General features: G+C 38.8%; 5 protein-coding genes across 14 annotated transcripts; 3 read left to right on the top strand and 2 right to left on the bottom strand.

Moving 5' to 3' along the window:
- Positions 1-1,007: 1,007 nt before the first annotated feature.
- Positions 1,008-9,199, top strand: SKIC8 (SKI8 subunit of superkiller complex). 3 transcript variants are annotated; one of them, XM_074917488.1, is made up of 11 exons: positions 1,008-1,025; positions 1,903-1,946; positions 2,032-2,059; positions 2,409-2,514; positions 3,386-3,558; positions 4,569-4,717; positions 5,073-5,166; positions 5,925-6,018; positions 6,675-6,767; positions 7,444-7,522; positions 8,918-9,199. In XM_074917488.1, exons 2-11 carry the CDS (start codon positions 1,935-1,937, stop codon positions 9,005-9,007), a joined length of 918 nt encoding a protein of 305 aa, XP_074773589.1. In that variant the 5' UTR covers positions 1,008-1,025; positions 1,903-1,934; the 3' UTR covers positions 9,008-9,199. The 3 variants fall into 3 exon arrangements, with proteins under 3 accessions (XP_074773589.1, XP_074773588.1, XP_074773587.1); XM_074917487.1 differs by lacking the exon at positions 1,008-1,025 and adding an exon at positions 1,604-1,712; XM_074917486.1 differs by lacking the exon at positions 1,008-1,025 and adding an exon at positions 1,650-1,702.
- A 466-nt stretch (positions 9,200-9,665) lies between these two features.
- Positions 9,666-15,942, bottom strand: DNAJA4 (DnaJ heat shock protein family (Hsp40) member A4). 2 transcript variants are annotated; one of them, XM_074916762.1, is made up of 8 exons: positions 15,832-15,942; positions 15,569-15,706; positions 13,757-13,937; positions 12,718-12,822; positions 11,739-11,966; positions 11,429-11,659; positions 10,793-10,893; positions 9,671-10,706 (listed from the first exon to the last, which is right to left on the bottom strand). In XM_074916762.1, exons 2-8 carry the CDS (start codon positions 15,698-15,700, stop codon positions 10,488-10,490), a joined length of 1,197 nt encoding a protein of 398 aa, XP_074772863.1. In that variant the 5' UTR covers positions 15,701-15,706; positions 15,832-15,942; the 3' UTR covers positions 9,671-10,487. The 2 variants fall into 2 exon arrangements, with proteins under 2 accessions (XP_074772864.1, XP_074772863.1); XM_074916763.1 differs by lacking the exons at positions 12,718-12,822; positions 13,757-13,937; positions 15,832-15,942 and having other exon boundaries at positions 9,666-10,706; positions 15,569-15,672.
- Positions 15,943-23,365: 7,423 nt separating this feature from the next.
- Positions 23,366-60,195, top strand: ACSBG1 (acyl-CoA synthetase bubblegum family member 1). 4 transcript variants are annotated; one of them, XM_074916758.1, is made up of 14 exons: positions 23,366-23,469; positions 32,605-32,687; positions 42,384-42,601; positions 43,241-43,329; positions 44,115-44,235; positions 46,221-46,301; positions 49,098-49,247; positions 51,465-51,641; positions 52,129-52,310; positions 53,382-53,612; positions 54,211-54,428; positions 56,955-57,094; positions 58,110-58,356; positions 59,045-60,195. In XM_074916758.1, the coding sequence occupies exons 1-14, from the start codon at positions 23,390-23,392 to the stop codon at positions 59,119-59,121; spliced, it is 2,094 nt and encodes a 697-aa protein (XP_074772859.1). In that variant the 5' UTR covers positions 23,366-23,389; the 3' UTR covers positions 59,122-60,195. The 4 variants fall into 4 exon arrangements, with proteins under 4 accessions (XP_074772859.1, XP_074772858.1, XP_074772861.1 ...); XM_074916757.1 differs by having other exon boundaries at positions 53,379-53,612; XM_074916760.1 differs by having other exon boundaries at positions 23,368-23,469; positions 32,589-32,687; positions 53,379-53,612.
- Positions 60,196-66,932: 6,737 nt separating this feature from the next.
- On the bottom strand, positions 66,933-81,026 carry IDH3A (isocitrate dehydrogenase (NAD(+)) 3 catalytic subunit alpha). Its single transcript, XM_074916735.1, has 11 exons — positions 80,893-81,026; positions 78,641-78,703; positions 76,814-76,897; positions 75,373-75,487; positions 74,623-74,810; positions 74,233-74,366; positions 73,447-73,549; positions 73,304-73,368; positions 71,060-71,144; positions 70,447-70,599; positions 66,933-68,579 (listed from the first exon to the last, which is right to left on the bottom strand). Exons 1-11 carry the CDS (start codon positions 80,917-80,919, stop codon positions 68,496-68,498), a joined length of 1,101 nt encoding a protein of 366 aa, XP_074772836.1. The 5' UTR covers positions 80,920-81,026; the 3' UTR covers positions 66,933-68,495.
- A 66-nt stretch (positions 81,027-81,092) lies between these two features.
- On the top strand, positions 81,093-135,964 carry CIB2 (calcium and integrin binding family member 2). Of its 4 annotated transcripts, none has more exons than XM_074916738.1 (6): positions 81,368-81,445; positions 98,011-98,045; positions 116,245-116,356; positions 127,418-127,565; positions 127,659-127,854; positions 134,842-135,964. In XM_074916738.1, the coding sequence occupies exons 3-6, from the start codon at positions 116,267-116,269 to the stop codon at positions 134,861-134,863; spliced, it is 456 nt and encodes a 151-aa protein (XP_074772839.1). In that variant the 5' UTR covers positions 81,368-81,445; positions 98,011-98,045; positions 116,245-116,266; the 3' UTR covers positions 134,864-135,964. The 4 variants fall into 4 exon arrangements, with proteins under 4 accessions (XP_074772838.1, XP_074772839.1, XP_074772837.1 ...); XM_074916736.1 differs by lacking the exon at positions 81,368-81,445 and adding an exon at positions 87,871-88,423; XM_074916737.1 differs by lacking the exon at positions 116,245-116,356 and having other exon boundaries at positions 81,093-81,445.
- The last annotated feature ends 8,215 nt before the right edge of the window (positions 135,965-144,179 follow it).

Below are 144,179 nucleotides of genomic sequence, written 5' to 3'. Positions count from 1 at the left end.
TGAAACAGATGATTAGTAGGGAAACTTCCTCTCACTCCAGTAAAACTGAAGAGGCTGCCTGTGCTGTGGTTAGAGAAATGGGCAGTACTGCTCAACTTTTATTGCTACTTCAGGATCCTGGGAGCCAGCTGTTTATAAAGGGACCCAAGGTAAGTAAATCTTGTGCTGTCTCCCCTGAGTGGTCGGCACGCCTCCTCCACCTCTTTAACAGAAGGCTGGGAACTTCCAACACTGCTGAGAAGGCAGACTTGAACGCAGTCCTCAGGCCTTCATGTTTTGCACAGTATGTACATCGTTGCTGCTGTCCACGAAGGGTGTTACTGCTATTTGTATCAGACACGACAGATGCTGACTGCTTCTGGACAGCTACAACAGCAGTGACTGGCCCCTCGCCCGAGGGGTTTGTTGCCTCAGTAAGTGTGAGGAGATGCAGGAGACATGCGGCATTACCGTCAGTTCAGTCTCAAAAGAACCCTTTAAGACCTAGTTTGAAGTTTTTAGAAGGCAGGCATTCTTTGTTGCAGCGCTGGATGCATGGGGGATCATTCCACTTAACGTGCATACACTAAACCAAAGTTCATTCTTTATGTACGTTTAAGACATGAATATTAATGCATTTTGCAAGAAGCCTCCACTTGCTTGCCTATCTACTACATTTACCTAATACTGGTGTTGCAAAACTGCACTACGCATGTGCGCGGGTTTCGGATGGTCGTTGGTGGTTGTTTGGGAAGTTAGACCCCTACTCCTTTTTCTCTTTTATGGTCATGAGTCTTTTCAGGACAATCTCTTCTCCTTGGATGTTTCCCAACTCTGTTTGGCCAGGCTGTTCTTTCTTATCTGCTGTTTGAGCATTTCTGCCAGGATGTGTCTATTCTCAAGGTTAGGATGCTTTCTATGTACATTTTAATCACTCAGGCCTTGTTAAATACAAAGTTAAACACTGTTTGGTGAAATAATTTCTTAATATTTGCCCCTTTGAGACTTCCAGGTATACACAACTGGGTACAACATGACCACATAAGGTACGTGCAATGCTCTAATTTCTTCGTTACTCTAATTGTTACAGGCCTCAGCTTGCAGCACCAACTGCTTGCAGGCATCAGCCAGCGGGCCCCGCGGCTGAGCGCGGAGCCCACGACAGCAGCGGCTCGGCTCTCACCGGCAGCCCCTGAGGAAGGGGCCCGGGCGCTGGGCCGCCGGCCCTCCGGCCCCCGCGCTGCCAGGCGGCGGGACGGCGAGTGTGGGGCGGCCGGGGCGGGGCGCGCGCTGCCCGCGGACCCGCTGCTGCCCGTGAGGGCGACCCGCGAAGGCCGGAGGGAATTAACCGCGCTGCCTTCGCCCCTGCGGGACAGCCGCGGCGCTGAGGACGCGGCGAGCGGCGGGCTGTGGCGGCGAGCGGCGGGCGATGGCGATGACCTGGGGCTGTGGCGGCGAGCGGCGGGCGGGCCGGGCCCGCGCGGCCGTCAGGACCGATAGGGCGAAGGGCGCCTCCTTGGCCACACGGCGGCGCTAGAGAGCGCGATGCCGGAGCCCCCCCGGTGTGGCGGCGGAGAGAAGGGCGGCGGGGAGAGGCGCTCTGGGCGCGCTCTCGGTGGTAGCAGGCGTCAGCACAGCGCGACGGCGGCGGGCAGGAGGCTCTGTCCGGCTCGGCACGGCTCGGCTCGGCTCGGCACGGCTCGGCACGGCTCGGCACGGCTCGGCTCGGCTCGGTACCGCGAGGGAGGGCGGAGGCGGCGGCGGGCCGAGGGCAGGCGGCGGCGGGGGTGCTGGGCCCTGGCGCGGCGGGCGCTTCAGGCCGTGCGAGCGGAGGTTTCCCTCAGGCCTTCCTGCTGTGCCTGCCGGGTTTCCTCCTTCCGGGCAGAGTCTTGTTGCTGAGCCTAATGGGTTTTCTCCTTCCAGAGCATTCCTGTTAAGATTGCTTCCATAAAGACATGACTACACAGGTAAATAAAAACACAGCCTCAATGAAACTAATCGCTCGCTTGATATTTTTTAGGCTGCTCATACATAATTATTTTTTCTTTCTAGTACGGTATTCTCTTCAAGCAAGAGCAAGGTGAGAAAACACTAACATGCATTAAATAATATTGATCTTCTTGGCTGATGTACAATTGGTAATGGAAGATATACTTGTGAAATGACATGGGTTATGTTTATATTAAATACAAATTTGAATAACTCAGAAATGGCTTATGCTGTTTTTTCAACAGTGATTTTGGTGAACAAAATATATCATGTGTTCTGAAACAATGAAGACAGTGACTGGGCTTTCAGAGCACTGATAGACCTGAAGGGGTCTATCGACAACATTACAATCAGCAATTTGAGCATTACCAAAGCTGGTAGTTGTCTTCCATCAAAAGAAACCACTTAAATGTAATTTCTATGCTTATATTCTCTTTTAGCTCATGATGATGCCATTTGGTCAGTTGCCTGGGGAAAAAATAAAAAAGATGGTTCTGAAACAGTGATCTCTGGTTCTTTGGATGATCTAGTGAAGGTCTGGAAGTGGTAAGTGAAGTGCTCCCTATTAACCAGTCTTAAGCCTTGGAAGTAGTTAGTATGGAGATACAGCAGTCTCGAATTTCTATAATCTGCAGGGATGTTAGAAATTACATCAGGAAGGGATAGTCTGGCACACAGAACTGTTCTTTTGAGCAAGCTTATCTTCATCGGTGTGTGCTTTTTCTTGCAGTGGCACCATTCTGATGTGCTTTAGTTTTCAAGGAATGCAAACCCTTCTGAAAATGCACATCAAATTTTACATGTTGTCTTTTAGAGGATAGTATGACTTGATGTATTTCTAAACCAAAGAATTAGAAATGCAACATTTTATGAGACAGTGCATTGGGAGCATGTGTACTGTGAAGGGAATAATGGGAATGAGAAAAAGATGAAATGACATCTTCCCTTTTTCTAAAAAAAAAAAAAATCCTCATACAAGTGACACTGAAGTGTGCTTTTGCAAATAAATTCTGTCTCTTAGCCAAAGCAGTATTAAGTGTGTGGTTCACTTTAATGACACGAGTAGCTCTGTTGTGGTGATTATAAAAATGTTGGTCATTGCGTTTCATGCTTTGCTGACGGATTAACAGTCTGCCGTGTAAGTATGTACTGTAATGGACATTTCAGTGAGGCTACTTATGATGAAGTACATGCTTCGCAGAAATATGGTAAACAACTGACTTCTCAGTTCTTTTCCTTAAGTACAGAGAGCAATTTTTGTGTAGCTGTCTTCACATTTCATGAGTGAAGTTGGATTCCCCTTTTGTTGAACAAAATGGAGAGATGTGGGTTATCTTGTTTGTTTTGTCCGAGGTTGGAGATCTGTTAAGTAACCCCAGCTATTCATAACTGGGCTTTTCTTTCTTTTGAACAAAAGGAATGATGAAAAATTGGATCTACAATGGACTTTGGAGGGTCACCAGCTGGGTGTGGTGTCTGTGGATATCAGCCACACAGGCTCCATTGCAGCATCCAGCTCCCTAGATGCCCATATTCGCCTCTGGGATTTAGAAACTGGCAAACAAATCAAGTCAATAGATGCTGGTCCTGGTAAGATACCAGTGTTAAGCTGTCTCTGTGTAAGAAGTGCACTTAACTCCAGATAGTAAATACTGTACAGTGTATAATTAGGGTATTAAAAAAATCTTTGTTTGCAAAAATCTTAGTGATTTTATGAACTCAGAGTAGTATCAGACAATCTTACGTTTATTTTTTCACACTACTTAATGCTTTCACATATATATTTAGACATGCTTTTTGCTAGATGCATAAAGCAGAATGGAAACTAGCCTGCTCTTACAGATGTATTGATAAAAGGCTATTTAAAAAAATAATTCAAATGCTTTCTCAAATTGATTTACAAATAAATTCTGAACTTTCTTCATAAGCACTGCACTGCTCTGAATTTGAGCCATGTATGTGATCCTTATTTACGCAGTACATCCAATCCTGAGTGAGCAAGTCAAAACACAGTAAAGCTGAAGTCTGGATCAATGTTACATCCTCCAAGCTGGAATTCAGGACCTCAGATCTTATTCTAAATGTATCATTGGTCCACTGGCAATCCCTAATTTAAGAACAATCTTGCAGTGGTTTAGGTAGTTAAGGTTAAGCTGATAGAAAAAAACAGAAATACACTGTGCCACATAAATACATTATACTGCTATAAAAAGGTATGGTTTTTACAATTCCATTGTAAGGAATGTTGATCTACATTACATTCGTATATCTGTGTTTTCCTGTGTATTTTGTGCTTTGCTAGATACTAGTGTTGCTCTAAATTTATTGTTACAGGAGGGTCTAATAAGGTCAAGGTCTTATTAGAAAATGTAAGCTTTCACTAAACAATTAATGGCTCAAGCTGTGCTCCATTAATTACATAGAAGGAAGTTAACTTTAATGAGCTTGAACACTCTTCTTAAAAGAGTATGGAGTAGAGTTTTAGAGTACTAAGAGTAGTTAAGGGGTTAAATGTCTAAACAGATATGTACAGAGCCGACATTGTTGAATAAGAACTAGAAACAGTACTCAGCTAACTGATTTTTTTCTTTATAATACAGTTGATGCTTGGTCCCTGGCTTTTTCACCTGATTCCCAGTACCTTGCAACAGGAAGTCATGTGGGAAAAGTAAATATTTTTGGTGTTGAAACTGGAAAGAAAGAATATTCTCTGGACACGAGAGGAAAGTTCATCCTTAGCATTGCATATGTAAGAAGAACAATTGATAATTTCTTATGTGAAGTTGCTACTGCTGTTATATGTTGTGAATCAGATATTTTTGTTTCCATCTACCAGTTTATCTCTACATAATATGAAAAGACAGCCGTAATTTGATAGTTCCAAATACAACCTGCATGACATTCCCCCCCTGCGTATATGGAAAATATACTTTGATCTTGCTTATAAACTGATTGTGAATAAATCAGTTTAGTCTTCAGGATTTTTAGAGCCCAGGTATCTTGCATAGATTGTATTTGTGAAAAGTTGCCAAGAGAATGTCAGGGAGGTGCATAGGATAAATACATACAGTTGTTAAACACATACTGTCTGTGTTCTATTACAGAGTCCAGATGGAAAATACTTAGCCAGTGGAGCGATAGATGGCATTATCAATATTTTTGATATTGCAACTGGAAAACTTCTGCATACGCTAGAAGGTAATGGTTTATGCATTTGCAGTACCCAAGTTCTGGCTTCATTCCTCAACAAAGTTAAAGGATATAACGCAAGTCAGAATAAGATACAACAGCCATGGCATAAATGAGTTAACTAGATACTGTCTAATGGACAGAAGCATCATTTAGTGTGCTGTAACTTAAATCACTTAAAATGTTAGAGGCAAACTGTAAACTCAGGCTTGCATCATAAATGCCTATCTCAAAAGATACAGTCAGTAATGCTTAACTAAGTCCTTAAATTACAGTTCCTTCTTCTACTGCAGTGCAGTACAAGGCAAATGAAGCTAAGCCAAATGTGTACTGCCATGTGTATGATTTTTCTTTTCACTATAGTATCAGTTTTATAGCAATTTATTCCTTTTTTAAAAAATAACAGCATTTTCTGTTGTAGGAGACATGCATTTTTCTAACAGATAAATGGGCTTTTAATGTTTGTGCAGTATCTGTCCAGTTATATAGTTAATTTTAAAAAATCCAGTCACTTAATATGAAATTCTAATAAAGATCCACATCTGAAAAAATATTTTTGTGTTGCAGTGGACATGCCCTAACATTCAAAGCTTGGAATTACTGTCAGTTTCCATGTTGTACGAGGAAGCCTGTCAAGGCATAGAGAGAAAGACTCTCCAGAGGTTGCTTTTCTTTAACAGGGAATGCTGTCTGGTGGAGCATCTTAAGCACTGTCATTACCAAGAGGAATAGCTTCATTCTAAGCCATATATAACTTTGAATTTCAGGTCATGCCATGCCTATTCGTTCACTGACATTTTCTCCAGATTCTCAGTTACTTGTAACTGCTTCAGATGATGGCTATATCAAAATCTACGACGTGTAAGTTGTTACTTTGCAAGACGTGTTAACAGGAAAGTAACTCTTCAGAGGGGCTGATACTGTAAAAATCATCAAACCCTCTGTTCTCCATAATTCGCTTCAGCTTTTGGTGACTTCTTTATGTAATAAATAGTCTTAAATAATAAAATATTATACCCTTAGATAGTCTTAAAAAGTGCATAGGTGGATGACAGCCTTAACATGAAAACAAATTACTTTGCTCATATTTGCCCTGTAGGCAACAGGCTAATTGTTTTGTGTATCTGTCCTGGGTGTTTGTGTTTACTCATCTTCAACATCTGTTCTGTATCCAAGAAATTATGACCTATTTCTTTTGCATTGTGCAAAAACTTGGAAGACCCTGGGGAGAAAAAGGCAGAGCTTCTCTTATCTTTACTCCCCTAAACCCGCATTACTTTACCTTCTTCATGGTTGAACTGTTTTGTCCACCAGTGTATCTTAGTGGCTTCCTTTTATGTTAACCATTTGAAATGGAAGAGCAGAATCTGTTGTAACAGCTTGAATGAACAAATGTCCAGAAGTCACCTTCCATGACCTTGCATTGAACCATTCCTAACTGTACTAGCTAGAGTATGTTCCTGTTGCTCTTTCCCTGGAATTCACAAATCAAATATTAAAATCTGTTCTTTCCACAGGCAACATGCAAACTTGGCTGGCACATTAAGTGGTCATGGATCGTGGGTATTAAATGTAGCATTTTGTCCTGATGATACACATTTTGTTTCCAGGTATTGAGGATTTTTAACTTGTTTTTGCTTACTGAAGAAAAATAAGTAATTTTTATATTTATAAAGGGAGATGGATCATAAAAGTAAAGGTGTACGAATTGCAATGGAACCTGTAATGGAATAAGATACATTGCAGTTAGACTCAGGAGCCAATCTGTGATGATACCAGTTGTAGTGAATAGTATTTTATAGCATAAGTCTACACTGAAAAAACTACACTGCAGTGGAGTGAACTACATGTGAAGAACAGCTAAACCTAAGGGCAGTTTGACTAAATAGCTGAAAAATTGCTGTTGAATTAAGAGGTACAACCCAATAGTAAGTAGTACATTAATCTAGTTGGACTTTAGTGTTAACTCTTAAAAGAGTTCAGGCAGTTGGGAGACCAAGTATATATAGCAGGAGTTTATCCAAGGAACTTGCTTCAAAGAATTTGATGGCTAAAATGGGAGTCTTCATTTTCATGTTGCAGATATTGAAACAGTAAATGTATTTTCAAGGTAACTGGAACCTGGCAGAAGATGCACTGTCCTTTACTACTTTACTATGGGTGATGGGTAATGGGTGAAAGAGGGTTTCTTATGTCTACTGGATGAGACTATAATATGAGAATATATTAACTAAACTATAGTTAATCTATTAATTTAAACTTTGATCAGTATTATTTTTCTTTTAGTTCATCTGATAAAAGTGTAAAAGTTTGGGATGCTGGAACGAGAACCTGTGTTCATACTTTCTTTGACCACCAAGATCAGGTATTGCTTTATCTAGGTCGCTGTGTTCACAGAACTAATCTGTAGTTGTGCACATTTGTGCTTCAACTGAGGGCTGCAGCTTCAGCGTTGGACTTTAGCTTGCTGTAATGTAATCTTAAAAGTTGTTCACTGTTACTTGGCACTTACTATTGAACTAATACTCCAAGCACATAGGTTGATCCCTACCAAGTAGTTACATTTTTCAGGTTTGAATAAGGGTAATGCTGAGTGGCCAGAAGGATTTTTTACCAGACCGTATTGTTTTATCTTTGTCTGTGGTCTTATTTCTATCACTTACACAGCATCTGCATGTGTAAGGGGGAAAAACACTTATTTAAAAGGATGGAAATATGTAAGATGCTTGAAAGCACCCTTGAAACTTAGGACTTTTACCTCCTCAAATGTCTGTAATACCCTATTTTTTAATTTTTTTTCCTCAAGTGATAGCTACCCATGAGGGAAGAGGATATTAGTTATCTACCAAATTACTCTTTTTCCAAATGTTAGGTGTTAAATAAACAATTCTATTTTTTAATGGATCATAGAGGAAGACTTAACAAAGGAAATTCTTTCAGATTTTGAGCTCTTTTTTCCATAGTACTTTTTTCTGGTAAGCTTCTTTTCAGTTATCTACAGGTATGGGGGTTTTAGTATTCAAGCAGAATTGGATTTCCAGTGTTATTTAACTGTTGTATATAATCTCATCAGTTTGTGGAAGGCATAGATGTATTGGGTCTTGAGAATGCTGGTTTTTAGGTACTAATGCAAAATGGTGTGAGATTCCCCCAAATGTGCTGTTGCCAATATACCCATGCTGCAATCCCGGTTAATATGCTGGGCCACCTTTGCTCTTGCTGATGTCATCCTGTTGATGGGAGATGGGGCCAATTCAGTCTGTGTAACCCGTAAGTCAGAGAACTGACCTAAATTTTACTGTTTTGCACTAGCAAGTAAATGGCTTAATTAGCCCAAGGATCATTCTTCAGTCTGTCCTGACGTGTCAGTCTGCATGAAAAGTACTTCCTCTCTTGCTTTCCTGAAAGCACTGTAAAATACTCTTTTCCACAAGGAAGACAGGAAGGGGAAAGAGTGAAAAATGTTAGGTTTATGTGAACTGGGGCAAGCACTTTTCAGCCTTTTTCCAGTATCTTTAGATTGCATAATCCATCCTCAGTAGGAGTGGAATCCAAGAACTTGTCAGGCTACTAGATGGCAGTGTCCTGCTCTGGTTCATCAGCCTCAGCTGCTGTTAAAGAAAAAGCTTTAACTGGACCAGATCTAACAAACTCATCCTAAATAATTCTCCTTCTGCTTGTTTCTAGTCGATAAATATGACTATGCTGAAGATATTTTTTTCTTTTGTCTCCCACTGATAACCTTATGTCCTGTTTGCAGGTTTGGGGAGTGAAATACAATGGAAATGGGTCCAAAATTGTATCTGTTGGAGATGACCAAGAAATTCATATTTATGACTGTCCAGTTTAAATGTCTTGACTCAGACTCTTTGGCTAACCTTGTGGCAGTTTTCAGTAATACTACTGTCCTTTCACATTAATTTTTCAGTACTATAAAAGCATTTTAGTAATGCTGATCTGTAAAATTGGATATGTTTATATGTAATTTTGATTTTGTTTAGCATGAAAGCTTTACTTTTTTTAAAATAAAAGCTACAGATGCCAGTAACTTGTGTCTGATCCTTGGAAAAAAATGTATTTTTGGAAATATGCAGTCATGGGTGAAGTAACTGCTCAGTTAATCTCCCCTGCCTCTATACATAAATAGACTAGAGCTGGAGAGCATTGACCAAGTCTTACAGCAGCTTATTTTAGCAAAAGGCAGAGTGAGGGAGGCTCTGTGTTGCAGGCAGGGGAAGTGAGAGCCTGCACTCCCTCTTGGGGTTGTCCCCATGAGTGCAAGAGGGTCACATCAGTTCAGCACCTGTTCCAGCAATTGTACAGGGACACAGGGCTCATTCATCACGGTTTAATTTCACTAAAGGGTGCTAGTTGTTTCCAATCCTGACTTAATACAAATTCTACTAGAAAGCAGATAAAAGGAAAAAAGCTTTAATATTATCATTCTAGGATGGTATCTTGTCATGCTATAGAGCAGCAGTATACCCAACATGTGGTTTTGTTTTATTCATCATAGTTAAGGCTCAAATACACAGTGTCTAAGAGGAAGTAAAAACCCTTCCTTTCTAGGGAAGGCTGAAATCTAGAGCTGGAGCTTCTGAAAGATCAAAAATTTTCTTATGTAGCTACCTGTATGTATATTAGAAGTATGTAGGGTACACACTATACACATTAGGATACCTTAAAATTGTAAGTTACACTTACACAGAGCGCAGCAGCAGAAACACTACTACAGCAAATGAACAGAGGGAGGAGTGCTGTTATGCAATGAGTGGGGCATGCACAAAATGCTTTTGAAATACAAAGTGAGACAGGTACTAGCGTTACAGCTAACAAAGTTGAATATGGAGAACAATCCTGATCAGATGATAGTCTGAGCTTAGAGAAACTTATTTAAATAAAGAGGGTTCTAGCGTGGCTTAGAAAGTACAAGAGAAGCATGACAAAATGTGAAGAGTTCTATTTATTAGAAGTTATTTCTGCTATGATTTATTCTATGAAATTAATTTTCCAGTATGAAAGTATTTACATAAGACACTCCACTTAGCATCTATCAATATTGCCAAAGTCTTATATAAATAGCATAGGTGTGAAATAAATTGAGAACCTTCACAGCAAAGGAAAATGTATACCAACTCGGTCGGTTCTCAGCTGTGCGACATTTTATATAAAGACTACAAGAACACAATATAAATTAGTTACAAAAAGGTGATAACTGACAGCGCAGCAACTCAATTTGCTGAACACAAAACCCACAAGCAGTGGCTATTACAGCCATGCAGTTTTCATTGTGAAAATTTACATTTAGATGACATCCATTCCACCTTGCTTTAAGATGTCTGACATTGTACTCCTGTTCTTGGACCTTCCTCATCTTCTTCATATGCTTCTCCCCCACTGTTACGGTAGGTTTGCTCACTTGGATCAAAGTCTTCCAGGTCTACCTGATCCATCTCGTCTGTAATCATAACATCTTCTCGTGGAGGAAGCAGAGCCTCCAGCAGACACAGCTTCTCCCTTGGGAGCCAGTAGTGCTCTGGGAACTGGACCTAAAATTTTATGGGTTTTTTTAAAATAAATAATTACTCTCGATACCAGCATGGATATATTTGCTAAAGAAAAGCAGTAAACTTACCAGAAATTGTATAATTAAGCTGCCTTTGTCCATTGGAGATTTGTAGACAGGCATCCCTTCGTTGTAGATACACTTCAGGTCACCATGTTTTATCACTTCACCTACACAGAGGTAAAAGCTGCAAGTAAGCTTGTGACAGACGTTTCATAATGATGAAAAGCAGGTTTATACACAAGCAGTGCTCCCACTGCATCTGAGGGAGGTGACCCAGCAACTCACAGAAAAAGCTCAGGCTGAAAAGTACTAAACCCAAGCTATACAGAAGACCATTTAGGCTATTTCCTCTGCTGTGAAAGAATCGGCTTCTCTTAGCACAGCTTTTGGGCTGAATTAACAGATAATCTGGTGGAATTTTAAGTTTCTGGCCTCTTGAATATTTTCCTGGCTATCCACCAGCTGAGGCTGAAGTTTATTAAGAAGCAGTTGACATCCTTAGCTATAATTCTACATTAGATGTTTTAGAAGGAATGAGAAGAATGACAAAGAACCAACTAAATTAAATAACTGCAAGTGTTATTTGAGTCTGTTGCATAAACTGGTTAAAAAAAGCCAGAACAAACTCCCCAAAAAACCCCAGTCCCAGCACAATGAAAGAGGCAAGCAGTTTATATAGCCTCTGAATTCTGTAAGACCTACCTGGCCTAGATGATACGACAAGAACTCTGTTGTCCAGTGTTTCAATGGTCTTTCTGAAACCACATAAAGCCTCTGAGAGTTGAATTCTCATTTTTGTGATTAAGTCATGCCCTCGCCTCTGAAAGACACTGTGATCCTTTTGATCAAGCACAATTATAACATCACCAGGCTCCATATCAGGCTCCTGGTCACCTTCTCCATGAAATACTATCTTCTGACCATCTTTCATACCTGGAGAAAAGAAACCCATTTATCCTCTGCAGAACTATAGACTATGACTGGGGACACAGAACAAATACACAGTTCTTACCTTTATCAACGTGAACTTCTATGATCTTTTTCTCTCTTACAACCTTACAGCCATTGCAGTTGTCACACCTATCCTTCGGATTTATTCTTTCACCTTGGCCTTTGCATTCTGGACACACAGTTTGGATTTGTTGTACCATGCCAGGTCCAATCTGCTGAACTAGAACTTGCATTCCTCTTCCTTTACACACAGGGCATTTTTCTATCGCCCCTCTCTTTCCACCATAACCTTTAACAAAAAAATTAAATCTGATCTTAGTCTCAAAACAAAAAAAAGTCACTCTACAGTAGTCAGGCTGGAACTCATTGACTTCAAGAGCACCTTTAGGGCAACTTAAAAGAGTTCAGTAATATATTTCGCATGTAATTGGAATTTAGTTTCTAACACGAAACATGTTCCACAAGTTAGAAGTTTCTACAAGCAAAAGAAAGTCAAGATTTCTATGCACAGCTTATTTTATTAGCATCTGCCCCACCTCCCGATACATCTTAGTTTTCAAGGAACTGTCAGCATATCGACTTCAAGACCTAGACATTCCATTAATACTTTGGAAATAACCTGCTTACTGAATATTTAAGAGTACTAAGATATAAGACCTCATTAAGATTTACCTCAAAGAAGACCGGTCATTATGGATACTTGGAGTTGTGCAATAGACACTAGACTTCTACCCACAGCAATTAAAAAAAAGTTTAACAAAACAGCCATTTATTGAAGTTCCGGATTAAGACACTTTTAATTTAGGTACACAACTATAATTTGCAGCAAGTTTAAATCTGCCATTAGAACAGTACCTTTATGCCACTATGTTTAAGAAAGCCTTACTCTTGGGTAGGCATAAATAAAAATTAAATACCCTGGCAAACTTGGGGAAAATTTTAAAACCCCATACTCTACTCCCAGCCCCCCTACCTAATATTCTTTAGGGGAAAAAAAAAAAAAGCTTGGAGGAGTTTGAAACCACTACTTATTTTTTTACCTTCACACTTTCCACAAATAACATTCTTTTGCAGTGCCAGTTTCCTTGTAATACCATTATATAAGTCTTCAAGAGATACACCTAACTGGTGCACAACATTTTTGCCTTGGGGAAAAAAAAAAAAAACCAAAAGAGAAAGAGATTAATTCTGGTTCAGTTGTTGTAAGGATAAATTTTTATTTAAAGGCTCCTACACTTGTTCATACATGCACTGTCTCACTGAAGAAATGTAAAGTTCATTCCAAACTTTGAACACAGCTCAGGCCCCTTAAAAGTGTGTGCAGTTCCACCAGCTTCCACTGAGCTGCACCCACTTATGTCTGAATATAAAGTTTAGCTGTAATTAAGCAAAGCATCATTAAAACCACCCTATCCCTCTTCCTACCCCTAATTTTATAAGCTTAATTGAAACAAGATGCAAGGACACTACCAGCTTCATCAAATCTAGTCAACTCATGCACATCTATAAATTTCCATGCCACTTCACAACATAATTTTAAAGATTTTACAGCAAGTTACTACTTGCTCCTTCAACAGACACTGGTCATGGAAAAAGACAAAAATCATACTAAGCTTTGGGCAGCACTCTTGTACCATTTCCCATAATTTCTCTCAAATATTTTAATGATATTTAACATTACTGCAGTTTAAGTTGATGGTGTCCTTTGAAACAAGTTGCCCAAAACATATGAGCAAGCGAGGCACAGATCTGGAAAAAAAAGTAACTTAAAATAGGTCTAATTCAACTGCTCTAGTCTACCAATGTTTCCCCCTCCCCTACACAGTACCCACACCCACTTTAACAAAAAATAAAACAGAAATCATCAGAAAGATTGCTATGGCTACATCATGTTATCTACTTCATTAGAATCTTAATGCTAGAGTAACTAAAAAAAAATAAAAATCATAGTTTACTTGATCCATTGTTGCAATGAGTAATATCCACACTATGTGCACTCAGCAGAACAACAGTACCATAGCACAGGTGTTTTATGCTTAAGTGCATGGTTAGAGTTTCCAGAACTTTAGAACTGTGTACCTCTTCTCTCTCTATTCATTCGGCCTCCACCACCAAAGAACATGTCAAAGATGTCCATGGGTGAAGAGAAGCTGCCGCCACTCAGGCCTCCTTCTTTAATAGCCTGCTCCCCACCCTGGTCATAGAGGTCCCTTTTCTTTGGGTCCGACAGAACTTCATATGCCTGGGATATGAGTTTAAACTAAAAAGAAAAAAGAAGCTCTGAACAACTATGACCGAGTAACCTGATCCACTACAGCATTTGTCTTTTTCTAAAACTCCCTAAACAAATGTGTAATAGACTATAATAGTACACTTTTGTCCAGGGAAACCCCCCCTCTTCTCCCTCTCCCCCCTCCTCCCATGTTACAAGTGGGCTTAATTCAGTCACATCCAACTTACACACAGATGCAAACTACACTTTGATGACTGTGGAAGTTGCAACCGTTATACACCTATAACAAATCCATTTAGAAAGAGATATGATACTATCCCCAAAGTCTTGGAGGTCCCCAGATGGCCAGAGCAGTGCTAGTCATTCTACAGCTACACAGGGATCCTTCATGCCTGCTGAGCGGCTACATCCAGCTAGAACTAAAGAGAGATTTAAGACACTGGTGTTGCTTACTCATCGCAAATTGAAGGACATAGATACAAATCAAAACATCCACTTTATCCAAAAAATTAAGGGATTTTTAAAAATAGCTGTTAAGAATCTCCTACTAAAATGACTAAGTTAATTTTTAAATACAATTTGCTATTACTAAAATGACTACTTCCGTTTGAAACATGAATTTACTTATGATCAGGTAAAGGGGTGTAAGTAAAAAAGTAGGCCAAAAAAAAAGGCAGAAAAGGTTGCCTTTGACTACGTTACTATGTAACTAGCTCGAGTTTTGTAAATTAGTGTACTAAGTACAGCAATATGGAACTTCTATTGCTATGTTAAGGTATTACAAGACCAGCTTTTAGATAAATAATCCTATCATTCAGATGTTCTATAGTTTTCCAATTATGGTGCTCATTTGTCCTCCTAGGCAACATGTGGACTTGAGCGGATCTCTGCTAATAGCAAGTAAAATGCTTCTATTGTAAACAGCTCACCCACATGAAGCCCAATGGTTTCCTCTGGATAGTTACCTTGTCCATCTGCATTAGTATTTTCTCTGAAGAAAACTCATCCTGTTCAGGATCACAAGTCCATCCAGGGCAAACCCAGCACGCACAGTAGTGCTGGCAGCTGGATTCACCACTGCCCTTCGCAACATCTGACACAGCACGACGGCCATTAGGACACTAGAAATCCTTTCAGCTTTGCCTGTTTTAACCAGCATCTCTCTAAGAATGAGCAGCCGTGGGGAGACCGGCAGGAACCGCGTCCAAAAAGAGGAACTACGCATCCTCTCCTGCTACAGCGAGGCCATCAGGGCTGCTGCCAGCTTCACGTGTCTTTTACAGACTTTGAGGAACAAGAGCCTTCCTTTACCCGCATTAGGCTGCGGGAAGGGCACCATGTCCGTCCTTTAGGCAACGCAGAATTTGAAAATAAAATTAAGGGCGCGCTTCCCGCCTTTCTACCTGAACAAGAAATGGTACGTGGAAGACCCACTATGCGCCGGCCTCCGGCTTCTCCCGGCGGAGTCGCCCATCTTGAGGCCCGGCGGCGCCTGCGGTAGGCCCGGCCCCGGCCCGCCGCCACCCCGCCGGAAGGGCCGGGCCTGCCCTGCGCGGGGCCGCAGGTGGCGCCGGGAGCGCTGCCGCCTCACCACGGGTGGCCCACCAGCCCCGACCCGGTCGCGGCCCGGTCCCAGCCCGGCCCCGGCCCCCGCGTACCCGCTCGCCCTCGCTGGGGTTCTTGTCGGGGTGGTACTTCAGCGCCAGCTTGCGGTAGGCGCGCTTGATCTCCTCGGAGGAGGCATTGGGCTTCACCTGCAGGATGTCGTAGTACTCCGTCTCCTTCACCATGGTGCCCTGCGGGAGGACGCGCCGCGTTACCCCCGCGTCACCCCCCGCTACGCCGCCGCCCGGGGCGGGCCCCTCCCCCGCCCGCCACCCCGCAGGAGCCCACACGGGCCGAGCCCACACGGGCCGCTCACCGCCGCGGCCGCTCCGCTCCTGCCGCCCGCTCGCCGACCGCTGTGGCCCCGCCTCTTCCGCGGCTTTTATACGCGCACCGGACGAATCTTCTGGAATGACGCCGCCCTACGTCACGGCCCTGGAACGGTCTAGAATTCCCGCGCGTGACGTCACCGCCGGTACGTGCAGGGGGAGGAGCCTTCTCCCGCCCGCCAGTGCCGGCCGCTGTGGGGAGCGGCGAGGCCACGCCCCCCGCCCCCCGGGGGAGGCGGCGGCTGCCCGCGGGGCCGCGTCTCTCCGCCGGTGCCGCGGCTTTCGGGCGCTAAGGCCTCATTTGACGGCAGCCGCCTTAACTGGTGGCCGTTTTCCCTCCCTCCTCTCCGGTGAGACTCAGTAATTCAAGTTACACCCGCGTACGAACTGCTCCCGGGGAGCGGGCGCTGGCTGCGCGGCAGAACTTGGTCTCGTTAGTTAACCGATGCGATTTCTGATGCCTCCTTCCTCAGTATCTTGGGCACTTCAAAACTAACTGAGCTAACAGTGTGCCCCTACTCTGTATCTGCTCGTTACCCGCCCTTTCCTCAAGCCGGCCTGCTGTGAGGGGGCTAGAAAGCTGCGCTACTCTTCATCTTTCTCGGGGCAGCTGAAGGTCTCCAATTAATTATTTACTGCTCAGGTGAAAGGAGATAACTGGTACTGCTGTGGGAGCTGACTAAAAGCAGATTTTCATAGAAGATGACAAAAAGCTGAAAGTCATAAGTGAAAAAATACAGAAAGACTCTAAGAACAGATTTTGTTGCAAGTATGAGTAGAAACGCTTGCAACCCGATTTTTATTCCTGGTAACAGTTTTATAGAACAAGAGCATCTCCTGCTGTTATGATAACCCAAAGGCTGAAGTGCTCTGTCAACCACTGTACAGGTAAAAAGATGACTGTGAAGTAAAGAAACCCTGTTGTGTTGTCTAACAGTGGAAAAAAAAATAGAGAAAAAGAAGAGGAAAAAAAAAGGCAGTGTGGATTTTGAGTGAAAAACTTTCATGGTTTAAAGCTCTAGTGCCATTATAATGAACTTTCTACTGTATTTCAGGTAAATACTATTAGAAGATTGAATTAATGCAATCTGTTCTTTGTGTACTCCTGCTTATATTAAGCATGGAGACTTACTAGAGGAGGGAGAGCTAATGTACAGGAATATAACCCAAAATACCAATGAAAGGAACTATTCAAAACCACAAGAAAGAAATCAGTGTTCGTAACAATTATTTTTTTCTGAGCTTAATTAGCAGCAGCTGAACTGTGAACAGTAAATCTGTGCTTTTCAATTGTGAAATTATATTGACAAGTAAATACAGAAATTATTTTCTAAAATAACTGTAGTAAATTACTCTGTGAACTTGCAAACTGAGAACTACATATCCTTTTTATAAGGGAAACAGTTTATTCCAATAATGGTCTTCACCTTAAAGATAAATTAGCTATAATCCTCTAGTCCTGAAGATAATATTGCTGTTTAAGAAGAAATTATAAATCTGCTGGTAGCTTTACAGTAGCAGAATGCTTCAGCAGATGAGAGGCTTTCAAAACACATGATGAATTTCACTGAGAATTGAATTTTAAAGCAATTTATAGTATGTTGTAAAGAGTATATAATTTCTGTGAGTAGAAACACTCACATAGGTGTAGGTAGATATTGGTAAATATAATATGAATTATACTCATGGGTGATTTCTTACTAGTAACTGTTGTCAAAAACTTCACTGGTGTGGATCGAGGATTGAGCCTCCTGCTTTGTTTACTTTTCTTTCATTTTTATTAGAGGGAGCTATTGGGTAATATTTATCTTTAATATTCTCCATTTTTGGTTCCAGTTGGAACAACCAAACTCATTTATTCAAAGAATTAGTGGGAAAAGTAGTAAGGGCTGCTGTTTTGCATTATAAAACCAGGAGAGATATCAGTCCATCAGTATTCTTTGGACCATCATCTGGATCTCCTGCATCGTTCTAGTCTGATAACTGCAGTCATCCTGGTACCTGAGGGGAATACAGTACTCCTCTATCTGTCTGAAACAAAACAGTTCCTATTTATCAGTAATGTATTTATGAAACAGAGTTGGAATCCTCAGCAGCTGATTTTACTCATCTAATTTGTCATCATTAGTAATAAATGTAATACAGCCTTTAGACACACAGACATATTTCTCAGCAATTACAGTGGTGGTTCCTTTACTCAACCAACCTGGTGATCAAGTATGTATATGCTCAATTCTGTTTCTTCTGCTACACACCTTGCCTCCTTAAGTCTGTGGTTGTTCCTAACCAGCGATTGCTTACCCATTTCTCAGATGAACAGCTGATCTCTCTGACTGTTTTTTCCCTTCTTTTCCCTCCTGCCACGTGTAATATTATTGATCACCATGTCACTTTTTACTTGCACAGTATCACATTTGCATGTAAGTGCAAACAGGAAAGCAAGCAGAGAATTTATGTTCTCTGCAACTAGGCAGGACTGGACTGGGTGCAGGGAATAATTAGGTCCCACTGCACATCTAACCACCAGAGGATTCTGCCTTTGGTTCTGTAATAGGTATTCCCACTGTTAGCACAAAGCAAGTCAAAATACTGCTTCCCTCCTGGCCTGGGGAGCATACAGCATCTTTATATGCTACAATTATGCATTTATCTTTTAATCTCTGCTACACGAAATACTCATAGAATCTCCTTGTTTACCTTTCCATCTCTGGCCATATTGTAATTTCTCTGTAATCATGCCTTCTAAACCGTGAAGCTGCTGTTGGAAGCAGCACCCTGCAGACACAGGTAGGAGTTCAATCTGCTGAATTACAGCTGCAGCTTCTTGCAGCACCCTTGATTTTTGTAAAGTTCCAAGAATAACTTTAATTACAAACACCTGAATAAAAAAAAAAAGATGAGTATGAGGGGTTGGAACTTGGGTTTGTTTTCAGTCACTCTAAATTTGCATAAAGAACTTCAGTAGTCCCTTCAGAGGGTGAAATCTGAATCACAACAGACTTTTTTCTTGGTCTTGAGCTGATCCATACCTGAACAAGTATCATGATTTCCCCAAAGCTGATAGAAAAACACCTTTTAAATAATATCTTTATGATTTCTAGTCTTATTTAAAATACACTTGTAAAAGGCTATTTAAAGTGTAATGGTTTCATGTAATGGATCTTTAATGGTACTGGAACTTTTCCCCCATAATTAATATCTGAAAAAGATGTTTTGTACAGAAATAAGCTCTTAGGAAAACCTTTTTGCCTGTGATGGAAAGTAAAAGATCTGTATCTGCAAGAAAATGTAAATTATGTCATTTGTTTTGAGCTATTTTAGGGCAGTGTGTAATGAGTGACCAGCATTTTTAGAGGATTTTTCTGAGGCAGGTTTTAATTAAAATGTGCAACAATCTGTAGTAATTAATTTTAATTCGTAGTAATACAGAAGGAGTAAGAAAGACCTGTTTTCACAGCACAGTTTCAGTTGGTTAAAGTCTGGGCATCTCTTAAGTGGTTTGGGCCTGTAGAAAATCTGACTGCAAATATGATGGGATAAATGAACATCTGTAGGTAACTGTGAAAATGTAAGCTACTCACTTTGAGTCCAAAGCAATCTTTTCCTCAGAAAGAAGCATCAAAATTGTTTCTAGATGTGCCTGTCCTCAGACCAACTGTTGTTTTGATCTGACAGGATGTTCTGCCTCGCTGCAGTTGCTCAGAAACTGCTGCCTTTCTCCAGATGTGCATTTGCAGCTATTTTTTTTTTTTTCCTTATGATTCTCATCTTTAATTAGTACAAACTGGTAGTTACAGGCAAATCTAAGATGCTTTTGTTATTGGCAGTCAGACTCCGGAAGCTTTGAACAAACTAATCCATGTTTTTTCTCTATATTGTTGTGGAATGATTCCCTAGAAAGCAAAATGCTTTATTCAGAAAAGCAAAATTGAATTCCTGTTGCTGTGGCATGGGCAATGAGAAGACATTTTCACAGAGAGATTGCTATTGGGAATTTAATGAAATATTAATATATGCAGCTGGTTATGGTGTTTTCTGGGATAAAAAATGTGCATGAGGTAGTCTTGTTTTTGCCTAGAAATGCTGATTTGAGTATGGGTAAATTCTCTTTAGTTCTGCAAGTATGGGGAGACACAGCTAGGGGTAGAAGTCCTTTTTCTAATCTGAATAACTTCATTATAAATTAATTAGTATAAAAAGTGTATGTAATTTTGAAAAGATGTTGCTTGTCTGAGGCTTTTCATTATGGAGTCTGCCTTCAGCATCTTCTCCTTGGCCCAAGTGAGTGTAAATTTGTTGATTTTTAAGGTATGTGTCGAGACTCATTTGTTTACTAAGACTTAATGTAGCTTTAGCCACAGTAATGTTTGAAGACATGTTTGGATTCAGAATTTTGCTTAAACCCTGAAACCTGCTGTCATTTAAGAGTAACTGTGGAGTTGTTTTAATTTTAGCTAAAACGTTTTAGAGGCCAAAATTAGATCTTTAGTTTTATGAGAAACTGGAAAAAAAAAAGTGTGAAGGTATTGTGTGTGAAAGCTGTATATAATCACAGTAAATGCAGTTACCAGCCATTTGGGAACATAGCAGACAGAGGGCTGCAATTAGTAGCAAGTTGAAAAACTGCCAGGCTTCAGGACTGATTTGAAATTATTAAAAAAAAATACTAGAAGTGGTGCCATTTTTGTAAATAAATGTAGCAAAGCCTTTGAAATAGAAGATGTAAAGGTTATTAGATGTTTTGCTGGTGGTTGTGGGGTGAGGGTTATTTTTTTTGTTTTAGACTCAGTGCTGGAAGTCTGGAATAACAATAGGACTACCAGTTCAACATCATGCTTGTACCAAAAAGCATTGTTTTACACTAAGATGCTTGTTGCCAGTTACACACACACACACACACACACACACACACACAAAAAAAAGCCAATCACGCAGTAGTTTTGTTCCATGAATCAACAAACTGCGTAAACTAATTGGGATGAAGAGCAAGGAGCACCCAGAATTACAATACTCCTCCACTGGTTTTAAATAAATACAAGTCTTGTAGCAAAACATAAACATTCTTGCCTTACACGTGGAGAAATGGGGGAGAACACAGCTGTGGGCAGTTCCATGTTGCCTTAGTGGCATTGTGAATTAAACCTGCCCCAAACATGAAGGGGTGCCGCAGACTCCACCCACGGTGAGGGGGATCTGCGCGTTGTGCTTCCCTTGGTTACTGACCTTAGTAACAAGGTTGCTTTGTTTTGGCCTCGGTGGTATTTCTGTTTGGGATCTTGTGACAGTGCAAGCTTATAGCGACAGTGTCTTCAACTCTTCAGTATCAGTCACTAATTGCTGAAAGATACCAATCACAGAGCAAATAGAGCGAAGCCGTATTATATACGTGAGCTTAATTTGCTTCTTAATTTCCTTTATAGTTTTGTGAGCCTGTCAATGCCCAGAAATCCTAACCTGTACCTGCAAAAAGCAGCCCATCCCGCTGCAAAAACTCAATCTGCCTAGTGCAGTCTTGTGCAAGCTGCACGCAGGTAGAGACATAACAGGACCATAGCATCACGTACACTGCACCATGTAAAAATATTAAGGTGAAGATCATTCCTTACTGCACTCTACATAAGTTGCTAGCCTTGCTTGTTAGGATTTATTACTTGAACCTTGAGGAGTACTGAGAAATGTTGTACCAGAACTACAAAAGGAAATTCTGTGTAGAACTATTTCTTACAGCATGACATTCATAAGCCTATTGTTGAAATGGCAGGACTGTGTGTGGCTGACAATTGCAGGAAAATTACAGTTTATCACAATCATGTGAGTTTTCTATTACTGTCAAACAATACACAGTCCAAAAGCAGCTCTTCCCCACCAGTTCCCCCAGATAAATTCCCTTGGCTTCAAGGCCTGGCTGCCCTGCAGCCACTTTTGTTAGTATGGGAGTGATTTAGCATCAGAGAATCTTTGATTGTGTCAAAATAATTTTCTAACCATCAGTTAGTTTGAGAAAGATTATATGAAAAACAAAACAAAAAAATCCTTTCTAAACACAGTATGTATAGAAGAGATGTATTTTTTAGGTTTTCTGAAAGTACAGGTGTTAGGGAATTAACAGCCATTTTCCTTCCATGAGACCGGCCTGTTACCTAACCACTCAACACCCAGGATGCAAGCCAAGCAAGGTAATTAGTGGTTGTCTAATTGGATTCTTCATATAACATAACATGTAAAACATTTTAGATGATCAGAAGAAGAAAAAAAAAAAAGAGATTTCTTACAACAGAGTTTAACCTTGTTTTCTCTTTATATTTCTGGAAAGGTAGTTGCAAGCCCTTGGAAGATGCCTAGCAGATTTCTGCAAAGAATCATTGGAACAAAGTGGGAATTTGGAGAACTATCCCAAAATGAAGGAACTAAAACAGTCCTGACAGAAATTAATTTTCGCTGCATGAGATGACATATTTTTACCATTGAAATATCCCCTGTTCTGTGTTCAGATATTTTGAGAGCAAGTTTCTGGTGTGAGAACAGACCCCTTAGAATCCCACTATGAAGTCTTCATTTCAAGTTGCATTATTTACAATTAGGCATTTGGATGTGGTGCAAGATACTCTGAAATAAAATTAACATCTTTGTAGAAAGTTAGATGTTTACTAGTCTTACGTTTTCCTAATCACTATGGCCATCTTTGTACCACTAAATAAAACATTCTAGATCATGTTCTCTCTCTCTGAAGGCAAATGGCATGGCACAGCTTGCATCCCTGTCTTCCTCTTGCAGACTGGCTAGTCATTAACATCGTTTCCCAGTATAACAGCTGCTGCCCTGCGCTGTCCCCTGGCTTAGGGAAATGCTAGTTTGCACAGACCAAAGCCATCCTGGGGAAGGTGCTTGGCTTGAGCCATTCTCTGTATCTTTTTTGTTTACTAGTATAGAAGTAGCTTAAGTAGCTAAATTAGACTGTCTTACACTCTGGGAAGTAATTTGTTTAGTTGTGTAGAAACTTCAACAGTATATGATAGGCCTGATTTGTTGAAGTTGATGAAGTGCTGGTGCAGCTGGGATGCTGTCGGAGGTACTTGGCTGTTGCAGTACTGGGTTTTGTAGGTATAATTGACTTGAAGGCATTTCCTAATGAAATTAATGTGCATTGTCTCTAAGAAAATAACTTTATTGAATCTAAAGTTAATAAAATTAAAATTGCTTCAACTTCTGTGAACAAATTCATTGGAGATCTTGGCAAAAGAAAAGATTTGCATCTTAAAGCATTGTAGACTCATTAAAATTCTTCTCATGGATAATTAAAGAAAACTGAATTAAAGGGAAAGTTTAACAGTAAGCAGCTCACAGGCACTGCGACATTTCAAGCATGTTAAAATCAGAAAGAAAATAGCTTTTGTAGCTGTAGTCTCCTCCTCTTGTATTACGTGTTGGATTTTTTAACAAATAACCAGTTACTGTTGGTTCTTTCAGTTGTCCAAGTAGCTTATTTATGCCTGACCCACACAGTTCTGTAGCATATTTGTGACCAGCTTTAGAGGGTTTGTCTGCATGCTTAACAGTGGAGAAAGACTTATGAAAAAATTACAACATGAAAATGCAACGAATGTTTCAGAAAGCTGTGAAAATGGGTAAAGTAGCTTGAGTATTTATTTTAACAAACTGATTTACCAATTTTTCACAATTTAAATTTGTCTTCTACTACCACACAGATCCACAAGAACCTTGTCTGCCTAAGGGTGTCTGCTATCTAAGATCATTTGAGCTAAAAAGAGAGAAAATTGTAATGAAGATTCTAAATGGATTTATTCTTCTATGCTATCTTCCAGTTTGGCATTAAACCTAATAGCATCATTCAGCATGGACTATGTTGCTTGTATCCTATTTGCATATATCTAGTTGTGTAGTGTTCATTTTATAGCACAGAGGCTCTTAGCCCCAGAAATGGGCTCAGCAGAACTTTGTGTTATAGCAGTTCCAACAAGAGGTGTGTTTGGCTCCCGTGGCTCAGCTGCTCACAGCTTAGCAAAAATATGGAAGGCTAGCTAAAAATACTGGTAAACTACTAGACTTTTATGCTTCAGTATATTAAATGATTAAGGGCTTTTCAACCATGTAGTGAGATTACAGGCATTCTCAAATACCAGAAAATAGCTAAGTTCAGATAGTCAAGAAAAAAAAAAAACAATCAATGCTCCTGTACCATCCCTTCATGTGTGTCTGATGGTGAGAGCAGCACTAAAGACTCTGGAAGGTCAGTAGCTGTTGCTCTGCATGTATTATAATTCATATAATGTACTTTTAAAAAATACCCTGGCTGCGGCTATGGAAGTAGGTGTCTTTTCCTTTCTGAATTTGGGGGAATAATCCTTAGATGATAATTGGCCTATGTGGTTGAGCATCTTCCCATCAAAGGCAACAGAACCTCACCAGGTAACCCATATCTTAGAGGGGGGTCTGGGGAACTGAATTTTAGAAGACTTTGTTTTAGGGTTTATATTACCTTTTTACATGTAAGATAACCCTACTGACTGCCATCTTCTTTCTGTCCTAGGCAGCACAAAAGGGAAAAATACTTTCTTTTTCCTGTTACTGCATACCTGGAATGGTATCTTCTGTTAGAGAAAGCTCCCCATCTCTAGTGTTTTTGGAAATACCTGTTTCAAGAATACAACAACAGATCTCACAGGAAATGCTTTCATTCTGATTATTATGTTTGTCAGTATTGTTGACTACTAATTATCAATTCCCAGAGACTGAACTATTGTATCAGGCAGATACTTTTCTGTTAAGTTAAATCTAACTTCACATTTGTTTAGGTAACAACTTGAAAGATTTGCTTGACTCTTTCAGGTGAACGGTTGAGATCATTTTTACCATAATGGTTTAATCTGCTCTGGGCTTTGTAATCCTAGATAAGCGTTATTAGGAGCAAACTGTAGACAGTGTTTTTAGAAAAGAAAAAAGTTTAAGAAATCTTTGAAAACTTTTGAATGTTTTATTATTGTTGTTGCTTCTGGAGTCCTAATACAGTTAATACCAGAACTGTCATTTTTTTTTTGTGTAATCTGTCCAAAGATCATGAGTATTTGACTTGTGATCAGTATATGTACACACTGACTCATGAAAGTTAGGATTTTGCTGAATTATGCCTCTATTTTTGTCCATGCATGCTTCTATTAGTGACATGCTTAAGCAACAAGTAAAGTTTCCATCTTTTCCTTATTTAAAAAAAAAAGCTAAAAGAGAATTTTCAAGTACATGGGTGGGTTGCGTCCACTGCAAACAGGAAATTTAAGCTTCCTGTATTAGAATGTTTAGCATTTGGTTTGTTTCTGAATTTCTAGTGAAAAAATATCACAGAGACTAGAATTCCAAATACTTTTGATGCATTCAAAGTCCTTGTTATAAATACTTCTTTGTTAGTTTTTTGGAGAAGTCAGTGTAGTCCTGTTAAATAGTGTTGTTTACCTGGTGTGGTTTGAAGTTAGGCAGCAAACTTTATGTACCTTTTTTGTATGATAGAAGTAGGATTCCAAGTAGAAAGGACCAGATAAAGAAAATAAAATTCTAGCAAAATGGAAAGAGGGAAAAAAAAAAAAAAGACCTTTTATAAGGCTGAAATTGAATCGGTGTGACCTAAAAAATGAGGAAGAGATGAAATAATGAGTTCTGTGTGACCTAACTTTGCTGCACTCCCTGCAAATAGCCATACAGAGACAGCTACTGGAAGATTTCAGCTTCAGGTCTAGGTTTTTGCTGTGCAGGGGAGAACAGAGCCAAAAAAATCTGTACCAAGGTCAGTGAAGGGTTGTAGTACACTTCCAACTGCTGAATAGAGCCGGGAGGGGGGGGTGGGTGTATAAAAAAAGGCTGGCTACATTGTTCATTCTTTCCCATTCACCCACGTAGTTCTCAGCTGTCTGTGAAACTGGTCTGCTCACCAAAATAAATGGCCTGATTTTTGAGGATATTTAGTCCTAACAAAGGAAAAAAATACTTCAGTTTTATTTTTTGCAAGTAAAGAAATAGGTTTTACTAGAAGGTGTGTGCCAACTGTGTTATATGGAGAAATAGGTCTCAGCTGTTAACTTTATCTTTAGTACTTTGTTCTTTATTAAGCATTTGTTTTCCTTTTAAATATACTTTTGTGTGGGAAGAAGTTGTATGAGTAATTTGAGAAAGACTGTTTTCTTGTGCACTGTGTAAAGTAAACCAGTTGTCAAATCAGCTAACCCTTTTTGCAAGAGTAGAAACATATCTGGGCTGATTTGTGGCCCCCTTTTTAAGTCTCATGAGGACATGAAAACCAATTAAAACCTAAATGTAACCTGTTCTTCGAGGACAAAGGGAAATTTTAAATAGGACGTGTAAGGAATGTATTATAATGTTGCCCTAATTTGGATAGAGCGGTAAATAAGATGACCAGTCATAACAGACTGCAATGTCCCTCTTCTGACTCTTTCCTCCGCTCCTTAGTGTAGGAAGAATTTTACATGTTATACAAAATTAGGGTGTAAAGAACTGATGTTGTGTGCCATTCCTGTGAGGTTTTTTCCTTATGCCCTAGAAAACAAGAAAATTGTTACCAAAATGACTTAGGTAACAATTTACAGCTCCTCAGAGTCTGGAGATGCAGTATTTGCTACTTGGCTATTTATGTGCTGGACACAGATTTCTATTTAGTTGCTGAGCTATCAGAGCTTTAGTACTACGTTGCTATGTTGATTTAAGTCAGAGTGACTTTATTGTCTTTGTCTCTAGGGCCAATCCGTGATTCAAAATTTATTGTCTTGCGCTCTCTCATACAACCTCTCCCCAGAGCTCTGTTTTAAAATACTGGACTCAGCATTTGCAGAATGCATGGGGAATTGGGAGAGAATTACTCATGAATGGGATCCAGATGAAGATATTTAGTTTCTGAAGTTTCTAGGCAAAGTGCCAGAATCATTAGTTTTTGGAGGTACCCATAGGTAATTTAAGCCATTGCTTTTTGCTGCCAGAAGAATTGTCAGATGATTACTTAATGATTCCATCTTGAATTCAAATGCCCTAGTGAGCTGTTGAAAATGCCTAACACCCAATGAAAAGCACTTTGGAATGTGCAGACGTAGACCCAAAACATACTACCAAAAGCAGCTCTAATGTAGATTAAGGCTTCTGGAATATATATGTAGCTGGCTTGTCCTGGAGAACATATAACAGCAGCTTAGGGAAAAAACCACATTGTTAGAACAGAGATAAATATTTATGACATAGAATGAAGCAGCAAAAGATGCACACTGATTGGAAGAGGGATTTTTTTCATCTACTTTATTATAGATTACTTAAATGATCAAACGACCAAGCTGTAGGAGTTTAAGAAATGAAATTCACCAAGTCATCCTCAGGAGAAGTGAGCAGTGAGAGATTAAAACACAATTCATGAAGAAGTTCTGCCTTGGAAGAAATGTGTATTTTTCCAGTTCAGCCTATTTTTGTGTATTAAGTAAGATTCATATTTAACAGTTAGGAAAGCCAGTGTTTGAGAAAAAAGTACTTGTGCAAATGAAGATTTGCACACCTTGCTCCCTAAGATAAACACCTGCATATTACGAAATATTTATTTGGGCAAGGCAAGCAGAGAAAGGAGCGTAATTACAAGGTGGAGACTGTGTTGTAAGAACTATGTAGTAACATGCTTACTGCCACTTGAAAGTAGCCTCGTGGGTGAGTCTGTAAATGATACTCTCAGAGGAATGGTGAAAAACGGAGAAACAGATGAAGGAGCTGCACTGCTTTGGATCAGCACAATGTGGGCAAAACACAAGTGAGCCTTCCCGAGAACCACTGAGTCTGGAAGCAGTGCTATGAGAGCATTCCCAGGAGAAGCTAAACGGATCGCTTTTTGGACAAAACATGTAAGTGATAGAGAAATTGTATGCACTCAGCAGACACTGCAACTGAGCATTCCCTTATTATTGGCTATGTTCCTTGTTGTGGAAAATCTGCAGGGTAATTTCTTTGGAAGGAACAAAAGAACAAAAATCATGCAATAATTTCATAATAAAGCTTTGGAAGTTAAGCAGACAGGAACTGCAGTAACACGGTTGACCATAGCCAGAGCTTTTCACCTGGAACATAATGTTCTAAAATTAGGCATCACATTAATCTCAATTTATCTGATAATATATGTTACACATGCAGTGTCTTCAACAGTGAACATTTCCCATACACTGAAACAGAATAGAATTAATTAATAAAAATATTTTTATTATATGGTGAGCCCGCACATACGGGATTATCCAGGAACAAGGTTAGAGTGGAGAAGCTGTGTAATGAGAGAATTAATTAACTACTGTTTAAATTGAAAAAAAAAAATGTTTAAGTCTCTTCTGTGAGCAGTTGTGAATGTGATTTCCAGCCTTTAAGAACTTTGACTTGCTATATGTATATAAAAGATTATGAGTAAATATCCTGGAATCTAAAGGAATACCTTCTACTGAATAATGTATTAACAATATACATATGTAATTATTTGATAAACTACTTATTTTTGTGAGTGTATAGCAAGCTGTTTTATTTTTTAAAATTCTAATAACCCCTGTAGAGAGCCAACTGGTAAAAATCTAACATTGACAAAGCTGCAGAAGTTGAATGATAGTGATAAGCGATAGGAATACGAAAAGAATATGGGATGTCTTTTCATTTGCCACTGTACATAATCTCTGTTTCACGAATAGCTTCCCCTTAAATCTCATGGTAATGACTGCTGCATAACAGTGTTCATATTACATTGGTGCAGTTTGTGATTTTAGAAATCATTCTGCAGAATTAAGGCCAAAATATATTGAACCCTACAACACCAAGTTCATAATTTTTAAATTTGAGAGAAAAGATTCTAACCTAATCATGTGGGACAATATGGGAAAATCAGTGTGTTCTGTGAGGCTTATTAAAGTGAAAATTTACGTAAAACATTTTCTCCATAGAAATCATTGGTTCATTATCATATTAAACACTGACTTTATAGATTCTTTCCAGTTTTATTCTTAGTATTTTCATAAGATTTTACTGCGAGGAGAGTATTTAGAGGACAACGAATATCATCTGAATGTATTTGACCTAGAATATTAGATGTAAGCAGAAATTCCATTTACCAGAGAAGGGAACATAGAGCCTGTGGAATGAAGAGGACAACTCCAAAGTCCTGTTTGAAACTAAAAAATTATGGAAGTTAGTATCACAGTAAATATTGCTGTTAATCAGACACCTGGTAACAGAACCCCCCCCCATTTTTTTAATGTATAACTTCAGCAAAAGAGCACTGCTATTTCATAATGATAAAAGTAGAGCGATTCAACTGTTACATTTAGTTTCTGTAGTTACGATAAGAAATGGTACTGTATTCATTGGTTTCCATCAAATACACTTAGTTACAAAAAGTAATTACTATGCCAGCAAATTCAGATTGGATCCTTTGCTTCTGGTGAATCATCACCAGTGGTACGGACTGCCAGTTACATCAGTCATTATTTTACCCTTATAGTATCAGTTGCATATGCTTTACTTCCACTGGTTTGCAAGATAAATCTCACTAGAGCTGTTAGAATCTTGGGGAAATAAAAAAGGAAAAGAAACTTTCCTTTTGTTAATTCAGTGTAGAGAATGTTCCAATTCTTGCTTTTTAGGTTGGCCTGATGTGTGAGAACAGCTTCAGTACAACGTCTAACTGGCACAGAGTAGTGGTGGTAGGCTGCGAGTGAGTTGTGCTGCGTTAGGATTTGCCCCAAACCCCTGGATAAATCAGTCAGCCTGAGCATGGTGTGCCTCTGTGAAGGGGGGTGTGTGTGTGTGTGAATTCAGGCAGCAGATGAGGTCATGTTTGAAAGAATGGTACCTTGAAATGAAATTCCAAATTACATCAGGAACTACTGTCATTCAAAAACTACTCCTGCTAATGGAGTTATACAGAACTAAGCTTTGTTTAGTTCTAGCTGGTCAGTGTTGTGTAACATGAACTCAGTTTGTTCTAATTGGCTTGCTAAAGTGACCTCTGCTGTTAAATCCTTTGTGTGCTTTGTAGAGGTTTTTGCGTATTACCCCGGAATCATAAACTTTTTTTAAACACGAAAATTGGATGTAGAAAATCCACTTTTAAACTGGTAGTTGGATTTTGGAACATGCTGTCCCTGCACTAATAACACTAAATAATTTATGCAGAACCTCAGCTTTAGTAACAAATTTAGCCAAAGTCCGGATTTCCATAGTGTTCTGGTTTTGCTGGGGCATCTTACCATCAAACTGTAATTCTGCAGCGTGTTTTCTCCTTGCTGCTGTATGCTCAGTAAGCTCTTGATCAAGCAGTCCCACCGAACTCTGCTCAAATCAGCCTTACTTTAACAATTCCAGATAACATAACCATTCTTGGATCTTACTTTTTAAATTAATAATTCCTAACAAAAGCTAAAAGTAGCAACTTTAAAAACGTACTTTTTCAGTCAGAAGGGGTGGTTCTGAATATACACAGAAATTGTCGATGGAAGAGAAAATTTCTCAATTGTACTTCCAGGGCAAAAAAACCCTAACTGTCAAATGGGTTGCTTAGTCCGTAGAGGCAGGTAACAACTACTTCGCATGCAGCATTGCTAACTTTACTACTCCTGAAGATATTAGATGCATAGAGCTCCTCATATGACATTTCCATGTTGAAGCATTAGCGGAGCAAGTTCAAAAGTTCAGACTTGCTGCTTGATTGTTTTTCTATTAAGGGAACATAATAATAACTAAACCAGTATCCTATAACAGTCAGATGACAGTAAAGCAAACTAAAGAGATTTTGATCTGGGAAGAGTCATCAGTGATGATTATTAAATGTTTTGAGTAGCCTCATAGGAGGTTCTTCTGATACAATACTAATCAGATCTGTTTTCTTCTGAGGACTTTTTCGCTATTAATTATCAGCAAGAGTAGTGTTCAGTTATCTTTTGACTGAGACTTTGCATTGTTTTGTGAAATGATAATTAAAAAAGCTTTAGTATTCAAAAGACTAAAGGAAAAGATTGCAGTAGAATTCTAAACATCAAATGTAGTTTTTCTTTAAAAAAGGAAAAAAATTCAAGAACTATGAAGTGTTTTGAGATGGCAAACACATGTGTTTAAATTATTTCAGATATTTTGCTCTTTTATTTCTAAGTATGTCTTCCCGGTCCATCATTCTGTCCTTGCAGTCCCACTTCATTAAGCCACCATTTTCCCATATACCAAACACAGGTTTACCTTTCAAAATGTAGTGTAATCCCCCCCTATATTTAAATTACTCAGTTTCTCAACAACATCCGCCTTCACCAAGCCAGTGACTATTTTCAGAACCTAACTCTCTGCTTATCAGACAAGCCTGTTCATGTTTCATCCCATTATACCATTAACAAGAGAGGAAATAGCCTCGCAGGCAAGATTAGTGATGACTCCTCATTTTCCTTCAGCTGCTTTTGCGACCTGTACCTCTGCTCAGAGATAGAGATCTGCAGCATGGTAATAGCAAGGGAGGAAATGCACTGCAATTGTCACTTCTGACCGGTGAAGAATTTAAAGATCTGCTAAATTCTGTAAAAGGGATCCAGTTTGGCTAAGGCTTTCTTTAAGTATGATTCCATTGTGGATAACAATAATAAATTTTAGGAGTGTCCCACATATAGGTATTCTACAAAATGTAGTTGTTAATATGAGATCGGAAATAATATCTGACATAGTGTTTGGTCCTACTGTTTGCTACATGATACTGCTGTGTTAAAAAAAAAAACAGCTTTGAAGTTGTTGGTTAAGTATTTGAAATCTGGAAAGGGCACTGTTCTTCCTTCTTCTACATTTTGAGTTAGTTTATCGCGCTGTGGAGGGGAAGGACTTCCTGAGCTTCACTCAGGACCCTTCTGTTATACCTCTTGAGAGATAATGAAGATAATCCTAACTTGTTCTTGGTCTCTGAAGGCTGCTGATTCCCATTCCTTGTTCTACTAAATGAAGTCAGCTAAATTTAAAAAATCTGCATGCTGCTATTCATCAATAATCAGCAGTGCATTGCTTTATGCAGTCAGTCATTTCTAAATGCTTAGTTATTGTTTAGATGTTTTGCTCATGTAATCCTTTGCAGTCTGTTACCTTACAGACTTTGCAGTTTTGAGTTTTTATTGTCTGTGCTTTAAACTTGGTCTGGTTAAGCCAAGAAAGGTTAATTTTGTCCATGTGATAATGATAAATTGTTGCTTTCATGAAATTTTTGGGAAACTTTATTATTAGGAACTAAACCTCCTTCTTTCCCTAGCCTTAAAAAACCCCAAACAAACAACAAAAAAATAACCCCAAACCTCAGACCTTCAACAGGGATAAACAGTGACAATTTGCGAGGTATTGTGATATTAGTACAATGGCAGTATGGTCAAGGTTAAGACTGATAATTCATTCTTTATACTTGCATGGTTCATGGCCTTTCTGTCAAGATTCAAAATGAATGTCTCTATATGGTAAATTCTGTGATGTTGAAACCAAAATGTATGAAATAAGAATGTCATCCTTAGAATGAAAGCATTTCCCTGGTTAGCCCAATTGTGGAGTTTGCCACAAAGAGGCAAAATGTTCTTTGTCCCTCCAAGCTTTCTATTTTCTCTTGTTTGTATTTCTAAGTGCTTGCAAGCTGTGGTTTTGTTTTCCCTTGGATATATTGTATGCTGATTGTAGTGGTTCCTACTGGCACTTCTGGATAACTTTTTAATAGGTATGTTTTCTTTTAGAACCTTTACAGATGCACAGACTGTCTGTAGAGATTTGCTGCCTTGTTTGGAGGAGACCCAAGATGAAGGCATAGAGCCAACAGGTAAGCACGTGAAAAGTGGTCCTTGGAAATTTGAGCTCTTTTTAGAATTTTTTTAATGTAACGTTTGTGTCTCTTCTAGCAAGTTATGACTGACAATTTTTCAGGAATAAGGAGAGGCAACCAAAGTGAGTCAAGGCAACTGAAAAATATTCAGGAACTTTCTGAAACTTGCATGAATTCAATAGTTTCTCCCAGTTTTTGTCTGCATTTTAGATGGTTACTAGATAAAAGTGAAAAATAGGCTGATCCCTTGGAAAATCATACCAATTCTTCTGTTTCCTTTGGCATCGCAGCCTACTTACCAGCTGTCAGCTATTAATGATTTGTCATACTGTGTAATAACTGGAGACTGTAAAGGAATATTTGTATCTTGGTGAGTTCTGTGTTGCACTGTAGCATATGCATATTACTGTAATTTTAAACCAATTGTAGGGGTAAATTAACCTAGTTGTGTTACTGTGTGACTTAAAGAAGGTTTACTAACAGAACTTCCTGAGGTTCTTTGGAAGGTTTGCAGCCCTAAGGGGACTCCCTGTTGCCTTGGTGAGGCTGCTACTGGTGTCTAAATTTGCTTATTTAAACAGGGAATATTTGTTCTATGAGACAATTGGAGCAATGACTGCAAGCAGGTTTTAAAGAAATAAAAGATCTATGTAGGAATATCGCATGCAGACTTTATACATATGTATAAATATATACCTGTATGCATATATATTTACTTTTAAAAGGCAATTCTTTGATACACAATAGGTTTCTTTCCAAGAATTGAACAGCTAGCCATTTGCTTTTTGTTTTTCAGTAAGCAGGAAATAAATTTGGATGGATAAAGGTGATAGCTAATTTCTGTTTTCAAATTTTCAAATTTTTGTTGAACTATGAGATATGTATTGTATGCATAGGTTATTATTGAAGCTGTGATTCTGCAGAGCACTTCCTTGTTTGCTCGTGAAGGCTCTGACCTATTTTTCTAAGAATTTATCTGGGACGCTAGTTACTGCTGTCAGCTATATACCCTGCTTCTTTCCCAGTGGTTGCTCCTGGCTGCAATTTAGAGTAATACGCTGGGCTGTAAACCACAGTGCTCAGGAGGGAATGCACATGCCATTCAGCCACTCCTGCAGAGGTGACCACAACCTCTGGAAGAAAGGTGAGGTGAACAACTGAGGGTGGAAGTCATTCCAGATGTTCCGTAATTTTCCTGCAAACGCAAGTCACACCCCATCCATTTTAATTAAGTAATTCCTTCATTTGTGTTTAGATATGTTTCTAAGTTGATGAATCAGGAGCTTACAATTTAAGTTAGCTTTTGTCTTTCATTTGACTTTGGGAATCTGTGGCACTACTTGTTACCCATTTAAATGAGAAACACTGTTTGACTTGGAAACATCCCACAGCTATGCAGATGCTGAGTGGTAAAGTGAGGACTGAATGTCAAAAACTTCTTCCAGAAAATCTTTCAGGAGAAGGAATTCAGTGTCTAGTTGTGGTGGGTCTGCTTTGCATGTCAAGAGAAAAGAAGGAGATTCTGATGTTTTCTAGTTGTGCAAATCTGTCTTTCCTCATTTTATAATTGGTATGTTCTGTGACCTTAGGAGTAAATTTGTCTAATGAAGACTGCAGACTGTTCTGGAATTTTTTCCCCATTCTTTTCCACCGATGTATAGAAGCTCATTCCTGTGGAACCAGGACAGATTTTGGGTTTTCTAATGCATATGTAAATCCAGAGTAACCTTATTGTTGGCAGCGAGTATTATATTGGCTTAAAACCAGTGTAAAGTTAAAAGGGAACTCATTCATGCTGGTTTTATACTGATAGAATCACAAAACAATTTGTGTTGGAAAAGACTACTGAACAGCAACTAGTTCAGCTTTCTGCTCATAGGAATTCTTGTGGCTTTGTTCAGCTGCGGTTTGAAAACCTCCAAGGATTCCGCAGCCTCTCAGTCCCTCTCCTTAGGCTGAATCACCTGCACTGTGAAATTATTTTTCTTTATCCAGCAAGAATTGTCCTTGCTGCAGCTCATGTCCATTGCCTCTTGTTGCTCTGCTGTGTGCCTCTGAGAAGAATCTATCTTCTTTATAGCACACCCCTTCAGTCTGTGGCAGACTGAACTTGGATTCATTCTTTATCTTCTCTTCTCCAGATTAAAGAAACCCGTCTCCTTTAGGAGCTTCTCATACATGGTATGTTCCAGGCCCCTGACCATCTGGGCATCCCTCTTCTGGGCTTGCTCCAGTTTGTCAGGATCTCTGTCTTGCACTGGGGCTTCCAAAGCTGCACACTGCTTCAGGTGCACCCTCATGAGTCCTGCGTAGGGGGAGATAATCACTTTCCTTGATCTGCTGGCTATGATCTTGCTAATGCAGCCCAGGGCATTAGTTAGCCTTTATCTCTAGTGGACATACTACTGACTTGCATTCAACTTGTTCACCAGGAACCGCAGGGATTTTTCTGCTGAGCCAGCTGGCATCCAGTCTGTGCTGTTGCATGGGGTTATTCTACCCTGAATGCAAGACTTGTATTCACCCTTGTCAAGGTTTAAGGTTTATGTCAGCCCATTCTTTCAGTTTGCTGAGGTCTATCAGAATGGCAGCCCTGCCTTTTGGCCTGACGGCCAATTCCCCAGGTTTGGTGTCATCTTTGAAGCTGGCCAGGGTGCATTCTGTTGTCCAAGACAATAATGCAGTCATTAAACAGTGTTGTTCTCAGGACTAACCCCTGAAGAATGTCACTTGTAATTGACTGCTAGTTAGACTTAGAAATGTTGACCACTGTTCTTGAAGACTAATTATCCTGCCAATTTTTTATTCACCTGTTATTCCAACTCCATCTAGTCTAAACCTTCCAAGGATGCTGGGGGAAGACCTTGTTAAAGACTTTGATAAAGGTAAAGTGAACAACATGCCACTGCTTTCCCCATCTCAGAGCCAGTCATCTCATCATGGAGGGCAGTTGGGTTGGATATACCAAGGCCAAATCAAGTCTGTCCATTCTGGCTTATCTCAGTCATCATTTTATAGCTTAAAATGATTTCTGGGAGACTTGTTCTATAGCCTTTCCACAGACTGAGGTGAGTCTGATTGGTCTTTAGTTATTTGAATCTTCTTTCTTCCCCTTTTTGAAGACAAGTGTGATATTTACCTTTTTTTCTGTCATGGGGACTTTACCAGATTGCCACGCTTTTTCAAAGATGATGGAGAGCAGCCTTGCAATGACTTTGGCCTGGTCTCTCAGTGTACACTCTGAAGCATCCCACCTGAGTCCACTGATGTTTTTGTATGTGTCCAGTTTGCATAGGTTGTCCCTGCTTTGATCTTCCTCTGCTGTTGTACATAAAACTTCTCACCTGCCACTAGGCACAGAAACGTAGGAAGCCTGATCTTGCTAGTAAAGACCAAAGTGAAGAAGGCACTGAATACGTCAGCCCTTTTCATGTCCTCTGTCAGTAAGTTGCCTGTGATTTCCTTGGTTCTCCTTTTGGCTGCCAGTGTACCTGTAGAAGCCTTTCTTGTGGCTCCTCACATCACTCACCAACTTCAATTCCAACTGAGTTTTGACTTTCCATTCCCGCGTGTCTGGGCGATGTTTCTGTAGTGATGTTTCCTCCTGGTTACACCCTCTGCATGCTTCCATTCTGGTGGATTTTAATCAGTTTTAGAAGCGTCAGTATTGTTATGTTTTGTGCTTGTCCTGATGCACCACTCCCTCCACATCAGTTTGTGGAGACATTTCTTTGGAGATCTCTTATTTCTCTGATCCACATAGGTGGCAGTTTACTGATGTGAAGAGCAGTACATTTTATTGCAATTTGTAAGTGGTCCATTTTCTTCCAATGGAAAATGTGCAAATTTCCATTAACTGAAATATTTGTGTGTGTTTAGCTAATTTAAAAAGACTTCTGCTATTTATTCAGTCTTTTCTATTCAAGACTTTAAAGTTATGTGTTTATTATGGAAAATTGATAATACAGCAGAAAACCCTCCTCTTTCCCCCACTCTTGCAAGGCAGGCAACAGGAATCTGGTTTCTGTATTTTTCTTTAAAAGAATCCTTATGTATATATTCTGGCAGATACATTCAGGTTCACTTGAAATTCAGAAGTTCTGTATTCATGTTTAATCTGTTCATTGGCACAAGGGGAAGTTTGACACAGATGCCAAGCTCTCAGACTCCAACCTGTGTGTACCCAGCTCCAGTTTTTACTTAAAAGAAGTTAAGCTTTCAGAGCCACAGACATCTTGAAGAAAACTAAAAAATAATGGGTCAGAGGAGGAATGATGTATTTGTGTTGTCAGCAGAATGTGATGGCATCATAGCTGTGGAATCTGGGATGATGACTGTCTATCAGAAACGCCTCCAGCAAAGAGCTGAATGCCTTCTCTCGTCATTAGAGCAGAGTGTTGTTGTGCAGGAACTGGCATATAATCAAGATACTTTTTTGTGAGTTAAATCTGAATCAGTTACAAGCAGAAGTTAAATTATTGTTTTAGTTCCTGTCTCTCAGGGCACATCTATGGAATATCACCTGGAGTTACTCAGGTCATGCAGCAGGACCATTCCACAATCAGCCTGTCAGTCCATTTACCTGTCTAAAAGGTGACCTTGGTTCTTCTGCATGGCTCTGACTTGTTCTTCCATACATCGGAATTCATTTACATTCCCCAAGCCATTCTGACAGTCACCAGGATACTTGCAGGTCAGGTAGTGAACAGGGAGAGGGTTTCATTTATATATTAGCTTTAAAATGTAGGATTAGTGGTGGTTTTGTTTTTTTAAAGTAGTACACAGTCTCCTTCATACATTCCAGAGGTCCAGCAGTTTCAGCCAGACTGATTATTCATGAAAAAAAAAAAAAAATCGGACTTGCTATTTGTCTGTTTAAAATATTTTTTATCTGGGCTGGGAGAGACAGCCTGTACCATGTCACAACTGTTCAGTCATACATGGTGGAAAGGAATAACAATTGGCTGATTAAAAATTGTGTTTGTGTTGTATAGTATGTCAGACTCAGTAGAAAATATTTGAGTAACAAATGTACTTTTATAAATTAGTATTCATATGTAAATGGTTCACAAGTCTAGGATTGTATTGTAAGAGATCGGTTGAAAACTCTCAAAGTATTTTTAAAGTGGTAAACAAAGCTTTTAACTGTTTTTTTTTCTCTTTTAAAGTTTCTTGTCGAAAATTTACACTCCAGTGGGAAAACTGCACATCCAAAATCATATATTTAGATCAGCTATCCTTAGAGCAGTTCCTAAGACAAACTGCAGTACAGTCATCTTGTTATACACTGTATGCTTGAGACTGTACTGAGCCATCTCTTCCTTCAGCAGCAAAGACAGTGAATCACGGAAAATTTAGTCCGATTATGGAATTTGGCCTTTGAGGAGAATGACATGGGGAAAAAACACATGAAGAGGCTCAAAGAGCAACAGTCAAGACTCTACCTATCTGAACAAAATCTCTGTCATATTTTGTTTTATCTGACAAAATAGTCTTCTTTAGGTGAAGTTTTTTTTTCTGACCTTGTGGTGGTGCAATTCTTACCCTTCCCGGCCCCTCGTTCTTGGGCTGCTTGGTACTAGGTGTGATTACATCCACATCCCCACACCCCACCTATACATCAATCTGTGGAGATAAGGACTGTTAATGTTAACGAGCTTCTGAAATGGTTATATAATATGGCCTTGGGGGGTCAGTGCCTGTGCCTGGGGTGTGGGTTCATCAAATTCTTGTGCAACTGCTGGAAGGCACCAGAAGGTATTTGACAAAAGTCAATTATCTTGGACCGTATAAACTGCGACCACCAGAGAGGCCCTTTGAGCTCTTCTGTATGGCAGCAGGCCTGTGACCAGCATCTCCCCTGAGCTGGGAGCCTCTCGGGTACCAAAACCCTTACGGTGTCATCTGCTCCAGACGGAAGGCCAGGGTGAAGTCCACCTGCTTGAGTCTCAATTATCGCCCGTTGAGGAATGCCAAGGCATTGGGAGTATTTGCTCTAAACTCGAAAGGGAAATTTTCTTTGAGCTAGCTTCTCTTTCACCCATTCTTTCTCTGTTTAATTGGCGTGTGTGTGGGTACATACCCTTGTTCTGTGTGTGAGTTTGTCCGTTTTGTGTTCATTTTCCTGAACCGAAACATCTTTGTTTCTGTTATATGTCTGTTTTGTGTATGCGCACATATATATATGTATAAATTAAGGTACTGTTAAGTAAGTTAGAGTGAATCTTGTCATTTTAGAATGTCGCTTTTCTTTCAGCACTTCTGAATTATTTTGTATTAATAAATTGCTGTTAGTTATTAATAAATCTAGATTTCTTACTAAGTCATTATCATGTCAGTACTTTCATCCATGACAGACCTTCAGTGAAGTGATATGAAGGACATGAACCAAGGTCACATATGAATGAATGAAAGAGGATTTTGGGTACAAAGTATAATGCAGGTAGTAGGAGTTACTAGAAGGAAGAGCAAATAGGGAACTCTCAGTGGCATTAAGTACTTTGAGCTGGAATGCTGTTTTATTTTTTCTTATGCTCTCTGTAAACCTACCAACCACATACTAATGATGTACCAACGCTAACAGGGTATTTAAAGGATATTTATTCTGGTTTCCCCTTTGGGTTTAGGTGGTACTGAGCTCATTTCCAGCCTGGACATTGCAGTTTTACTTTCAGATGCTAGTGAGGCAGAGCACCTGTTTTTCCCAAAGTTTATAATCAAGTCATTCGGTACTTAGCCAAGAATTCCTTCCCAGGCTCTTGCTGAGAACAATGAGCCCTCTGCTTCAAATCATCTGCGGATTGACAGCAGAATATATTGTTCACGTTCTGCTGTTCTTACAAATTCTATGGGACAGAATAGTTAGATCTTTAGAATTATTTGGTTTATTGTCTAGGTTTAGGAACTGGTTTTAGATTTAAGTTCTACCTGCAAATACATGCAAGAACAGACACTGAAGGGGCGTTCAAGTTTATATTCCTTTGTGATATATATTGTGTCTTGTTAAGGTGATTCACTGAGTCTCTGTGAAACTGATTCTCATCTTAGTCTTTGGTATGAATTAACACCAGAAAAAACTGCCTAAGGAAAAGCAAAAGACGATCCAGTTTCAGAGTACATTTTTGGTTTCTGTGTACAGCTATTGTGATAATCTCATTGAATTTTCTCCTTTTTGGAAAATTTTCTGTTATCTACTGTACATCTACAGTGAAAAGGTAGTAATTATGTGACTTTTGTGATGTTATTGTAGGAATGTTGCTAATATTTTAGTTCCCTTGAAGAGGGAACTCTTTGTTAAAGAGTGTTTATAATATGTGGACTGTAATGTTAGGTCTGTATGGTACAATTTTGTTTTCAACAGCAGTCACCCACCTGTGCCCAACCACACCTGCAATCCCTGCCATCTTTGTTGGTTTAGCAGCCAGAACATCATACAGTTTTTTGTCTGGGCTTTGGTGTGTCACTGCAGAAAATAAATATTTGGATTAACACTAGCTTCTGTCTCTGACAGGTCTTACCTCTCATCCTTTTCAAACCAGGATTGGGGTTTAGTGTGGAAACACCTGCTTTGCCTTCATTACTCATAAAATATTTGTTGGCTGCCACTGTTGATAAAGTATGTCTGTCTGTTACATGGAATCCTTCATAGTTATTTGTTTTCTGAACTGTCTGGATTTATGATCCCCTTCCTCAACTGACCTAAGAAAAGCTCCACACCTATGTTTTGAAAATCATTATGTGTAATTTACACATGAGAAGATGAAGGCACATGGGAATTAAGCAGCTTTGTTTGTATTTATTGCTGTCATTACTATTTTTCGTTTGTCAAAAGAACAAAGGCAAGACTGTGAGTCAGGAGCATGAATGGAACATAATGTGAGTCAGGAATTTTAATCCTGGGTTGAAACACATCACTTTCTGCACCAGGGTTTTTATTTCCTTACCTGGGAGGGGGTACAAAGGTGAATGTTTTTTTGTTTGGTGGGTTTATTTGTTTGTTTGTTTCAAAATGCTCTGCATGTTAGGATATAGCATGGGGCAGTGAAATCTTTAGAAAGAGTTTCACAGAATACTGGCAGCAAACTAGACTGGTTTTGGTATTTTTCAGTTTAGTAGTTGTACTTTATCAGCTGATTATGAATGAGCTTTTCTACAAAGCTAAGTAATTATACCTTTTGCTTCAAGAGAAAGTTGTGGGGTTTTGGTTTTGTTTTGTTTTTTTTTTTTTTTTTAAAATGTACATTTTTGATCTTAACAATGGCTTGCTGTGCCTCTAGTTATCCATTCAAGCCTGACTTGAGGAAGGCTGCAAGTGTGTTCTAAAGTTCTCATGTGGATCCAGCTATGGCTGATGTGTTCATATATTGCCAGAAATGCTCAGAGAGGTAGTTTCCAGGCCCTCTGTGAAGCAACTAGAGGAACAGCATTTGAGAGGGATGTGAAGCATGTTGTGTTTTTGAAAACTCCTGAACTGCTTTTTTTAGCCACTGAGGTACCAGGAAACAGTATAGATACTAGCTGAGTTTTTGTTACCGTTTTTGCTTTCCATAGCTGTAATAAAAGACAGTTGTGCTTATTAACTTGTGTTGGAAACTTTAAAAAGTTGTATTTTCTGTAATTCTTAATTCTGACAAACGCAAGGTCTTTGGTCTGAAATTTTCCACCAGATCTTTATAGAATATATCTTTTTTTTATGCTTATGCTAAAACTATTTCTTCATTTGTGGAAGTAAATCTAAGAAAAAACACGTTCTTAAAATGTGCATGTAGTATTTTGTTCAGAAGTATGGGAACTGTTTGATAGGGGAGTCATGAATGTTTTTTTGTCTTCCTTGTCAGAATTCCCCTAAATTTTGCCAATTTACCGACCCCTAGATTCTCTAAGGAGTGTATTTATACTCAGCCTGCTTCTTGCTGGGTTTACAAGAGCCAAGTAGATTCTCTGTAACAGTCATTTCTTGTGAATGCCAGGGACCGCCCCAGTCCGTGGCATCAGTGGTGAGAGCCAAGTGACATTAGTTGGTGCTCTGCGTCAGTGTCCTGTCAAGGAAGGGGAGGAAAATACAGGGGAAAAAACGTGGATGATAAAAAGACAGGGTGAGGAAGGCAAGAGCAGAAGAAGATGAAAGATGACATGGAAGTAGGGCAAGACAGGAGTGAGCGGTGTGGATATACATCCTGGAACACAGGGCAGATGACCAAGGGAAAAAACCATGGTAAGTAGTGAGGAACAGGATGAAGGAGAATAGCTAGAGGGGAAGGAGGGAGGAAGAAGCTATGACAAACGAAAGTAACTTGGATGCTGAACGGGGACGGAGGTTTCGGATTTTTCGGATCTCTTTAGCCTTCTGATTCACCAGCTACTCTACTAGCTCAAGGGATAGTGGGTTGTGCAGGGCTGAGCATGGGCAAACAGATTCTTCTGGAATTGGTGGTGTCCCTGTGACACAACAGAAGATCAGCATATGTATGGTACTTTTTATTCAAGATACAGAACAAAGTATAAGAAATAAAGATTTATGTTTCTACATGGCATATTTGATAGTTATAAAACTGAAAAGCCCTTCTCTCAAAAGGTGGGAAGTGCCAGCTGTGCTTAGTCCTGCAGTCTTTATTCAATCCTCTTCTCTTTTGGTACAGTCACATGGTATTTTTCAATGATAGAATATCTTGATGATAATGCTTTACTTTCCAGAGTCTCTGTGGACTTCCTTTGCTGATGGCAGAGTCAGACTGAGAATAGATAGCTCATGTCCACAGACTCCCATAACAGTTCATCAGATGTTCAAGGAGAGCCTAGAAAAATATGGATCCCTTAATGCTTTGGCCAGCAAAAAGAATGGAAGGTGGGAGAAGATAACTTTTTCAGAGTATTATTGCCTCTCCAGGAAAGCGGCCAAGAGCTTCTTAAAGGTAGGTACAGGAAACAAAACTAATTCTTTTGCCTTCTTAACCCCCAAACCAAACAAAAACCCCCAAAATCCACAATATAAGAGGCTTTTCCTATTAACTGAATATCAGCAGTCATATTCCTTATTGAAATAATAATGATGAAAATTGCTCTTGGACAAAGAGATAACACTGCTGTCAAGGGAACTTGAAGAGCTGCTGTGTTACACTGTTTCACTCTGGGGCATGAGTACAAAGTTCAGCCTAAGGCCTTAATGTTAACAAAAGAAAAATAGGTTAAAGCAGCAGTGTCATTAATTTAGCAAGATAAAGACAAATTTTATAATGTTTTAAACATAGGGTAAAATTAGTACTCACTATGCTCTTGTTCATATTGAAAAGTTATGATTTTGGGGCCTTTTTGAACAGCAGAACTCAACTAGACAGGACAAGGTAGTGGAAAGCTTAGATCAGAGTAACTGCTGATAAATACTGGTTTTGCTGTGGATATCAGCATGTAGATGTGCATGGACATGTCTTGTCAATGCTGAAGTAATAAATAAATCAAAACTTTCCATGGTTTATATTTGTATATCTGCTTCATGCTATGTGTTTCTCTCCAGTGTGCCTATATTATATAACATTATGCGTATTATTTTTAAGCTTGGTCTTGAACGATTCCACAGTGTAGCAATCCTTGGATTTAATTCTCCAGAATGGTTCATCTCAGCTGTTGGAGCTGTTTTTGCTGGGTAAGATTTTTTTTGTTTGATTTTGTGGGGGATTTTGGGATTTCTGTTTTGCTAGGTCTGGAAATGTAGCAAATCAGTATTTGGTGTCATATCTTGGAAGTTATGCTGCAACTGATTAGCATGTTCAGTGACCTACTGGAGTCTCATAGCTTTCAGTATATCCGAAGTAGTCCAGACACTCATAAATTGATCCTGTTTGCTATGGACTTAACTGTGACAGTCCCACAGAAGCTGTTGTACAGTGTCATATCACTGGAAGATGTGGGAAACAGATGAGACTCTGAGGTTTATATTAATGATTTGTCTACAGCAAGGTATGTTCAAGTAGATGAAGTGACAGATAAATACTAACTAGCCTGACTCCTTCTGTCCTGATACCTGTTCATACAATTTGTATTTTATCTCTTAAGCTGTTTCTGTGCTAGTGAAACTCACATTGGTATCTGTGTGCAGCTTGAACAGAAAGAGGACGTAAGTGGGGTTTTTTTAGCACTTTCTGAGCTAACTCTCGTATAGTCTCAAGTGGGTTAAAGGGCTGAATTCTCGCCTTCAGCATCTTCTACAGAAGAGTTGAGGGTTTTTACGATGTACGTATCAGAGATACTCAGATACTGTAATATCTGAATACTTGAAACTTGACACCTGCACTGCTGTTTACTTCCACATCTTCATATTCTTTCAGCTTTCACCCGATCTTTGAATATTTTCTTTTTTGATACTAAGTGCATGTATAGATGTGTATATATTTAAATATATGTTTATATATATATACATTTTTGATACAGAGGAATTGTCACAGGAATATATACAACCAATTCTCCAGAGGCCTGCCACTACATTGCTCATGACAGCAAAACCAATGTCATGGTTGTGGAAAATCGGAAACAATTGGACAAGATAATGCAGGTACAAGGTGGCTGAGTGGTTACTTAAAGTCCATAATTTTTCCATTTCTCAATCACATATTGGTCTCAAATACCATATTCGCTATCTGTGTCATTAGACCTCTCATGAGAGTGTTCTTATTCAGAAACCTGGTATCTGGTGTTTGAGCTGCTGGGTAGCTTGCTGCTCTGTTTTCTGTAGTGTCTGTGGCTCACATCTCAACAGTTCTGATTCTCTTCAGCAGAGAGCTCATTGGCTGATTCACTGTAAATTTACCTGGAAAAAAACCCACGTTTTGATCTCATGTTTATAATGTCACCACCTGATTCTGTTTGGAAAAGCACAGACCACTTGAATGGCAGAGATTAGGATGAAGCAAGTTTGTAAGGGCCTGCCATTTACATATTAAGGATGTTAGTGTTCAGAATTTCCTCTTTCCAAAATGTCACTTCGTCCTGCTTGTAATATTAACCACTAAGGCGGCTGAGTTTACTGCACTTTGATAGCATGATGTTTGACATGAGATAGACTTCAGTGAGAAAGGAGGAAGCTCTTTAAGTGAACAATCATAGTTTTGACAAAAGTCTATGGCAGCTTTGAGTGGGTTTCATCAAGGGTGCCAGATTGAAAGCCCAACTTGATGGCAAGATCCTTGTTGCATGGCTTGGTGGAGGCGCACAGGAGGAGCACAGGGCAGCTCCCTGGGAAGGGCTTGCATGCCAGTAAGATGTTGAGGGAGGCGCGTGGCTGGAGAGGAATCATCAAACTTGAAGCAGATTGCTCTGTTTGCTGATGCAGAGGTGCCCTCCATGATGGAGTTTTCTTCCAAAAACATGTACTTGCCAGAGAGAAAATATCCATGGATTTTTTTTCAAATATATTTCATATAAGTTATACATCAATTACTTTCATATAAGTTATACAACAATTACTTTGTGTTTTGTTTTATGTGCAGTTTGAAGGAAGAGGTATTTTTATAAGTATTCTGGAAAAGCATGCAGTCAGACAAGCCTTCTTGCAGTATTGTAAGCCGGCTTTTACAGTAACAGTATCATTGACATTGACCAGGCTATGCTGTCATGGATGTGGAGAGAAGAATATAAATTGAAGAATTCAAGGGATTTGATTCATACACATTTCTATCTAGAAAAAGAAAAGACAGCTTAGGCCAGCACTGCTTTATCCAGCTGAGGGTGTTCTGAAATTTTTTTTCCTGGAGGAACCTAAGACTGAAATAACATTTCAATTGTTATCCTTCTAATAGTATATACATAATGACTACCATCAAGCTACTGCTTTTGTATCGGCACAGATTGATCAAGTCAGGTCAAAATGTGATTAATTCAAAGGCATCTATGAGGCACTGTGTCCCACAAAGTTCAGTGAAATGTATGTTCTTTGTAGGCCATGCAAAGCAGAGAAAGAGCTACTGAAAGCAGCAGCCATTGCAGCCTGCCTGTAAGCCTGCAGCATTATATTTTTATTTATCCTTAAAATGTGCATATGGCTTCCTTTTTTTTTTTAAGAAGGTAGAATGCTTTTTTAGCAGTTTAACAACAGTTTCAGTGAGGGACTTCCTCTATCTTAATTGGTAACCACAGCAGCTAGGGTCAACTTCGAGCTTGAGTTAGACTGTTCCCTCATGTGCCCTTTGGTGCATTATGAGAAAGGATCCTGAGGAGCTATTTCTGGTTGAGCCATTTTTTGGCTGAAAACAGATTTTCTAGAGCAGACTGTGTAGCTTCTCTCTTTTTCCCTTCTTTCTTTTCTCTTTCCCCACTCGCTCTCTTGCTTGTTGAGCTAATTGGTTGTGTGTTTAGGGGAGAATACTTCAGGGTGGAGGGAAAGAAGAGGTTTCCTGTACTGTCAAGGCATTACAGTTTTGACACTATTTTAGTGAAAAGAAAAAACAAAAACAAAAACCCACAAAAAAACCAACCAAAAAACACCAAAACACACAAGATATGAATAATAATGAATAAATCTGTTTAAATAAATTCCAACAGATCTGGAATCGCTTACCACACTTGAAAGCTGTTGTGCTATACAAAGACTCCATTCCAGAGAGACACCCAAATTTGTATACGGTATGTGAATGCTAGAACAAAGTTATAATTCATGGGCGATTACTTATTTGGTGAGTTACTATTGTGTTTAATCTGTGGAATGTCTAGCATCCAGAATGCATTTCTGTGTTCCAGTAAACACATGCAAAAGCTTTGTCGGCTTTTTCTGTTCAATTTACCTGTAATTTCATGTTTGATACTTGACACTTAAAATTAGAGCTACATTGTTTAACTGTCCATCTTGTGTTTTCCTGGCTTATTTGACTGGATTAACAAAATACTTCTAGGCTTCAGGTGGGAATATGTACTCTCAAACTGTTAAAAATGAAAATTGTCCACTGGTGCTGGTGAAAATTGAATTGTGGTTAGTTACACTGAATCCAAGAACATGAAAATGATTGTACTTTTACAAATTATAGTTGCATTTTGTTTGAACCCAGTGATAGGCAACAAGTGAAGAGCAGTAACTATGGACTACACAAATAATAGCATATTTTTTTTAGTCTATGTAAAATCTCTGTATCGCATGGTAAAACTAAAGCAGAAAAAAAACACAAAGCCGGCATCAGAAATTTGAGTAGTTGAAGTCCATCCTTTAAGAAGTACAAGGACTTGAAGGGGAACAGAATTTTGTAAACAAGTTGTTCCAATATATTTTTAAAATATAATTGAAAATAGTTAAGTAATGAGAATACAAATATCAGCATTTGAAGTGGACTACCAGTATTAGATTTTAGGCTGAAAAACTTCAGCTGGAGAAAAGAAGGTATTAATGAAGTGTGAACAGCAGAGAAATATTTTAAAATATTTGCAGTTTAGATAATCTGAGGGGTTACTAGGTACACAGGAAAAATGTCTGCAGTTGTTTTTATCATATTCTTTTACTATGCTGAATAGCATACAACTGTTAATAACAAAAAGTTACTGTTACAGTACTGTAAGTGCTGGTATAGAGTATGCCTTGCATCTCGGTACAATAGAAGAAGTAATACAAAGATGATCTTACTGTTTAGATTTGTTAGTAAAAAGAATAAATGCTAGCTGTTAGTTCTGGAACAACATTTAGTTGCTGAAACCTAAATGCCTGAGAATTGATATATTTGAAAACACTCCTGTTCAGGTGTCATGTGGGATGTTTTCTCAATGGAGAAGGGTAGCTGTGGGAGTGTCTGACAGTTGCCATAGTTTTTGTTGTCTAAAGGAAAAACTGGAGATCAAATTGCCAAAGGCAGAAATGATTGTTTATTAGATTTGAGGTAAAGCAAACTGCCCAAACCACATGGCATTTGATAAAAGGGATTTGTGTTGCAAGTTGACAGCTAACATGTAATGAGCAATTGCTACAGCATGGGCAGGGCCCTAGCTCACTGATCAGTGCACGTTTCCAGAAGGCAAACACAGTCAGTAGCGTGTGTGACTGTTTGTACCTTTCATACCCTGTGGAATGGGAACACTCTCTGTTGCAGGTACTGTTCAGTAAACACAGCCTAGGCAACAGACTTAGTGATTAACACATTCTAGTGTGAGAAGACAGTAAGGTCAGGGAAACAGGAACAACTGCTAAGTCATGTAGAAACAATTACATCCTTGACACCTTCAGACCTTCCAGGAGCTAGTGAAATTGATGCAGCCATGTTCTGTGGGAAGGGATAGAATGTGACAAATCCTCTACTTGGTACAGAGCTGTGCACTGTACTGCCTCTCTCTTCAGAGATGTGGTTTGTTGGAAGAAAGTATAAAGCTGATGAAAAACCCTTAGGACAGCCTTGCCACCCAAGAAAAGGAAGTCTAGGTGCTACACGGGCTAACTGTTGTAACACACTGGCCATGGCAGAGGTCTGAAGGAAACAATGAACTCTCCCTCAAGCACAGACTCTCCTTTTTAACCTCTGCTGTCCTTCGCATCATCCACTTTACTGCTATGTGGTCCTAGATACGTCTCCAAGAAATCATTAAAGAACGGAGGTGCTGTATCTTGCATTTGAGTAATACAGTTCTGTAGCATAGTATGAATTATCTCATTCCAATGGGAAACTGACAGTTTGGTTATTGACTTTCTTAAGAAATGTTCTTACACTCTAGTTTTCAATCAGCACTAAAAGCAATGGTACATTTAGAGCATATCAGGTGCATGCAATAGAAGTATCTGGGAGCAACCAATATAATATAGAGGATCAGGTTCAGCCTTCTTCTGGGCCAGTTTGCATGGCACAAAAGTCCAGCATCATAAAAGGTTTAGCTCATTCTAGATTGAGCCAAATTTGAATGAAAGTTGTGACCAACATCATATGCTCTGTTTGCTATAAAATAGCAGATAATTTGGGCAGACATTCACACATATAGATAATGATGCTTCTGCTAAGAAGCTTTCACTCAATTGCTTTATGTTTATGTTAAATAGAAAACAAGGAATAATAGATAGAATGTCACAAGTGTACTCTTACTTAAAACCAGAACATCTACATTTCTTTACTCAAAATTACTCTAACAGTGTGAGATAGTAACAGAATTTTAGCCTCTGTCACTTGTCCATAGTATCCATCTTGGAGGAGGAATAGTATTACCATTCTCTTCTTAGACATTGAAAAGATTCATGGTAGCACAATTCGAGATAGACTATTTGCAATTCATGCATGAAGTTCTAAGCTAGTCTTATCATATTTCTTACATAGTCAGGACCTGGGGACACTTGCCTTGGAAATACGTTCAGAGCAAGGCACTGAAGTTTTCTGCCATTTTTGAGACTGATAAGGTACCTCATCTTTCCCACTTGTAAGAAGCCATTTGATATGATGTATTTTCTGTTACACATTCCAGATGGAAGAGTTTCTGGAGCTGGGAGATGACATATCTGATACTACTTTGGATGATATTATTAATTCCCAAAAGCCAAATCAGTGCTGTGTGCTAATATACACATCCGGAACAACTGGAAAGCCAAAAGGAGCCATGCTGAGTCATGACAATGTATGTACTTCAGGCTCTTCCTTTAGTATAAAAATAGTATTGAGGATATTTATTCCTGTGTTTTGAAATGTCTGGTACATACTAGAGCCTTGAAATCCTGTTGCTTTTGCAACATGGATAGTGTACGACAAAGCAATATTCAAAACGCAGTTGGCTGTTTCTGGTAAAGTATAAGCAAGGTAAAGAATAAAACTCCATTCAAACGAGCACTTCACAAGGTTGATCAGTTTATTATGAGTATGAACTTTTTATTCACTGGTTTTCTTGTGAGATAAAATGCATGTGTTCATAAATATAATTCACAGATTGCCATAAAGTCTCTCAGGTGATGTCACAGGTCATCTTAAACAAATCTTATACATCAACCAGCCACTATCAGCCTGATAGACTGCTTTTTCAAATTTTATTAAAATTGGGGGTGGATGTGTCGTTTTTTTTACTTTGGCATTATTGTATTTCTAGGCTTGGGTTTCTATATCTATCACTGGAGGATAATAAAACTCCAGTGCACAGTGCTGGTATTTACAATAGCTCTACCTGCATTGTTGCGAACAGAAAATTTTCCAGTGATAGAGAAAACCAAAGTTGTTTACAAAAGGGACTTTCTACAGAGTTCTGCTATCAAAGTTTGAAGTGTGGTTGTTTTGAGTTTTTATATTTATTTTTTTTTTAAGGTGGCTGACCAGGAGTAGAAAGTGGTAGGAAGCCTTTCTAAACACATAGACAGTCTGTGAAAGGGCTGGTCTAAGTTGCGGCCTCTCCTCTTAAAATAAAGCAGAAACTATTGTAGACGTGCACACTGTGAGGAACAATTCACCCCAATGTAAGGAATTAATACAGTGGTATCTGGAAGCTGAACATAGTGGACTTGGTAGATGAAAAGACTGATCTGAAGTTGCAAATCCTATGCTCCTCCATCTCAAAGGAATCTGGTGTCACTTCTGTGTTAGCTGCCAAACTATTCCTGGCTGCTGATCACAAACAGGCTATTTTTACCTTGACGAACAGTGGAAAACATGCCTTGCCTGTAGCTCTGCTGCTACCTTCTTTAGTCAAAAAGATGTTTGCCACTGTCCATTTGTAAAACCAAATCTGAGTCAGTCATATATGCACCCACACAAATCTGTGAGTGTGCCTACATGCTGCAAGGCTTGGAGGATAAGCAGTCAACATTGCCACATCTCAGACATCCCATTCTGCCTACTGCATAAGTCTCCCATAGCCACTTGTCCAATGCTGCCATCTAAACTTGGGGTGGCCTGGCCTGACAGCATGCTGGTCCTTAAAAACCTCTCTTGAGAACCTGTATTTCCTTAGACCAAATGTACACTCGTACCTTCTAATTTATTACAAAGAAAAGGAGCTGGCAGGAACATACTGTGATAACAGGTATTGCCTGTGATTGGTATCTCTTCCCTGCCATCTTGAATGATCTCATTTCTGTGTTCTGCCCTACCCATTTCAGATTATGGACTCCTGTGAGAAAGAGCTGTTTCTTTTTTCATACCGTCACATATATTTGTGGGTCTTCCATATGCTATATTCTGATAATGAAGATACACATATTTAGCATCCTTGAACTGCATCTTCTGAGATTAAAGTGGGAATTAGGAAGAAGGGGGGAAACATCATCCAGTTTCACAAGCAGCACATCCTCAAAAATATTCACATATGCAGTATTGCTCTGGAGGGGTGGGAGTGTGTCACTTGTGAACCACTGTGGTGAATATCTCAGAGACTTCCAGAAGAGCAGAATACAGCTGCTGTCTTCCTCATTAGTGTTTCACCAGGTGATGATCAATACATGACAATGAGCTTGCTGCTGATACCAAACTGTCCTTTGAGCTCTCAGATCACTGAGTATTGTTCTTTTTCAGGTAAACATACAGACATAGCACTGCCCTGCTCAGTGTGTCACTAGGCTGTGGGGAGTTGGTAGCATTCACAGCCCAGTGAGGCAGCAGAAAGACTGCATCTAATTATGTTATCTGCAAGTCTGTGTTGCTGCTAAATTCATCTTGCTTTTGACCGAGTTTCCACCAGGGAATTGACAGTCTGGTGTGTTGTCAAAGATTGCAATGTCTTCAGCAATTTCTGTGAGCATCGATTCTTTATAGTTACATTAGCATTGCATGAGGATCCTTAGTTTGTGTTAAAAGGGAAAAAAACCCCCCAAAACCAAACATACCTAATGTTTTTTATTATTTATTTAAACAGATAACTTGGACATCAGCACATTGCAGCAAAGCAGGAGATATGCAACCTGCAGAGGTCCAGCAGGAGTCTATAGTCAGTTATCTCCCACTCAGCCACATAGCTGCTCAGATATATGACCTGTGGACTGGAATCAAATGGGGAGAGCAAGTTTACTTTGCTGAGCCAGATGCACTGAAGGTATCTGTCTGGTATTGCACCTAATTCTTGCACTTCTTCCTCTTAGAAGACATTCCAAGGAGAGAATATGATCTTTGAAGAGATGCAGAGGGTGAAGATTGAGAGTCCATTATTGTAAGAATGATGGAAAATTAAAATCCATTAGACTTATGATCCAGTGCTTTAGACTCCAACTAAAATATATAATTCAGATTTGTAAGGTTCTTTCATAAGGCAGAAGGCTGTGCATCTAAAGCAAAAGAAGTATAAACAGTTTTTGGAGGAAAGGGAGGCAGAAGGAACTAAACCACTGTGCATTTTCCTTCTTGTACGTACCTCCCCTGATGTGTCAGAGCTGGCACACGTTAGTGCGTATGTCTGACTGAGGTAGGTTCAGCAGTTCTTCTTTATATCCTACATGGTATATATGTTATCATCGCAAGATGCAGACTGTATCACTGCTGTGGACCTTATGCAATGTTTTGAAATGGTTTAATAATTTTAACAGGGCAGTTTGATCAACACGCTAAAAGAAGTGCAGCCAACATCTCACATGGGAGTTCCCCGAGTATGGGAGAAAATCATGGAGAAATTAAAGGATGCTTCTGCTCAGTCAGGATTTATGAAGAAGAGAGTGCTATCATGGGCTATGTCACTTAGCTTAGAGAGGAACCTCAACTGCTCAAGTAGGTACGTATTATAATGAGTGAGATTTCTGTCAACCTGGAAGTACCTATCTGCTTGTAATAAACTATGAAGCATCAGTCTCTAAGCGTATATGGGTAAAATTTGGCCTGGCAACAGAGCAAATATAATGCAAGAGGGAGGGTGTAGTTATCAGTTACATTAGGCTGATCTTAAACACGGGTGACTGTTAAAAGTGTCCCGCCATCCTCCCTGAGAACATACTCCCACTAACACGTCCCCCAACTCTGTGTCTTTTGTGAATTGAACAGGTTAGTTTTCAGCTAGGAGAGTTGCCTGATGTTGCACCATGTGACTGTGCAGGTGCTAGGTACTGGTGTAAAGAAAGGCCATGAATTTGAAGGAGGTATATGTGAGGGGGGAGGTTTTGGAGGACAGCCCAGAAAAACTGGCTCTTTACAGTTTGGGGTGTGCACCATGTGAGTAAGAACATCTCATCTCCACACAGTCACCCGTGGGACTCAGGGACACCCACTGGAAATTCTCTGAGCTCTAAGTACATTATCTCTGTTCTGAATAGCATTGGTGTTTTCCTCCATAAGATTGCCCAGATAAAGAATGTTGTATAAATTAAAATATTAACTTAATTTACAATCCTTTCCTGTTCCAAAGTTCTTTAAAGTATGACACAGTGAAGTGTGAAATTGCTTACAGAAAATGGTATTCCAAAAGATCATGCAATGATAATGCTTTGCTTGTTTGATCATTCAGCTTCTCAGATCCTGCAGATTCTAGTTGCATAGATTCTCAGAGACACATTTAATTGATAAAGAATCAGGAATATGAGAGCTTTGGGTTATACAGTCCATTTTTATAGATCCTTTATGTATTTGCCATATTCAGACACCTCAAGCTGGAGTTCACTAGCAGTGAAAGACGCTGAATACATGAAAAAAGAATAAATATGTAACCTGTTCTTACTGATGTAACTTCTGTCAACGCCCAAAACCAGATGGCAAATATATCTCTAAGCAAAATTTGTGTCTGATTTTGTTTCAGAAATTTCATAGCTTGCTCTAACTTACTGTCTCCTCTTGTGTGTTTTGTACTCAGCAGTGATTTAAAGCAGTTCTGGACAAGGCTAGCAGACTACTTCGTGCTTGCAAAAATACGCAATGCACTGGGATTTTCTTCCTGTCAGAAGCACTTTTCTGGTGCTGCTCCTCTCAATACAGAAACACTTTATTTCTTCTTGGGTCTGAACATCACTCTGTATGAGGCCTATGGGATGAGTGAGACCACAGGCCCACATTGCCTATCTGGGCCTTATATTTACAGGCAACACAGGTAATTTTACTTACTTTTTTTTTTTTTTTTTAAGTATGGTATGTTTCATTGTATCTATGAGATATACTAAGTTCAGCAAACATTGCTTATTTTATTTTCTCTCTGTGTGTTTCCACTCTGTTGTGACTTTCCACTCTATTTTGACTTTACTATTAGTAAAATAACTTCCAGGTCAGAAGCTGAATGCCTTGCTTCCATAGCATGCCATGCCAAGAGCACTGAAAGTGATCTACAGCATTATATGCAGAACACAGTTACTAAATCTGACATATATCCTAGCCCTGGCCCAGGGTAGGATAACTTTCAAATGCAAGACTTCAAATACAAAAGTGTTTTTATACCTGAAGATACAGAGGGGGAAAAAACCAGGAAGCACAAGGCAATATAGACAGCCAAAAAGTGCTTAGATGCTCTAACATATCTCCCCTAGTGAATTAATATTCCATAGCTTTCAAACAGTTACAGTAGGGTGTTATTTACAGTCACTAATATTTTGATCAGTTCAGGGATTTAGCATTTTTAGACATTTAGACATTTTATCAGTATTATGCTTAGTATTTCTATGATCCTTGTGTTTTTCCGTGCTCTTCTCCGATAGCTGTGGTAAACCAGCACCTGGCTGCAGAGTGAAATTGGTGGACAAAGATACAGAAGGCAGTGGAGAAATCTGTTTCTGGGGAAGGACTGTTTTCATGGGTTATTTAAATATGGAAGACAAAACAAAAGAAGCCTTTGATGAGGATGGGTGGCTGCATTCTGGAGATTTAGGAAAACTAGACAAGGATGGCTTTCTCTATGTCACTGGAAGAATTAAAGGTAATAAGCAAAACCTTTCTCCATGTTTATGGTAACTGTTCAGCACTGTTCAGTCACACGTCAGATATGGCCCATCTGATTAAGTGTCTTTCCTCTAATGCTAGCAGCACTGACCTAGTTGGAAGGTAAAATAAACTTTCCTATGAGGAAACCATGGTGTGCCCTGTTCAGGAAAGGTTTCCCTCTAGTCTGTAACAGGTAGAGATGATTCAGTTCCTACAGTGAGGCTTTTTATCTCCCAGACCTTTATTCAGTATTAATTAGAATTAGTAATATAAAACAATAAGGCAGGTTTAATGTGTCATCTTTGATTCTAATGGTCCATTAAGCTGTCCAGTCTCTCTCTGAATCTTGCTACATTGTCTTAATTGCACATTAGAATATTTAGACAGTAACGAGAGACAACCCTCTGTTACACAGAAGCTGTTGCTGTAGGTCAGAGCTAGGTTCTTCTGATGCCTTAGGTGCTGTGTTTGCAGAGACTAGTATTGAAGCATGAGAACAGAAGGGAAAGTTAAAGTTAAAACAATAAACCTAGGTGGTGTTCCAGTACATAGCTTGAAGCCTCATGGGAATAAGACTGCTCACTTGCTTACTTGGAAGCTTTTTTTCACAATATATGTTCAGAGTGGGATTGGTCACAGTTGAGATGTAATTAACGAAGATTTAAAAATTGAGTAACTATCATCTTAGAATATATGATGAGTCACTAAGGAGATAACATGGATGAGTGAATTTGTCGTAGGATGACATAGTGTCCTGTTAGGAATTGGGACTTAAGTAGATACTATTAATAGCCTGCACCAAATGCAGCTATCTTGATTTTAACTTGCTTTCTTGTCTGATTCATTTTCCTTTAGCATAGCAGTTAGCAACTCCTAGTTTCATCTCATCATATCATTTGTGTTTCCCTTGCATCTTCTTTGATTGCTGAACTAATAATAATTACTCTAAATTACAGGATAGGCAGACCATCTGGAATAAAATAACTGTCCAGTTTCATTAAAGTTTTAAATCCAAGTCCAGATAAGGTAAAATCTAATAGAAGGTAGTAAAGAAGCTTTTCTTCTAGTGACTGACACAGGACTGCTTCCTTTGGTTCTGTGGGTCCTAACGAGTTTTAGGACTCATTAACTGCAAAGCACAAAGATGTAGCTAGGTGAGTCCATACAGGGAAGGTGTTTATAGAGGTGTGGAAAAGGTTGTTAAATTACAGTTGTCTGGATCAGACACTGAAAAACTAAATGCCAGAGAGATTGGTAGAGGATCTAAGACAAAGACAGGACTAAGGCAAAAGGAGGGTGGAATGAAAGGAAAAAATAGACCTAGACAAGTTTGGAAACACAACTAACTTCAGTATGTATCTGTGGTTTGACACAAGTCTCTCATTCTATGAACGCTACTTGTGCTTCCTCAAAAGTGTGCAGTGTGTTGACTAGGGAGAGAAATAATTTTTATAATTATGAGATCAATGCCTATTCCATACCAGAAGGTTGAGTATAGACTGGAAGTTGTTTCTCATCATAGGTCTCATGGAACAGTAGAGATGGTAGGACCCAAACCTGTGAATGCCAAAAGGGTGTTAGATTCCCTTGATTGCATCTAAATTCTTCAAGTTTAACGCTGACAGGGAATCAGGTACCAACCAGATCCTTAATACATAAATCTGCTGCATTGTTACACAAAGGGCTGGTGTACCATTTGTCTGCATTATTTGTTGAAGCATGTTCTGAAGTGCTGCAGAGATTGTTATCTGAGGACAGTGAGAAGTCATTAGCGTAATGAAAGCAGAGCTGGAATTTACTTAGATAATACTCAAATTTTTAATAATGCCAATGAATATATGTTTATACTTTAGAGCAAATGCATTCAAATAAAAATGCACATTCCTTTATCAGTAGAATAAGGTATCACTACTGTTGTTTACAAACCTTAAAAATATTAAGTTTCCAGTCTATCATTATATTTCCCTCATGTTAAAAGTGGGGCAGGAATCATTATTTCCAGTGCAATATTCCTCTCTTGACTTCTCCCTCACACTCCTCTCTCCTTTCTTTCCACATTGTTTTTATGGAGCCTCCCTGCAGTAGTAACTTGTTTTTGTCTGACCCCTCTTGGTGGCTTTCAGAATTAATCACGACGTTAATGGACTTGTTTTCTAGTGAGGGAGCAACAGTAAGATGGAGAGTGAATCCTATGCTAATTTGGAAGAGATGATTGCTCACAGAAAAAGTACAGATTACACAACAGTGCCTTGAGAATAACTAACCTGTTACTGGATTATGTAAAAATTATCTGGAGCAAATATGTTATCCTTAGGGAGAACTGAGAATTTGAGCACATATTTAAAAAATATTAGCATTTTTATTTTGAAGTTAATTAATTAATAGGCTTTGTTCTCTTTCAAAATATTATCTTTGAAAAAAATTTATTCTTTATGTTGGAATAAAAGTGGATCAATCCAGACATTAACCTGGTCTGTGGAATTTATTTGAAATCCACTAACAGCCTTTCTTTTTCGTCTAGATTTGATTATTACAGCTGGAGGTGAAAACGTGCCACCAATTCCAATTGAAGATGCTGTTAAAAAAGAACTCCCAATTGTTAGTAATGCTATGGTGATCGGCGATAAAAAAAAGTTTTTGGCAATGTTGCTCACCCTAAAGGTAAACCAATTTTAATATTGATTAAAGTGAAATTATACACCTGCATCTAACAAAAGACAAAGAATTTTGAAGAATTTCTAAAAAGACCCAAAATTAGATAGGAGGATTAGTGGGGAAAAGAAATGTATAGCAACTACAGACCAAATCCTGATAGTCTAAACTTCTTATGCTTAAATGATCTGCTAAACATCTGTGTGCTTACTGCAATTTCTCCTATACAGTAATAACACCTATATTTTTATTTATATGCAAATTTTTAATTAAGAAATGTCAAAAGACTGAGGAGTCTCTGTAACGGAGCACAATAATAGCTTTTATTCTTAGAGACAAGCAAAGCCAACAAATGTTTCTGTTATGGGCAAAAATGGTTTCTAGCAGAAACTTTTCAACAGACACAGACTTTCCAACAGAAATTTGTTCTTTTCATAGTACACAAGAGGATGACTGTAGAACAAAATAATTAATAGCTCTGCTGTGGTGCATGCTTTAATTGAGAAATCACTTTTTCCTAAAACATTTGCACTTTATGTTCTGTATACATACATAGGGAATGACCCTTTAGTTTTTCCTCAAGTTGTTTACTTCTGTGACTGATACTCCTTATCTACAGGTACAATAGAAATAGTAATTTAAGAACTCTATCTTCAAAGAATGCTTCTATCTCAAGCTGTTTACATTACACCACAGTAATTCAATCCAATTATGAGCTAAATGTTTACCTGTAACAATGGAAAATACAGTAGAAATTCAAGGTCTATAGATGGACTTTATTGCCTAATTCATTGCCACGTTTTAAGTTGGTTCATGTCATCTGCATACAAGCCAAAAATATTTGCAATTGGTAATGAAGTGGAAAGGAAAGCACTATTATCTGTAGGTGTTTCTGCTTTTTAAGGCTTACAGAATGTTTGGGTGTTAATATTGATTCTTACTAGTTGGGGAGGACCTGATCAGAGAAACGTTTAGTGACTTGCAAGAGTGAGCATTTGATGATTCGTTTCATTTGATATTTCAGAGTGTGCTGGATCCAGATACATCTGATCCCACTGACATCCTCACTGAGCAAGCCAGAGACTTCTGCCAGAAGACTGGTAGTAAAGCCACTAAAGTATCGGAGATTGTAGCTACAAGAGACCAGGCGATATACCAGGCCATTCAGGAGGGAATCAACAAAGTCAACATGAATGCTACTAATAGGGTTCATTGTATCCAAAAATGGATAGTCCTGCCAAGAGATTTTTCCATTTCTGGGGGAGAACTAGGTAAGATTTACTGGCTTATATAGAGGTATACACACATTAAAGAAGCTGCTGATCTAACAGTAGAGTTTTGTATGTCAAATTCTGGGTACAGCCAGTAGAGGGACAGGAAAAAACTGTTATGCAGTATGTGTTAAAGAATACAAAAATTGGGATTTTTCTGCTGTGTACACATGTATCAGTTATCAGTTTGTGCTCATTTACAAATACCGGTCTGTAGATAGATTTCAGGTTGCTTTGGGCAATTAAACAGTCAATTCTTGTTAATTCTCTGTGCATTACAGTATTAGTAACTTCTAGTAATAATGCTGAAAATTTCTCATTTAAAAAAAAAAAAAAGCAAGACATTGAAAGCCTGACAACAGAGCCCCAAACACATTACCAGGCTCTTTGAATGAATGGAAATTGTTTAAAAGCTTTCAAAAACACCATCCTTTAGTATTAATGAAAAAAGTAGTAGCAGTCAGTTATCCCCCTCCTATCTCCAGCTCCCTCTGAAGTCCTAATGCTCATGCAGAGGCAACCTTACATACCACGCTTGCTTCCCTTTTAGCAGGTACCTACACTTACAGAGCAGGAGATGTTCTTCCGAACAGGCTCTCATATAGAAAAATATTAGGAATCAAAGCTCAAACTGAGTAGGATTTTTTGTTCCTGTTTCTGCTGTTGCCACTAACTCCCTCTTTTTAAGGTCCAACAATGAAGTTAAAACGGCTCACTGTGCTTGAGAAATACAGAAATGAAGTAGACTCCTTCTATGAAGAATAAGAAGACTTTCATCCAAGCATTAAGGAAGATCTGTGAGCTAAAGCATTTCCTAATCAAAAGCATTAATGAAGATTTATGCTTGTTTTGGTTTTGTAGTCTATTGAGCTGAACCACTAGAAAACTGCTGTGCCAGTTTAGTTGTTCCTGATACTCACCTGACCGTTTGTCCTCCTCTTACATAAGTATCTACACAGTGTGTCCATTTTCTAATACTGTTTTTATTTAATGACCTAAATGATTAAGATGGAAAGCATCCTCTTGTGTTGTATAAAGTGGGTATAACTGATGAATTCCTCCAGACTGAAGTACTGATCTTGGACCAGCCAGGATTGGAGCAATGTGCTTAATCATGACAAACTCACTCAAGTTTGTTGAAGGGGGAGCATTGCCAAGAGCAAATGCTGCTGCACTGTATGCAAGCTCCCAATGTATTACCAGTAATATTAATAATTAATAAATTATTACCTAGTTTCATTTCTACTTCTATATCCTACTGACCTTCAGATTTTGTCTGTTTACTGCTCACACACCCCGCTCTCTGAAGGTGGTGTTCCGTAATGCTGCCTCATTTATCTACAATCATCCTTCTAACCTCAAGGTCAGTTTACATTTTGCTAACCACCAATTCTTAATTCCCACATTGTTTTGTAGCTTAGTTTTTACAGTGATCATTGCAATCAGTTGCGGTTCAGCCTTCTGCACTGTGGACAGGAGGCGTCCTGTGTCACAGGATGGCAAACCCTGTAAAACAAATCAAACATCCCAGGCCTGCTAAAACCCACATCCGTAGGTTCAGATCTGCAACCCAATGCCTAGGGTTGAGCCAGGATAAACTTTTGCCTAATTCTCTCATAATGTCATCATGCATTGATTTCTGAATCTCAATTAATTCATGCTGTAATGAATTATGTAGTTTGTTAACTTGTTGTTGCATGCAGATTGCTAGAAAACACTCCTTATAGATGCATCTTAACCAGCTCCCATGTTGTATCCTTTGGTAACATTATTCATAACCTGTGCCACCATATGGGCTGTTGGAACAGAATGTACAAGGGCCATAGAAGCTACCATGGCTGTGGCCACAATTCTGATAGCCAAGATAATAAAGGCTATCAGCCATCCAATGAATCACTTTTGTCATTTTGCTGCAACTTGTCTCAACAGCTTGTTTAATTGAGACAGTCCAGAATCACCCTCCCAAGGGCGAGTAAGATTGACTGATAGCCATAATTCAGATCTAGGATTTAAAGGAAAAACTACTGTAAGATTATAGCCAAATACATTTGCCATAGATAGACAAGTAAAATAGTGAGGATCTGTAATGGTGATCTGATATCGGCCACTACTATTGCTTATTTGTGCCTCTTTTCCAGACAGCAAAATATACAGATGAGTTGTACAGATGGTCTAAAATACAGGTGCTGTTGTGGCTGCAGTGGTACACATGCACCCCCTCCTCCTGTGGACGTACACGTGGGGGGGCATCCGCATGCAGTGTTAGATTGGCAACATTCAAATGACATGACTGACTCTCTGTGTCTCGGAGGAAGCCAAGCCCCTCCAGTCCACTGTGTGTCTCATTATTGGCTACCAGTAGATCAGGATCCCACCAGCCTACTGGGGCAAAAAAATGATGATGTGTGCCCAAGATATGTGACCAGCTGCTCCCAGCAAAAATAACAGACCTACACTTACCGCCGATATGGTGGAAATGAGGGCCAAATAGGCAAGAAAGGTATTTTCTGGCGTTGGCATCACTCCTACCGGTGCCATCATGTCTTATTTCAGTTGTACTTGTTTTAGCCTTCCCCAGGTGATAGCTGCAGTCGCCGAGTTCCTAGGGGAATGTAGCGTGCACGTTGATTCTTGCATCATCAGTTGAGAGATCTAGGGTTTTGGGTTGGAGGGTTGCTCCTTCCAGCTCATGATAGGGCTTGACTTTTCTTGCCGGTATCATCCAAAGACCTGTGGGTGACAAAACACAAGCATACCCCCACCCCCACACCAGCAGATCTACTGACCAAACCATGGTATACGTTACATCTGTTTGCCAAATTTCATTGGCTTTCGGGCCTCTGGGAATCACTGCATTGGGGTACACCTGGTCTGCTGGCAGTCTGGGCAAGCTTGGATGATGTCCAAAGCCTGTGACCTAGTGAGGTCACGTGTCTTCTGCAGGCTCTGTACGTTTTGGTGGAAAAAGTCGTGCGAAGCCTGAGGTTTTTGAAAGTCTAATGTGGCTGCTACAGTTGCATCGTCCCGGGCATCCCCTTCTGGTCCAGGCAAAGTAGAGCGTGATCGAATATGGGTGATAAACAGAGGGTACTGACACTTGTCAATCAATGCTTGCAATGCTAAAATCATAGACAACAGTTTCCTATCATCGATTTCTTTTACTAACGCCATCTCTAGTCGCTGTACGACATTAACTACATACGCCGAGTCAGCGACCATCTTTATTTCCTGCTTCGAAAGGTTTGCAGGGCTAGGATAGCCGCTTGTAATTCAGTTCTCTGTGTGGAACCCTCCTGACAACGTGCACAAGTCTGCCACCTTCCGTCTTGTTTCCGTGCAACGCCTGCCTTACCAGTCCTGCCAGAGCCGTCTGAAAAACCGTTAACGCAGCGGAAAGTGGGGTATGGCTGATCTTCTGTACGATTTTAAGTGGTAAAATCGGTATATTTTGTAATATCCTGTTTGGTGGTAACGTCAAAGATATTTCACCTGTAAAATCCACGAAGGCTATCTGAAAGGTAATAGATTGCAGAAGCAAATAGTTAAGCTGTTCTTTCGTACAGAGCAGGTGTATGATGTGCGGATCGAGTCCTGTCAGTGCTTGACATTGCTCTCGTCCTTTCTTTACCAGGGTAGCATATTGTGGTGGTGTTTTTTCTGGAATGGCTGGTAAAAAAAAAATCCACTCCATATATAATAATTCAGGTGCTAACTGTCCAATAAGAGCTGAGGGATGAGGGGCAGTAGGATATACAAACAACCTAACAGGTACGTTTGACCTGCCAGCAGTCTGCCTGGAATTGTTCAATACGCTCACACACTGTTGTCATTTCCCTCCTTGCCTCAGGGGTTATTTGACACAGGAATGTTAAATCTGGGTCTCCCTTTAACAAGACAAAAGGATTTTTTAATTGTTGGGTAGCTATCCTGAGGTACGGTTGTCCCATGTGATTGTTCCTAACAGTTTCTGGAGGTCACTCAATGTCTTGATGTCTATATTAAGGCATAACCTTTGCAGCCTAACAGTACAGTAGGTCCATATAAGTCCCAATTACTTCCACAGCTCTACTTGTATATTTTTGGGGGCAATCTGAAGCCCTGACTGAACAAGCCATTTTTGCAATTGCTGATACCCCTTCTGTAAATCTTCCTGCTCCTTTGCTGCTAATAGAAAAAATGAGGGTTTTGTTCTCCAATTGGATCGAGCACTGAGTGGACTTAATGCTGGCAGATAGTAGGGCTGTTTTTCATCCCTTGTGGTAACACTTGCCATTGATAATGTTTCATGGGCTGTGCGTTATTTATTACGGGTACTGAAAAGGCAGATTTACCCCTATCATTTGGATGTAGTGGGATTGTAAAGAAACAATCTTTAAGATCTATTACAATTAAAAACCAATTCTGAGGTATCATGGTAAGGTTTGGCACACCCTGTTGTAAAGCTCCCATAGATTCCATTACTTCATTTACTGCCCCGAGGTCCTGCAAAAGTCACCACTTTCCACCTTTTTTATTACAAAAATAGGTGTGTTCCATGGGCTGTTAGAGGGTTCAATGTGTCCTGCTTCTAGATGTTCCTGAACTAAGCATTGAGCATGTTGTAATTTCTCCCCTTCTAGGGGCCATTGATCAACCCACACCAGCTTTTGTACTTTCCAAGTCAGTTGTAGGCAGGGGATTATGATTGTGGCCCCTTGCCAGAAGGCTGGGTCTGAATGGTTATATTCCACTGTTCCAACAAATCTCTCCCCTATAGATTCAAGAGACAATCCATTATATATGGCTGTACCCATCCGTTCTGTCCATCTGGACTCTTACTTGGTGTTCTGCTGGTCGAGGATGCCAGTTAAACTCAGACACCAGAGTGAAAAGAGTAGGATGGTTTTACTGTTAATAATTAAAAGATATAGCTAAGTACTACAGAAAATAAGCATTAAGAAATATACAGAATACTACACTTATTACTACATACAGTTAAGCAAGGCAATGCACCTAATCATTATTACAAAATGGGGAGAATAGTGATTAAGAAAGATACATCACCACTTGCATATGCTACCATCATCCAGATCTGCAGTTGCTGGGCAGCCCCAGTTGCAGCGAGGATTTGGAGAGCCTTTCCCTCAAGTGGGAAGTCCCACGCGGTGTGTCCACCCCTAGATGAGGCTTCCAAAGTCATGACAAGCAGGTTCAGCCTTATATACCAAAAATCAGCAAGCCAGAATAAATTACACATTTGTTTTGAGTGGAGACATCTGATTTCATCCTCCTGTTGGATTCCACCCAAAGCCTGGCCAGGGCTCAGGGGAAGAACCAAGGGAGTTTCTATCAAGTTTCTAACACTTGGGTTCTCAGCCTTGAACACTGCTAAACAAGGGAAGTTGGATACAAGTTCTCACAGCATTTCATCCTCACTACTAATTACATTTTGTCTAAACTACACCTTTCACTAGTGAGCATACATATTTTGTTCATGATCAGATACTGATAATTAATGCTAATGGTAATATAGATTTTACTAATTAACAGATACTAATAATAGATAACGTTTAGTTGTAAGGTTCATCTGGAGGTCACCTTTGTTTCAGGGCCTGTTATTCAGGCCCTAGCACTGCACTGGGCAAGACCCTCTTTGTTGTGGGGCATGTGCCACCTATGCCAGTAACCAATAGTAGGACATTTTGCTGTTCCCAATCCAATGGCCAGTCACATTGTGTGATAATAGAAACATCTGCTGCTGTGTCTATAAGACCTTCAAAAGTTCTGCCCTGAATTTTTATTGTCACAATGGGTTTATTTCTCTGAATTGCAGTGACCCATAGAACATCTTTAACCCCTGTACTACCGAATCCAGCACTACCCCTCTGAGCTGACGCTGCCTGGGGTATCCAGTACAGCAATAGCACAGGCTGAGCTATTTTTGTTCCTGGGGAAAGTACGTGAAATCCTGATGTCTGCAACATTACTTTTATCCCACCCTGATAGTCTGCATCATCCCCTGGGTGCCACTTGATGTCGTCTCTGCACTGTTGGTAAGGCAGCAGCCAGGAGCTGCACCTTGTGGCCCTCGGTACCTACATATTGGGAAGCTTTCAGATACTTGCCAAGCTCTGGACACTGCTTGACAGTCAGTATTAGCACTGTCATATGCCAGTTGTAATACTGGGGCTTTGGCTGCCTCAGGGTTATCTACCTGTCGAGAGATTGCTGCCTGTAAATGATCTATAAATTGCTAATATGACTCCTGAGCCCCTTGTCGGATGGTCACAAAGGAACCCGCTCTGTGTTCCCCATCAGGTACCTTTTTCCATGCTATTAAAGCAGCTCAGGAGGCCTGGGTAAAACAAGTGCTGATCTTGCTGGGCTTGAATGCGTACACTGCCCTTTGCCAACCAGTATGTCATAGCCCATCGGCGTACAGTCAGTCACATTGTTCATGGATTGCACAGTACAGAGTTCTGCACACTCAGTTTTCCAGATGGAATACTGTGCCGGCATTAATACCATTTTTATAATGTTAGTGCTTGCCAATCCCTTGGGACCAATTGATACCCATGAGAGATTGCCTCCAGTATACGTGTTGTAAATGGGCTTTGAAGCCCATTCTCACTGATGTTTTTCTCTAGTTCTTTAAAAATCAGGTATGGCAGGGACTCATGCTGCAGCTGCTGGTTGGATCTTAAAATTACCAGAAACACCATAGGGTCCCCATTATTTAGTGCCTCCCTAAAACACGTTTCTAGCCTAGACCCTTTTCCCTGAATCTCTACAGGGAACGCCTCTGGTGGAGGAGGTAGAAAATCTGAATGTAGAGATTCTAGTTGCTCATCTTTACCCTTTTCAGCCCTGCTTGCTTCTCCCAGGGGAGCACTGGGAGTTAACTTCTTTTTCCTGTCGGGATGGGGTACCGACAAGTTCCATTTCTCCTGACAGAGGTTGTAAAGCCATGTAAATCAATCACCATGTAAGGAAGACAGAGGTTGGAACTACAATCCCCAGCTCTTTTTTAGTTTTGAACTCCTGTCCAACCTTTCACCACAATGCTAAATCAAAACTTCTGTCTGCCGGGAACCATGTACAATGCTTACAGATACAGCGCAGTAACTCATACAGTTGATAGTGTTACTGAACATTGGGCAGCCTTCAAGAGCGGCTTTAAAACTTTCATATACAGCTTTTATTCCTTAGAAAACCCTGACCCCATGATTTCAAAGAAAAAAAGAGAAAAAAACCCCTTATGATTTAAGAAAAAGAGAAGAAGAGCTGTATGCCAGCAGCTTCCCACTGCCAGGCACAGCTGTCTGGTACTCACCAGATGAACGAACACGTAGTCTGGTGTCACTTTCCTCCTTTGCGTGCGAGCATGCCGCTGTCTTCTTCCACTTCCCCTAACACCACTTCCCAGTCGGACCAGCCGGGATAGGGGCAATGCACGGAGTCATGACAAACTCAAGTTTGTTGAAGGGGGAGCATTGCCAAGAGCAAATGCTGCTGCACCGTATGCAAGCTCCCAACTTATTACCAGTTGTTTACCTAGTTTCATTTCTACTTCTACATCCTACTGACCTTCAGATTTTGTCTGTTTACTGCTCACATGCTCACTCCGCTCTCTGCAGGTGTTCTGACCTGCTTCTCATGCTTGCAACGTGGTGTTCCTTAATGCTGCTTCATTCATCTACAATCATTCTTCTAACCTCAAGGTCAGTTTACATTTTGCTAACCACCAATTCTTAATTCCCACACTGAAGCACAAAACTTTTTTATGCCGTGATTTTTTTTTTGTTGTTGTTGTTGTTGTTCTAGAGGATGTTGCCTGTAGTTAATGATGTATTTCAGTAGATCAGTAGTGAGCACTATTGCTTAGTGAAACTGTTATACCATTCCAGTGATAATTATTTAAAAAAAAAAAAAAAAAAAGGGCTTTTTCCCCCCCATAAAATTTTTTTTTTCACTAACAAAACATTTTAGACCTAAAGACATTCCTCTTCCATTTTTACAGTGGCTAGAATTCAGACTTTTGTGAAAACAACCACTTATAATTTCTTAAATCCATGTTGAAATAAGCATTACTATTTCTCCTAAAAGCAAATAATCAAAGTTGGGGGAATAGCTCCTTAAGACTGAAAGACATAAATTAGCAAATACAGGAGCTCTCACATTAAAGTGCTATTTAGAACAGAAACATCTTTCAAATTGTTTTCAGCACTCTTTTTTTAAGCAAAATAGTGTGTATCTGTATGTTTCAATATTCACACTGTAAAAATTCTGATAACCGTGAGCTGCATTTCTTCTTCTCCGTATAAAAAATAAATCCTATCGCATGAAGGACATATGTGACAGAAAGTTGTCTAAAGGGTTTGCTGTTCATAAGTGATCGCTGGCAGAGTTCTAACAGCTAACATAAGGAGTTTACAACACACTGTTCTTGATCAAAGAAATCATGCAAATGGGTATTTTTTCATCAAAGTTCCATTACCACTCTTATGCCTCTTACAGACTTAAGATTTGTTGCAAGTACCAATAATCAGCTCAACACACAGGATAGCAGCCTAGGATTATAAAAACAAAACAAGCAATAGGACTTGGAAAAGTTTATTTTTTCCCCATTTTGTGCGCAATGGTAATTCAGAAGTTCTTAAACAACATTAATCTAAATGAAACAAGGAAGCAGCAGCTTGTTAATCACAGAAAGAAATGTTGCCCTATTCACCAAAAGCAGAGTGCATGAGGAATAAAGCTCACTGTCCCTCCTCCAACATGTTGTTAGACCATATAAAAAAAAAAAGCTGGGATGCTTATGTTATAGAGTGACACTAGAAGTTGTTACTCAAAGTTGCTTTTACTTCTGAAACAACCAGCCTAAACAGTCTTAATAGAAAGTAATTAAGCGGAGTAATATCTATTAATAACAATAAGCTTTAAGAAGCCTGGTTCTGGCAGTAGGAATAATCCTGTGCTATAGTCATGAGTTTGAAAAATACACATTTTTCTTGCAGGGTGCAAGCATACCTTAAGACATACAGACCAGAATGACTCATATGATGATCTTTATGTGATGAAGAAGGGAGGGAAAGAGTTGCTTTTGCGCCCATTAAGCTTAGTAAGCAGGGAAAAATAGTCTCAGATCCCCTTGAATAGGGATGAAATGTATTTCTGGAACATAGGCACCAGAGCCAAGCCTTTGATCTGTCTTAATCGATTTAGGACTAGTCCCTTACATTCAGACTTTCTACATTAAAATTACTAGTCAATAGAGCAAGACACATGGAACAGACTGTGTAAAAGTACAACACAATAAGCATTCTAGCAGAAGTCACAAAATAGTATAAATTTGCAGTTAATACTTTCCCCTCACAATATGTAGCAGAACTAATTTGGTATAATTTACTCTCAGTAGAGCTATATTGTAAATTGTGTTTCAGAGAGGAAAACTGGTAAGAATTCTTTTGGTATATAGATTTGAAAAATAATTTTACTTCAACATTAATTCTCACCTCTTGCTGGTTAATGGTTGTGGGCTTTTTAAAAATACACAAGTAGATTAAATCTCTAGAATTTTATATTTCTTTATTCATGCCCTTGGAGGGCAAGACTATATTTATTGAATCACCAGAATATATAAAGTGTTTTTTTCACTGCTTTTAACATTAAGTTGCTCTTAAATGATTTTCTACCCGTTTCTGTTTATGAAGGTCATCTTGTGCTATTGTTAGGCTGAAAACATATCTTTTAAATTTCAGTAAGAGCAATAAAGTAGGTTTTAACCATTAAGGTGCTTTTACATTTCACCAATTCTGTTACTGGTTTATTTGCATAATTTTTCTTTGTGGAAAGTAAAAACCTCTAGTTGAAATGGAAAATGGTAGACAGTTACAGTGGCAATAAAAGAATTCACTTACATAAAAATGTTTACCAGATAGAAAAAAATAAATAAGACAAAGCACTTGGAAAAGTCCACTGAAAGCAGGCACAAGCATCATTTGTAGCCATTTGGACTAAATTTATTAATGGAGAGGCCCTAACTAAAAAGTTTGCTCTCTTAAGAGACAAGCAAACTATATGCATATGGATATCGTTACATATAATGTACTTTGTGCGATGTGTCCTTTCAGAGTTATTACAAGTAGTCTGAGAAAAGTTTAGTCTGTGTCCCGAACTCTGCGGCAAATCTCCTCTGTGAATTCCGAACACTTGGCACTGCCTCCCAAGTCTTTTGTCAAGACCTGAAAGAAAGAAAAAACACTATTACTAAAATGTTTCATAGGGCTAGTCTTGTCACTGAACAGTTTATATGTTGTTCTTGTATGTTGTGTATGGATACTAAACAGGGGTGAAGAGTACATCGAGTCTGAGGTTTTTCTGCATCCCATGTAGCTTTCGTTAATAAGTAATATGCAGACTGAAACAGGTAGAGAAAAATTAACTATGAACATCAAGTACTGTATTTCCAGGTTAAAGTGATTTTATCTTAACTACAGGAAGAATGTGCCTTGGGCCAAAGCTCTCCGAGCCCCTTGGCCTCATAATAGTGTAATTAACTGTTAAGTACTTAAATTTTCAGTAAGTTTGTCCTTTGAAGTAAAATTCATATATGAAGACTCAGCACAAAGTAATTCAGTAAGGTTTTGGGGGTTTGTGTTTTGTTTTTGTGTTTTTTTAAAGGAAACCCACACAAATAAATCACACATAGCTCTTAATGTTGCATGTTAACAGTTCTTTAAGTTTGCTTAGTTTAGTTAAGAGATGGAAAAATGCAGAGTTAAAAGAAATTTTTTAATCAAGTATAATTCCTGCCTGGCAGCATGAGATAGTAAAATAGAAAAAAATATGGGCAAAATTGCTTTCCCAACCTAGCTAGATTAAAGCAGTCTAGGAGATAATTTAAAATCTTTAGTTTTCCCCTTAAATTACACACAGAGAGAAATAAATGGCGGGGGAAGGAAGGAAAGGGAGAAACAGCAAGACAGACAATCAAGGTTACCATTTTAGGATCTTGTCATTTTAACTGCATTATGCTATTTTCAATTTAAAAAGATTCTCTCCTTTATAAGCATATAATCACAACATTGTAAGTAACTAGTAAACAAGTAGCCATGTCACAAAACTTGCACTATGTTATCTTCCATAGAATTACTGACCTGCAGGCGGAGGATTTCATTTCCAGAGCAGTAAATGGAAACTGTACAGGAACACCTCTTTATTCAGTTGTAAGTTTAGATTATTTTTTTTTAAACTGGCTCCTACACACAGTAAGATAGCTGCAAACAGACCACTTATGAAATGATGACAGGTTTTTGTTTAAGCATGCTTGTTACTTTTAATTACAAAGCAGCTTCTTATGCTCCTACCCAAGATAACTGAACAAGCATGGCTAATCCTCTTTAACTGCAATCTTTGGTATCTTTCCAGCTATGTTTTGATGAGTGAACCAATAACATTAAGAGCACAAATTCAAGTCAGGTTTCAGAACATAAGCCCCCCCAGAATATCCCATTTGTGTCTCAACTCTGGAGACACTTACTCCCAAAGGGAAATCACATACAATCTTAACAAAAAAAGTAAATACTGGATAAAAACTGTTCTTTTGTAGTCCAAAAGAAGTGAAAGCAGTTAGAAGGAAAAAAACCATAATTGACCTGAAGAAACAGAAGCATAAGTATTACAGTCAGGACTGAAATGCTACAAATGAAGTGAATAATTAAGCCTGTGAAAGGTAAATGAGTATCCTTCACTTCAGGATCCAGATTTAACTATGTATGCATTATAAACTTCAGAAGTGAAATACCACTAGTTACCTAAACTCTAATCCCCTTCATGAAAAGCAAACATCCAGTTTTAGCTTTTAGAGTTAACAAGGCTATGGAAACGTAAAATGAGTGTTAGTGAGACACAAGGAATGCTACAGCCTGTCCTTACTACTGGGCAGATTTAATACCACCAAAGATAATGTAATTGCTATCAGAGAAGGACAGCGGCACTGCTCATGTGTCAGGCATCCACTGTTCTGGTGTTAATGTTCTAAATTAATTTTTGCTGTGATAGAATATGATTTTAATTCTCACTGCATACATTTGCACACTCTCATATTACCTTTCCATCTTTAATTGTATCAAAGCAAGCTGTCTCAATTTTTGTGGCATGTTTGTGTAGTCCCATGTGACGCAACATCATTACAGCACTTAGAAGAAGGGCAGTTGGATTTGCCAAGTCTTTTCCTGCAATGTCTGGTGCCGTTCCATGAACCTAGAAATAAAAGTGAGCCTACTGGTTATGATGTCAATATGCTGATTAAAATGTCCTAGGCAATTCAAGTGTACACAAGCAACCTGAAACACAGTCATCATGCACAAGCATGTCAGAAATAGGCCTTCACTGTGATACAGTTAGTAGAAAGGAGATAGGGAAGACCAGAACAATTCAGTTCAAAGATATCAGAAAGGGGCAACCTAATAGCTCTCAACTGTGTCCCTCAAATTCTATTTCACAGAGGGTATTTATCTTATGAAAAAGAGGGAAGGCAAAGCGTCAGTAAAAGGACTATGTGTAATACATACTTCAACTATTCTCTCTGGGTAAAGCTTCAGCACCTCACAGTAAAAAATAGTTTTATGGAGAACTTAGTTTAATGTCACGATAAAGTTTTAGATTCTCAAAGTTGAGACAAAGTAGTTATTACTACTCTATTGTGCTTAAGGCAGCTTACCGACTCAAAAATCGCAACTCCATTAGCACCAATGTTTCCACTTGGTGTTACTCCAAGACCCCCAATCAGTCCAGCACACAAGTCACTGGAAAAAAACAAAAAACAACAGAAAAACCCGCGTGTTTTTCCATATGTAGTTGCCTCTCTGTAAGGTATCAAAATATCTTCGTTTCTGATTTTATTGCAACAATAACTTATTTTATACACCCACACAGTCTGAGAATAATATTGGGAAAGAATAGATGCTGTTAGTCACTTGTACTCCATTGGAATGTTTGAAATTTTGTAGAACAACTGGCAGGAGACAATTTAATAAAGAAAATTTAAGAGGAAATTCCAAATACCAGAATAAAGTTGATTAAGACACAAGCACAACAAAAGGTACTCAAAGCACAGAATACATGTAGAAGTCTCAAAAACTAGCAAAAATGGTAATGTACAGTTCCCTGTCACTATCCAGAGGTCTTATTTCCTCTGGAGAGACCACAGAACTACTTTTATATGTAAAGTTCTTCTAAAAATGTGGAAGAATTTTGCTCAGATAGATGAATTACTAGCAGTTTTAAAGTTTATTACATGTAGCTTAAGGAACATGTTCCAGCTGACACCAGACTAGCTTTTCTTTTTACTGAGCAGCCCTTAAGTCACAAGTCTGACATTAACAGATCATCAGACATAAGCATTCTGTATTTGGTTTCTTCCAAAATTAACACAGGGAAGGACAAACCAACTATGCCTACAGTCATCATACTGCACCCTCAAAACTGAACATCCTGATAAACAAGGCTCTTAAAACTGGTATTTTAACATACTGTTTTATTGCCTACAGCTTAGCTAATCAAGGACTAACAAGCAGAAAAGTTTGGATGACGCTGCAGAACAGTATTTTAAGTTTAAGCTAAAATAAACCAATTTGCTTTAGTTTTATAGAGTTTGGGGGGAAAAAAACACTACATTTGTCTACATTTGTCACTATAGGTATTTAATGCTTCAAGAAATTTCTTTCTGTACCTATTTAGTCCAAGAAACCTGTTTGGCATTATGTTCATGCTTTAAAAAAGCACTGTGGGTGAGTCTTTCCCCAGTGACAAAATTGCCCTTCTTCAAGAACAGACTCAAATTCATTGAAAATTTTTAGAATCATGATATTTTAATAGAATTTCTATGAGAACTTTAAAATTGGTGATAATGAACTAGGTAAAGTGAGTCGAAACAGTACTGATGATAGGACTCATCTGATTTGATCTCTCTTAGTTAACAGCATAACAGCTTCTGTGAGGGCCCTATGGACTCCTCTACCAATTCTTAAAGAAAGAAACATTAGTTGGAGTCTGATTTTTCTTAGAGGTGACAGACAGCCTTATCATAGAGAAAGAGAGCAATTTTAAGAGAAGCTCAACAAGCATTTCTTCTTATGTATAAGTTACCTTTACATTTATCATCTGTTTAAAACCAGGAGATGGATTCTAAGATGTAAATTGTTGTTGAACTTTTAAACAGATTCTGATTCAGGCTATTTTCTCAAGCTCTACTTAGAGGTGCAAGGAGAAGCAATGTTATGGTATACACTTAAATGTTCAGGTTAAGATGCTTAATTTTACACACAGTATTTAATTGAATTTATGCTCTACCTAAACATTTTACAGAATGGAAAATATGGGATAAGGGATTTTGCCTTCCAAGACATCAAGTACCTCTAGTATTGTTACTCAAAAATTAAATTTAGTTTGAAGATAAGGAAAAAATACAACACAAAACAAGGGGTGGTAGGATATTAAAGGCCACTCATTTCATTCTTCAGTGACTATCCAGAATCATTTAACTGTATGGCTAGCTTGCTGTAAACACCATGGTCAGACAGTGACCTTACACGATCTATTTTGGAGTTTAAGACTAGAGAGTTTTTCCCCAATATCTAAGTATTCTTTATTACAATTTAAGCCATTAAATTCTTCACTTATTCGGAGAAATTTCTCTCTGCCTCATCTGAGCAATATTTATAGCCTCCATAAGCAGAAACTTCTTTTTTACGTAAGAAACACATTCTCATCATATAGCCCCTCCTAACAATATTAATAACTGAAGTGTAATAATACCATCCTTTCTTCCCATTTAAATGGGATCTATAAAGTTTTAAACTCTGGATATATAAAATCATCACCCATCTGACTAGCATATAACCTGAATAACTGAAAAGTAACAGTATTCTAAATACTTGGTAAATTTTAATTAAATTCTCCATACCTGAGGATGTCACCGTACAAGTTTGGCATAACAAGCACATCAAATTGTGATGGATCTTGAACCATCTGCAAAGAAGTATATTTTCATTAAGGTTAAGAATTTAAACTAAAAAATAGCCACAATTAAAACATATAAATACTCACATTCAGACACACAGTATCCAGATACATTTCATTAAATTTAATATCTTTACAGTTTTCTGCTGCCTCCCTGCATTTTCTCAAGAAAAGCCCATCAGACATTCTCCTGCAAGTAAATAAGCAAGAGAATACTGCAGTTACTGTAAGTAAGCAATAGTGAAGATAAAGAAAACTGCAGGTAACGCAAGTCTAAATAAAAATATTAGAGTGCAGAAACTTGATTTGTGACTAATTATCCCTTATGTTAAATATAAATATTTTAAATATATTACAGACAAGGTACGACTTTTAAATTTCCTCCTAAAATATTTTTGTATCACTAGTTTAACATAATGTACTAGTTTAACATAATGTACATTAATTCTCAGAATGATTCATATTCATTTACTAAAGACTTAATGAGTGTGTAAAGGTGGGGTCACATATTATCACACGTTATGACCTGATGCAGTACAAAGTGTCTTAGAAACTGTAAAAGACTAGTCATTTTCATCCTCAGTTTTTAAATTAATTTTCCTAGTTTAAGACTATTTTTGAAATAAGAGTTTTGCAAGGGAAGTCACAGGATTACTATAAATTTACTAATAAAAACATTAGTATGTAATTATTACAGCTGTGTCAAAACTGGGTCAATATTGCCCATTTTACTTAGGAGGCTTTTACTTATTTTCTATTTTACTTACTCCCAGTAGCATCAACAGAAGTTTTACATTTGAGGAAGATAAAGTTATTTATAATTAGATGCATGTTACTATTTGTCGTTCTTCTCAAAAAGAAGTGTCAACATACATAATATTTGCCTTGTGCACAGCAGTAACGTGGCTTCTCTGATTATTTCTGGCATACTCAAAAGCAAATTCTGCAATACGCTTGCTAGCTTCTTCTGTGATCAGCTTGATACTTTGCACAACACCTTCAACAATCTGAAAGACAGTAGTTGTGTTGGTAATAAAAAATGTAAGCTCATTTTTCAAGTCACTAATATAGATGTTTGGAACAAATGAGTAGAATTCTGAACAAGGTGGTTTCAACAATGCGTTTCACAATAAAATAACTTTTTTAGGGGTAGCAAACTTAAACACCACCCAACTTCTTAGTATTAGGCTGCTGAGATGGGCAAAGTTACCATTCATGAAACAGAGGAAACCTGCCAGAAGCACAACACTGCCAGCAACATACCACATGCTCAATTCCACTGTATTCGCCTTCCGTGTTCTCTCGAATCGTGACAATGTTCACGTCTGTGTATGGGGTTTTGTACCCTTCAATTGAGACACAGGGCCGTACATTTGCGTAAAGGTCAAAGGTTTTACGCAGAAGCAGATTCATTGATGGGTGCCCTGCAGCAATTGGGGTCTTTAAAGGCCCTGAAGGGAAAAAAAAAATAAAAATACAAGAATGAACAAGGAGATAAACCCCTCCATGAATTTCAGGGTTGAAACTCCAGGTAAAGTGGTACTTCTATAGGGAATCTCCAAATTCCTATTTAACCCTTATGCTGAAATGCCACAGGAATTCTCTGTGCTACTGAGCACTACGCAGTGACATTAGTGAGCTGTTTAAAGGCCAAATCGCAACTCTTATGTGGAATAGGAGTTTTTACAAGAGGTTTTCACTTCCACCTAAAAAGATACTATTCATTAGGAATATAGTTATTGCATACTATTGTGTATCAACTGCATTAGAAATGCGTTCTGCATAGAGTCCAAAGGTTGGTATGTTGCAATACCCACCTTTAATATATTTCTTAAAAGATGTATAAAAGTTATGGCTTTGAAATGAAACACTTTTAAGATTACAGAAGATTATCTGACAGGCTGTCCCCTATAATTAACCATTTTATTGTGCTACAGATTAAGGACTTTGGCTTTAAATCAGATTCGTGATAAACACAACAGTATCTAATATCTGCATTAACCCCCAAAGTACCTTTTAATCCCATTTTATTCTTATCCATGGATTCTTTGGCATCTGGAGGTATCATCCACTTCCCTCCTGGTCCTTGGATAGCTGTAACATTCCTCTCTTCCCACTGAATAGGAGCCTAAACACATTTACTCTATGTTAAATTAAATATCATGACTTTTCCTTCAAGTTTTAACTTCTCTTTCACAAAAAGGTGCATAAGGAATTTTGTCCAGGCCTTCCTAAGCAATTTTTCTCTGAGAGTAAGTGAGGTGTTTGAACTCAAAATAAACAATTTTTAAAAAATGGGATTAAGTGAAACAGTCTGAGCAATGTATCATCATAAATTTGTATACTGTGATACCTCCCCTAGGTGTCATGTATACAGAAATGATGAGAATTGCAATATACATGCTATTTCTTTCAAGCTCTTAGAGCTGCTAAGAGTTCTTATATACAAGAGACAAGACATATGAAAACTGAATTCATTGAGAACTCATCATGCATACTGCCTGGAAGACAGTACATAACATAGATATATATTTGTTATCTAACTGAAAATCTGCAAGTGTTCCACAATGCTTTCTGAATTTGCATTCACCACAGGAATCTCCTAAGTGGAGACAGGCTGCTGCCCATTCATTTTGTTGGGAAAAGATACTAGGGCTTTTGTAAGCAAACAGAACCAATCCAAGCATCACATACTAAAGAATCCCCTTTCAAATAAACAAATCTGATTAAATATTGCAAACATGCACTCACACACAAACTTAGGTTTTACTCCTCCACACCTCATGCTTGACTCCCCAGAAATAACCAAAACTATTACAAGGTTTTCATACATAATTGAAAAGAACTTCATTTTTTCCAATTCTAAGTCAGATAGCTGTCAAAGAAATGGGATATACCTTGGTGCTGTTTATGGAACAATTTAAAAGGCATCTTCCCTGCAGAGCTGTATTTCCTTTCAAGGAAACTCAACAAATTCTGGTGAAGTTCCTCATATAGGTAGTAAAACATCTTGGATATACTTAGTTTATACATCACTTAAGTGAGTGTGTTTGGCAGTGCAGCAGTTTGATTTCTAAAAATAAGCCAGTCCTCTCACACACACTTTCGTCTGTACTGGAAGTCACAGTGAATGAAAGAACATGCTCTATCGGTTGCTCAGGATTGCAACAGGATGATTTCACATGATATATTGAGATCATATTTCCAAAAATTAAACACAGCATTTGCTCCCAACTCTCTACACCTCTGCCAGCTAAGTTTCAAGCCCTGCCTTGATACCACAATCCTATCTTTTACTGGCTGAAGCATCAGACTCTATCGTCAGGAAGTTTTAATAGCTGAAAGGTGACTTGATCTTTTGGAAGTTAAAGAGAAAACATTTTCAATATGCCTAGTTAATACTTGTTGTTGTAGTGAAACTTACAATGCTTACAGCAAGACAAATATGACTTACTTTGGCAGCATCAAAAATCTTCATGACAGCAGCAGAAATCTCAGGTCCTATGCCATCTCCTGGGATTAAAGTTACTGTTTGTACCTAGGCAAAGAAATATCAGTAGTACAACAAATGAATAGTTGTTCTCTATGTAGAAAACATTTTCATGTGTTGTAGGAACCAAACAACTACTAGAAAAGAAAAGAAAGTTTCAGTTACCAAACAGTCACTATGAACAGCAGTACTGGACAGAAGCGAGAATGACTAGCTTGCTTGCAAAGGGAGTGTGCAAAGGTTTTAAGAAAATTGTTTAAAAATCTGCCTACTATCTATTCTTATTTCAAAACAGATGTTTAACCTGAAAGGCAAGTTCCTGGTCAGTACTCCTTGAAACGAATGCTTTCTTCTTGAAATTTAGAAAGGAAATATTACCACCTAGTTATTGCTCTTACCCATATGTCTCCAGTATTATCAATGTGCTGCATAATACCGACACATGCTATAAAAGATTAAATCTATGAAAAGCTACATTTACCTTAAAAAAAATCTCAAGCATATGTGAACTTCTCAAGTAACTTCCTAAAAGTCTCAGACCCATTTTTAATAATACCAAGTTATTTTCCACCCATAATGCTTTCAGTCTTGTTTCTTGTATCATCATCAAGCAGATGAAAAATTGCATGGCCCAGGCTCACTGAATAACAGGAGAAGAAAGTACTCTGATAACAAAAAATATGATCACTATTCTAATCGTACATGCCCCAGCTCTTTTTATTTACAGATTTTCAACAGTTTTATAAGGGCTCTTATTACCTACAAATAAGGCAGCTCACATACGCCATTATTTGCCAAACCCCAAGTAGAATCAAGTCACGTGTTTCCATCCTTCTCTACACAAAATATTGAGAATTTCAGTATATACTGACTGTTTTTTAAACTATTTTGAGCCAAAAAATTTCACTGTGCACAATAAAAGAAGCAGAGCTTCGATAAAAGACCGCTGCTGGTGAGCAAGTACATAACCGATGGAATGCCTGTCTTGCGTTGCTGCTTCACAGCACAGCAGGACTCCACCTGAGCCAGACAGCATTTCATCTGAAACAGGAACGTGGCATGAGCAGAACCGGAGGTGCCTCACCTTCTAAATCTTTTTATACTATGTAAGATATGAGTGACCCTTCAGTTTCTTTGATGACTGTTCTACAAAACCTGTAATTTTAAAGAGGGACTGTGGCTTTTAATTAAGTCCTGCCTAAGGGTGCATGCAGTGGGGCCGAGCCCTGCTTCTGCCTGAGGAGTTTTCAAGGCCACCTTCACAGAAAAAAAAAGGCCTGCAGGCACTTCAAACAGATACACATGAAGAAGGTAAAACATGTACACGGAAATACACAGTCTGCATCTAAAATGCTTTGAAGAGGGCCTTGAAAAGGCAGAATTTTATATGCAAGATATTCTCAAAGCAGCAGTAAAGTAAATCTAGTGCTTGGAGGAAAGTCTGCAAAATAAAATGAGAAGCTTCTCAACAATCTTTCTACTTTGCCCAATATTTGCCCTTTTCCATATAAGTTTCATAAGTCTGGTTTATGTCCATATTTTGTGAGAAGTTTTCATGCCACTTCTATCTTTTGCTGGAGCCTTTTGTAATATCACTTTAATATGCAATTGTCAAAGATAGTAATTAATCAATATAAATCCAGCATAGCACTAAAAGCATATATGTTCACTTATTTAGGCCTTATTTTTTGAGAATGTAAAAATAACAACAGCAATCTTATGAAAGTAAATTTCTGAACCCCTTTCTTGAGAAACTTCTTAAAAGTAAAAAAACGGTACTATTATACTCACAGCATTACCAAAACTTCTGGTCACCTGTTTTTGGTTTTTGAAAGCACCTAGCAATCGAGAAACCTGCAAGAATATAAAACAAAAAGATGCTATTATTTTTTAAAAGTTAAAAATACCGCAGCAAATCTGCATTTTAAAATCATATTGCTTAAAATTTCCTGTTTCAAACTAGTATCAAAACCCAAATGAAACAAGAGCAGCTAACACTTTGCCAAGCTGCTCTCTAACATTCTGTGCACTGACACCTCATGTGGGTATTCTTAGCACAAGGTAAACCCAGGACAGCCGTGCTTTGCAGTGTGCCATACTCTCCTATCTTGCCTGGGGTGAGAGGAAGTTACTGCACAATAACCTGAGTCCTTACATACTACACATTTGAAATAAGGTTGCAGTAACTAACGAAATAATGATATGCTAAGGATTAAGATTCACGGAAAGCAAAGTGATAAATCGAACGCTTTTGCTAACAGTTGGGTGGACAGTATCTTTACACATTTTAGGTGGTTTCCAAAACCACTTCGCATTAGTGTAACTTCATTCAAACTGTGAAGTTTGTTCTTCCACCTTTTACATCTGTATGCTTTGCACTGTTGCCTTCTGTGTGCCTGACAGTCTTTAAAAAGCATAAATGAAATGTACATTAAAAGACAAAATTCACCATAGCAACGAGTCTATACAGCATAGTCAAAGAATTCCACTTTCTAACATCTGAATATTCTGAACTGTCATTAAGCTTCAAAACTGGGATAATAGCTCACACTCTTGCCTAGCTAAGCACCACAGACAGTATCTCCTATTGTACCAGTATCAATACTTAACTGCAGAAAAATCACTGCCTCCGGGTCTCGCCCTCCTCTCCAGGATTTTTCATGCCTCTGTGGCTTAGGGGTCAGAAGACTTCTAAGTGTAAACAGACTTACACTATTTCAGTTCTACCATACTCGTGTATGTAGTCTGTCCACAGGTATCAGGCTAGATAGGAATGTATTTGACAATTTGTATTCCTCTCCTGTCCAATCTGTGTTGGTTACCTCTTGTTTTTACTGACACACATGCTTAAATGTAGCTGTATGGCAAAAGGGACAAACTACATTTGCACCAACAGAAACAACTAGAAACAATATAATTCTCATGTATGTTGTAATGAATGCCACGGGAGAAGTAATTTAAGCCAGAGTTTATTTTTGCTTGTAACCCAACAAGAGATGTACAAGGTCATTGCAACAGGTAAGCAGTGCTTACCATAGGAAGCCATACATTTGAGGCAGCAGCTGGAGCGATTAAATGAAAACATTGACTACACAAGTGTGAGTGCCCTCGTACATATAGTCAGGATCCACATTCCCGAGTAGCCCTGGAAAGGGAACAGTTGGTCTTGCCAGAGATCATGGCCTGGCACATTATACTTCAGCATCTGTAACACCAGCAGAGGATCAGGCTAAGCAAAAGTGATCCGTTCTGACCTTGAAGTCACGTGTCGTGATTAACTCTTGACAGTTCTTTCCTATTTGCGAAGGTATGTGAAGTGGGGCTTCCTCGATGACTTAACCCCCAGTGGGGTATTATTTAAAGGCGCAAAAGAAATTTCATTTACTCAAGGCAAAAAGCAGCAGCGTCTCTGTGACAGCCCGGGGAATTACAGCTGTGTTTCAGCACGGTTCAGAGCCGGCAAATCCCACGGGGCAGGTAGCGGGCCAGGAAGCCATCGGACAAACCCCAGCCACTCTTATTTTTCGCCGCAGTGACCGGGATCGCGGCCTCCTTTCAGGAACGCCGTTTTCGGCCGTTACGGTCCGCAGGCAGCGCCCGCCGAGTGCCGCACGGGGGCCGGGGGACACCCGCCCGCGGCCCGACTGCGGCGAGGCGCCCGCCGCCGCGGTCACCCCCACGGCGCCACCGCCCCGCCAGGCCGCCGCCCCGAGGGATGGCGCGGGGCTCCCCCGGCCCGGGCAGCAGCGGCCCTTGGGGTACCGGCCCGGCCCGCACCCTTCCCGCCGCCCGCGGGGCCCGGTCCGCACCCTTCCCGCCGCCCGCGGGGCCCGGCCCGGGGAGAGGAGGGCGGGGGGAGCCCGCCGCCGCCGGGCCGCTGTTGGGCCGCGAGCCCCGCCGCCCTGCGGGGCCCGGCGGCACCGCGACCTTGCGGGCGGGCGGCCCACGCGGTGGCATCGCCTCGGGCATCACCGAGCCGCCGCCGCCAAGGTCGCTCGCGCGCCAAGGCGGCGCGGGGAAGGGGCTTGTCCGCCCCGGCTTACCGTAGGCAGCCACGCGGCCGCTGCCATGACGCTCCCAGGCACCGCGGCCCGCTGAGGCCCGAGAACACCCGCGCTCGCCGCGAGACCGGAACCGGCGCGCGGAGAGCAGCGCGCCCCGCCCCCGCGAGGCCCCGCCCCCGCGGCCGTAAAGCCCCGCCCCCGCGGAGCCTGCGGCGGCGCCGCGCTGAGGGGGAGGCGGGGATCCCGCGGCTCCCGCCCGCCTCAGCCTGCCCCCGTCCCGCTGCGCCCCGGCGCCGCGTGGCGGGAAACGTCCCCCGCCCGGCTGAGGTACCGCTCGGGTACCGCGGGCGGCGTCCGCCAGCTGCGTGTCTCCGGCCCGGCCGAGATGCTGCCGGGGAGCCATCGCCCTGGGCCGTGCGGGAGGTGTGGGGCGGGCACGGCCCGGTGCCGCCGGAGGACGCGGGGAGCCCCGGCTGCGGTGTCTGAGGAGGTACCGTTATGGCATCTGTGTGGCGACGAACAGAAGCAGCTTTGCAAGCGGCCTCCACTTCTGAAGCATTTGATACTCATCAAATCTCAGCTTCTAGAATAGGTTCGTTTGCAAGAAAAAAATAGGCATTAACCGAGGAGAGTGTCAGCAGAGAAAAAACCAGGCACTTACTTGAAAGTGTCAAAAAAACAAAGCTGTTGAAACAGAGGCAGATTAAAATTTGTATTTGCCTTAATTTTTGAGGTACTTGTCTCGTTTTTTTTAAAAACGTTGATGATCTTGTGTGTGAGTTTTAGGAGTCGGCTGTGGGAGGCCCCAAGCTGTGGAGCATACAGCCAAGGGGACAACACTGCAGTTAGAGTAATAAATAAGAATCGAGACAGCTCTCCTAAATTCCCACCAAGCAATTAAGAAATGCTTTTTCTTCCCTGTGCTTAAGGGCAGCGATGTAGCTTGGGATGTTCTTGAGAGTAAAGCGCCAAGCTAGAACTAAGGCAGTTTGAGCTCAGACCTCTGGGAATAATGGCTTCATCTGACTCCTAAAAGATTTCCTGCCTTTGAAATGGTGATAACACTTCCCTTTCCTGTATGATCTGCTTAGACAAAGTGATGCAGATAGGATATGGTAGGCTCTGCTGTCTAAGTAATAGTGTTGCCATTGCTTGCAGTTGTGTTCAGTCCATTTATGTCAACTTTTGTTGTCAATTAAAACAATTCTAGGAATAAATCAGACTCTCAGCTCTTATATGAGATCAGTACTGAATTTCTGAACTCAGTGGTTGCAATGAGGGGTATAAAATCTGAGTTTATCTTTAAAGTTTAAACTGGAAAGAATTTAAAAGAAAAGTAAAACTACCTTTTGTTTCTCACACTTCTTTAGCAACATAAGGGCTGGGGTTCTGTCTCTGTAATTTTGTGCTAGTTTGGGGGGATAGAGTTATCAGATTACTTGCAGCCTTTCCATTTACTCACCTCTGCCCTGTATGTGCTTGAAAACTAAGACTCTGTGTTCAGTTTCCTCTTGTCTTGAAATTGTGAGTAGGAATTCTCCAAAATGACATTGGACAATATGCAGCTTTAGTGGCCCCTATTTTCTGGGGGTAACTTGCTTTCCCCCCCCCCCCCCCCCCCCCCCCAGGACAGGGCACCAGAGGATACTCACAATTTTTCCCGTGTTGGAACAGCCTGTGTGTATGTTTTATTTTTTTTTTTATAATGCTTTGCATTGAGAATAGTCTCTCAAATGTTGTCTTTAATGGCAAATGTGCAGAATTCTCCTGATACTGATTTTCTTTTGGTAACTACTATTGTTTTTATTCATTTAGACTTTAAAATCTAAATTGGCTCTACAGGTATTTGTTGTAAATGTTTCTGTAAAATGATTTTTTTGGTTGAAAGCGTGGTCATATTTTACATATATTGGCTCTTCTGTTGTGCCGTCTTTAGTTGCCACAGTTTGTGTGTCCTATTCTCTGCTTCTTTTTCGCCCTTTTTGTAAACTGAGGCTTGATCCCATCTCAAACTGACCTATGATGTTTTGAGGACATACTAGCTGATTTCTTAATGTTTTACTGTACTGCTTCCCATGAGACGTATACATCTGTTCTACTCCTTCATATTTGTTGTTTCATTTGCCATGATACTTACCAAAGGACTCCTTAAATGTTGTTTATGTTGCTATAGTACACTGATCACTATATTCATGTTTTCTTGTGTTTTCTGATTGTATTTGCATGTACTTGCTGGGTTTACACTTCAGAGGTGTAATTCAGTAAATTGAGGTGAGGGGAGAAATTGGGGAGAAATTCTTTTTTACATACACTTTCAACAGCTATTGCTGTTCTGATTTGTGTCTCATAGGTGCTACCATAACAGTAACCATCAGTAGTTATTTTGCCTAGAAAAAAGATGCCTATATAGGATAGCTGTAGCTTCTTTCCCCTAGTAAGGACCGTGTTGAGAGTCTCTGTGAGTAAATCCATTACATTAAATTTAGTCTGCTTAGGAAACCATTATTCATTTCTTATTAGTTTGTCCCTGAGGCAAAGCATTGTCTTGTGTAAAGCATCTTTTAAAAAAAAAGTAATTTTTACTAGATTTATTGTGGATAAATTAGGCTTAATGAAATGCAGTCAGAAACCTCCATCTTCTAAGATAGTGTATTTTATTAAGCTAGATAGATAAGATCATAAACCCAACAAATTTGGCACAAGGTTTTCCTTTCTGTTTTCTTTAGTGTAAAAAACTCTACAGAAAGTTCCCACTCTCTATAACAAGTGCAATTTAGTCAGATAGCATCTTTCATCAGTTAGAGGGCCATGAGTTTTGCATCTTTCTCAGGTTCTGTTTATTCATTCATAAGACAGGGCTCAGTCCCATGAAGTGTTCTCTTATAGGCCAGCACTTTCAGACAAATTTACTGTGGTCTAAGCATCCTCCTGTCTGTCATGTGTTGGAAAAGCAACTTTTCTATCTGCTGCAGTAGCATCCAACTGTCATTTTTCGTTATTTTAGGGTTTCTGTTTTGTACAGTTAGTTTCTTATTTATACATTGCTATAAGAGGCAAGGTATGATGGTGTACCACATTACAGTGGTAATGTTTTGTAGCTCTGTAGCATTTTTCTTTAAGGAACTCACAATCATTTTAATTATTTTAGCTCCACAGAACTTATTGTAGGTGAACATTATTATTCCTTGTTTACCTGTGAGCAAACAGAATTGTGAGTAGTGTTCAAGTCAATAAGCCCCAAAGACTCAGGGGGAATTTCCACAGCGTAGGTGGATGATAGAACTTTTCCCTCGTAATCATTGTGGGTAGTGATCGTTGTTACACTCGCAGTAGAAGGAGGCCCTAACAACTCAGAAAGTAGCAACACAGCTGTTCTTTTTGCTGACAGGGTGAATCTTTATGAACAGCTAATCTGCAAGGAAACATCTGTGTGGGAGAGAAATTGTTGGAGTATTTGGTGTAACAGGCATGACATCTTGCAGGTTCTTTTTTCCCCAATTACAAGCTATAGCAAACCAGCTTGAGCTGTGAAGGCAGTAGATAGGCAACTTAATTGTTAAAACTCTGTGTGGATCCTCTTCTTAACAGGTAAAGTGATCTCTGTTCATAGTAGCTTGATCTTCCTTTGATGAGGAATAAGAGCTTTCATACTTAAGCCACAGCCAAATTCTCACTGCATAATTTACAGAGGCAATTTAAGGTAGTATGACCTGTCCGCTGGAGGTTATTAAACTTACACCTCCACTACTAAATCAGAGCAAAGTCACCTGGTGTAGCAGCCATGGCTAGCAACAGTTCAGAGCAGGAGACTTTGCACTGAGGTGACCATGACTTGTCCCACTCCCTTGAGCTGTGGCTGTGGCTGTGGCAACAAGTCCCTGCGGCTGGGGTCAGACTGCAGCCTAAGGTGGGTGTTAAGCTATTGCAGCTGGCAGCCGTCTTGCTAGAAAATATTAAATCTGGTGTACATGGTTGATAGTATATTTTCTGCTCCATTAATTAAACTTTTAAAGGAGATGAACAGTGGCTACTTAACCATGTTCTCTGGTATAATGTAGTTAACCATGTTCTCTGCTGTATATATAGTGTCCTTAGTAAACTTTATTTGCAACTGGTTGTGGGATATGTGTTATGTGTTGCTAAATAGCTTAAAATCACTTGCTTTGGCAAACAGTTTAGAGAAACAAATACAGTAAAGTGTGAATGAAGGCTGGTGCTGCTCTTGCTGTGCACATAGAAAAGTATTGATTTGTTGCAGTCACTTGTGCTGGGGCTAAGTATTGCTTAACACCCAACTGGCAAATAAAACTAATCTTTAGTAAATACAAACAGATAGGAGAAGTGAAAAAGAGCAAACTTGAAAATTATCTAATCTTTGATACATACAGATAGGAGTGAAAAAGTGTTTGTGCATTGTACTGTCTTTAAATTTTACCTAGTCAGTATAGCAAGATAATTATGCAGTGAAACGTAGGTGCTGCTATAGCATGCTGGAGAAGAGCTGGCTAGTATAGTGGAACCCTCAACAATCAGTATTTGAATCCTCTTTTTAAAAATCTGTACATTTTAGTTTTAATAATAAAAAGTACTGTTTATAGTATGGAAAGAAGAATAGAAGAAACAATTTATTTTCTGTCCACATAGCACATAGTCAGTGAGCCATTCCCTTGGCAAGCTGAGTCTTTCTTTAAAACAAGAACTTATAACTCTTTTAAAGAAATCAACTCTTTTTAGCCATACCATTTTTCCTGCATGATTGACGTTAGAACAAAACCATAGCATTTCTAATATGCAAGAGAAAAGGGGGTGGGGGGGTGAGTGGAAAGCCAGGCCCCAAGGAATAAACAGGAATATGTCTGTGAACCTTAGGATCTCTACCTGTGGCCTACTTCGTAACTACAAGTCTTATCTAGTTGGTGCTTTCCATTTAGCCCTTCTGCTTTTTATTGTTGTTATTTTGATTCTAAGGATAGAGACTAGCTGATACGTGTGTCATTGAGCATGCAGTGGGAGCAGGCAGGCAGGAATATAAAAGAAGGTAAAAAATTAAGAAAGATGTCAGTCTTTTCACTCTAAGAATACTGTTAAGTATACAGAACCACAAGATTAAAAGATATGGAACCCAGTCCACCCCTGGTATCAGCTCACTTCTGTGTAATGCCATTAATTTGGCCATTTATATTTAATCTGATTTGCATAGACAGGCAGCTTGAATTAGGCGGCTGTGAATGGAGTGCTATTTCATGCAAATCACTTGACACTAAGTATTGGTCTGGTCTGACTGAGAACAGCTGCTAGCTCTGGCATTTCAGTAGCACCAAATCATAGATAGGAAACATGCTTAATTATATTTATAACCACTAAAGCCCTGGATGAAGCTCATTCGGAGTTGAGGACATGTAAATGACTTCCAAATTCTGTGAAAGTTCTTAATCTCAAGGGACCCTTATGAATTGTTATCTTCTGATTCAAAAAAAGTGTGTTAAAAGAGCAATTTTAATAAATAGAAATAATGTATTTTATAGATTTGGTGTTTTTGCTTTACATTCTGACTTGTGGAGAATCTTTTGGAACATAAAAAGAATCCAATGCCACTGTACTTTGGGGAAAAGAAAAATATCACAGCACTGGTGGCTAGAAAAGCAGAGGTCAGTCTGGCCGTGTGAAAACCAGTCAGTTTAACTGTCTGATATTTGAATAGATGCTTGCTGCACTCTCGATTGGATGGTAGGTCATTCAGAGTTTGTACTCTCCTCACTAGTGTACCTTTTTCCTTCTTATTTTGCAACTGTGCTGCAAGAGATTCTATTGGTAGAATCCATTTCTTTCACTGTTAAAATTCTAGTGTTTGCTTATGCTAATAAGCCTTGTCGAATACATTCTTATCCCAAGCCATTTATTTTGCATATGTGGTAATATATTCTGGTTCTGTAGTTCAGGGCAGTGCTGGTTTGAAGTTAAAATCTGCATTTCTAAATGTGACAATGTACATGAGTCATCTGTTAGAACAGTCTGCAGTTCAACGCTTCATATAATGTTTTTACTACATATCCAACACACTTCATAGGATATTTTTACTACGTATACAATGCATTTACTTTCAGTATTATTCTTAAATGTTTGTTCTTGGTTGTTATATGCTAAGGTAAATTGAACTATTATCCAATACTGTTATCAAGTCAGGATCATTAGAAGCTGTAGGGAGAAAGCAGAAGGTAGACATGCTGTCTTGCTGAGGAAATAATGACCATTGGCAGAGCTGTAGGTATAGAAGGTAGGAAACTTATTAAATATTTATAAACCCTCTCCCATTCCCGTGTGCACAAATGGGAAGTGAACAGTCCAAAGAAACTTACCCATAACAGGTCTTTCCTCCCTGTTCCACTCCTTTCTCACTCCTTCCTCCTGTTGTTACAAGAGCTTATCCTTCTGCAGGTGTTAGATAATATACTTTTGTTTGACTTTTGAAATTTTGTCTGCCTGAATCTCTCTTACGTGCTCTTTTTTTTTTTTTTTTCCCCTCTCCCCGGAAAGATGGAATTAAGAGTTGTATTACTTCATAAAATACACTGTGAGCCCTCTAGTGGTACTTTCTACCTTTGCTTTAGGCAGTGGCAACACCTTTTTCTTTCCAGCTGTGCTTGCTTGAGCCGAAGGAGTCCGATTAACGTCTGTTGAGTCTTCCTGTTTGTTTTTTATTTATTTATTTATTTAATGTGAGAAGGAATACCTGCATTCAGTGGTATACCCGGGCGTTCGGCAGCTCCGGCAGCGCACTCGCATCCTGGGTAGCCAGGGCTGGTTACAGCCCCAGCCTGGAGACAAGCTTTGACCGTGCCAGCCCTGCGGTGGTGCGGGGCTGAGCCTGCAGCTGTCGGTAACACCGGCAGCACGGCCCTGGGCAGCTCCCAGCGCCGACTGGGATGCGCCTTTATCTGGGGGGAGACCAGCTGCAGGAGCGCTCCCTGAGCTAATCCATTTTTCTAGTTGCTGGGTTCGCAGCGGGGGTGTCACAGCCCTGCGCTACCCAGCTTTGCCGCCGGGTGAGGCAGAGCCGCTCCGGAACGTGAAGGTGCCGCCGGGTCGGAGCGCCCTCCGCCCCGCTCCGCCCCGCTCCCGTCCCGGCCGGAGCCCCCGAACCAGGCACCGCCGCAGCGGAGCGGAGCGCGCCCGCGCCCTCCTGAACCGCCTACGCGGGGTTCAGGGCATGAAAAAACCTCTGTATGCCTCTTAGAACAGCAGCTGGAAACGGCGGAGAACCGCATCCCTGGTTTGGGGTGACACCCGCCTGTGATTTTAACGCTTTCCTTCCTGGCACGCTCGAGTCAAACCTTGCCAAGATTTCCCAGTGCTGCGTCCTTCCTCACTGGACAGCTACAGGCAAAACCAGTTCAATGCAGGCTTTGGGATTTTTTCAGCACATTCCCGGAGTATACGTGCTCTAAATGCCTACAGTACAGAGGAATCCAGCTACTTCTAATGGGATGCATTTGCATAGAGGAAGAATTCCTCCTTTAAGATGGGTAATAAGCAAACGATATTTACTGATGAACAGCTAGACGCCTACCAGGTAAGATATTTTAGTCTGCATTAGGGGAAGGCAAGGTGTAATTCTCGTATGCTTGTGGCTTGAGTTTTTCTGTTGTTGTTTCGGGGAGTGTTTTCTCTAAATGTAAACGAAAACTTCATTTCTAGCCTGCATGCATATACTCTACTGTTACTTCCAGCAACTGTAGTAGTATTCTAAGGCTGGGTTGTTGAATATACTCAATTCCCTTCTCTGTATACAGGGAAAGGAGTCAAATCCTCAATGTCTGGACTAGGAAGTATGATAAAGACCGTGACTAGCTTGACAGTGGGAGTTTTTAGTTGAATCTTTCTAATGGGCGTTTCGTAGAGAAGAAAGTGTAGCAATAATGTCTTTTTCTCTCCTTGATGCTTTTGCCGACAGTAGAGGGGGGAAAACAAGTCTTATCTAATTTCACTTCTCATGAAGATGTCCTAGAAGTATGTGTAATGTAATCCAGAATAGGTATCCTTATGCTTGCATCCACTCCTGGATGGCACTTTCTTACCTTAACAGAAGTAGCATGCATTTTTATGTCCAGGGATAGCTTATTGATACTTCTTTATTTACCTCACATTGTATCAACTAAATTTTTAATAGGGTAAAAAAAAAATAATTCCCAGTTTTCAGTCATGTTTCAGCACACTGCAAATCTTACTGAAACAGATTGCAGGAAGCTATCTGAACAGTGGGCATCTTGAACAAGTTTCTGAAAATACAGTGAGGCCTTGAAGGGTGCTGAAGAAGGCGGCAGCTGACTACTTATGAGATGCAGACAGGGCTGGCTGCATTGCTCTGTTCTCTTACACGAAGCGAATTAACGGTGCAGTAAATCAAGATTTAGTTTATCTTGTGATAACCGAAGGACAAATCCAGTGCACGCAAAAGTAAATAACTTTGTTTTTACCTTCAGGATCTTTGACTCAAACCCTTGAAGTGGAAACTGTGGTTTTAAAATACTAATTTTCTTTGGAGTTATGGCCAACATGGACTTTTCAGGGGTGTAGATATTTAGCCACAGAGAGTCAGGCTACGGATATATGCTAAAATGCTTTAAAATGTTATCCCATGCTGAAAGTAAGGCATAAATTAAATGCCTAGCCTTTTTCTTGCCATTGTAGGAAATGTGAAAATGGAGCTTTTAAAATTTCCACTTTGTCACACAACTCACCCTCGCCAGCAGTCTGTCACTGTAATATATTACTCTAAGGTAGTGGTCTTAGATTTTTGTAGTGTAAGAGCCAAAAAGATTTTTTTACATCCCTGTTGGGTAGACAAGAGCGAAATCAAAGATCTGTAAAACACCAGTGTCTGTCTTCCTACTAACAATAAAAATGAACACAGAACAGATCCCAACTGCAGTGAAACAAAACAAAATCCAAATGTAATTAATGTTATCTTCTTGACATAAACTGGCAAATGCAAGAGCTGAAACGTCATCCCTAATTCACTACTCTTCATGTAGAAATTGCCTTTCTCTAATGGCTTTTGCAGCCCCTGCCTTTCATAATGCTGGGTAATTGATCTCAAAGCCTGGCAGTAGTTAGGCCCAGTGGATTGAGTCAGCCTATGGGATTTCTCTGTTACAGGCAGACTTGTAGTTCATTAGTATAGTGCTAGATATTTTTTTACTAGTAATAGCACTTGTTATGTATGGTAAGTACAATAAAACAACAATTTTCAGGATAAAGCCCTTGTTTTGATGGTGATTTGCCTCTGATCCCTTAGTTCTTGCATACCTCTTGAATCTTTTAAACTTAGAAATCCTGGGCTTACTGCTGTAGCCATCCACAGAGAGAGCTCGCTCTGCCCTATCACTGCATTCTGGAGGAGTATGCAAGTGCTGTAACACAAACAGAGCTGTGTAACTTGGAGTTTGCCATCTTATCTGCCTTTTTCTCATTTGTGGAATTCCTTCAGAACAGAAAAAGGGAGAATGTGGTAATGGTTCATAATTTTTAAAATGCAGTTTTTCTGTTTCTTGAATCAGCAATTGGGTTGCCAGGTCCTCTGAACACTGGACCAAAGTAAAACACTGTGTACCAGGGTCCACTTCATAACATCTGTTGTGCAAATCTGTACCCCTATGTACAGCCAGGCATCTACACGTAAATTGCTTTTAAGATGGTTCATTGATTAGTTGGTTGGTTTTGTTGTTTTTTTTTTTTTTCCAAACGAGATCTAGGCAGCTTCTTGTGAATTTGTATGTCTGTGAGTTGGTACTGTACTTCTTACAGTAATACCCTGGTTATAGCATCCATAGTATCAGCATGACTGAAGCAAAAGAGTTAATTTAATCCTTTTTGTAAAAGAAGTTGTTAGGTTTTTTTTACTTTGCACAGTTCCTATTAGAAAACTGTTCAGAACCTCACTCCCTTCATGGTTAGACTTATAATTTCTTAATTTGAATATATTCCTGGCCATTGTGTTATCTAGCTGTAACTTCCACCATTTTTGTGTTTAACACTAATTGCTCTGAGTTTATAGCACCTAACATACTTGAGTAGTGAAATTTTCGTAACTTTTTTAATGCATTATGTTTTAAGTACTTGTTCCATAGGAGATACTATGAGGTGGAAAAGTGAGATGTTCATATGCTTAAAGTATGGTAAAGCCATATGTAAGTGGCTTTGGTTTTCAGGAGCACAGATTAAAGTGCAGAAAAATCACCTGCTTGAAGAGGTAGCATGCATAAATCGCAGATTGTTAATATGATACTAACAAAATAAAATAACCTTATTTGATTTGTCTAAAACTGTCTGAAATGACCATGTATAAAATTTTTTTGCATATGAACTTACATTGAAGAGTCACTTTTTAGCAGGACCTCTACATTTAAATTAAATAACTGTAAATCTGGTCACCCACAAGATTATTGTAGTGTTTTTAATAGGTGTTTTTTAATACTCTGCATTAAGACTGGTGAAGACAGTTGAAACTGTTTGTAAAAGAGATGTGTATTAGGACTTGATAATATTAGACCTGCCGTCTTTTTTAATTCGATATAGGTAGAGGCAAATTAAAGACAGACCGGAAAGGTGCAAATCTCCTAACACCTTGTCATACTACCTGTTATTAAAATTATCACCTGTTATTAAGGTAGTGTTTTAGTTGGCAGCTCTTTACATTTTCATAAGCTTAGTGAAATGTTTTGGAACTGAGGCTTTTGCAATCATTGTTTTTTTCACTGAGATTCACCTCATTTAAAAAGTTAGCCTTGTAAGAAAATTAATTGTACTGGTGTCATGGATTTTTTTACATAAAATGCAAAATCTCACCAAGGTCTGGCTAGGGAAAAGGTAAGTATTAATTAGCAAGAAAGATGTGTTTCTTTGCAATCAATGAACATTTTAAAATTAAGCTTTTTGAAGTTGTTTTGGAGGTCAGGTCTCATAATGAGAAAGGAAAATTGACAGGAATTTTAGGGTTCTTTGAGTGATGCTGTATGAAGATGCTTGAAGCATTAGAAAGTGCAGGTAAACAATAAAGCAACATCAGAGCCATATATTGGCCTCAGTGCACTGCATTGCTCACTGAGAAACAATTACATTGACTAGGAAATGCATAAAGCTGTGCTTGGGGTATAGACAAACCGCTCCCCTGTTTAATCAATCTTACTCTCTTTTTGGGGGTTACTCGAATAAGTGGCTTGAATTTGATACAAATATGGTTCTAATTTTTTTTCCTGATAGAACCTAGAGAATATAGGGCGCAAATATTTTATATCAGATATTACTGGTTTTATTGCAAGGCATTGCTTTTTGTATTTGTTCGTTAATGGAATTGTTTACATTATTTCATGCAACCTCCAAACAAACTGATATTTATCCTGGCTGTCTTCTAGGCAATATTGCAATAGAAGATAGGAATATTAAATAATGACTTGCTGCTTTTACACATGAATTTGTGTATCACAGAGCTTTTTTCCTTTTAAGATTCTAGTCAGTGGGATTCAACTGTATTTCATGGGAATTATGCAAAAGTAGGTGAAACAAGTTACGTTATGATCTGTCAAAAATGCCATTTATAAAGTGAAACTTGGTCATCAAACTGTCTTTTGATTTTAAAAGCTGTGCTTGACTTAATCAGGATCTTTGATGAAGATGAACCCTTTGCAAGAATACAAAAAGTGTATTGATCACAGGTTCTCCAAGATCTTCTGTAAAAAGTACTTTTCAGTTTGACAAAGTATTGCTGTTAATGTGCAAATTTAAGAAACGTAATAATGGAACAAGTTTTTTGTGAAATTATCCTTTAGGCAGATTCTGGTTTCATGATACCATTTAGTGCATGTACAGATTGAGGAAAATTACATTTTTTGACAGTTTGCTTCTTCCTCAGTCCTTGCTCGTGTCTAACTGTTTTTACTCTCGTGTTGCAGTATAAATATATCAACTGGTTCCTATAGCTGCCGATTTTTCCTCTTGAAACTCAGTGAGTGTTTTATTTGTCTGCAGTTCTAAAATACATATGATTACAAATAAACATAGGCTGGATGTCAAAATCTCCTTTGACATTTTGATGTAACCAGCATTTTTTAATATATAAGTCCATATACCAGTAGTATTATTAATGCAGACACTGACAGGGTGTTTTTAGTGTTGAAATCTGGATTCACTAAAGTACTTGGATGGCTGCAACTTAATGACTGGTGCTAGTCTCATTGACTTCCAGTAACTCTTTATATACTGACAGTGATGAAAATACATAAATATCTTGCTGACTCAGTCTTGCACAACTCTGAATCAGTCTTAGTTGTATGGTAACTGGAATAAAAGTATTGAATTTGTAAAATGTTACCAGAATAGATTTAATAATAGATCTTTTATGAATGTACATTTACTTCTATCCAGCACGTTTTAACTTTAGGTTTTTGATTACTTCATAGGATGATGTTTTTATGGTGTTTTGTAACAGTGTTCTTACATTGTGTACTGTTGGCACAGCACAAAACTTCGTTTGTGATTTCAAAAATGAACCTTCAGAAATAATTTGTTTGAAATATTAACATTTAAAATGCTGCAGCATTCAGTACTTCTCATTTAAGAGCTTCTCAGTAAAATAGCTATATAGATCTATATAGATCTCTCTTGCCTTGATATTATCAAAGTGCCTGTTACTGGTTTAATTTATTGACTTGCTGGCTTTTGTTTGAGACTTTTTTCCTAATTTGGTGTGATTTTGTAATGCTAAGACTTTTATATTATTTCCTTATTTATAAAACTTTCTAATGAAGCTGTTACATGATCAGAGTAAATCTGCCCTTATAATACTGTATGTATAAAAGGCAGAATTGTATATTGTTTTAGAGGAGAAATATGCATTTAATGGGTTTAAGAAATGTTAGTTCACAGTAGCTTTGTGTACTTGAACATTGCTATTCTTTCATTCTGTTGTTCCTTTCTCCAGTTTTTCTTCTTTTCTGTACAGAAGTGTTTTGCTTATCAATGTGAAATTAGTTTCTTTCGAAAACTGTGCTTTATGTGCAATGATACTTGCTTCCAAAAGTGGTAAGTGATAATCTTTCATTCAGTGAACTCTGCGGCCATTCATAAACTGCGTGCTGTGCTCTGGTATTGGCAATATATCCAAAAGAACAAGTTACATATGGTCTGATTCTAGAGCCATACCTCATAGTATATTGCGTATGTACACTTTATGTAAAGTATCAGCATTCTCAGCACAGTTATCGCTATTCCTATTTTTTTGTTCAAATCACCTGACCTAAACATAAAGCAGAACCAATCTAGGAGCTTGCGGTGAAGTCTTATTGACTAGTGTAAAAGGCAGTGGACCACCGTATTTCATTCTGTTCCTGTTTTGTCTTAAACCTGCATTCACCTGACATAGGAAATCAAAGAATAAAACTCTTAACAGCCTGGATGTTCTGCTCTTTTGTAAAGTAAGTTTTAAAGCAGAGATCATTAACCCTACTATTGAGTGACTTGCAGAAAGTCACACTACCAGACAAGAGCAAAGCCACCCATGGAACCTAAATACACTAGCTATCTGACTCTGCTCTGCAAAGTATTTTAAGAACCAGTTAAGCCGCCTTAATGCCAAATTTGAGAACCAAGTCCCATTATACAGGCTAATAATCTCATTTAAATCAGTGGGAAATTTTCTGTTTGCTTTATTTTATTCACTTTGCTAGAAATAATGAAGTTAGGTGAATAACTGCAGGTTTAAGTGGAACCTTGTCTCCAAAAAAGCAGCGGTGATGCATTGTCAGACTTCTAATTAACTTGATTATTAAGGGCAGAAGGACAGACTAAGTGGGATAGTTGATCTTAGAAAAGGAGCATGTATTTTCTCAGGGGCTGGAGTAGGTGACCTTTCAAGGCAAAGCCTCTGTTCTAAATAACCTAAAACCCACAAGGGCCCTCCTGTTGACAGAAGTTTTTGAGGCCATTGTATAGCATTAGAAATAAAAGCAACAATTTTCAAGATAAATTCTTGCTAGAAATCTTGAATTGATAAGAATTATGAAACATGATAACCTTTATTTGTTCAGTATTTACTTTGTACTTTCTTAGCAGGACTTCCAGTGGCTCTAATGTCCAGACAGAATAGACAGATTGCTTTTTAAATTCATAATAAACACAAATATAGTCCACATTCTAGAAAACGTATTCTGTGATATCTGTGTCTTAAAGGAAGATGAATGTCATCATATGTTGAAATGACAAATGCTTTCCAGGACCTACTTCACCTTTCTTTATGAGGGAGTTAATTTAACATGTTATTTTACTATTTATCATTCATCATTGTGTATTTTCTGTATGAGTGAAGTAGCCAAAAGAAAATTGGATGATTCACCTCCGTGTTTCTTGGGCCAAAAGTCTTTAATTAAATTGGAATTAAATTGCTGGAGTTCCAGCAACTATAAAATGTAATTATGTTATTTAGACCCTTGTTCCATCGTGACTTTAATCCAACTTAGGGCTGTGCTTTCAAAAATTAAAGGGCAGTCCGGCACCTCTTTCCTGCCATAGATACTTGTTTAAGCTTCATCTCTTGTACCAGCGCTACCAATGCTGTATTCTAATGGTCCAACCTGGAAAGGAATCCAGTTTTGCTAGGTTAGTTTCCAAACATGTTAGTTTCTTCCTTTAGAATTCTCTGATGTAGTTATACTACTCATAGGTGTCAAGTCCACATAAAGGAATAGTCAGAAATAAGAAGCTGGGAGAAACAAGAGCGATGGCTGGACTTCCCTTTCAGAGATGGTTTGGAGCCCTGGCTTTTACATTTGCTATTTGAGACAGGACAGGCTTCTTAATGGGAAAGTATTTCTTACGTGCTGTGTATGATATTGCTGTGGATCAAAAGTATAGGCCAGATCACAATTAATTTGCGGTGCTCTGTCCCTGAGTAGCTATAAGGTCTCTTCAAGTGGTCTGTGAAACCACTGTGCATTTTTTTGACACCCCTCATCCCTGACACACAATTCCATGTAATTGGCAGGCATAATTGGAATACTGCAGTAACAATAGTCAGGCAGATACTTGCAACTACTTTTGTTATGAAGGTTTTCAATATCAGTGGTTTAGATTATATTAGTAAAAATTTTGTTTGGTTAAAAAAAAAAGGCAGACAATAGTGTATGTTGTAAAATTCGTGAGGTAACTCAGATTTAAAAAAAATAATTATGTGGACCTTCAGCAAAAAAAAGGTTTATGATCTGACCTCTTAATGTATCTTCTGGTGGTATTTTTTCATTATTTCTGGAAGGTAAATGATAACTTTTCTTTTTCATCTTTATCGCCATTTGCATATCAATTCCCTGTCAGCTTTCTAGTTAAGTAACAGTCTGCTGTTTTCTCCAGCCTATATAATTACGGGATGATTGCTGCTGAGTGCATCACAATTATTTGTGAGATTGCACCTGCCTTTCATTAGTAAATGAAGCATCCTTAAGTGACAGTTTGACCGTAAATGTTGAATGTGGTGGAATTAATGAAGGCTTAACCAGCTGGCTCCTATTTCACTTTGTGCAGTTCCAGACAATGTGACATCAGTGTCAGCAGCTCACAAGGTGCTTCCTATTGTGCCTTGTAACGCTATTCTGCTACACTACACTGAAGAGCTGCTACATGAAGAGCTGCTTCTCCTGCCACTTCATATGGAGGAGAGCAAGCAAACTCAATAATTGATACCGTGCGGGACTGATAGCATACCTGGATACCTGAGACAAGCTGTTTGACTGCTTCACCTGTGATCATTTGCTCTTCCCCTCCTTGGAAGAAGCAAGCATTTAGCCAGAATGATTCTCAGTTGAGGAAAGAAATACTTTTTCACTACTTGGCTGAAGAGCAGGTCTGGGGGAGTCATACTAGTTGTGTGTACTCTTGAGTAGGACTTACCAAGTCTGATGTTGCTATCATGTCACTAGTTGATTTTAAAATATATTTCACATATGTTTACATTAAAGGAGAAAAACTACTGGGACCTGAATTCTTAGGCAAACGCCTTGTCCCATCACATGGGCCTGTGAGAGAGGTGGATAATGAGCAAGCATTTTGTGGTTTGGTTGTTCCCTATATATACACCCTCATCAGCCACTATAAGACAAGAAGATGTATATTCTCTGAATTTATGATCTGAACAATGTTGTAAAGCAATCATCCAATATTTCATTGCCACCAGTGTTCCTAGTTTCGGATGCAGAACAGAATTTACCCTAAATATATATTAGACACGATAGTGGGGGTTGGGGGATATTTCTGTTTAAGGGATGGGACTGATTATTATAGTTCCTCACAGCACCTGAGAACATAACTTGCTTTGGGCCTGATGTAAAAAGACTTAGAATGCAAACTATTTCACTGCTCATTTGATGGTTCTTTTGTGAAGTGTGTGAATTCTTCTAGCAGAATGTAGATGTTTATAACGAGTGAATTAAACCATTATAAATTCAGTCCCACCACAGAGCCGTTCAGAATGCAAGCAAATGCTTTTAAACTCTTCTTCAGCAAGCTCTGCTTTGCATTGTGGTAAGTTCTTTCAAGTTCTGCAATACTACAGGGAAAGCTGAATATTTTGCCTTCTGTTTGGAGCAGAAGCCGTCCTTTTATCCACGTTCCTAACGTATGGGAGTTTGCAGCCTTCTCTGAAGTGTTCACAGTGCAGAGTAATTGTTAGCAAAAGGAGTTAATAACTAATAAGTACATGACTTTTATTATTAATCACTTGTCTCTAATAGAGGAATACTCTGAGTTTTCTTTGTCTATTTGTTACTTACAGCTTTTTAGATCCATTTATTGAATGTTCTTGGCCTATACCTCACTTCTTTAATTTTGTTTCTGTTCTAGTCATTCCACAGTAGAGAACTATTTCAGCAATCTGTTTTTATTCCTTCTGAAGTTCCACATTAACAATGTTTTTTTTTACTGATAGTCCCGTCCTTAGGATATTTCAGTTATTTGGTAGTGTATATTGCTTTCTGAGTCAAAAGTGGATGGTACATAAACGGGATCTTTAATGTTTTTCTGTCAGATCTGAGTTTCCTTCCAAAAGGTTGGAAAATAATTCTTTGCAGTTGTTTTCAGTATTTCTGTAGTACAGTAACACGTTTTGTTTTTTGACAGGATTGCACGTTCTTCACTCGAAAAGAAATCCTTCGGTAAGTAAATTGTATTAAATTTTTCCTCCATGATTCATATGGAAGGGACTAAATCTTTTTTCTGACTTTGAGGAAACCAAATAAAGCCAGTTATTTTGCATGAATGAACGAGTGTAGGATTGGACTCAAGATCTAGTATGTAAATGTGTATAAGGAAACAGTGGTTAGCTTAATGTCAATATCATAGACTTTTCTAGGGATAAGCCATTGCACAATTGCCATTGACTTTATGAAAGTAATTTACTGCTTTTCTGCTCAGTTACACCAATGAGGGCACGTCCTTCAGGTTTTGATATGGACTTAAGTGTGGGGAAAACTGGTGGAACTCGAACATTCTTTGTCCAGAAACTGCAGAGCACTAACTTTATCAACAGAAAGTCACAAAAATTGAGATCACTGTTTGCAATAGAAGGGACTTGCTTTTTTTGGTAGTGATGGATTGAGCCAAACATACTTGAGCCTATGTATACGTTGACTTCTTGCCCTGGATCCTGCCTTGAATTCTTATCTTCTAACCATTCAGATTAAAGATCCATAAAAGTATGACATAGATCCTGTCCTGTCAATACGTCTGTTGTTTTTCCTGAGGATTTTTGCCCCATTAGGGAGTGAGAATAAATCTGTGGTATGTATTTAGACCTAGGAGCTCATAAGACTTCAGGATTCTCAAATTCGAATAGCTTCTCAGATGTAAGAAAACCTTTGTTTTCATAAACATTGGGAACTGCTTAGGCATGGTTCCTGAGAAAAATGTTCTTTGCCTTTGCTCTGCTGCTGTAAACCTCAGTAAGACTTATGTTCAGTGACCCTGTCAAGGTAAAAGCTAATGGCATGGCTTTGCGTGGGGGGCTGTATTTTTTTGCTGGAGAAATAGAGGTGGTATTTCAGCTAATTTCTTGCATACCTTGTTCTCATTACTCACAAAGTAATGAGATGCACTCACTCCTCAGCCATGCACAACATCTCCAAGACCACTGTGCAGTAAGAACATTGCAATGTCACCACCTAAACTGGGATTTAATTTGGTCCAGGTCCCTCTTATATAGTTGTTATGATTTAAAATTTAGTCACATTGTTGGAGTACATTTTCACAATACGTGATGTTGTGACTGAATGAGTCGGAATATGTGAGCAGTGAGTGGGTGATAACTGGCCCAAAGATAAGCTAAGCTTAATGCATGCTGGCTCCAACAGAGATACTGCTGTCCTCAAAGCAAGTCAAGACTTCACAAAAGTGAATTAACATAGTATGGATGTGACTTCTTTAGCAAAGCATTCCTCAGCTGCGACCCTCTAGGAATGATGCATAATTGTTAGCTATAAAGAGGTGTCATTCTGTGTTTGTACCCTACAAAAAATTACACAGCTTAAATAAAAATGAACGGTCATTGTATATTCTGTCAGGGCTGCAATGACAACATGGTAGTTCTGCTTGAGAACACTGACTTTGGCAATAACAGAATTTGTCATCACAATTCGTTCAGAAAAGCAGCTGAGAGTCCAAAATTGATTCAGTGATATTTCTGTACTGTCATTAGTTTCAGCAGCTGGATACTGAATAAAATATGTCCCTGTGTAGCTACCAAATCTCAGATACATATATAGCCAGACGAAAAAATCCTTGGTACTTGAATGTAGTTTCCTCTATAAAGCAGACCTATAGCCACCTCCTAAGTCTTATAAAAATCAGCAAATATTGTTCTTCTGTTTCACAGGGCTACCCAGGTACACAACTTCTGAAACAAATTTGTTTGGATTGGATAAACTGAAAAAAAATTGCTTTATATTTCTAAAATCCCCTTTAAACTCAAGATTATTAAAAGCTTTATAAACAGTCAATTACTTATATTTATGTAAGTAATATAGATGTTATATTTATGTGCTCCTATGAGGGAGATAATTATGAATTAAGGATTTTAGAATTTGCATAAGATTCTCTGTGTTGCTTTGATCGCCTGATCTAATTGGAGAATTTGGACCCTTCCAGGGAAAGTGATTTGTACACTGTGGTACTGTTTCATCTTGCTCTTAAGCGTAATTTCTTTTTCTTCTTTGGGAGAATCTCTAAGGAAATATTGGAATTAGCCTGAAAGAATAATTGATTTCCACTGAAGAAGATAAGTGACTGATTTTGTTACTTGTACACTTAAAATACACGTAGAGAAGAATTTATGGACAAATAGGAAGCCTAAAACATGTGTAGTACAGGCCCAGTTGACAGAATAGGGCATAAAATGTGACCAATGTTATAGCAAGACCGTAACACTGGTGGAGTAGAGTGGACTCAGAACTGTAAAATGCTGATGAAAGAAAGGAAATAAGGACTCAAACATGTCCACAGAAGTTGTAATTGGGAAACTGCTGAATCTGAATAGGCAAACTTTTTTTTTTTTAATCTGGAAAACATTTTCAAACTGTAAATTTGAACCATCATGTGCAACAGAGAAAATACAGACGGTGTACTGCGAAAAATACACTGCAGTTAAAGAAAAGATATTCTAAAGTAGTGAAATTAGAAAAATGTCATTGTTATGGTAGGCAAACAGGAATGTACAGTATTGCAAAATCTGGCTATGAAATGAAGTCAGCAAGTTCTGTCCTCTTTTTCTGAGTTACAGTGGATAAAAAAGTACTTGTAGAGAATGAGTTTGCAGTGTGCAGCTTTGACAAGCAGATAAAAACTGTCTGAAATGAGATATTTCTGTACAGAATTGTCATAAAGCTTCCACATGCTTTCTTCAGTTTTTCTTGACACGTGAGACTGGGATAAAACTTGCATTGAAGTTTCCTATCAGGGCACTGAAGACAATGTTTCAGAACATTCTAAAAATCATGAGAAGTGATCTGAATTTGCAAATATTTTTTATATCGGTATTCAGGGGTTGATTTTTCATGTATGCCATATCCAAAACCTGAGGCCGTATTGCAGACAGGACCTTTGGTAATAGTAAGAACAGGTCACAATTGATCTCAGTAAGTAAGAGCACTCCATTATCCTGCAGGATCCTTATCCTGTTGGCAGTATAAAGGAATATCTGAGTAGAAATGGGTCTTTATTTCATCTTTGATTTAGGCATGTTGCACAGCACTACAAATTCCACCATGCTGGACAGAACACTACATGTATCTCTTTCAAAACTATGTAATTTGAAACTACATTTGTAGACAGGTAATTTGTAATCTTTTTTTCCCTTGCATGGCAAGTGTGGCATAGAGTAGAGGAGCTCACTGTAATTCATAGGACTTGATGATAAAGGAATGAAACAAAGAATTTGACTCCACAGCAAAGTTTATACTGTTAAGCAGGTGTTCTTTACTAGCAGCACTGGTGGCCCTGGGGATTCTCCACCATTAAGGCCTCCCCCAAATTAGCAGGGGACATCAGTTTAAATACACGCAATCATACATATTCATTAGATATCCTGGAAAGGGGTGTCTTATGATATGAGTTCCTGGAATTCATTTACATAGTCCAAGCACGTGTAGTAAAAATAGAGTGATGGTCTTCAGTGGTTGAGGGCAGAAGTAGTCTCCTTCACTGTGTTGGCTGGTTGACCTTCTTCCCAGACCATGCGCTGTGAAGTGAAGTCCAGGTGTCTTCTTCCTCAAGCACCAAAATCATCCTCCCTACTACAGGATCTCTGTGTCCTTTTGTTCGAGTCCACCTCATCTTAGTTTGCGCATTCTAGAAGTTGCCCAAGTGTCCATTGCAGGCCTTGAGTCTCGGTTATCAATGATTTAAGTAGGAAGCCTAACAAGTGTCTTAATCTTACCTAAACAGAGAGGCCTAGGGAAACAGGGAGTCTTGGAAAACAAATTAATTTGTCTGTTATCTGCACCTAATATTTTTGTGCCTTTTAAGTATGAGGATAATATTTCCTTTGTCTTGTCTGTTTAGATTGCAAGCTCTGCCTGATAAGGATAATTTGAACTGTTTTTACATGTGGTGTTCTGAAAGTGATCTTAGTTGTAGATTTTACATTTTACCATAGTGAAAAAGCTGTTCTGAATATTTTTTTGAGGCTTATGGTATCTCTGACAGATGTTATTGTCATCTGTAGACCTAGTCATTTAAAAAGAACAATTAAAAAACAGTGAAGTGTTGAATGTGGCCAATAGTATTTAAGTTAAAACAAACCTGATGGATTTTTAGTAAGTGCTGTTTCTATAAAAAAACCACAGAAGTGTAAATAAAAGAGTTTTTCTTTGTTTGTTTTTCTCTCTTCAGTAACATAAAAGGGCATGAGTGATGTCAATGATAATGCCCAAAATTGCAATAATTTATTCTGAAATAGAATTGTAGCTTCTTCAAGTAAGAAACGTGTAATGGACCTCAACTTGAGTACTGTGAAAGCTGAATAATATATTTTGTATTTCATAACTGAAGTTGTAAGGAAACAATCTATTTACTGAGAAGAGAACAAAGCATGCACTTAGACTCAATTGCATTATTTATGTTAGGCTAAAGAAAACATTTCTGCATATGGGCAATACCGGAGCCATTGCCTGCATGACTTTGCACCCTATCTGAATCAAAAAGAGCAAACCCAAAAATACTTAAAAGAAATAGTGCAACATTAAAATGTGATTGTGAAAAATAGATATTCTTGGGGTAAGAGATTAGGTTAATGGGTGGTGAAAAATAGGTGCTTTGTTTGAGAAGTACACTATACAAAGCTGAATATTAATGTTTGATTGTAAAATGTTTAGAAGAATAAAATCATGGGAGTAGTTCTGTAAAGGCCTAAAACCATGGGAGAAGGAATAGTTACTTGGAATCATTGTATTTCCACTTCTGCTTTATCCTCACAGTGTGATGTTTCTGCTTATACTTCTGAACCTCTGTGCATAATCATTTATGATATGGCAGATAGTAATACGATCAATAGCATTTATTTATTGTATTTAAACTACTGAATACAGATTGCTCTCTAAGTAATAGAGTAGAATCAAGAGGTATTTCTGTATGTCTGAGGTGAAGTTCTACTGAATGGGAATAAAATGGGTTATGACCCCCCTCGTTAATTAGCACTTACTGATTTAGCATGTCCCCACCTCAGCTAAGAGGAAAGTAAGCACTGTTGTCATTTCTTTATGTGCTGCAGAATGCTCTCAGGTGTGGTATGAAGGAAGTGCAGGTCCAGTTCTGTTTAGGCTGAACTGAATTTCTTGGGCAGCTGCAAAGTTCAGTGAGACAATCCAGCAAGGAGTAACCTTACACAAAAAAAAAAAAAAAAGGGAGTAGTGTTTTGGCTGAAGTCGGCCACCTTGGCTGGCTCACCATCCATTTGCATGAGTGTAAAGCGAAGACACAAGGGAAGTGGCACAGTTGTGTAGGTGGGGATGAAGGGATGAATATGGCAGCTCCAATTTAGATTGATTTAAACTGATGTAAACCAGCGTGAGACTGCAATTAGGTGAAATGGGCTAAGTGTTTTTATCTGTCCCTACAGGAAAAGTAGCCCATCAAAAAGCCCAAACAACAACAAATCTTATTTTCTGCTGATTTAATGAGCTGAATCAGCTCTCTGAGGGATCAGATGAGTGCTAAAGCTGGCACAAGAGCTAGAGCGAACAAATGCAACTGAAAATGAGAAAAGGAGAGGAGAGCAAGACTGAGCATTTCAGTACCACTAAGATGTTAGGTTGTCTTAGACTAACTTTAGTGTGTAAGGCTTTGGTACTAGCATCAACTTAAGTCAACATAAACGCAGGCTGTGGTCAAAGGAGTTGAGGACACATTCTCTTGATTGATAATCTGAGCGTGGATAATTTGGAAATTATCAGGGAATAGTAGAATTTGTGAATTTAAAGTGAATACGAAAAAAAGCACAGAATAATCAAAATGGATCCAGGAAAAAAGTAAAGTTGGACTGCAGCAGAGGCAAGCATATCTGGTGAAAGGGAAAAATAGAAACTGTAAATCATTATCAGTGTTTGATAGCTATTTATCACCAGAAAACTCTTAAATCTTTATTAAAGATGGTTAATTTTGAGAAGTGCTTAACACAACTAAGAGGATTCACTCAAGGGCCCAGGGCAAGAACATGTTAAAGAATGTTGGGTAATACAGACATATTTATGTTATCACTGACTCAAAACATTATCTAAAATACTTACAGGACGGCTGACAAATTTTTGTTACCGCTTTCATTGGTAGGTATGTGTTAGGGCTTTGAAAACATGCCCCACTTTTCTTAAGGAGAATGTGGAAATTAGACCAATGTGTGTAACTTCAGGACACAACTTTGGTGTGTGGAAGGCTGCCAGAACACACTGGTAGATAATTAGTTCATAAGTGCCTAGAACATAATAGGTACTCAGAGGCAGCCACTGTGGATTTGTTAAAAGCAAATCTCTTCCTTTGAGTGGCTGCTTTTGTGGCTAAGAGGAAAGAAACAGATGCAACATAATTTTATTTTGTAAAGCCTTTTATATATTCCTGTATGTGCTAGTCATTTTCTACCTGTGTAAGTGCTCTAACCTCTTGGCTAAGGTACTATTGAACATACTTTAAAAATTTGTAAGAATGGTAAGAAATATTGAGGTGAAGAGGGTTGTAGAGACTATGAAGATCAAGATTGGCCTTTTCAACAGTGCTCAATATATCAGAGAAATTACTAGATCCAAAATGAGCAACAGGCAATTCACACAGTCAACTACTAAGAGCTGAGAAAAATTCCAAGCACGGGATGCAATGTAACAAAAAATTGGGGGTGGGGGTTAGTTTATCTAAACAAAGTGAACATAATTTTAACAAATGAAATCCTCTGATGCTCTGGCAAAAAAGGGAAGGGTAATTCTAGAATGCATTAACCTCATAAATGTATATAAAATGGGAAAAATCCATTTCAGTTAGCATTATTGGGTCCTCAGTAGGAATAAACTGTTCAGTTTTGGGCATCACCATTCCAGAAAGACTTGTTGTACTGGAAAACATCCAATAGAGAGAAGTAAGAATAACAGAAAAAATGCTATATGAAGAAAAAACCCCACACATTATTCATAGCAATTAATCTGTTATATAATGTGCCTCTCTTGTAAACAGGAACAAATGGTTGTCTCTCACAAGGCAGCATTTCTCTTACTCAGTTTTATAAATCTGATTTTCTAGCAGACAAGCTTTTACTCCAGTAATAATGCTTATCTGCTAGCCAGCCCATCTGTTTCTATTTCTCCCTATAGATTAGTACAACTTGGCAAATACCCAAGCATTCAAACACAGGTGTTCTTGGATGTCTGTCTGAGCCAAAAAGCACAAAATCTGTAAATTAAAGTTATATAGCTTGAGACTGACTTAAACTAGCTAGACAACTGCTGGGGGAAGATGGCACTAAATTACCAAACTGGGCACCGACTGGACAGCCAGCAAACCTATGAACTTTTCTGTAGAAGAAAAGTAGTAATTCTGTTGCATTCTCTTCTCTGCCTGTTTCTTGGCATGTTTTTGACGGTTGAAAGGTGAGGTGCAGAGGAGCACTTCTAGCCAATCCAACTATATGCTGGATTTTAAATCTGAAACCTGCCTGAGAGTTAAATTGGAGAGATAAGCAGTGGTTTCCTCCAAGTCTCTGGAAAGCCTTCCTTATAAGGGAGCAAATGCAGCAAACTGCTTCAGATGCATCTCCCTCCCTGCGGAGCAAGTTGCTATGCAGATGGAGGGAGCAGTTAGAACACAGCTCCTGTTTTTCTAACACATCCCATCTTTCAAAAACTTTGAGGTTTGTATGCAGAAAGGGGAAATTCACATATTGTCAGCTTTGGGGAAAAAAGTGTCTGCCAAGAGAATGAAGTTTGGGGGAACTCTATACCCTTGGGAATGTTCCTGAATTTTGTGCCAGAAACTACGTATGGGAGGAACATATATCCTAAAGCTGCTATTGATCTTCTTGTTACTTATGGTTTTATTCTTGTTGTTAATTACATTTCTGCATCCTCTATGAAAGGAGAAAAAAAAAAAATAAAAGGCTTCTAAACAATTCCTGCATTGCCTGTACCATAAAAGTTCCCTTTATTATATTTTAGTCAGGTTGCACCTGTTTTGCTAGGCTCAGGTGGGGACAAAACCATTCTCAGTATTGATCTGTATGGAATCTACAGTACTGGTGTACTGTGTCCAGTTTTGGGTTCCCCAGTACAGGAGAGAGATGGAGCTACTGGAGAGCGTGTGGCCAGTGAGATGCCTAAGGCACTGGAGAATCTCTTGTATGAGGAAGGCTGAGAGAGCAGAGATCTGGAGGGTGCAAAGAAGATGGAGCCCAGTGACAGGGGGCAGTGGGTACAAACTGAAACACAGGAGGCTCTGTCTGAACGTGAGAAGCTTTGGTTTGATTTGGTTTGGTTTTGTTCCGTGAGGGTGACAGAGCATTGAAACAGGCTGCCCAGAGAGGTTGTGGAGTCTCCATCCTTGAAGATATTCAAAAGCCATCTGGACATAGTCCTAGGCAACCATCTCTTAGGTGCCCCTGCTTGGCAGAGGGTTGGACCAGATGATCTCTGGAGGTCCCTTGAAACCTCAGTCATTCTGTGATTCCTTGAATCATCAGCAGAAAAGAGGTCTGTGAGCAGGTTTTTCAGAGTTACTTCAAGAAAGGAAAAATACTGTAAACTGTTTTTATCTATACTTAGTATGCATTGTGTAGTTCTGTAAATAGCAGTGTTACACGTATTGAAAGGCAAAGCCTTCCTAAGTATAACTAGATATTTTAGAATATATTTATTATTATAATTTTTCTGCCAAAACCATTTCTCATGCAGGATTTTGATTTTTATTTTCTGCACATGGTTTAGGAGTTTTAGTATTGAATTAATTTGTGCTGCTTCATTTTGCATTGCAGGGATGAAAGAACACAAGATGTTAACTAAAAGCTGGCAGAAGGCTCATCTATCTACCTTTACTCTTCCTGCTTGTGTTTCTCACTGTTCTTTGTTCTTTATCCTTTTGTCAAAGCGTGGCAATTCAGTGAGTTGTGGTTCCAGTTTCTACCTGACATTCCTGGCTGCCACCTTCAGATGTGGCACTGAGTTTCCTATCATTTTGGTTTCAGCTTCATATGGTAGACCCCTTTCTCTCCCTTTAGGCAGTTCTAAACTCTTGCAGTCATTGGAGGCAATAATTCACTGAGGAATTGATGCAGCACTGAGATTTATGCCTTAGTTACCATGTGCAACACTTAAATATTGTTGGAAAAGCAGTTTGTGAATATATGGCATATGTCTGAGACCCTGAGAGTACTTTCCTTATCAGTTGCAGGCAGCCTGGAAGTCCCCTCCTTCCTCAGTTTCCCAGCCCCAGATTAAAGAACCTCCTTCTCTTTGAGCTATGGCAACTCTTTCTCTGTGTGTGACAGACTTACAGATATAGGTTTGTCTGGACCTGTTCCCCAGCTCTCTGATCATGCATTTGTCCATCTGCATTAACAGCACTGTAGAACAAGAGAGTATATGTACCTCAACAACTTGCACTGGCAGCAGGCTACAGCCTCTCTTGCATCAGCTGTAAAGCAGTTCCCATCCGTGTCTTTGCATCAGCATGATGCATTCTTTCCTGCAGTCTGTGCAATCCCATCTTGAATGCTGTTGCTTCTTTTGCTTCCAGTTGTCTTATGTCTTCAGGAGCTCAGAAGGGCAGATTCCTCCAATCTGTCCGTTTCTGGGGCTATGGATAGACTTGTCAGTGCTCCTGCTGCTCTCTGGAGTGGTGAATTCTTCTCTGCATGTTACAAGAAGTCCTTCTCCAGCTGTTCTCTTCAAAGATGCCAAAAGCCTGTAGCTTTGATTGTAGTGAATAACTGAAAGTGCAGCTGAACAGCAACAGAATGCTGCTCTGGACCTGCTGCTGAGAGTATATTCCATTCTGTACAGTCAGTCTCTGGTCAGGTCATGCTGATATGGCATACTTCACACTTGCGAGTAGCCATGGTTAATGGTTATGCTAGTAGCTAGAGTTACCGCATGTATGGAGAACAATAAATTCATAAAGAAGAGGCTTTGATCTCCAAACCTTGGAAATACATAGAATGTTCTGGACCACAAAGAGAACATCTGGGATTGTGCTGAGGATAAGTTATTTGACAACCTGGCAAAGCAACGATTCACTTAACCTGGCACTGAAACTAACTTTTCAGTGTCCTGAAAGTGAACTACCTTCATTATATTAATAATACTAAAAACCACACTCACATGTCAAAAAGACCCCTGCTCAGGTTAAGACCCTTTTCCTGACCATGTGCAGTAGTAGTAGGTAGCCCATATTATAACTGTATGCTAATCACTAACCAATCAGTATCTAATAGGCGTCTTATGGAAAAGTACTAACCTCTGATTTTTGTGTATAAAAGGAGCATGAAAACCTGCTGTTGATGTGCTTGATTTGGGGAAAAGTCCACCGAGCACCCAGGCCTGAATAAATACAGTATCTCTCCCGAGTGTGTTAAAATTGGGTTATTGCACGCCGGGCACAAATCTGTTTTTCAGATAACACTGCCACGACTCCTATGAACTCCTTGTGGGACTGTCCATCAGCACTCACTGTTTTGCTTCATAGTTCCAGTTAAGCCATTTTGTTATTTATTTTCTGTGAATATGCAAAGCAATGTAGAATTTACTGTTTGGGATGGTTCTTGATTGTAATGTTGAATGCATTCCTGTTATTTATTAATAAATAGGATATTTATTGCTGAATAAAAATGTTTTTTCCTTTACAACATGAATCAAGTGACAGGCATTATGAAGACAGGACCAGAGTTGCCGAGATGTTTATTAGGTTCTAAAGGCCACTTTAAAGCCTCTACTTATTTCTAATCAGTGAGCCATTACAAGCTTTTGTCTTTTGTTTTCAGCACTCCTTTAGTGCCGAGTTCTTATTACAAAGGCAGCCCAGCCAGCTGTAATGTGTTGTCATGACATTTAATGGTGGTGATTTATGTCTGTGGAGCCAAGGAAGAGCTGTTCTGTTTTAACATACCCACCGGTGACCTTGGGCACAACCCGACTTTCTCTCAAAACTCAATAGCAAATTAAAACAATCGCTGCAAGGGTGTAAACTTGGAAATCTCCTTTTTCAACTCTACACTGGTGTAACTGGAGGCTCTGCTATGTGTTTGGAGACATCCCAGCCAAGCTGTGGCCAGCAGATAGCCACAAAGTGTCACCCTTGCTGGCCTCAGAATGCTCCACCCTTGAGAAATGGGGACAGACTCTGACCTACCTTTTTCACCATGTAAAATACGCACAAGTGGTAGAATGAAAGCTAGTATAGACAAAAAGTAGGCTGTGGAGGCAATACTGTGTTGTGTTCTTTATTTTTTCTTAACACAGCTTTTTTGGTTTTCACTGGTTAATGGGCAGCTGAGTTGATCTAAAAACTTCTGCTGGCTTCAGGGGTAAGTCTTGTCTGCTCTTACTTACTTGATTAATTCAGTAGAAAAAGTATACCCTCGTTTACTTGCATAGGCAGCACTGCTTGGTGCAGCTGCATCGATTACCTCAAGGAGCTGACTGTGAAAACTTTTGTAATACACATCAGTTCCCTGAACCTCACCGCAGTGTTTCTTAAGCGTTAGTGCTTATGCATGGGAGGTGAGTGGGTAGGTGGACTGGCTTGACATTTCTGCAAGGTAGATCAGCAGTTTGGGTTTAGACTGGATTAAAATGATACAGAATCACAGCCTGAATCCTTGGATATGGTACATTAAGGTTAAACATATACCAAAATCTGTGGCAACAGGGCATCATCAGTAAATTAAATTTGTCATTAAATTTGTCGCTATATTCCCTCCCACTCTTATCTGTGGAATCAGTAAACACTGCCAGCTTTTTGTCTTCTTCAATGCAGAATAAATAAGGTATCCTGGCAAAAAAGATAGCACATCGGAAATGGGAAGATGCTTCTTCATGCATCTAGAAGAATTTCTTTGAAGCAAATATCACTGCAGGATCTGTAGTCATTACTGGAAAGACAGTGAGGCTGGTTGCAGGTCCTGGGCTTCTGAATATACATAACGGTCTGTATACGGTAATGGCAGCCTCTCGAAATCTGTATGTGTTCAGACAGTGCTGCAAAGCCTTTAGACAACACCACAAAAACATTGCTCCCCTTGTTATCTCAAAAGTAGATTTGTGCCTGGTGTGCAATAACACAATCTTAACAAGCCCGGGAGAGATACTGTATTTATTCAGGCCTGGGTGCTCGGTGGACTTTTCCACAAATCAGGCACACCAACAGCAGGTTTTCATGCTCCTTTTATACACAAAAATCAGAAGTTACTTTTCCATAACACACCTATTAGATACTGGTTGGTTAGTGATTAGCATACAATTATAATATGGCTTACCTAATGCTTCAACTACTACACATGCTCAGGAAAAGAGTCTTAACCTGAGCAGGGGTCTTTGTCATGTGAGTGTGGTTTTTAGTATTATTAATATAATGAAGATAGTTCACTTTCAGGACACTGAAAAGTTAGTTTCATTGCCAAGTTAAGTGAATAGTTGCTTTGCCAGGTTGTCAAATAACTTATCCTCAACACAATCCCAGATGTTTTTTTTGTGGTCCAGAACATTCTATGTATTTCCAAGGTTTGGAGATCAAAGCCTCTTTATGAGTTTGTTCTTGCTAATCAAGGTCATACTGACCACACTTCAAAGTCCCACTTGACCAAGCTTCAAAACCTCATAATTGTCCCGTATGTGTAGTAACTATAGCTAGTAACACAATTACTAACCATGGCTACTAGCAAATGGGAAGCACACTGTATCATCCTGACAAGACATAAATGTTGCTGTGACAAGTGGAGACAGCTAAAGCAGCTTTTGGTTATTTCCAAGTATTACACTTGTTGAGGGGCATGCTGAGTATAAGGAGAAAAAGCCTTTCCTCTCTAGGTCACAGCTGCTCCTGATGTGTTCAAGTCACCTGAAGTGCCTTCTGTTTCTATTAAGAGCAGGAGAAATATTAGATCCTTTACCACAGAGGTTTGTTTATTTTCCATTTACGATTAGTAATTAATGCCACTGAGAGATGTGTCAGAACAGTCAATAATCTGTGCAGTGCCAGTGAGTGCAGCATTTGGGAGATGGTTACTGAGTCTGCCTCACAGTACTGGTCATAGTACTTGGTCCAAGTGTGGCAGTGGTATGACAAATTGATGTAGTGATGTATTGCATCAGGCAGGAGCTTTATGGGTGTAAATAATGCTTATGTCTACTGATCCTTACATTGTGTTATAGAATAATTGATCAGAAATACATTCATTTTCCTTATCAAGAAGTAAGTACTCGCCCAGTGTAATGTAGATTACTTAAGTAAACAAAAGTGTTGCTGAAACTCATGGAAAAGGGACTGTGTTTTGCTGAGATGTGGCTTTCTCAGAATCCCGTAAGAAGCTGAGGCTGCTCTATTATATTTTAAACCTGTCTTCTACAAAATCTGGGCATTTGGGAGACTGGCAATTCAGTTTGTCATAAAACAGTGCATGGTGTCCCTGAAGAACTTTCCAGCATAAAGAGCTTTTAGTGGGAAAAGGTGTAACTATTTTTCCATGTTGTTCAGTTGATTGGGGTTTTTGTTTGTTTTATTATAAAGGACAATGGAGCTTGTGCAACATATGTTGGTTGTGGAACATAAACGAGAGAAATCTTATGGCCTTTTTCATTGTGATATTAGCTAATCATGCCATATGAGGCTATCACAAATAGAGTTGTAGGATCCTTGTAGATAAAAGCATGTGAAAGACTATTTTATTGCTGCAATTTAGTTTGCAGGAGTTGGATCACAGCCACTTCCTGCAGACTCATTTGGATGCTCCAGTGTGAAATCCACTCAGGTGGAAAGCTCTTATACTTACAGATCTTTGAGAGATTTGATTAATTAATGGAAGAGTTAGTGGGAGGAGAACAGGATATCAGACCTGCCTTCAAATCTGCTGTTAATTACTTGCACATTTCTGTGTCCCTCATCTGCCTTCCTGCTAATTCTAGCAGAATCCTGCTGAGCCTGAGACATTGTGCTGGAAGGCTGTCTAGTTACTAGGCCCTGGCAACTCCTTTCTCCTCATCTGCAGAGATAAAAAATTTAAGTTTGAATGGATGAACTTTGGAACATACCATCTTAACAGGTTTCTGAAAAATAAATATTGTCTGCACTGTGGATATTTCTGAAAAATCACAGGTGTAGAAACCACACGTATTAACATGTATAGGCAGGGGGATATATATGTTACAGTAAAGATGTTTGGCATGGGGAGTTCGTGTTTTTGCTTGGTTTTCCCCATCTCCTGCCCCTGGGCATGCATTTCATTTTCTGATTCTAAACACTGAGTTCCGTCAGCAGCTGTGGTGTTCCAGTGCAATGCTTCCGTCTGTAAGAAAAGAAAAGAGGAATTAGTTCTGTTATAATCTGTGGCAGGAAACTCAAGGAATGTGTTTTTATTCTGTGTCCTTCGGCAATGTTTTTAGCTAAAACCTAATCCCTTCTGAGGGGCACTTTCTGAAATTAGTGTATTTACATTGTATGGAGGTGAAAATGTGCTAGGATAGTATAAATTTTCTTGAAGGAGTTGCAAAAACTCTGTCAGAAGTAGTAGAAGCACAACAAGAGAGAATGCATCAGTCTGGGTAATGGTACTTACTATGATGCCATCAGGTGAACATGCTATAGGTGCCTTGTCCACAGTAAAACAGGAGTTGGCCTTACACTAGAAGATGCGAGTTAGTTGGTATCTGTGGGACAAGAAAGGCAGTTCTAAGATCTAGTACAAAACCTAACTGCTCTAAGTGCTTTGCAATTAACAACACGCTACCTTCCAGTTGAAATATCAGATCCTCCTTTCAGCTACTGGAGAGTCTGGATTAACTTCAGTATAAATAGGGTTTTTTCATTTCTGTGGATAAGGTGGTGAATTCTGTCAGCAAGAAATGATGGGTTTACTTTGCACCGATATTGCATGTTATGAAGAGACTAAACCTTTGTCCAGAGAAAAGGAATGTCGGTGGGCAGCTGGTAAGAGCTGTGGCTGTGCCCTCTCTTTCATCTCTCTCCCTCTAAGCTTCCATCATTGAAATGATTGGTGCTTCACAGCAAATGACATCTGGGACAGCATTGCAATCTGTCGTGCCTTACAGGCGTATTTCTTGTGTTAGAATAATACTGCTTGCTCTGTAGATACTGTTTCAAAACTTCTTACAGAATTCAGTGAGCATCATAAGAAGCTTTAATATTTCTGTCAAAACAGTACTGATCACTGTGAGTCACAGTGACAATGAAGTGCTTCTTTATGTACCTGTAATAAGTACTTTTTATTTGTTATCTTAGTATTCAGTCTCTATTGTGGCACTGTGTTATTCCCAGTTTAAAGTAACTTCAAATTCACACTTTTGTGGCTGTCTCTTTTGCTACTATTAACAGGTATTTGCTTATTCTTGTGATATGCTTGTATTTCAGTAACAGATACTTTCCCACAAGATTTTTAGACTTCTGTCATGTGTTTGTTCCCATAGAAATTGACCCAGATATTATTTTTTTTTTACAAACAAGAGGTTTGTTAAGATTTCTGGTTTGAACACTAACAGAAATTCCATAACTTGCATTTTAGATTAATATAACAAGCTTAGTAAACTATGAAACACAGATAATTTCACTCTGTGTCTTCTGAAAGACATTATGGAGAATTCCTCCAAGATGCCCAACTCAGTGTCTGTATTCATAGTCCTGTTGGAAGAGACAGAGCAAAGACAGAAAAGTCCAATACTAGAGAAAGCAGAGAAGAAAATCTTGGCAGTTAAAATAAGCAGCATTGACAGCTAATATGTTTTGAAATGTTGCCCACGATGGTCACGCTGCTCCAGTGACAAATGCTTTATTTTCAGGAAGACTAGAACAGAATTTCAGTATTCTAGCTTTAAAAGAAAAAATCCTTAGATGGATGTTTGATTTGAAAGGTTTCCTTTAAGTGCTTTTAAGCGTTTTTTTTCTAATGTATTTATGGGCATTTATGGGCATTTATGGGCATTGCTGTTTACTAAGAAATCAGTTGCTGGAGTGGGAAATTACTATTGAATCTTGAATTACACAGTATTTATGAAATGACAGGGTAGCTGTGGTAAGCAGCTGAAATATGCTTAGATCAGTGGATATTTAATTTCCTGTATGGCACAATGTATTGCTGCACAGTGTAAAGACATTAGTTTCCTCAGATCCGGACAAAACATGTTTCTGTGTTCCATTTCTGATGTTCTTGTGACATATCGTAATGATGACCAAAGAGGTGCTGAGAAAAGAGATGCCTGTAGATTATTTTCTCCTAGGTTTTGAAGTTAATTACCCACATTATTCTGAAGTAGTTCAGTTGCTTGTGAGGCAGACTGAGGGGCTGCTGAAGCCAAAGCTGGAAAGAAGGGGTTGCTGAGGCATTACTTCCTGTATTACTGGTTTGTTTATGTTCTGCTGTTTAAAGCATGTTACTCTAGGTTTGTAATTGTTAGTGTACCTAGTGAGCAGGCAGGCTTGTTTTTTTAAATGAAAATAAGTCACAAAATAATAAATATAGCTTTTTCATACATATAAGTAGTACGTATGACCTAATGAGAGATCAGAATGCTCTGTGTTAGTATGTAAGGCACAGCAAAATGACCACTTTCTGCCCTAAGCAGTTTATGAATTAGGTATAAGACAAAATTTTCACATTAGAAAAAAATTACATTTTATAGTACGTGACATTTTTCAAGTTTTTGGTGAACAGCAGCTACCTAATCTTCCTTCGTGTTCTTTTTACACATACAGTATTTCATAGAGGGCTGGCAGGTCGTATGTTCATGCTAAATACATTGATCTCTGACTTATCTTTGAGCACTAGGATACAGGTGTTCCTTCTCCAGCCTTTTTGTGCTGATACTTGACAGAGTCTTGGATTCTAGATACTTGTCCGCTAGAATGAGATATCACTAGAATCAGTAAAATTAGAAAATCAGCAGAATTAATTTCTCCAATATATGAATTGCTTCTAGACAGGTAATGTTTTTACTTACCAGGCAGTTTGAGCACTCAGAATTTGAGATCCATCGGTGAGTTTGAATTGGATACCCATTTTACTTGAAATGTTTCTACCTCAAGTTTGAGTGAGCATCCCAGTGAGAACAAATGTGCTAAGATAGTTTTAAAATTTACATCCTGCTTAATTTGATGTTGTCTTTACATATTGCTGTTTTCTCTTGGTTTTTGGGCTATGCTCTTGCACTCATTCACTAGAATATTTGGAGATAGGAAATAAAGGATAGGATTAACACTTGTTAATTCAATTAACAGTTGGAAGTAATGTAGAAACATTTGTGCAGTTTTTGCACAGCTTGTGCGTGAGAGCAAGACAGTTTTTATAACTTACTGGTATTCAGCTTCTAAAGCTTTAGAACCACTTATGTTTCATGGGCTTTGACTCTTCTTTTCCCAGCTCCCTTAGAAAACTGCAGCATAATACTGTTAGCATGATAAACAAGCTTTAGAGAGTGAAACGAGGTTTATGAATGTTTGACTTATGTCTCTCAGGAAAAACACTTATTGCCTTTAAAATATACCGATTTGATGAATAAGCCACGCCGAGAATGGAACAAACCCGTGTGAAATGGAATGAAGGGAAAATGGTCTGTGTGCTGGTGTCAGCCAGTACTAGAATCGTAAGACTAAATCTGCTATGTTAGTGAGGCACTGACAGGAAAAGGGCTTTTTAAGTTCAGAAGTAAGGTCTCCCAAGGATACTGTTGTCTGTAGCATCATAGTTGCATATCGTCTGGCTTAAAAAGTCTTTGAGTTGTTAAACAATAACTTTTCCTTGTGTGTGCAGAGCAACCAATATTCTGCACTGCAATTTGACCCCTGGATTACGTGAACAGCGTTAGTACACTGGTCCAGGCCTACTTCTTTAGTGCACATACCTATATGGTGCTTAAATGTTACATATGGGTAGCCTGAAACACTACTTAGTTACTCACCTCAAGTTACACATTGGCGTTAGGAGCAGTTATGCTGGATACTGCATCAAAGCCCTCTTTTTTTCAAAAAGATGGGAATTTGATGGGCTCAGACTTGTGCACTAAAAATAATAATAATTAGAGCTGCAAGACAAATTTGTGTCTGATTACTGTATGAATGGAATTGGTTATTTAAAAATGGTTATTGGCTGTTTTTTTTTTTTCTGCTTGTTTACAGGTTGCATGGCCGATACCATGAAATGGCACCAAACGTTGTGCCCATGGACTATACAAAGGACCCAGATGTTAAACTACCTATGCAGCTTATAATAAACATGCCTGAGCTAAAGGTATCACTTCTGACTGCTTACAAACTGTATCTTAAGTTATATAGCTCATCTGACTGAGGTTTTGCCAAGTGAGTTTGATATCCTGAAGCAATGTGGCATGCTGCGGTCTTCCCCTTCCTGTTACTTACTGTTCAAGGGCAAAACCAGCCCCAGAAACTGGAAAATATTTAGGTGGATGTCTGTCTTGTGGAGATAGTTGGGATAGATATTAAACAAAATGAGTAGGAAATAAAATTAAATTTAACAATCCTTCCACTTTGTATATAGCGATTAGAAGCCAGTGGGATCTCTGTGTGAAGAGCGGGTTAGAAACCAGTTCTTATCTGAGTGTGATGTTAGGAAATTTGCCAGAGCTGTGGAGAACATTGCTAATTGAAAGAAAAGATTTTTCCCCTTCCTTCTTAGCTACAAGAGCACAATAAGTATTGTTTTTCTTAATTATTAGTTTTCATTTTTCACGGAGTGATGACATGGTAGGAAGTGGAGAGACAGTCCAAATAACTGGGAGAATGAGAGAAGCAATAGGCATAAAGCAATCATTAAAAAAAAAATTGAGACTGTGTTTCTTTTTATTATTTTATCAATTCAACAATTGAATGTGGTTTTAACAGGACAAATATGGATTTTTAGCATATATTTTTTAAAACAGTTCATTGCATTATGTTGTCTTTGGCCTCGGTCTATTTTTTTATGTTTGCAAATTAGCTGACATCTTTAAATTACCACCATGTAGAAACAGCTATTGCATGAAGTATTATTAAGCTTTTTAAGAGCAATGCCATAAAAACTTGTAATTGATGGTCTTGTACTTCATTTTAATGATTTAGAAAGTCTTCTTTAATGTTATAAGATATTGAATATTTGGAAAAAAGGTATAAGCATTGCTGTATAAATTCAGTTGGGGGGGAAGTTAAGTCAACATAAAGTGAAAGAGATTTCAATTGCATTGCAAGTTCACAGAACTCCTTGTTCCTTTAGTACCACACTTACTGCATGTTTGATTCTGTGACAATACCATTATTGAAAAAGAAGTACATTTCACTCTAAAGAATGTTTGTTAAAAAGTGTTTGAACAGCACTTCATATAAATGGAGACTTTATTGATTAAACACAAATGAGCATTTAATTAAATAGAAGGTCTCTGAAAAATTTTCATCTTTCAGTTATGACTCTGACTTACCAGATACCTATGTACATCTTAGAAATTTGGGCTTCTGAAGAAACTGAGAAATTATTTAGGATTATTTTTCACATGAAGCATGGGATTCTTCAGCAAAATCCTAGTGTTTATACTCTAAGGGTGAGTTGTCCCTGTAATAAAGTAGATCAAGAAGAAGCTTTTAATTTCAAAATTACACATAAAAAAGAAAATATAAATTTAAAAATTTTATAAATAAAAAAATGCAAGGAAAACTTTAGACATCATTCTATCATAAAAGCCATAAATGCCACTGTCATCAACATAGCGCATCTATGTTGAGTTATTAAACATATTAATAGTTAAGGATTTTGGTATAGCTGTTTTTCTAATTACTTTCCTTTACGAAATTGCGTAGTACAGGAACAAAATTAGTATATACTTCACTGTTATTTAAATAGTTACAAAATTGAAACCTGTGATGTGCTACAGGTTGTTCCTAGAACTTGGAAAATGGTTCTTTCATCAGCTGGTTGAAAGTTATTCTGCCTTTTAATGCCTAAAACTGCACAACCCAACCCCAATTAGAATCCAGGTCCAGGATAGTTTCGTATCAGCTGTGTGCATGTTCCAAGTATGTGTCCTTGACTGCCACGAGTATAAATGTAATTCCCTCCTCTGAAGCTTGCAAAGTCGAGCTCCCTATCTCACCTGAAATAAAATTAATGATGTTTAAATCGTGCAGGCACTGCAGTTTAAAAAAAATTATTCATTGCCCATTATGTTACACAGTGTGAAGTAGGAACAGGGTATGAAAGTAGTGCTATTCAAGGTTTGTTTCTATATGAACTTTTAGTATCAGCAGCACTCAAGAAAACATTACTGTTTCACAACAGCATGTGTTTAAATGTATTGAAATGTCTATGAAAGAGCCTAAACTATGTGCTTGTATACTTAATGATGAAAAAAGTGCATCTACAGAAGTATTAATGGAATTTTAAAACAGGGCGTCTAAAGATCTTGCCAAAAGGTTCTTTTCAGTTCATTCAATTGCAGAAAATATCTTACTATATGTAAACCATTCAGATATCTTATAAATATTTCACATAAGTTTTGTATAACACAAATGTTTGTGTTTTCTTATTATGCAAATAAGGAAATTAGGCAACACACAAGGTTAATACTTTGCAAAAATTTTAGTTACCTCAAATGGAGTCCAATTTGGAGATAGCAATAAAGATTTCAGACTTGATTATCTAAAATTAGATGTAAGACATAATTAGGCATCAAAATCAGTAGCCTGTGAGAAGTTATGAGCACAAGCAGACCTAATTAGGCCCTTAGGCTGTATTCTGAAGTATAGTGTTATATTACTTAATGGGGCTAAAAGTTGGGAATTGGAATGCTTTTTCTGTGTGTCGTCTTTGTCCTACCTACAAGATCATGGGATCAGATGAGAATGATAGCAACAGGTGAATAGAGAAGAATAGTGCACTACTTTTCACAAGGACGAGGAAGTATTACATGAAATTACAGACAGCTGACATAACCTGTGGATGTATTGAGGAGCTCATTGCCCCAAAACCTTATGGCAAAGACAACATTGGTCTTCAAAAAATATGTAAAGTGCTTTTATAGAGCGGAATTCCACAGATTGCTATTAAGTTTTATGATCTGGATGTAATATCTAACTCAGACAGTCCCTGAAATGCTCATTGCAGTAATCCCGGAATATACTATAGGAAGGATCACTGTGTATATCTCCTTCTTGTTTTAAATTCTTGCTTTATCTGGTACTGGTTCCAGTTAGACTGGTGGGCTGGATGGACTGATAATTATGACAGTTCCCATATAATTGTGGGGTTTTTCCCCTTTAGAAGCAATCCCTAGATCTGTTGGATTTATCCTTAATGCACCAGCGAGATTTGCCTGAGATTATTTAATCAAAAGACCTACTCTTAGCAGGTGCAGGGAACTGGTCATTTGAAGCTTAGCAGCTAGTACAAAATAAGAAGATTCTTCATCTTGAAACAGGAGTATTTGCGTGACTTGCTGAAGTGCTGTCATCTTGGATGGACAGCTGTACATGACAACGTAAGGTAGTGCTGTATGGAATACAATACAACAAAATTACGAATGGGCTTATCTACATGAATATAAAATAATCAGGTTTTTTAGTAGCTGGCAGGATGAAAGAGCATGGGCTTCACAATGTCTATATATGTGGGAATGTCTTGAAGTATTCTAATTGTTTTCAGCCGCCTGCTGTTTTTGTTTATGCATAAATATTGAATTCTTACCTTCATGATAAAACGTATCATCCTCAAAGGTTTTTGATTCATTCATCCATTACTGCAATAGTTTTATATCTCTCTAACATGTCTGCAATTAATTCCTCACTGTAGTGTCTTAGGTGCTTATACTGGCACTTCTAGTGTGGACAGTCAGTACTCCTTAAGGTTTATGTCATTATCTTTAGGATCTTGATAGCACAATACGAAATTCTCTGGCTCAGTTATGTGACTCTGAAGAGTTTAACTGTCAGATGGCTGATAGTTGCTTTGTGAAAAATCAAGACTAAATTCAGAAAAGAAAGTGAGAAATGATAATCACAAACATGCTTTTTAGCTTCAGTGATAAAGGATTGAACACTTAAGGAACAGCTCATTCTATGAAAACTGTAGAGATGGAAGACTACTATACTTACAAGACAGCCTGGTACTTAAGCTGAGATACAAACCAGAAATTTTATACCAGACCGTGATTAAATTTCAAGTTACAGGAGCACATCTCGCTACCTTAGCAAACTTAGGTGGTAATGATAATAGACTTCTGTAAATCAAGTGGATCATAACCTGACTTCTTGCACCACATCAAGTCTGTGAGGCTGTCTGACCCTGCTTTTGAAGACGTCTCCAGCGTAATGGAACTTGATTTTATGAAAACAGCAGGACAAAATTCAGTGTCAGTTATAATAATTCCCTCCCAAGTCTGGTAAGGCTGTGGAATAACCTTAGAAATAGTGCTGTGAAACCACTCATTTTATTTCAGGAATTCTAGCAGTTTGTAGAGAAAGTGCTTTCAATAGCTAGTGACCTTGTTTCCAGTAAAATACTGGTTGGAGGATACTAGATCTTCCTCCATAAGTCTTTCAAAATGTTTACACTAAAAGATACTAAAATGCCATCTAGAATCTCAGTTACAAACCAGGTCAATCCTGGTCATGGAGCATTTTGCAATTACCTGTGCAGATGGGGACAAGGGGAAGAAAATCTTTCCCCTAGAGTTCATTTTCCAAGTAATCTAGGTAGTAACTCCAGCTCATACAGTAAGAAAAAAAACCCCTAACCTTTGCAACTTGACCACACTGCTAAAGAAATCGTTATGGTGTTTTCTTTCTTCAGTAAATTTTCATCAAGGTGAAGACCAGCCAACATTTAAATCTTAAAATAGAAATAAATGAACTAAATGTCTATTGAATTCTAATAAAATTAGTGATAATTTCAATGCACCTGGCTTTTTTCATATACACATTACATTTCTAGTTCCTGGCAACGTTGAGCTCAATACCATTGCAGATTCTGACAAATGGATAGAATCAATAATGCACTTTTCTAAATTAGATTCTGCTACTATAAAGAAAGATCTTTGCCTCACACATATGTTTTGAGCCAGGATTTTTGTGTTTCAAAGAAAAAGAATGCTGATGGTCACTCACTTTAATTGATAATGAATTATTCACTAACTCATGATCCTTAAAAGTTGAAAGTCAGGATGGGAAATAAATAAATAAAGAAGGAGCAGATACTTTAAGTTGATTAGGTCTACCATTACACTGAAGTTAACACAGGTAGTTTACTCCATCTCTTTCATTGCAGTCTCTGTTCTATAATTTTTACAATCTTGGTTACAGAGGCAATAATCTAATAAATTAACTTTAGGGCATATGGGCACCTGTGAGATTGCAGCAGTTAATATTGCAAAATATGTAGCAATGCTGTTCAGTATGAGACCATGTAGAAAGCGAAAGTGATTTTATTTCAAAACAAAACTGATTTCACTTGCATTATCCCTGCCATTTCTACACAGCTAGATGTGAGAACATAACCTGATGACAGAGATCACGTATGATCTGTGGAAGCGGGTGGGTGGCCATCTTCTTTGTGACACATATGTCCCTAATTGTCAGAGTCTTCCAACTGGTGTGTGGCCTGTCGGGTTATTCTAGCGTAGAGCAATTCTGCTGTCAAGAGTTGGTCGTAAAAGGACTTCCTGGAGGGGAACCATTTTTGTTTCATTCACTTTACAGTCTGTTGCTTTCCCTTTTTTTGGCTCATGCAGTAACTTCATTGATCCTCGCGGGCCTTGTCATTAGCTGCAGCAGTGAGTAAGGTAGTTCATAAATCCACACACTGCTGAAACAGAATGACCAGCAGGCACGGGAATCAGTCAGGAGAAAGGCCAGACACACAGGGAACAGCGAACTGATCACACATTTCAGAACCAATGTTAGCACCCTGGTTTTGGTAAGTTTAAACATGAATGTATATGAGTTGCTTCAAAATAAAATGAAAACACTTCCTACAGTTTTAATAGGATGGAATTTTAGAAGTGATTTCAGTGAGTCCCCAGTTTCAAAGCTTTCCAAGTAACAGGCAGTGACGCCTGAGAGAGCACATTAATACTCTTCCCAAGTCCCCACTCCTGCTCTGGCTATCCTGTTAGTTGTTTTTAGTTATGATGGGATGTTTTACTCCTTTCAGACCATTCTTGCTTCTCTGAAGTCTCTTTTTAACTGTGTGTCTCAACTGTATGCCCTCCACGTGTAGTAAGTGAGGGCCGTTTTCTCTCAGTTGAACTCCAGATACGTACCTGCTTGGTGGTCTTCACCAGTATTGTCTGCAGTTTCCTGCTCTAGTTAGTGAATCAGTTGTTAAATGCCTTATATCTCCATGATATACTATCATGTTCTGTAATATTTAAGCAGTTCTGTATGCAGCCAGAATCTTTGGTTATTTGGCTGCCATGACCATAGTGCAGCCTTCAGTAAAGAGCTCATTGCTGAACTGTCTTACATTTCTGCTTTCTGACAGAATAATGTGATCATTATGTTAAGATGTAAATATATCTGTTTAGCTGTATTTACCTTGGTTTGTGCAGGGTGTTCTTAATCAGTACCCTGTAGGCGCTGCAGAGAAGTTTGATAATATGAATAATATACACATGAAAAAAAAAAAATACTGATTTTGAGGAAGAAGAAAAGGAAAAAAAACCCAAACAACAAAGAAATGTGCTTTTATCTGCTCCAGGGATTAATTTGCTGTTGCACTTATTATGCTTCCCTTCCAAAGTACCAGCCTCTCCTGCAGAGGTCTGGTAATGAACAATTTAGCCATTTTTATATTAATGTTTGTCTGATAAGAGTTCATATCTATTTTTTTAGGAATAACTCCGGAAATTTGAGAAAGGTTTGCTTCTGATCAGTTATGAACAAGTCCTGATTAAAGCATCCAAAGGGATTCTGGCTTTCAGTAGTCTGCAGAGTAGACTGCTTTGTGCATTTAAATATCTTCCCTAATGTTGTTGGGGACTTATGTTCAAATACAAAAGAGAAAATGATCATCATGTTTCTGTGGATGTAATACTGAGAAGCATTCTGTAATGACTGTGCAGCATCTCTAGCTTAGTTCTCTTGACTTACCTTACAACTTTACTTCCAACCTCTTATTTCTGAAAGGCAGTCAGCTTGTGAAGATAGGATACAGTGCTTTAAATTAATTTGTCAGGCTGCAAAACGGATAGAGCAAAAGGATAACCCGGTGCTTTCCTAGAGCCTGTGATGGAAGCTAGAGGACAGGGGAAAATAACAAGTGACTTTGTAAGATTTAGCTGCAATCTTTCTTAGAAAACTAATGGTTATGTATGGTGTTACAAGTATGTATGATGGAATATATGCAAATGACATTCAAAAATGTGTAGAAAATTGTCTGAGTAGAGAAAGTGATCGTTAAAAAGATGGATGGCACATTTTAGGAGAATTATCTTAAGTCACTACAGCAGCATCAATCTGCAAAACAACAACGTTTTAGCTGTAGCAATTCTTTATTGTTTCTGTCTCCCCTCTCATTTTTATTGTGGAGAACAGAAAAAGCTTTTTAACAAGGCAATTGTAAGTTTCCAGTTTTAAAACTATTATTTTTTTAAACAATTAGTGCTAAGGGAAAACTATCTAGGAAGGAACAGTATTGTTTCCCCCTTTACTCCCTTCCCCTATGGCTTTTCCTTTAAATATGATGGAACCCTAATTTGTGCTCTTTAGAGCAGAGGTAATGAAATTACAGGAAGGATGTGAAAAGTATCTGTGAAGGTAAGGTAATACTTTCCATTGTGTAAGCCACAGATATACTGCCTGAGGACACATAATATGAGAAAGTTAAAGAAAAGAAATTAATATGAGGAAAGATTTTATTTTTCATTTAGGTTTTAGAGATCCGTTCGTAACTCTTTAAGTGTCTTAGGTCCGTTTAATTCATTGTTAATTTACTTGTATTTTCAAGATCTCTCACATGCCAAATAGATAATTCATCTTATGCAACTCCAATATGCTTATTCAGTCTGAGAGATCGTGCCTAGCATTTCTGATGCAGAAAGTCCTGGGTTTGAAATTCACTGCTGATAGGAATATTTGCATCAGTGCACTCGCTGTTTGTTACCCAGTGCTATCTCTAAGATGTCAGTTTACAACTATCACCCTGACACTTAGTTCTGATGAGGTTCATTCCAAAGAAAACAATATAGTAATTTAGAAATAAAACTGACAATTTTTCTAACATGTTTTCTCATCCACTCTGATATTTAGCAGTCTACTATTAAGCATTCAACAGACACACCAATTTTTACTGTGCTTTTAGGAAGAAAGCAGGCCAAATTAATCTTACTTTACCTTATTAATAAAGTGACAATTTGAAACAATAGAATTGGTTGTTTTCTGCTGAGGGTCTGTATGTATATTCATACCACAAACAGGCATAGTTCCATACACTCAAGTAAGATACTTTAGTCTTAGCAGTACCCACAGATGCACATCTGCTGTCTGTCCTCTACAGATCATGCATGTGATGTGAGTGATCATAACGTATCCCTTTACAATTATTTTCTTTCAGCCATCTGGCTAATTCTGGGGTGGTGTTTTTCATTCTGAGGCTCTTGGAGATGTGACCCTGATGCTTTTTTGAGGCTATTTTATTTTCAGGAATCTCTCTTTTCTACTCTTAATTTTTTTTTTTATTTGGCCTGGTTTGTCTTCATCTGAACAGTGAGCTCAGCCTTATATCTGCAGCTCAGAGCACACTGAGCTCGTTAATCTCCTACCCTTTGTAAGCACGCTCCCTATTGTGGAATTACTTCAGTCATCAAACCCTGCAGGAGAATTTGAATTTGGTATTGACTATTTTAATGGGCTGTCATTTGAGCGTATGGCTCTGTGGTCCTTATTTCACCTATCCATTAAAACAGCCTTATTTCTGGGCATTGTCTCAGCCAGAAAGACTGGAGAGATCTTGGCATTCAGGAGTGAATTTGAATCTTGATTGGCTCAGGGAATTACGCTTTCAATATCATTTTCTCATATCTTGCCTGTCCTCAGAAGATTGACACGCACACTGTTATGGTTTGTTGTTAGATGGATATTTGCCTTTTGGCAGACTCCAACTAATTTCTACCATGGAAGAAGTCCTAGAGCACAAACTCCAAGACCCAAAGATATCTTATTAGATAGCTGATGTATCCTGAGTGCTTTGTTACCATTAAATAAAAACCTGATAGAATCAGTTATGCTCGCTGAGGATGTGAATGGCCAGTATAGCTTCTGTGAAAAAGTTTCTCAAAGTTCCATCTGGGATGACCACTGAAATTTGTTCTTAAATTTGCCAGGTGACATGACTTGACAAATGTGCATGGCTGTGGTATGGCCTTGATCAATCCATGCTTTGTACCCAAATATCTGACCATTTCTCTGTACTTGCATTCTGGAACTAGACACTGCAGAGGGTCATCCTGTAGTGTTGCTCTATGCATTGACCAATCACCTGAACAAAAAAGGAAAGTTGCTTTCCAGGAACTGGATGTTCTTTGAAATATCCATCTATATAGTCACACCTCAAGTTTCACTTAAAGAAACTAAGCTTTTGTATGTTATGCTTGTCTTTTAACAAGAATCCTTAAACTGTTTTCATTATTTGAGGGTATAACAAAATTTTTGTTAACTGTTTATCTCTGGGAGGGTGACAAATTTCATTATGTTTCCAAGTTCCCCCTGTGATCTTTATCTTCAGCTCTTGTAAGCTGCTGCACACCATTTATCAGTTGTTGAATTTCACTTAAGAGGCAGCTGCAGATTAGTGGTAAGTAGCCCAATTCTTGTAAAGTACTTGATGTTCCTTTAAGGTGAAGGATACTACATAAATATAAAACATCAGTCTGTTCACATAACTCTGCTTTGTAGACGATGCTTATGTATTTTTAGTCTCCACAGGTATGCAGAAAATGTGTTCTATAGATGCATCTGTTCTATGTGTGAATTATCAAGAAAGTATTCATGTAAACTAAAAAATAAGTTTCTGGTCATTTTCCTCTCAGATATAGCTGTTTTATGGAATTTCATTTAAAATAATTGGATGATTTATGAATACCTGTTAGCTAGTTAAACTTACAGAAAGGAATAAATTAAATGGGTATGTGATTGAGCTCTGAGCTTTCACAATACTGCTTCTTTTAAAGCCAGATAAAATGCTTCATGCATATTAAAAATAATGAACATATGTCACCAAAGCTGTTTACATTTATAGGAGATCAGTATGTTAATCGGTGGAGTGAGATCTGTAGAACAGCTTTGGTGAGATGCTGCTTACAGCCCAAATGATGTTTGTGTGTATTGTTCATATTCAACTGAATTGAATTATTTTCCCAGTTTTGTAGACATAGCTACAAATTCATCTTGAGTTTTTATATAGCTGTGAGAAAGATGTTGTTTTGTTACTGTAAAAACAATTGGTTTGGACTTCAGAGTAGTAAAGCAGCTTTTCTTATGCTTGCTTGTGTGTTTATGGTTTTAAAATACCATCTTATTCAGAGTAGCCTTGACACCAGCTAGGTTGGTAGGGTGCTGGAAAACTATCTTAGGTTTATCTCCTGTGCAGATGAAACTTCATTTAATACTCTGGAATTTGTAGTCAGTTCAGCAGTTGGACACTGGTGTGTGTATCGGAATGAAAAACTTTTCTACAAGATTCTACTGGGACATGACTTTGCATCCTTAATGAACAGTCACGGTTGGTTGATGATTGATTGATGGCTCCACATGAATCAGGTGTGGAATGCAGATACTGACTTTTTAAAGTGGTTTCATAAATAATATTTATTCTTCCAGCCTTCAGTCAGGTGCCACCAGAAGGCATAAAGACCCTGTTTGTTTCACTGGCTTTCCACCTTGGTCTCTTGGTTTCCTTCCCCTCCTGTCATCCCCTGCTCACGTGTGCTAGCTTCTTACTGTAGGAGACGTAACCCTCCTGACTCAGTCTGACACCTTGTCAGGAACCTGCTTCCTGTAAATGATTTCACACTCTTAGTACCTTTACTCTAACATTTATAAAGCATGTGTTCCGTGCAGGAGAAAGGAGATGAGCACCAGGTTAGAGAATGAATAACAATGGGACTGAAAAAATCTGGGCAAGAAGCGATACTTTGCAGCAGCATGTTCTGCTGACACTTTCTGCTAAAGCATGCAAATGTAAATTTTTAGGTGCATTTTGAAAGAAAAAAAAGTTGTCTTCAAAGAGCCAACCATGGAATTAAATACTTACTAACAGGGAGTCTGTTTTGATCTTCCAAATACTAAAAAATATATCTATCTCTGTTTTTCACAGGAGAATCCCTTCAGGGAAAGGATTGTGGAATCTTTCTCAGAAGATGGAGAGGGAAGCCTGAGCTTCAATGATTTTGTGGATATGTTCTCTGTGCTCAGTGAAATGGCTCCCAGAGAGCTTAAAGCAATCTATGCCTTTAAGATCTATGGTACTGTATTGGGATGCTTTTGTATGCCTTTTTTGTTTGAAGTAAATGAGTATGAGAGTTGTTGGTGATCTCTTTGGTTCTTTTATTGTTTAGATTTTAACACAGATAACTTCATTTGTAAATCAGACTTGGAAAAAACCCTCAATAAACTGACCCGGGAAGAGCTAACAGCAGAAGAAATCACTCTAGTTTGTGAGAAAGTGATAGAAGAAGCTGACATGGATGGTGATGGGAAACTAGGATTTGCAGATTTTGAAAACATGATCTCCAAAGCACCGGACTTTCTCAGGTATTGTTTTAAGAAAAGGATAGTCTCTTTCATCTTTTCAGATATTTTGTTAGGATATCATTGTGTAGTGTACTACAAGAAATGTCAGACATAAGTACTTTACCAGAGAGCTCACTGGAGGATGACTTTTTACCCTAATTCAGTTTACTTTTCTAGAGGATATTCCAGTTCTCTCCTAACTTGAAGTCTAAGAGCTAAATGACTTTTAATGGTTTTTGTTTGTTTGTGGGGTTTTTTGTTGTTGTGGTGGTTTGTTTTTTTTTTTTAGTTTGTGTGGTTTCTTCTGGAAAATATTTTGATCTATTATAAGCTCAAATTCATTTTGTTCACAAGCTTATAGCAAGGATCCATGCTGTCTGAGTAGGAATGTGTGTACATATTGTATACATGTTACAAGTATACATGGAAACACATTGATTGATCTTTGGTGCTGAGAATGTGAGAGCTAGAGGATGTTACAGTGGTACAGTTCCTGCTAGTAGCAGAAAACCAATTAAAACGATTAATTAGTCTTTCTTTGATCCACTGTTAATCAGGTTTTTTTATAACTGATATTTTTAGGTTTTGTTGCTGAGTTTCTTCCTAGTAATCTGTAGATAAAACCCAGCTATTTTAAGACAGTTTTTTCTTGCACATTTTGTTTTTAAAGAGACCTTTTGAAAACAACGACTTTATTTTTTCACACCTTAATAAAACTGTCTACATAAACTTTCAGTTAAGGCTGTTACTTAAGTAATACAAGGGTAGACCTTCTTTAAGAAATTACAGTGACTCAGCCAGCAAAATAAGATACTTCCAGATTGGGAGGAGTTCATATTTCAATATTAAATCCACAAGCAGAGTAGGCTGAAGCTAAAACTTAGGTCTAGTTTTTTCCCAAATTCCAGCGGTCTGGGTTAACTATGTCTGATAATAAATGTTTGATAAGCCAAAAAAGGGTTTTTTCATAATCATTGTTCGTACACATTGTTAAGTTGGTAGTGTTCCTGTTAAGTGATAATTGATAACAACACATAATTTCTAACATCTGGGAAGATAAATAATCCAAGAATTGTCTGGACTGCAAGCAGGTATCCGTTATGATTGTAAGCTGCTTTGAGAATGTTGGAAATAGTAAATTCTAGTTTCTGCAGACTTGTGTCTCCGGATTAGTTGGCAGATATCTGAGGAGTTTAGTTTCAGTTTTTTGCTGCAGGTAAGGCATGAAGACTGGCTCATCTATGTAGATTTTCTGATGTCTGGAAAGGTGTGGAATTATTTTGCATCTTTCTATGAAGTGGAACACTTACAGACTCTTTTAAACCCAGCTGCCTGTTTGTTGAATTCTCCAAAGGATTCAGAAGTTACTGGGGAGGATTAATAAAGCTCACAGTCAGACTGTTTAAATAAACTCTATTTTCATAAGAAATAAGGCAAAACATTAGGATAGAATTAAGGTAGATCAAAATATGGACTGATAATCTTAATGCTAATGGTGTTTAAGAACTTTTAAGTGTCCTGCAGAACACAGAACAGTTTATTTCTTTCATAAATGATATTTCTGAGAAAAGACGTTATAACAAAACGATTCTGCAATAAATCATGAGGAACGTTAATCCTGTGAACCCTGAGAAACACCAGCATCTTGAGGGGATATGCAACAAAGTTAATGTGAATGTCTTTTATACATTAGAAACATATCAGGCATTCCTTGACTAACCAAGTGTATCAACAGAAACTCTTTTAGAACAAGATACATATCATCGTTATGGTGAGGCTCAGCTGAGGAGGTATTCAAATATTTTATTTACATATATTTCCAGCCAAGAAAATGTTTTCTTTATACTGTTATCTGTATAGAAGCTGCTGGGGTCAGGTAGAGTTTCCTTTAATCAATCAAAAGGCTGTACTGTACCTATAGATCTGGTAGAGAACAGAGATCAACTGCGAAGAATTGAAGGCAGATCTGAAGACTCAGCAGAAACTGTAGTTTCAGAAGTGTCCTGTGCCATGACTGACTTCACAAGCCTCTACAACACAGCAGTAAACTGCTGACTGAGAATTCCAAGCTGAGGATGCTGTGCAATCCAGTCATTTCCTGAGAAAGTAGCAGAGAGGGATATTTGCCACTGCAGCCATTGGAATTACTGTTATAATTATTTTTCATTTCCAAGCTTGTGATGTTTTGGGAAGCTGAGGAAATGAGTGGAAGGACCTGAGTGATGGCTACTCAATGGGGCAAGAAGATGAGTAAAAAGAGGGATTATGTGAAATGTACAGAACTTGTTATAGTTTAGGTAAAGAGAAAATAAAGAGAGAAGGATCACTGACAATACTGATAATTTAAAGGACCAGACTACCAAGTACTGGAAGACTGGTCATCCAGTTGCTCAGTTTAAACACATATACTTTGATCTGTGTTTGTGACGTGGTGAAATCATGTTATCAGGATGTCTCTGTGATGTTGAAGACAGTGATGTGTATATTTAAGGCAGATATTTTCCATCCCTGACTTCAAGGGAAATGGTAACTTCCCTCTCCTGTCAGGTCCAGGACATCAGCTGGGTCACAAGATTAAGCTCTGAAGTCCTTAGGCTTAAGAGCTCCTGTTGTGACATCACCTAAAGAAGAGTTTCTTTCCACCTTCTAGCTGAAGCACTGGTTTAGAGCCTCTGACTGTTAACTCAGCAACATGTTTTTTAACCTTTGGAGTTATATTGCAAAATGAGGGTGTAAATGGAAAAAGTCTCAGAGCTGAGAAGAGAACATGTAGTTTCTCTGATTTGGTTTCTGTTTCAGCTAGAGTTAACCGTTTCAGGAAAAGAAGGTGGCAAGGTTATGAGACTACTTTTATCCAAGTAAATCTTTATGGAAGACTTGATACCTCTCCCTCTTACTGTGGTTTACTGTTCATTTTGCCTGTGAAGTTATTTCATTTTTTGAGGATGTTCTTGGTCATATTTTTGCTGTATGCACGACATCACAGACTGACATTTGTTAATACTGAACTTTCTGATCTGAGCCACTTACTCTCATTTTTTAAATAATGTGTAAATATTTCATTCTAAAGGAAGACAGTGATTTGACTTGTGGAATGGTGTCGTGGTTTGAGCTCAGAGAGTAACTGAGCACCATGCAGCTGCTCACTCCCCTCTTTCCCCCCTAGTGCTGAGAAGGAAGGAAGCAAAAGACCGAGGACTTGAGATAAGGACAAGGAGGGATGACATCATCCTTTAAGGCACAGGCAAAAACCAGACTCATTAGGGGAGCAAAACCACATAAAATTTAATACAGACACTAACGACACCACCACTTAACAGACAGAGTAGGACCATGAGAAGCATTACCACATCTTGAAAACACCTCCCCCCACCCCTCCCTTCTTCCCAGGCTCCGCTTTGCTCCCGATTTCTCTACCTCCTCCCCTGCAGCAGCACAGGGGGCAGGGAGTGGGGGGCGTACTCAGTCCTGACATGGCTTTGGGAAGCTTCTCACAGGGGGCCACCACTGTAGCCCCCTCCCCTCCTACCAAAAACCCCTGTCACACACAGAGACCAGGACAAATGGGATCCATTGAGTGTTCATGCCACAACAGGTATACCAAGGTCTGACTGGGGACTGAAACTAAACCAGTGCCTTCTGATAGTAGCCAATGCCTGCTAGCATGTGACAGGACATGTGACATGGGACAAGAGTGCCATTCCTGTACCTGATCTCTCACCACAAAAAAAACAGTTCCTGTTCATTGAGTTCAATTATACCGTAGCAGTCGTGGACAGTTTGCCTATTCATTTAATGAAACAATGCTTTCTTTATTTTCTGAATTTATCTCCAGCTCGATTCATGGCCTCTCATTTTCCTCTCTCCTGTCTTCAACTGTAATGGTCCTCGTAAGTGATAACCGTAGGCTGTCTGCAGCCAAACTGAAGACAGGGCTGTGCAGTTTCACCGTGTAATATAATACAGAACCTGCAAAGCATAGGAAGTGTCTTAATAGCAGATCAACAACCCTATATGCTGGTAGTAAACTTGTGCCTGAACCTATCTTCTTAATATTGTAAAAAGATAAGAAAACATGTTTTCATCTAAATAAAATTGTCCCATTTGGCATCTTCAGCAGTTGCATGGAAGAAATACCTAACTCATCAATGTCCAGAGACAGTCATAATTTAATTTGGTTTTGCATATCTCCATTTTTTATGTTCAGTTGAATGTATTCCAGACTTTAACTTCAAGGAAGCCTAAGTGCCTATTGATTTATACTTTCAACTACTCAGCAGCTGTAAAAATCAAACACCTAGGAATCAAAGCAATAGCCACTTTGAAAATGGTTGCCAGTGAGCAGTTGGAGATGCTGTGTAACTGCAGTTTTCAGAGACTTTGCTGTGAAGCAAATCAACATTTCTGAATATGTGATCTTAAAATACCGTACTGGTGCCTGGTATATAATCCTTTTGAAAATGTTGACTAACTTACTAGACCCCAGATGATTTTTATTTGCAGGCAAAGGATTTCTTATTCTGTTCATCATTTCCCCCTACCAAAACCCACTTCTTTACATTGTAAGAGCAGGTTTTATCCCTGGGTCTGCCATTGCTTGAGCAGGTGATGTGCGCTAAGCCACAGATCATTTTGTTCTCTCTGCTCTGTTACATGGGACCAAGCTTACCTGACTTCTGACAAACATTGAGAACTTTTATAGTATGAACTATCCAACTGTAAAATCCCATCATCATTAAAATGAGGCATGAAATTACTGAGGAGGAATACCTTCTTTACCCTGTTTGTGGAAAACCTTTGAAGGCCAGATTCCTATAACAATGTGCACTCTGTTTTTGAAGCGCTTTTTTCACACAGCTCAATCTGTTGTGGTTTTTTAAACTGTCATACTATCATGCATACTTAATATATACAGCAAGCATTAATTTTGGCTGCATGATCCAGGCTTTGACCTGGTATGAGCTAAAGTTCATCCACTGCACGTTGAGTGATTTTTCCTTATCTCATCACTTGTTTCTCAAACCTTTACTTAATGACCCTGTGTAGGTTTAATCTCCTACAGCCAGCCTTTGCAAGCTTTGTACTGCTGTCAAGCAAATGAAGATGCAGTAAAGTCTGTTGCTTGATTTGCACTGCTGTGGTTGAGGAATTTTTTTTAAGACTAGAAGAAAACACTGCTAATCATTGACCAGGGAAGAAGATATATGACTGTTATCCAGGAAACTTGAGTAAGCTGTAAATGATAATGACAGTTTCAGACAGTTTGATCCCAGTAGGTTTCTTTAACTGAAAATTGCTATCATTAAGAAGCTGCTTGTAGTTTAATGGAAGTATTAGAAGCCTGAACTGGCACTAGCTAAGTGTTCTGTTCTACAAGACTGGTTACGTTTTCCACAGGAAATTATTTTATAAATCATCCTGGAAATTTAAGCTTATTTAAATGCCTGAGGGTGAAACATACTTATAACAATTTGAAATGGAGTTGAGAAGAATATGCCATTAGTAACACCTGGGAGCTGCCAGAAGTAGACAGAGAAACAACAGATTAAACAAAAAGATGTTGTTGGAAATGCTGTATTTCTGAAATCTCTGTGGGCCTTTGCCCATATAAAAGCTGATGTCCTGACTTCAGTCCTACCTAAAGCTGGAGTAACAGAAGCTCTTTTGTAGGAAATGTGCGTCTCATAAAACCTGTCTCAACGTGCAGATTAGCTAGTTCTTAAGGACTAAAATTAGAGCTAGTGACAAATTGGCAAGAGATGTTTAGCAGGAAAATAGTGGAATAATTTTTGTGAGTATTTTTCACAGAATATTTCAGCTCTTCTCAATAAAAACCTTGATCTCCAAAGGCCAAAATGACACTCATAGAACTACAAAAATTTCCAATAAATAGATTTCCAGTGAAGTGGATTTGGATGGATTTAAAAAAAAATGTTTTTTTAAGGAGTCATTCCTAAAATGTTACCACATACAATGCTGCGGAGTTTTTAGTTCCTGTGTGGGACTTAAATTTTCAAGAGTTTGGATAAATATGGGGCTCTGGACATTTCTCGAGTTGTGAACAAGATGTTTATAATTATTTTTTTCTAAAAACTTTGTTATGGTAAGCTTTTTGCATCACTGTAGACTTTCTTTCATAATACTTAGGCTATTACACCAGCCTGCTATACATCGTATCTTTTAGTGTCACCCAGATAGAATAAGTTCCTAGGGATCACTGTGAATATAAAATTTTATCTCCTCCAAATACATACCACAGAGCTTTCTTCAGTGAATTCCTAATTCAAATTAAATGGGTGTGATTAAGGTAGTGTGTCCTTTTTGTAAAACAATCCAAAAACTGTACATCCAGAACTCTTCAGCCTCTGAAGTACTCTAAACGTATAAAGTTTTCTTTTGGTTTAGGCATCAAAATTATCGTATTACATACAAAAATACGTAATAATCCCTTATAATTTCAGTCAAGAAACAAACATACGGTTTATACTGTTGGGGCATTGAACAGAAATTACTATAGAGAAAGTGATTTTTCAGCATGCCCTCTTTAAATTGTCTTTTACTGTCCTGCTAAGGTGCTCAGGAGTTCTTCTGAAAACTGAGCAGTAGTAAGGCATGCTGCTTGCCTCTATCACAGTGCAAATAGAAAGAAGTTAACAATCAGGATGTCTTGGTCCTAGCAAGAGAAACAACCAATGTATCAGCCTAATTTGACTCGTTTAGGAACCCAAATGCTGTGCCATAGCAAAACTACCATTGGGAAACATTTAGTTCTGCTGTATATTCAATAAATAGGCCAATTTATACTTGATTTAGTCCATTGCTGAGCTTGGCCCCCTGAGCTAACGTTTTCAGAAGATGAAAATTTCTCCCAGAATGTTTAAATCGTCCTGGGAGCATGAGAGAAGAGGTTAAGATTAATTACACAGCACCTCTCTTTTTGTACTTTGAGAATGTTGTGCATAATGACAAATGTGTTTATCTCTCTTAATCTTTTTCTTTCCTTTGCAGTACTTTCCACATAAGAATCTGAAGATGTTTCCGTGAGCCAGTATTATCAGAAATGACTTGCCAGTCCAGCCTTTCTGAATCTCAGGCAATTTGGGGGCTTTTGTCCTCTAATTATGGCTTCTTAGAACTCAGCTGAAAATACTGAAATCATTCTGGTCCACAAAAAGACAGGAGCATCATGTGATCTACAGGATATTTGGAACAGTCACATTTTTATCTTCATTGCTAGCCAAGCACTCTGGCAAAGATGTTTGGTTGTTGGGCTGTGGTTTTTCTTTCTTTTTTTCCTATTTTTAGTTTTTTTTTAAACAGGCAGAATCAGAATATTATTAAAGGTATTTCCACATAGTTTTTGTATTTATGAATATTTAATACTGCTCTTAAAAGCGCAAAAAAAAAAAAAAAAAAGAAAAAAATCGACAGAAAGATTAGCTTTGGTGACTTTTCCATGAGTATTTGAAAGAAAGCATGGGCCTTAAATAATGAGATGCCTCTATCACTGTGTTGTACAGCTGGGGATCTTGCATGGAAGTTATCTTAGATGAAAGAACTGCAGTCAAGATCAAGTTCCCAGTGTTGAAGACAACCACATCCCAGGTTTGCCTTTCAGTCACTGAAATGGCCGTTGCTGGGTTTGGTGCTTACCTTCAACCAATATTTTATGGATTGTCATGTCCTTATGAAACTTGAAACATTTGCCTTTTCTATATGATAACTGCATACGTGATTCATTTCTTCCCAAGATAAACGTTAAGACTGTGTCCTTATTCTCAAAGGGGGTCCTGCATTTTACTCATTCTGTGGGCTGATAATGTTGAATGGAAGAACATGATCATCTGTAACTCATGAAGTTAAAGAAGCACAGAAGTACTACTAAGGACATGAAAAGACATTTTATTTCTAAACCAGCTATGCAATCTTTCCCATAAAATGCATGAATGCAGCTCTATATTTCTCTTCCTTCTCCAGCTGGAAATCAGCTAGATTTTTTTTTTGTAATTCCAGTATTGTTTAGGTACTGGGGCCTGAAGACAATCATACGTGTATTACTGTTCTAACAGTCAATAGAAGGGCTCTGTCACTTACATGGCTTCTGTATCAAAGTCATCACAATTAAAACTTTTGACGCATTCTGTTGTGCTTTGAGAATTTTTGGGCTAAGCACATACTAATTCCCTTTCTGGTCATTATTCCAATTACTGTAAAGTTAAATCTTTCAGAGGATGAAATGTGTTATTATTATTGAAAAAGTTGTTACAGAAATGAATCTTTTTGCCATTTCTGTTGGGAGAGTAATGCTTCTCTACCTCAGAACCTCTTATCTATGGTGAGCTTGCAATGTAGATTGCTGTTCAGATTTACACAGTGTGCATCAAAAAGTAATACTTATCTTAGCAGTATGGTTGTACATTAGAAGTGACGACGGAAATTTTGGATATTCCAGATATACAGGACAGACTTGTCTAGGAAAGTGTAGTGAAAATGAAATATGTATGTTAGTAATAACATTTATTTTTAAAATATTTTTTGAGAGTGATCATATTCAGTGATGTTTATAGCATTTTAATACTTCCTCCTATTGGTTTCTGTTTAGATAAAGGAATTAGAGCCTGAATTCCCTCTGATTTATTTACCGAAGTTAATATTAGCATAAATCAATCCTGATACTCCATTCTTATTGAGTAAGAAGAGATTCAAACCTCAATCTTTTTGATTTTGAGCAGATTAAGTTAGATGTACTGGTTGATTCAAACAATTTGCAGGACATTGGCATTAAGAGATATTAAGTTAAAATTACATCCTATTTATTGAAATGTCAGCCTGATAGTTTTTTATTTCTTTCAAGACACACATTTAATCTTGAAAGCCTCATGAGATATTTTTCTATCATGATTAGTATATATTGTAAAATACCATCTGGAAAGATTCTGGATCAGACAGTTCAGACGAAAAGGATCTGGTGCTGATGACAGGTCAGTTCCTTTTGACATCAGTGTTCTTTTTCCATGTTCTAAAATTTCGATTAGCTAAATTTTTTTCCTTCCTGACACTGTGTGTCATTCCACTATTCGATCATCCTCCCCACTTAAAGGGGAGTTGCCTTGGAATGTGCTCAGTGTGTTGTTTCCCTGTGTCCTCCCTGACCTGCATGTCACAAAGGAGTTGAAGAGACACTGGGGCTTGCAGTCAGATGTTTAACCTGGAGTCGTCCACGTGTGCCGAGAAACAAAGAGAAAAGGAAATCAGGATCACCCTGTGAAGGAATATTCTTGTCCACTGTTAAAGGAGAATTCTTGCAGAAAACTGCAGATAGAAATGTATGCAGTTGTGCTAACTCCCTTTATTTCTTTGACTTGTGTTCATCCCCTGTAACAAAAACCTGAGCAACATACTATGTTCTGGAGTGTGAGATACATACTCGCAATGCTTCTGGAGCAAGATAATCCTAGTAAGTAAGTTGTACCACTGGATGCAAAGGTAAGGGATAGATTTCTAAAGAAGCTTTCTATTTGCAGTTTCTTAGTTGTCTGTCGTTGGATGTCTTATGACTGAAAATTTTGTTACCGCAAAAGCATTAGAGGAGAGCAGCACAATGCATTGCAAATTTAAATAATGTTATAAAGTAAAAAAGCAGCTGTATTTCTGCAGTAGCATTATTGGCAGAATCTTATGAATTCACTAGCAAGTGTTTCTTCAACCAGGCTTATGTAAACAGAACTATTGGGCAACTTAGAAGGAAACTGAAACAGTAAAAGAGATTTAGATTTAAAACAATTTTGGATTTGGCCTAAAAGCAGGAGGACATACATTTTTTTATTGCAAAAAAGGTCTTAAATATGAATGGACATTTCTATATTTGCCTTCAAAAATGGGCAAAGAAAAAGGAAAGCTATTACCTAAAGCCTCTATTAAAATACCTAAGTGTGCATGTTATCTCTAGTTTATATACACTCAGAGCATCTTAGGAACAAAAAGGAGCTGATAGAAGTGAATAAACAGTGTCAAAAAGCAAGTAATAACCAAGTTATTTATTAACCCACTTTAGTTATTATTGTTTTAAGGGAATATCATAAATTGCTATTTATAACAGCCTGCAGGCCAAAACCTGATCTTCATTACTTCCGTATTAATCTTCAGTAACTCTGCTGACTTCAGTGGAATTAACTCATATGTCTGTAATTAGATGTGTTTTGAGGAAAGAAGTTGCTTTTTGCTGCGGTTGCTTGTGCTCTCTCAAGCCCTTTTAATGTAATCTTAAAATGCTGAATGTTGTTTTGTTAGTCCATAACCACATGCCCTTCATTGCTGACAGTATTGGAATCTCTTGCAGTCACATAGAAGAAGTCTCATTTCCTTTTCCCACCAGGGTTAATTTTTGCCTCCTTGTACTTATTAGAGACATTTCTGATGCAGCATCACAAGGTGGCACCATAATATCGTATTAGGTCGTCACTTCATTTCACTGTTTTAATCTCCACAAAATATAGGATACTATAGAGAATCTGTGATGCCACAGACAAAAAGATGAAAACTGTAGTTAATTACAGATTTTAAAACTGTAGACAATTACACAATATTTCATGTTTGATTAATGAAATTAAAACTTACAAGGGGCAAAACTAAATACTTTTCAAAGCAGTACATGAAAACATAGTGATTTTATAGAATAATTCGTGTACATGAGAATTTTTTTCTTGATACACACACTAGGTGGATTGTGACTTCATATAATGACAATACTCCTTTACAATATCTTCTACTGTCTCAAATGCAGATATTGTAATTTTCTATACAATTACTAATTTGCTTTTGCGTGATGTTGGTCTCAGTAATATACGATACTGATCAGAATAATGGGTTCATTTCTTTCCCTTTCATGACTTAATATACTTTTTATTTCCATCTGTTCAGTTTTGCTGTCTTTCGGTACCATTAGATATTATTTTCTTTTTTTTCCTTAGACACCTCATGGGTTTTTGTTAGTAAAAATCATTATTTCATATTGCTTGTCATACATTCTCTGGAAATGCGGTGGCCACAGTTGTTGTGGGTAGTAGGAAACCGTTGAGTTATACAAAGTTTTCCATGTTTTCTGTCTTATCCTTTATAAATTATGCCATCTTATTTGCCTTAGAGCAGTGACAGGTACCAAGCTGAAGTCTTTATAGGTGTTTCATGGTATTTATATCCTTTTCTTGGTATGAGAAAACAGAAGAATTAATTAATTCAACTTTTATTATTTTAGATATGTATTATCTGGTGCATTGAAGTTTATCTACCAGTTTAAAACAAGTTTATCCACTTGTTTTCTGTTAACAAGTTTTATATTTGATTGCTGTGAAACATTTCCATCTCAGATGACCAGTGTATTTCATCTCCAGTGGGGCTTAGGCATATGCCTAATGTTCAACATGGGGCAAACATACTGTTCTAAGTAGAAGTGTTTCTTACAATTAAGGTCAAACTGCGTTAAGGCACCTTATATGACATTATCTCTCTTCTTACAGACATGACTTCTGTTGCAGTGTTTGTTGTTTTTTATGAAAACAGCATATTAACCTTTTTTATTAAAATTGAAATGTACATTAAAATAAACAAATAGGGATTTGTTTATGATATGAAAACTGATATTCTAACTAATATATTCAGATTATATTCTGAAATAACAATATAAAGTAAGGTAGAGACGAACTTTTGTTGTGGAATGGGAAATATTACACATGTCAGATCAGGTTCCCCAATAAATCAATTTGGGCTGAAATAACAGCAGGATTAAAGAGTTTATAATGTTATTGCCCAATACACCTCAGATGGGACAGACAGTGGAATGAAATTTGATGAGGAAGACATTAAAGGTAATAAAATTATAATTGTTCCTGTCCTTAGGAAGATGTTTCTCTGAGGGAGAAGTAAAGGACGTAGTGAACAGATGTTCTGCTCTTTTCTTTGTATCATTTTGCAGTTACGGGTGTCTCGTAGAGATGTTAATGACACAGAGTAACTATCAAATTCTCTGGTGGGGAAATGGAAGAGACTAGTTTTGGTAGAATTAATAGAGGATCAGCATTACAGGAGAGAGTGCCTTTATTTAACTGGAAATTCTCCCATTCTTGTCTGTAAAAGACCTTTTACAATCTGAACTCCAAGTGAAATTCCTTACTGCCCTTTTCTTTTGAGTGTGTCTCCTGCAATACCAGTGACAAGCCAGGTGTGTCAGCCTTGTGTGCTTTGCTATTGTAGATTACTCATTCCCTCTGTTGTTTCTGTCAAGATTTGCTCAGATCCTGATGTGGTTTGAGCCCAGAGCGCAACTGAGCACCATGCAGCCTCTCACTCACTCCTTCCCCCTCAGGAATGGGAAGGAGAAAATACAGCAAAAGGCTTGGGAATGGAGGTAAGGACAGAGAAGGATGACTCACCTATTATGGTCAGGGGCAAAAGACAGGCTTGTTAGGGGAAGAGCATCATCAGTTTAATTCGAACACTAACAACAACACTTAACAGAGTAGGACAGTGAGGAGCATTACCACATCTTAAGAACACCTTCCCCCCACCCCTCCCTTCTTCCTGGGCTCAGCTTTGCTCCTGATTTCTCTACCTCCCCCACCCTAGAGGCGCAGGGGGCAGGGAATGGGGGCTGTGGTCAGTCCCCCCGCTCCTTCCTCCTCAGGGGGAGGACTCCTCACACTCTTCTTCTGCTCTCACGTGGTGTCCCTCCCAGGGCAGACAGTCCTCCATGAACTTCTCCAACGTGAGTCCTTCCCACAGGGTGCAGCTCTTCCCGAACTGCTCCAGTGTGGGTCCCTCCCACGTGTTTCAGCCCTCCCAGCAGTGAACTACAACCGCGGGGGCTTCCCACAGAGTCCCAGACTTCTCTGGGCGCAGCCCCTGCTCCGGCGTGGGGTCCTCCCCGGGCTGCAGGTCGGCATCTGCTCCCCCGGTGACCCCCACGGGCTGCAGGGCACAGCCGGCCCTCTCACCACGGGCTGAGGGGGGGCTCTGCTCTGGCACACACACCCCTGCCCCTTCTCCTCTCTTCCACTGACCTCGGTGTTTGCAGAGGTGTCTCCTTCACAACTCCTCCTCCCAACTCCAGCTCCCCCTCCCCGGTTCCCCGACTTAAATACGTTATCACAGAGCCGTGGCCACCATCACTGACTGGCTCAGCCCAGAGCCGGCTCTGACTTGGCCCTGGGGGAGCTTTGAGAAGCTTCTCACAGGGGCACTGCTGTAGCCCCCTCCCCCACTACCAAAACCCCCCACCAGCACAGATCAGTATATTTTTATACATAAATCCATGACTCTTGTTAATCTGTTTTGCACATGCATGATTAATTTGCCATGTTGAATGCCTGCTCATGTGCCCTGCAGTATAAACTGTGATTGTGCACTCTTGTCCAGTTCTGTGCACGTGGGGGTTGAGGCTGTATGTGCCTGAAAATGTAGGCCAAAGTGGTTTAACTCTGCTAAAGAGGGTTATATGGGCACCAGTCCAGCCTCCTCTTTTACTGTAACTTTTCTCAAGTTAAATCAGTGAATGTGGCAGCCTGCCAGGATCAAGGCATCTCATTGCTGTGGGCTTAATCACAGCTTGGGCCTTCAACACAGATAAAGCTTGCGATCTGTCCCGCGTGCTAACCAGCTACGTGAGGTCTTTTCCAGCCTAGATGATTCTGTGATCCTGTGAAATGGTAGCTGATGGCTGAAGGGGTGATAGCTGAAGACTTTGGGTTTGGCCTTCTGGTAAAGCTCTGTGAGAATGCAGGTACAAGGTGCCTCTGTTTACTTGATGGAAATAGTTCTTATTTCAGTCTGAGAAAGTATTCATCTGCCCAGTTCCTGCTGTGGAAGTCAGATCCAGCTTTCTAATAAGCCTTTCATCCCTGGTGGTTATGGGCCACTCCTCGCATCACCCCGGAGGCAGTACGGATAGTGAACTCAGGCGGATCATTAGTAATCTGGTTTTAGCAATCTAATATTCAGGGTTACTGCAGTGACATTTAGAAATAATTTTATATTCACCCGATTCTTTCCCTCCTGTTAAGAGGAAATGATCTTCTATTTAGGAATCTGTTCAGCTTTGTCACTATGGCCTAGTAGACCCTGAGAGGAAAAAGAATATTGGGATTTTAACCAAAGTGGTCTTTCTGATTTACAGAAAACGGTCATGCAACTTTTTTTGCGCAGATAAAAGGTTCAGTATACAGAAACCATTGTAGATTCAGAGAAAATTCCCTCTAGGAGTAATCTGTGACTGAAAGGCTGCATTTGCTCTGCCTAAACAAATAGGTTAATCAATGTGTGTATTGGCAGAAATAAATTCCAGGAAATTCGGTGAGACTTTTCATATGTTTAAAAGTTTTCATCTCTTTTATGGTGATTTCAGTGGCTATTGTTCTAATGATTTAACCAAATACAGTAAGGAAATATAGATAAATTCCCTATTATAATTTCACACATGCTAATAAAGCCAGTAGCACTAGAATTTACAGTTTCACAAGTCACTACACATCTTTGAACTTTAGCTTTCTGCAGAATTTGCTGGCAAATGTTCCTAATGGAATGACTTAATCCCATGTGACTCATTCTCAATGTTTTTCCATTTCCAGTTATCTCCTGTAACTGAAAAAGCGGAGGGAATAATTGGTGTCCAGAAAAGTTTGGGTATTTTGAAGTCTTTTCATTCCAAGAGTTTACAAAAATAAGGACTGGGTTGTTATTGCAGTAAGTCCAGCCTGATTTGCCTAGAGGAGTTTTTTTTTCTCACTGTGATAATTCTGTAGTAGCCAAATAACCTTGAGGGCCTGATCTCAACAATAGGAAGGCTCCTACTCACTTCAGTAGGCAGGTATCAGATCAGGTCCTTAACAATTTGCTGGGTTTAAATGTGGAATTCATGAACAACAAGTCAAAGACCGCAGATAATAAATTATTTTATTTATGAAGAAATACTAATAAGAAATGGAAAACAGATTAACTGCAAGTATTTTTATTGTCTCATTCCTCATGAGACAATATGTGAAATGAAAGAAACTATTCAAGTGTCATATGACAGATAAGTAAGGGGAATGTTTGATCATAGCAGCCAGGAGAACTAAAGGAAATCTGTGTAACAAACTGTGTAATCAGCAAACGTTCTCCAAGTTGGTGACATTTTTAATGTTTTCGAAAATGTGTTAAAGTTCACAAGTCAGGTCATACTGGGTAATGCCAATGCTGAATCTTCTGTGACTCAGATTCCATTTCAGGTTCAGCTGGAGTCTGAATGGTACTGAGTAGTTCCTAATTTGACACAAGGCACCTTGGTGGGGAAAAAAAAGTCAAAGCAAATCTTGTGAGTGACAAGCCTTTACATGTTAAATAAAAAAGTGGGAGGGGAAGAATTTCTGAGCAGCTTGTGAAACTAAGCTTCGCTCTTGCCATGTTCTGTAGGACCACTGTACTAGGTATGTCAAATTTAATGCAAATATCTTATTTGTGACCAGTTCAGCCTTAATTGTGTTCCCTTCTGGAGAAGAAATCAGCTTTTGTTATGAAATCCTCCTATAATTCTTTGTGTAACTATGAATGCAAGCATATTACTTTAATAGGTTGTGAATTTTTGAATCATTATTTTTCTGAAAATTTCTGGACTGCAGGCTACAGTTCTGTTTGACCTGCATTCACATACTCAGCCAATAAACAGGCGGAACTCATGGAGCACAGTGAGAGGAACTTTTTCCATCATACAGTGAGCTCATGCTCACGGTGTGCCTGTCTGAGGCAGGTGAGCAGCAGGCAGAAGGGCACTTTGGGATAACAAAGAACAGGTATGTTTCTGCATCTTTGCTGAACAACCTTCATCCACTTCTTGCAGCATAAATGAAGTGGATTAATTTCTCAGTAAAGGTATAACTCTTCAATATATTCACCTTCCTCTTTAAGTGGGCAAAGAGCTAAATCGTGCCAGGTTAAATTGCTGCTTTGAGGCAGACATCAGACCTAGTTCTCTGAGGATCCAGTACTATACTACTTGTGCTAAACACCACCATTATCTCTAGTATGTCCATTTGATTTTGATTTATTAAAACATGAATAGATCATCTGAGACTACTGAAAAATGCAAAAATCTTCCTTAGCCATTTCATCTGTGTCTTACACATTTCGTCTGAATGTTCTTGCTTTACTGATCTAAACAAAGAATATTTGAGGTCTCATAAAGAACACGGGCATCTGAGTTTGCTCTGTGTTGTTATTTCCTGTAAAACTGTACCGTGAACTCAGCTAACATTCCCTCTTATTTGCTTGCTTGAAATGAGTACATTGTGTACACTAAGAGACTGCAGGCTTGCCACAAA

This window comes from Athene noctua, chromosome 13, assembly GCF_965140245.1.
Source record: "Athene noctua chromosome 13, bAthNoc1.hap1.1, whole genome shotgun sequence".
In the NCBI taxonomy this organism is placed as follows: domain Eukaryota; kingdom Metazoa; phylum Chordata; class Aves; order Strigiformes; family Strigidae; genus Athene; species Athene noctua.
The sequence above is the reverse complement of the archived record's forward strand: the minus strand, read 5'-3'. Positions and strand labels throughout refer to the sequence as shown.

Coding starts and splice junctions, on each gene's coding strand:
- IDH3A (XM_074916735.1), bottom strand. CDS start 80,919: ATGGCAGCGGCCGCGTGGCTGCCTACG. Junction 73,369..73,446: donor TGGATACTGTGTGTCTGAAT/GTGAGTATTTAT, acceptor ACTTCTTTGCAG/ATGGTTCAAGATCCATCACA. Junction 68,580..70,446: donor ATACAATTAAAGATGGAAAG/GTAATATGAGAG, acceptor TCTTTCTTTCAG/GTCTTGACAAAAGACTTGGG.
- CIB2 (XM_074916736.1), top strand. CDS start 88,373: ATGGGTAATAAGCAAACGATATTTACTGATGAACAGCTAGACGCCTAC. Junction 98,046..116,244: donor ACTCGAAAAGAAATCCTTCG/GTAAGTAAATTG, acceptor GCTTGTTTACAG/GTTGCATGGCCGATACCATG. Junction 127,566..127,658: donor CTATGCCTTTAAGATCTATG/GTACTGTATTGG, acceptor TTTATTGTTTAG/ATTTTAACACAGATAACTTC.
- ACSBG1 (XM_074916757.1), top strand. CDS start 23,390: ATGCTTAACAGTGGAGAAAGACTTATGAAAAAATTACAACATGAAAAT. Junction 32,688..42,383: donor TGAAGGCATAGAGCCAACAG/GTAAGCACGTGA, acceptor TTTACTTTCCAG/AGTCTCTGTGGACTTCCTTT. Junction 49,248..51,464: donor CCATGCTGAGTCATGACAAT/GTATGTACTTCA, acceptor TTATTTAAACAG/ATAACTTGGACATCAGCACA.
- SKIC8 (XM_074917488.1), top strand. Junction 4,718..5,072: donor TCATCCTTAGCATTGCATAT/GTAAGAAGAACA, acceptor GTTCTATTACAG/AGTCCAGATGGAAAATACTT. Junction 7,523..8,917: donor TCTTTGACCACCAAGATCAG/GTATTGCTTTAT, acceptor TCCTGTTTGCAG/GTTTGGGGAGTGAAATACAA.
- DNAJA4 (XM_074916762.1), bottom strand. CDS start 15,700: ATGGTGAAGGAGACGGAGTACTACGACATCCTGCAGGTGAAGCCCAAT. Junction 11,967..12,717: donor TATTTGTGGAAAGTGTGAAG/GTAAAAAAATAA, acceptor TTTTTGTTAAAG/GTTATGGTGGAAAGAGAGGG. Junction 10,707..10,792: donor GCTTAATTATACAATTTCTG/GTAAGTTTACTG, acceptor ATAAAATTTTAG/GTCCAGTTCCCAGAGCACTA.